General features: G+C 39.4%; 4 protein-coding genes across 18 annotated transcripts in view; all 4 read left to right on the top strand.

Moving 5' to 3' along the window:
- LOC129360291 (transmembrane anterior posterior transformation protein 1 homolog) overlaps positions 1-9,714 on the top strand; it is a 16,121-nt gene extending 6,407 nt beyond the window's left edge. For both annotated transcript variants that reach the window (XM_055030405.1, XM_055030404.1), the window contains 11 exons: positions 665-827; positions 1,674-1,809; positions 2,162-2,259; positions 2,463-2,532; positions 2,895-2,975; positions 3,508-3,617; positions 3,704-3,763; positions 3,890-3,958; positions 4,097-4,173; positions 5,676-5,845; positions 7,389-9,714. In XM_055030405.1, the coding sequence (XP_054886380.1) occupies positions 665-827; positions 1,674-1,809; positions 2,162-2,259; positions 2,463-2,532; positions 2,895-2,975; positions 3,508-3,617; positions 3,704-3,763; positions 3,890-3,958; positions 4,097-4,173; positions 5,676-5,845; positions 7,389-7,693 (1,339 nt within the window). In that variant the 3' untranslated portion in view covers positions 7,694-9,714. The remainder of the gene's footprint in view (positions 1-664; positions 828-1,673; positions 1,810-2,161; positions 2,260-2,462; positions 2,533-2,894; positions 2,976-3,507; positions 3,618-3,703; positions 3,764-3,889; positions 3,959-4,096; positions 4,174-5,675; positions 5,846-7,388) is intronic.
- A 2,597-nt stretch (positions 9,715-12,311) lies between these two features.
- LOC129360290 (prominin-1-A-like) lies at positions 12,312-75,335 on the top strand. 13 transcript variants are annotated; one of them, XM_055030400.1, is made up of 29 exons: positions 12,312-12,842; positions 33,664-33,722; positions 34,250-34,276; positions 37,642-37,847; positions 47,839-47,959; positions 48,570-48,633; positions 48,974-49,063; positions 49,281-49,304; positions 50,914-51,143; positions 51,553-51,627; positions 51,769-51,832; positions 52,116-52,275; positions 52,522-52,674; positions 52,919-53,042; positions 53,526-53,629; positions 54,551-54,635; positions 63,204-63,350; positions 64,264-64,335; positions 64,825-64,917; positions 65,752-65,769; positions 66,175-66,228; positions 66,293-66,373; positions 66,448-66,516; positions 66,964-67,053; positions 67,564-67,679; positions 68,340-68,363; positions 68,789-68,857; positions 71,384-71,413; positions 72,489-75,335. In XM_055030400.1, exons 1-28 carry the CDS (start codon positions 12,614-12,616, stop codon positions 71,403-71,405), a joined length of 2,670 nt encoding a protein of 889 aa, XP_054886375.1. In that variant the 5' UTR covers positions 12,312-12,613; the 3' UTR covers positions 71,406-71,413; positions 72,489-75,335. The 13 variants fall into 13 exon arrangements, 3 of the variants coding, with proteins under 3 accessions (XP_054886375.1, XP_054886376.1, XP_054886378.1); XR_008605996.1 differs by lacking the exon at positions 68,340-68,363 and having other exon boundaries at positions 70,347-71,413; XR_008606004.1 differs by lacking the exons at positions 68,340-68,363; positions 68,789-68,857 and adding an exon at positions 70,589-70,629 and having other exon boundaries at positions 12,313-12,842.
- Positions 75,336-76,780: 1,445 nt separating this feature from the next.
- LOC129360569 (fibroblast growth factor-binding protein 2-like) lies at positions 76,781-78,315 on the top strand. 2 transcript variants are annotated; one of them, XM_055030890.1, is made up of 2 exons: positions 76,781-77,532; positions 77,640-78,315. In XM_055030890.1, the coding sequence occupies exon 1, from the start codon at positions 76,853-76,855 to the stop codon at positions 77,522-77,524; it is 672 nt and encodes a 223-aa protein (XP_054886865.1). In that variant the 5' UTR covers positions 76,781-76,852; the 3' UTR covers positions 77,525-77,532; positions 77,640-78,315. The 2 variants fall into 2 exon arrangements, with proteins under 2 accessions (XP_054886865.1, XP_054886864.1); XM_055030889.1 differs by having other exon boundaries at positions 76,782-77,532; positions 77,683-78,315.
- Positions 78,316-79,526: 1,211 nt separating this feature from the next.
- Positions 79,527-80,984, top strand: LOC129360671 (fibroblast growth factor-binding protein 1-like). The gene is made up of 2 exons (XM_055031003.1): positions 79,527-79,592; positions 80,134-80,984. Exon 2 carries the CDS (start codon positions 80,153-80,155, stop codon positions 80,759-80,761), a length of 609 nt encoding a protein of 202 aa, XP_054886978.1. The 5' UTR covers positions 79,527-79,592; positions 80,134-80,152; the 3' UTR covers positions 80,762-80,984.
- Positions 80,985-119,194: the final 38,210 nt, after the last annotated feature.

Below are 119,194 nucleotides of genomic sequence, written 5' to 3'. Positions count from 1 at the left end.
TATTAATCAAGGGAGAAGCTCTGCCACTGGTCCTGTTGGTCTGTTTGGTACATAAGAACAGTCTGGATTTATTTTTTATACATGTACTTTAAACAGAAAGGCACATTTCAAAAACAACCATATTAAAAGGACAGCTGGCTTCCAAGATAAATGTTATATGAAGGAGATAATATCTTTAATATTTCAGATTGTACTTTTATTGATACCATCTGTTGTTGCTCCTGGTGTTTTATCTCATTTTGAACAGAACTGAAAATATTACTCGTGTTGTATCTCAGTATCACCTTGTGAGAATCTAATCAGAGATCATTCAGCCTGAGTAACCTGCAGTAATAGGTGAGGCAGGGAGACATCTGTAGTCTGTTCCTTTTTGTTTTGCTGTCTTAGCCTTACAGTAAAGCGTCAGAGTGGAGTAGACGAATGTGTGCATGATTCTTCAAAAGGTTGGAAATGTCTTCATGTTAATACTTAGTTCACGTGTGCGTTTGTCAGCACGCATTACGTCGCGGTGTGAACATATTTACTCATGCATGTTTGATTTTGGGAGATACAGAACAGCTTGCAGCTCAGCATGCATTAGGGCATTAAATAACACAAGTCTGTGTGTCTGTACGGGAAATAGATGCTGAGTTTTCTGATTGGGTTCCTGTGTCTGTGTGAACAGCGGGTCACGACTGCTGCAGCCAGCGCAGGTTTGTGATATGCTGAAGGGGCTGATCCTAGTGCTGTGCTTCTCCATGATGCACTACGTGGATTACTCCATGATGTATCACCTGATCAGAGGACAGTCCGTCATCAAGCTCTACATCATCTACAACATGTTGGAGGTACTTTACACTGCAAACACGAAAAACAAAATCAGAGATGCCTTAGGATACACTGTTGTTTTATTTATAACTCTTAAAGTCCATTCCATTGCATGGAATCCATAAGGAAGAAAATAAACTATTTATTTGCAGAGTCATTTTAAATAAATTTGTAGTATTTCAAAAAATTTATTTTTTTACAAGGAAAAGTGTGCTTCAAAGCTGACATATTGAACAGTTTTCCCCAATAATAAAAAGTAGTTTTCTTTCAAATAGCTTTTTACATCTAATACTTAAAGTTCTCAGCTACACTCCTTCTCCCTTAGCAGAGGCTTGATCAGTTCACTGATCAAAAGCAGATTAGATTTTGTGACTCTGGGATCGAGCTGAAAACCATTTGATTTTGATAAATAGACTCAGATTTCTGAGTACATCTAGTATTTAATTCTTGGCAAACACAATAATGTTTTTTGAGGTTCAGAGATTAAATATTAAATAATTGAGGCTTGTGATTCTTAAATTCTCTTCAGACTCGCATACCCTTTCAGTAGTACGACATCTAATAAAAGTTTACGATTCATGGGTGAATAAATTGACAAGCTATGTTTAGCAATGTGAGCAAACTCTTTGCACCCATAAAATAAACCTTTCATCCTTGTGTGGAAAGCAAGCATCACAGGCAGACTGTAGTTCTTTCATATTTGATGCTCTGAAGCACTTTATATGAAAGTTACTTGTGTCTGGATTGAGGTGGTTCTGATTTAGCAGAAAAATCTAATAGTTCACTATCTAACATCATTAAGGTTACATTTACTGTCTTTCTAAAGCTCTGATGAACTTCATTTCCAACCTTTTGTCCTTTTTAAGGTTGCAGATCGCCTCTTCTCATCTTTTGGTCAAGACATCCTGGATGCTCTATACTGGACGGCCACTGAACCCAAAGAACGCAAAAGAGACAATATTGGAGTTATCCCTCACTTTTTTATGGCTGTCTTTTATGTCTGTATCCTTCCATTTGATCTTCAACCCAAAAGCTTTTATTTATTCCTTAAAAGAACAGTGATACACATGGTCATACCCTAGGTAAATGAGTATTCTGTAACATACATATTTTTAGATATTTGAAATCTATTATCAAATATGGCATACCAAAGGCAGGTAAAATCAAAATCTTTGCACTTAAACAACATTTGTTTATGCCTATCACTTCAGCATCTGAGAAATCTCCAAATATTATTGAAATAATAGACTTTTGCAGTTTCTGGTTTAGTTTATAAGTATTATTCCTAACCAATGCCTTTATTTAACTTGATTTATTTTTAAAAAGGTGTTTTTCCTGAGTATTCCTTCCTCAGTTCTTCATTCCATCCTCATCATGGTCCAAGCCTCCACTCTGAATGTTGCCTTCAACTCGCACAACAAGTCTCTGCTTACCATCATGATGTCCAACAATGTCAGTCCACACACACATCAATGCAAACAAATACAATTCTAACACACAGTTAACTACAATATTTGTCCAAGTAGCAATGCACTAAAAGTATTTGTATGTTGATATATTCAGCTTGCAGATGTTGAAACTTGACTCTTGCAGCTACAACATTGTATTTTTATACAATATAGATTTGATTATTATGTGTCCTTTATGAATCACAGTTTGTGGAGATCAAGGGAAGTGTCTTCAAGAAATTTGAGAAGAACAATTTATTCCAAATGTCTAACAGTGGTAAGTTTTTCATCACCACACTGCACATAATTTTTCATAACAGTTATATACATTTGTTGCATTGGACAGCTCTGCTTTCAGCTATAGGTGTTTGATAGGATACCACAGACAGGTAAAGGCTTCCCAAACAAGCTTAATAAGAAAAGTGCATTTGTTAATTTTTGGCTTCATTGTCACACATGACGGCAACAAAAAAAAAACTTCTTTTTAAAATGTACTGAAACTTATTTAAATACAAGGTAGGTGTTTCTTTAAACACAAAACAAAGATAAAGACGCACCTGACTTTATGTGAACTGTTTTAATTAGCCCATTTCACATTTTTTACTATACTTAATTAGCAGTTTTTATTTTACCTTTCAGATATAAAAGAACGGTTTACCAGCTATGTTCTCCTCCTCATCGTCTGTCTCAGGAATATGGAGCAGTTTTCATGGAACCCAGGTAATTAATTGTTTTCCTTATAAACTAAGTTTTTATTCACATTTAAAATGCAATAAACACAAAACTGCATCATTTCACTTTTGCCATAAATATAACATATTGACAGTATTTCTGTGCCAGCACTGATGTTGCTGCTTGCCTTGAACAAAGATTTGACAGTTATGCTGAGCAGTTGCTTTCTATCTCTTTCCACTGACCAACTGTAGTACTTTGGGGAGTTTTTTCCCAGAATCTTCAGTCAACAAGGCAGTAAAGTCAGAGATAAGAGCCGGGCGTTGATGTTTGACAGCTTTCTGACACTCATCTCCTCCTGCCTGTCTCAAACACAAACTCCCTGCCAGTGAGACGTTGACTGTCAACTGAAATGTTAACACCTTAAAGCAGCACACTTCTCATTTTTCATTCATACTTTTAGTGCATTGCTACTTGGACAAATATTTTAGGAAACTGTGCATTAGAATTATTTTTGTTTGCATTGATGGATGAACACAGAATGATGGATTTGCTCAGACATGATTTTTTTTTTCCTCAGACCACCTGTGGATGTTGTTCCCTGATGTCTTTATGGTCGTCATGTCTGAAGTTGCTGTTGACATCATTAAACATGCATTCATCACAAAGTTCAACGACATCACAGCAGATGTAAGAAACAAGCCAGCGGCAAAATAACGGATTTACGCATCACTTATTGAACAAAGTTTCTAACCGGTCACATGCATGTCCTCCAGGTGTACAGTGAATACAGAGCCAGTCTGGCCTTCGATCTTGTTAGCAGTCGACAAAAGAACGTATGATTTTTAATTTTTTTGCTTGTTTGTTTTTATTTCATTGCAATTATTTTGTTACATCATGAAGCCTATGCAGCTAACAGATTCTCATGTCAAGAGATGTAACCTTTGTTTGTCACTGTGCAGGCCTACACTGACTATAGTGACTCAGTGGCCCGGAGGATGGGCTTCATCCCTCTGCCGCTGGCTGTTCTGGTGAGTGACAACAGTCTGCTACCCTAAACCGACTCAAATCTTGCATTACGCATTTAAAGTAACAGTCCAAATACTAGGTTTTAGATTTTTGGGGTTTTTGGATGAAACTGATTTTGGAATGTTTTGCTGTTTTTTCAGCTAATCCGAGTGGTGATGAGTTCTGTGAAGGTACAGGGAGCTCTGTCATACACATGTGTGTTCCTCTTTTATCTCGGGTAAGCCTTTAGTTTTGCTCTGCTTGTTTTCTTCTGCTTTTATATGGCAAATTATATTCCTATTGCCAAAATGAGAGCTACTAACCACAATATTATGATGAAAGTTTTGACAAATTTAACAAATGCTTCAGAAACTAAAGAAATAAATTTTTTATGCAATTAGACTCTTGATTTGCTCTCTGCGCTTGATGAGGTCACACTGACACATCTGTGGTTACATAAGCATGAACACTGTAACTGATTTCCCACTGGGCTCTTCCCATTGAAGAATTCACTTCAGGGAGAAGAACACATTGTTGTCATTTCTGGTCTTCCCTTTCCTCTGGTTTAAAAATAGCCCTTGTTTGAGCAGATCGCTGTGCCTTGGCAAAGATTTAGCTGACACAATCTCAGTTCCAAATGGCCTGTCACAGCAAGTGTTGCTCCACAGACCCAAATGTGTCCGTCTTCCACTCATCAGTGTCAAAATCAAAGCTCTGCAAAGAAAAGCATTCTGCACATCAGCATGCGAGTGTGAAAGATGAGGCTTGAATGGTGGTGATTGTTTACAATTGTTAGGCTCAATTTTAAGAAAGCACTATTACCAATGCATCTCAACAAATTATGATTTGTGTAAAAAAAAAAAAGAATATTTAAATTATTAAATAAATTAACTAGCATTATGTAGACTTACATTCTGCTTATTTTTGATTAAATTTGGTTACAGCTGATGAAAATCCAAAAAGTTGTTTCTCAGACAATAGAAATATCACATAATACCATTTTATTTATTTATTCTATTTTTTTTAAAGAATATTTGAAGCAGGCGACTCTTTAAGCACTGACCTGAACCGAAGTCCACATTTTGACTCTCTATTAAGCTTCTCAATGGTCGTTGACTCACAATCCTCTGAATTAGGGGTTTCAACCTTGAGCACTGAAACCTTTTGTTTGGTTCCTGGTCCAACACCCACATCAAAGGGGTCAGTTTTCTCTTCAGCAAGCAACCAAATTATACAAACTTCTGCTAATGACCTAATTAACAGAATAAGGTGTTTTTAAGCAGAGGTACCTTTAAAGCTGCAGAATGTTAAGTAATATTCCAAATAATTAACTTCTAAAATTTTAAAAAGTTCATATTTTAAACTTAATTACTGACACAAACATTTTGATCTGATTTTAATGTGTTAAGATGCTTCTGTAACTTTTAGTGCATTCGAGTTTTGCTGGATTTAGTCAGAAAACTCTGTTTCTAATTAAAATAAATTAATAACTGCGGTGTTCTGGTCTCCTCACTCTGTGAAAGAGTTCTACAAGTTTAGTAAATGTCACCATTTATGGAAAAAAAATTTTTTAAATCTAAATTCCAAAACCTGCTTTAGTTCAACTTCAAGGAAACTCAAAATTAGCCCCTAGTTATTGCTTATTTTATCCTTTATTACATTTTTAACAATTTATTTCTTCATGCCAATAAAGTGTTAAATATTCTAATATTGTTTCCTTTGTTGCTGCTCTACTTGTAGGATGGTTTCTCTGAAAGTTTTGAACAGTATCGTGCTACTGGGGAAGTCTTGTGTTTATGTCAAGCGAGCCAACATGGAGGACAAACTGTTTGAGAGGCCACCGACCGCTCCGTCCTTCTCTGCTAAGAGTCCCAGCAAATCTGACCCACGTAGATGCACTAAAACGTCAGGTAAACAAAGCTGATCACATCAAGTCTTAATAAACTACAGCTAAAAGCTACACTTTAAAAAAAAGTTTTTATTTTTATTAAAGTGCACATCTTTAGAGAAGATAATGGGATCGCTCAAAAAAGTTATTGAAGTCTTAAGTTGTAAATATGGACAAAAACACATCATGAGGTTTATCTTGTGCAGTGGATTTTACTTGTTACTAAAAAAAGTATTGCCTCAATTTTGTAAAAATGTCCAATTATTTTTTTAATTGAAAAGTCTGATCACTTTTTTCTGTCCTTTGACATAAAATTCAAACGATTTAAGTTCATTAGAACTGTGACACTAATAACTGAATGTTTATTAAAAACTTTGAGTCAACTTTTGTGTAAAAGAGAAAAAGATTGGCATGTATTATTTATTTTGTAAGTTTTAACTGTTGGGAAAAATGTTTGTTATAGCTGATGGACCAGCAAAGGTATTTATAAAAACAGCTGGTATTTATATGCAGACTAAACATCTTATTTTTGTTTTTAAAACAATGCAAATACTTTTCTCTGACAAACAAAATCATTTGGTTAGTGGATTGCAGTTCTATTTATCAAAATAGTTATTTATATGTGCTGCTGGCAACAGAGACATCCTGAAGTGAAGCAGTTGTCTCTCCTGCCAACCCTCTTAATTACGAGTTTTGTACAATTCTTTCAAATATGACTTATTCTGTTTATTCTCAGAATAATTTTTTCTCATGATACTACTCCTTGTACTCTCAGACTGAAATAGTTCACACTGTTTCCTTTCAACAAAACATAATATTTCATAATGAGATCTGTGCTGTCCTTTAATTTATTCTTTTCTGGATAAACTAGAATCATTTTAATCAGCCATCTTGGTGGAGGTCGGCCAAGTTGTGGCAATAACTGCTTTTTATTTTCTAAGCCGGTTTCTTATTGATCTTTTCTCACTTTCACAGAGGAGGAGGGATAGAAATATTAATATATATATATAAAAAATCACCTTACCGTGGTTCCCCAAAAAGAAAGGAAGCAAACATATAAAGATAAAATAGATTTTGTATTTGTTTGCAAGTGAAACCACTCAATCTCTCTTAGCTTTTAGCTGTAGTTTGCATCTTCAGGAAGAGATGCCAGGTTTTATAGCTGAATGTTTGGTCATTATTAGTCAGTCAGCTGCAGCATGCAGGGTTTATTAATATATCAACTTCTTTGTGTAATCAGTAGACAAAGATGCCAAAAATGGCAATAATTTGCCTTTTTGCAAACAACTTGACAGATTGCATTGACTTGCTGTAGTCTGCCATGGTTGCCTGGCAACAAGAACCCTGCACAAAGTTGTCAGATGAACTATGTCCACTGCCTTTTTGTTTTTACTCTGAGCAAAGCTGATTTAGCTTGACAAGCATAACAGCATTTTAAGTTATAATATAAGTAATAATAAATTATTATTGGAATATTTAAGTCTTTCTAGACAACTGTCCAGAAAATAGTTACAAATACATTTTCAGAGAAAAAGAGTTTTTACTCTTCATCCTTTGTCGTTAAGGTGAATCCAGCATGGATCAGATTCCTGTCACACCTTGCAGCTCTCCAATCTCCTCTTCATCCTCTGTGACCACCCAGCCGGCTCCCCGGCCTGACTTGTTTCTCCCTCCACCCATTGACGCCTCATCTGCAACAGCAGAGAGCTGTCCTTCGATCTCAGAACCCCAATCTGACTCTGAACCACCAACAGCCTCACCTTTACAGAAAGAGGAGGCAGACGAAGCCTCGGATATGAACCACAGAGCTCCCAATAAAGACCTGCTGGAGATCGACCGCTTCACAATCTGTGGCAACCGAATCGACTGACCAGCAGCAGCTGCCGATGTAGCAAGTAACCCACTCAGGTATAGCGGAGAACGCAGGCTCTCAGCCAGATCCTCCAAGCTGAAAGCAGATTATTTATGGGCAATATTGGTAAGTTATTGTTACCAGGGACACAGCGTCAGGCGGTTCTGCTGTGATCGCCGCCTCAGGTCGAGAAGTTTGACGAAGAACACTTCGGGTGTCTGATAAACAGCAGGAGACAGAAAGTGTGAGTGTGGAAGCCGCGTCATTGGGACAATCTGCCAATTGATGTGTGGGTGTGGGTGTGGGTGTGGGTGTGTGTGTGTGTGTGTGTGTGTGTGTGTGTGTGTGTGTGTGTGTGTGTGTGTGTGTGTGTGTGTGTGTGTGTGTGCGCGTGCTTGTGTGAAAGAAAGCAACAATGCGTGAGTGTGACAGCACACAAGCACTTCCTGATTGAGCAGCTGTGGGATCAGAAGGAGAGAAATGTCGCTCCGCAGACAGAAAACAAACTAAAACCACAGATTTTTAAAGCAAGTGTCAGAAGATTAATTTTGTATGAGAACATGCTGAAGTATCAACATATTGGCTTTCAAGACTAAGTGATTATTTTAGGCATTTATGTTGAGATGGTGTTGCAAACAGAAAAGCAGGAAATATATTTTTGAACATATAAATCACTTTATTTGGTTTATTGAGGATAATAAAATGTGGATTACAGAGAACTACATGAAATTTATAAATCAAAGCATAAGAATCAGCAAACATGAAATCCAAAGTAAAGTAAAAAAAAAAACCTCCAAAACATTATTTTAAACTGTTGGCTTTAAAAGGGTGTTTTGTTTACATCATCATTGTATCATTAACACCTTCACCAAATTACTGATGATGTTCACCATCCTGCTGATGTTAACTAAGCAGCTTCTGCTGGTCCCTGACTCGGCATGTGGAAAGCAGAGGTGGAGGTTGCAGCGGGTCAGTTCCATCAATAATGTCACCTTTTTATGAACAAAGTGATAAATCGTTCAATATTATCATCTTCAAAGTCTTGATATCCATTAAGACGGCATCAGTGTGGCGTCTCCTCTGGAATGCACCAAGTTAGTTTTTAATTCTTTTGGTCTCAAATGTTTGCACTGATGGACCATTAAGTTACATCGAGTCATGTTTCACATGAACTCAGCTGACGTTTCCATAGGAAAATCTTAGAAAGATAGAAGCAATATTTCCACGACAGAATGCCTTTTTTTGCATGTGTGCTTTAAAACCTGTAATTCGACTGACTTTAAGAAGTTATTGTAAACTGTTTTTTTTATTGTGATTAAAAGAGATGACAAACATATGGAGTATATAAAAAACTGTTTATAATTAAATGTTAGGACCATATAAAAATCCCAAACTTGATTACCGGTATATTTATGATAGAAAGTCAAGCAAAGTCCTTCAGTTTTATCAGAAATATGTCAGTTTCAAACATAATGCAAATATAGTTGGATTTGCTTTCTGGTTTCATCCATTATTTCACAGTTAATGTGTATAAAATCTTTTCACCAAAACACAATTTAAAAAGAACTGTTGACTTGTAAAACTGAATCAGATTTTTAGAAATTAATTGTCTTTGTCATTCAGTCTTGGAAACCAAAATGTACTTGGAACAAGGACGTACAGACAAATTTCAAAGATTGTTTAAGCCAAAAAAAAGTTGCCATTAATGTTAAAGGGCAAAGTGTTGCTTCTCATTGTCCATCATAATAAGTAATATGGTCCTACTTGGGGAACTGTAAATTCCATGTGAAATGTGATTCCTCAAACCATCGTGTGGTTCTCTCAGACCCGACCAGAGTCGTCCAAACTCTGTTTGTTTACAGTGAAGGGCAGCCGAACTGCAGGCGGCCAATGCTGAGGTCAACAGAACTGATGAAGTGGAGTGTTTTTATGTCCAGTACACTGCCTGCTCTTTTTTATTAGTTTAGATTTATATTTAATTCATATCTTGATAATGAATGAAATTGCCTTTTTGAAATAATAAAATGTTTTTTTTTTTTTTTGTTTGTTTTGTTTTTTTTAAATGGTGATCGCAAATGTTTTCTTTAATCCCATTAAGGAAAGGAGTAACTGTGAGCAGCAGCTTTTTTTGTAGCTGTAGCTCTGAATCTAATTCGGTAATCATTGGAGAATTACATCAATCAATAATCAGCCAGATTAGAAAACTGATATGGAAAAAAAAAGTCCACTGGTGTATGTCTCCAAAGGCTTAAAGGGAGCCTTTGGAATGGCCTACTTAAATATGATTGCAGTATTGCAGCATGAAAAAACACTTATTTTTGCAACATACATGTAATACAGAATTGTCTTTTTCCTCTGGTGAGATTGCATACATACAACAGAAGCCTTCTGTGATGTGGTGTTGAAACAGCTTTAATAATCATGAGAAACACCTGATTGCACATGAACTATAATGGGTATAGCACATTTCACTCAGTGACCAGGATCATGCAGTTTTTACTCTGTCTAGTAAGTAAACATTGCCAACTTAAGTAGGGGATTATCAGAATAAAATCTGACTAAAAAGCATGGTACTTTTGTAAAGGACAAACAGGTATAAAAGATGACTTGATGAATGCATATTTGGAGTGCAAACTATGGCTTTAGCTAAAGGAAACAAGAACTGGGTTGGGGGGAAGGAAGATATGTCAAAAGTTCAATGAAACACTTTAAAAACACAAACATACATTGAGAAATAGTAGGGGAGGGGAAAGCATAGTCAAGGTGTTTCAGCAATACAGCTGCATATCAAATCACTCTAAAAGCTAAATGATAGTTTAAAATCTGACTCTGATTCTTATACTTCTGGAGATGTTGACAGAATCATCGTTTGGAAAACCAGATTTAAAAAACAAAAGGACTGAGGCTCACAAAGTTGGAACATTGGTTTATATTTTTGACTTCCCATTAGGATGATGACCTCATCTTTACCCGCATACTGTCTGTTGGGAAGCGGAGGTCAGGCAGAGTAAATCTGCACCAGACATTCTTAGATGGTTAAGCTCCTTACACTGCCGAGAGCTGAGGCAAGCTGCAGCCCTGTTACAGCTTCCTGTAGGGCGGCAGGTGTAGTTGTAGGTTATTTAGATACATTCCAGTGCAGCAGCAGTGGTCTTAATGGGTGGAAAAAGAACTTTAAAACGGAAGTCGGAAGAAAATAATCAGGAAAGATGTTAAAATATTGTTCATTCAAGGCATTTTTAGTCAAACCAGACAGAAACACTAACTTGAATCCAAAAGTCATCTGTTCCAACCCAGGGTCTAAAACATCATTTACCAGTACAGTGAAACCATTCTGCAGGTTTAATGACCTTTTATCTGTAAAGAAATATGATCGCAGTCGACTATGAAACTTTTCTAAGCCAGGGTTGAGGCTTGATTTTCTCCACAGTCAGAACAAAGATCTTATTGTACTGAAAAATGTTCACCTAAACATAGCATCAGCAATCATACCAGTAAGCCAGGTATCACCATGGCGACAGTAGCATCTGTTAGATGGATGGAAAAGAAAAATTGAGGACCTGGTATAAATGACATGTGAACACAATGCATTCCAGATGAATGAAGTCAAAACCCAGTATTAGGAAATAAAAATGTCAATCTGGAAGTGTCCATAACACATAAACATCATAAGAGGAAATGTATTAAACTGTAATCGAATAATAATAATGTTAATATTAAAGATTATTCTAATAAAATAGTGCACATGTTCCTCTTCAATGATTGGTAATTTGTAATTGACTGGTACAATTACGTTGAGTATTCTGTCTTAAAAAATTTGAGCGACTGAAAATCATTTTGATCATAAATGATTATACAATGTAACTCATTTTTTAAGATCCTGCTGTCGTCTCTGTTTCCCTCATAATCCACAAATGGCCAAAACCTGCAAATACTCAAGACCCAATTTAAAAACACTTATAACTTCTTGTTTGTATGAAATTTACAGTGGAAACCATCTTAGCACTACCTGAGAATAAATGAGGTAGTGCTACTTACCATTTACCTCAGAAGCTTAAATCTACAGCCTTGCTTCTTCTTTAGCCAATCAACACAATGCTGCTTTACAAACACCAGCCAATAGCTTAGCATTGTGCCTAAATATTACAACTTTCTAAAATAGATTTTCTTTTGAATATTTTAAAAATACTCTATTGAAAAATAGCTATGAAAAAACAGATTTACCACAAAAATTTGGAGTTATGTTTTATAGAAAAATCCATGAATAGGTGAGTCACTGAATTCTGAACCGCGGAAAGGCGGGACATTATGATCAACACTGAGATTCAATACAGTGCTAATGTCAACCATAGTGCTGTCTGAGGCCCCCTGTCGTAGGTGGGCTCAGGCAGTTTCTCAGTTTGCTTATCCCTGGGGCCGGCTCTGACCGTAATCCATAGTTCTAAGCTTTGGGAAATAAATTTGATGGAAAGTGACTTAAAGGTAGATTTAATTACATCTCGTTGGTACTAGCACTCCCTTCTTCCAGCCTCCTTTTCCCGACAGGAGGAGCGCTTCTCTCTGGATTATCCTCTGCACTGTCTGGATGGCTGCGCACGACCCCGCCCGTTCCCGTGACGCAGAGCTTCTCTTTTACGCGCAGATGCTGAAGTCGAAGCGACAGGCGCGCACATCTCTTAGGGGCTGAGCGCATCCACTACCGGACACGGTAGAGGAAAGATCAGCCGGTGTGCATCCGACAGGGATCCCCGCACAGCGGGGTAGGATGCTCAGAACGAGTCGCTCCGTGGGCAGCAGTACTTGAAGAGCTGCAGTCCATCCACTGGAGCGCTTTAAGATTGATCTCGAATCAATTCCTCTGGCTTTTTAAGAAACGCCACCGTCCAGTTTAGTATCTTGAACCAGTTTGAGGAAAGATCGGGGTTTGGCTTGGACACGATGTGGAAGTCTGGGACACTACTGCTGCTGTCGGTGCTGTGGGCGTCCGGTGAACTCCAGCAGGAGACAGAGCCGCGGAGACTACCACCTCCGGGAAAGTTGGATTTTGGTTATGTGCCTGCGGGAGTTTACGAGACATTGGCTCATTACGAACCCGGACCCATAGGGATCCTCTTCCACTTGGTGCACGCTTTCCTGCATGCGGTGCAACCCAACGCTTTCCCCCACGGTAAGCCACCGTCGTCCGGTCTCAGTGAGCATTTTAACCCCGTGGGCTGCCGGAAAATCAGCTTCAACTGGCAGAACTTTAACATTTAAAGTAACCTAAAGCGCTATGTGAACTTGCGGTTACTTCTTTTATTGAGATAGTTGATTTAACGACAGAACATGGGAGATAATCGAGCCCCTTACATTTCTGGAAAGCTCAACGATTTGCGTCATTTTCCAGCGCCAAATCCCCAAATGTTTAATAAAACGGGTTTTTATCCTCAGTGCTGTTTTTATTACTGATCTGCGTGAACATAAGTGCACTTTCTGATCTGCAGCTGGTGTGTGCGCGCGTGGCGTCCATCTAGGCGGCGCGCGTCTCGTTCTGTGCGCACAGCAGCGCACTTTGGAGGTGGTGTTTATGCCTGCGGCGCACTTTGTGTCAAGATGATTACAATTAGTGCACCTACATGTTGTCAGAATCTGATGCTCTGCGGTCGGTCTGCTTGGCATTTTTACGAGTGTAAAGAGCTGTACCCAGAAAGCCTCACTGCGCCAACCTCTGCATTTCAGAAAGGACGACTTAAAGGAGGTTTGTGTTTAATTGGGTATGGGATCCTCAAAAAAGGCAGCTCCCCTGCGCCCCACACAGACTCCATACTCCTTTAGAACATGTTGAAGATTAGTAGCTCTCCAAGTCACCTTGTTAAATGAGTAATCCTATAAGCCTGTGCGCCATATGTTGTTGGCCCCTTAGTTTCCAGTTTGCCACCAGCTTTCAGGGTGCAGCTGGCCAAATCCGCAGCAGGAGCCAGATCTGTGATCATTGAAGTTTTAGTCATTCATGGTTCTACCTTTGTAATTCACAAAATGTTCTCATGGTGAACTTAATTAAATTAAACATCAACGGTTAGCATATGAATGTCAAAAAAGAAGGAGGAAAAAACACCTCATCTGAGAAATCTCCATCATTCTGATGTTTTGATTATTTTTAATGACAACATTCAGCTGCATTAATCAACATTGAACTTTTACATCTATTTTATGTTCTAACCACAATCCAGTGTGTAATTTATTGTGATTTTATGAAACAGACCAGCACAAAGTCAATTTTATTTGCATAGAATGTTTCAGAAAGAAGACAGATCAAAGCATTTTACGTCATAAAAGCATCATACAGTCATCAGTTATGAAACAAGCACTAAACATCACATTTTGTCAAATCCAATTATGTTGTTCAATGTTCAGTTTATTATGATTCAACAGAAACTCTTAACAGGTGGGTTGCAGTTTTCTGGAAGTTTGTTTTGGTTTTGAGGAATATATAATCTGAATGTTGCTTCTCCATGTTTGGTTCTGGTTCTGAGGATGCAGAGCAGATTAGAGCAAGAAAACCTGACTGGTCTGGAAAGTTAATACAACAACAGCAGGTCAAAGTTTGATGTCAACAAAAATGTTTTACATGCAGGCCAAGACGATTTATTTAGGTCTCTTCCTCCTCTTTTCTGTCTCCCTAACTTGATTTGTGAAATGAAGTCAAACAAAACCCCATCTGCAGTTATGAAAATGGATTTTCTTGTGACTTCTTGAAGCAATCTTTAAAAAATGTTCTTTAACAATTTAAACTGGAGATGCAGTGGTTCTGACGTTTTGGTCAATTTCTGAGAATCGGTTTTTGCACAACCCTGACCGGTTCATACCAACTGAAGCTCCAGTTTCTCCTTTAAAATAAGAATACATAAAATCAGTCTTCCATACATTTTCTCCAGACTTCTGCCACAATCATTCACTTTAGCAGCTTCAGCAACACTACAGTGTATGTGTTAGAGAACATCCCCAAAAAAACAATTCTGAAATTATATTTTAAACCAAAATTATAAGTCACTAATTTCTAACTCTTTAGCATCTTTGCAATTATTATAGTTCAGCTGTCTGGATGTAGTTATAGATGAAGTAGACTCAGATTGTTAAACACCTGCCATGATTTCCAAAACTAGCACAGTGCATAACACTGTATGAAAACAGATAAATCTAAGCAGCTTTTCTCTGTTCATCCCTCATGACATCAGTGGAGAATCTGACACCAGAAAAGATCTGCAGACATTTCTCACTATACTATTCATAGAAATTACAGCTTTCATTTTAACAACTTCTTTAACTGCTGTCTCTGATTTCACTTTTACATCACTGGTGAAAATTGCCACTTCATGTCACTAGATGATCAAATTCGGACAGTTCAAGTTAGCTGTTTGATTAAATTTGTACCCAGTTAAGCCAGTGGTGAGTTCTGTCATGTTTCGTTTGTCATTCTCAGTATTTGCAGCACGTATTGTTTAGTTGAGTAACTGTTTTATTAAACTGTGTGCAAACTCGTAGGAGTTAATAATACCAGAGAAGCAACAAATTCCCACCATGAACACCCACGTCACACTAAGTAACAATGCTGTGTTTTAAATTCTGTTTATTGTTTAGTGTTCCTCGAGTTTACTTGTGCACAGCAGCTGCAGATGTCGTCCATTTCCTCAAAACACAGGCTAGCGTTTGGGTTCAGACCCTTGTTTTCAGATAAAGAGTTTAACACACTTCTTGTGCAGCACAGAAAGCCAAGTCATTGTGGCAAAACTGCTTTGGTTTCAGACATCAACGAGAAACTTATTTTATGAACTGACATAAGGACAAGAGTTTCTGTAAAGAGCTGAAGCCATCTGTCATCCACCATACTTCAGCTCTGCTGAAAAGTGTTGAGATATCGAAAAGATATTTCAACAATTGCATGAGTGGCTGTGAATAAGAAGCTTTTGATAAGAAGAATATTAAGTAAGAATTTTGCCAAAAAAATGAATACAATAAATTTCCTCAAAATTATACCAGAATGGTGTGTCTGTTGGGTACCTTGAGTTCAGCTCTTTAAAAAGTAAATCCATATGTCTTTATTAGCATACTGGTCCATTCCTGGAACAAGAGGTTGCTGTTGATTTCAACAAAATTATGAATTACATTCAGGCACATAAACAGATGGACATTCCAAGTAGTAATGAGCTGCTTCAGATTGATAATAATGATAAAAAAAAAATAATGGAGATGTTTTTTTGTTTTTTTTTTTTGCTCTAGTACTTTGTGTTCTTTGAATAAAATACTGGAAGAAAATAGCTTGTAGAGACATTTTTCTACAGTGCCTGAAAACAAGAATGTTGTATCTGTCTGCAAGGCAGAACATCAGGTTCTTTAGAATAATAGGATCCTGAATCTCCTCTAATTTTGAGTTTCAGATACAAATATGGTAATAAGCTACATCGCAATTTCCTTATTATTCATGATTTTTATCCTGTTTTCCATCTGTCTTGACTCCTTACCAGTCACATTGTTTGTGTATTGTATGCATGTTGCTCAACAAATTTAAAACAGTGTGATTCTTTCTGCTGATTATTGCTGTCAAAAGCCAATTAATATGTTTTTAGTGGATTCAATTACACAATAAATGCAATATTTTAAAAGCTAAAATTTCCTGAAAATTTTGAGAAAAGCAGATAAGATCGTGTTTTTTTTTTTTCTTTCTTATTTTGGTTATTTTATTTTGGCAGGGTTCTGACCTTGAATTCAGCAGAGCCTGCCCTCTCTTAAAGGTTTATCTTCACTGGAAAAAAGCAGAATAAAAGCCTGAGCCAGAGAGTAATCTGCATGAGCCCACAGGTAGTTTGCAGCACACAGGGGTGACCAGGCCATGTCACACAGCAGCATACTGCAAAAGTGATAACAGAGAGTGTCCTCCAACTGGAAGGTTGCAGCTCGAGCCTCTGGACAGCAAACATCTGTTGGGCTGAAGTGTCCTTGAGCAAAGTAGAATACAGTGTAAGATGGCGACACAATGAAGCATCTCTGTTGGAGAGGGCGACTCTCTTAGTGCAGAAATTTAGAACTAAAGTGAGTCGTGAGACATTTTTGTAATATCTTTCTGCCTTCTGGTGAAAATGTTTCTAATTAGAGATTTCCTGAACAGCAGGAACATCTGGGGAGATTACCATCAGAGACTTTGAAGATCCCCCACAGAGGCCTAAATTTACAATTCAGATGGTGTCGATATCTCAACACCTCACATTTATATCCTGTGTGTCTAATGAAAAGATACCAATAAATCATTATGGTTGTAACGTAAGTTTGACATTTTGACAAATATGAAAATATTTCCCAAAGCCTTGAAGTTCATTAAAAAAAATTAATCATTATCGGTTGAATAAGTGATGCATTTTTAGCTGCTAAAAGACAAACCTACAAAGGCATAAATCAAGAAAATATAACTGCTTGTGTGAAGGAGATGTTATCAAGACTGTAAGCTAGTCAAACCACAAATCACAACTATTTCTGAAAATATTAAATATGTGCTTAAAGTTTTTCCACAACCAACCATGAACCACAAAACTGAACTGCCAAATTTGTAAAGAGAAGTAAAAATTCCTTGGCAGATAAAAACCTTCAGCTTCAATAAAATTCTGTGCCAATGCAAGTAGCCTTTATGTCACTGTGCATCTTGTCGCAGTTTTGGTCCTGTTTTTTTCTGGAGTCATGTGTAGCAGCGCTGCATCAACATGCTGAAATTAGAAGAGCTGGATTTATCAGATAGTCCTGTGTGTCTGAACACGACTCAGTGCTTCTGTTGGTTTGTTTGCGGCAAAATGGGAATGAATAGCCTTGGAGCTTGACTGACAAGCTCCAACGCTTAGAATATTCTTCAGTCACTTCAATTCAGTTGTTATTAAAATTGTTGCTAGGTCATCTTCTAAACCCATAATCAGTCATAAATGTATCAATTTCAAAACTGATAGATTCCAGCTGGCATTCACATTATCTGTTTACTTCTGTAAACTGCATTCTGTATGTGCAGATCACTTCTGGTTTTACAGACTGTTCATATTGGCGTCTGATGAAGTTCAAATTAAAATGACCAATAAACAACCACACAAAGAAAAAGATTATGAAAGAAGATTGTATATAAAAACTGAATTTTACATAAAAACCTGCTTGAGGTGCAAGCATAGCATAGTCTATCTATTTTAGGAAAGAACAGTCTTTTGATGAACTGACTGTACATTTGTACATTATTCTTAGTCCAGTGATACTGTAGCAGCATCTGCATGGCAGAAAGTGATGTAAATGGTTCCAGTGCTGCGGTTTCCAGCTGTCACATGGCGACATGTCGTACTGTGATCGCAGAGTGAAGCTTAAGGACACATTTTCTTACTTGCCTCCAACATAAAGCCAGAGGCAACGCGTCGCCACAGCACAGAGCTAAGAAGGCTTTGACAGGTGAATAGCTGATCTCCAACTGTCTTTGCCTCTTTCTTTATTTATACATAAAGTATAAATAAAGAAATACATAAATGCTTCTACAGGGTTTATTTTCCCTGTCTTGTAATTTTATTAAACGTCTGCTTATAAGTTGAACAATGCATTTAAAGTTTTTTCATACTTTATGTGTGTATTTTCACACTCACACACGCATGTGCTGTGCATACAAAAACTCACAGCACATCCCAAAACACTTAAGGCTCAATGATATATGGAATAAAGACACAAAAAAGCTAAACAACAGAAGCAAATGATATTCATACCAATGTTTTCTACACTCAATAAAACATACTATCAGCATATGTACATAATAACTTACACCATCAGCAATAGATAACACTTCATAATGACAAATCAGGTGCAGGTTGAACTGGTAAGCTCTGGACTTCTGTCACTTTTAATGTTTGACGTATTCTTTAAATGAGAGCCAAGTCTTTCTGAAAGTTTCATGCCAGTTGCCTCTGCTGTATCTCAATTTTTCCAACTAAAATTAAAATACACATTTTAGTTTCACTGGTTACGCTAAATTACTGTAGGTTTAAGTGTGTCTGTTTGTGGTTGTCTCTATTGTACGTCTCTGTGTTGTCTAGTGATAGTTGGATGACCTATCCCAGGTTAACCCTGCTGCTTAGGACTGTTGGAAATGAGCGCCAGCTGCATCGACAAACGTTTACTGATTAAGTGGGTAAAAACAATGGCTGAGTGGAGAGATTCACAGTGTACATTTCTCTGTGGGCCATGAGTGTCAAACCATTAATATCTATCAGAATACACAGTTGCACATATTAGCTACTGTTTTAGTTTTTTATTAATAAACATGCCATTTTATGATGTACAATGCTATGCTAAATATAGACATTTCACAATTTTCTATGCAACCAAAGAACATATTTGAACAGCATCTTTGTGTTTCCCACCTCTTCTGCTTTGTCCTTCCTTTAAAACATAGAAAGGATTGGGAAACTGTCGACCCCAATGCAAAAACATGTAGACGTAGGGCCAGGAGATGAAACAGAGGATTTCTTTTGTCTTATTTTGTGACTTTACCAGTTATCTTGCTAAACATATTGAAATCTGAAGTTTAGAATAATTGCAGTCATGTGCAAAGGCTATGCACAAAGCTGAATTTTGTGGCGATTAGGTGAAAATTAGACATCAAGAAGAGAAAAGGCATCAAGCGATCATTTAGTTTCATTCTGGCAACAGATGATGGCGGTGTCATGCACTACTTTTGGCTTTCAGAAGCTGTTCAAGCAAACTGGCAACATTATCGCATACCATCTGTGTCTCTGTCCCGATCATTTCCACGCAGGATTGAATGACTCAAAACATGGTCTGTGTGTCACATCAAAATGTCACATTCAGTAAAATTGTGCTTCATTTCGTCTGCTTTCATTGCCATGTCCATTTAGTTGTGGCATAAGTGACCTTTTCGTATTTAAATAACTAAGCAAGGAAATGTCCACATCCATTTATGACTGAAGCTGGAAGAGGAAATCAGACATTGATCACTTATCTTAATTTAATAATAGATTAATTTCTAAACTACTGTCAAAAATGTTGCAAAATAAATCATATTTGAATTTTAGTCTGAGAAAAAAAACAATCTTTTAGTCAGGAAACTACATGTATTTCCTCTATGCTCTGTTGATATAGATTGCTTAATCCTTCCCTGGACAAAAATTGATCTTTGAGTCATTTTTTCATCATAAAGTCAGAGGCATCTCATCTTGTTCGTTGAGGAAACACACTGATGTTGTCATTAGAAAGGTTTGTCTTGCATTTAAGCCACTGCTGCCGCATCAGATTTAACGATCAAGCTCCATTTTAAAACACAAAAAGACCGACAATACAGCATTTTAATTCAGTGCTTGCAGCTGTAGCTCTGTGAATACACATAACAACCCTAAAATACATGGTGGGTCCCCAGAAATGGATCCACATGTCTGGGGTCTTTCTGAAGGCTCTGAAAAAGATAACATGTGCAAATGTACAAAAAACAACAATAAAAACACTCAAAGCAAATATATACATGCCTATATCAGGAGAGCTGTTTGTTTGTTTGTTTGTTTTCTAAAGTTAAATTTACACACAGTATTCTTGAAAGAAAATACAATGGCCAAAAAAAGTCACTGTCACTTCAAAGACAGAGAAAAAGTTACTGTCACCCTGTCACTTCAGCAATAACCTTCACATGCAGACATCCTCAGGAGCAAAATGTGAATTTATTACAGACAGGGCAGCTTTATCTGTCCACTCATATTCCTTTACTGGGAGAAATGAAAAACTCAGCTTCCCATTGCAGCAGTGCACTGTTTCTTGCAGGAGTATTATGGAAGAAGTGTTAGTAGTATATACATGAGATTTTGCAAGGCAGTGAACATCATTGATGATAAAATATACTGTACAATATCAGTGTACAGTATATCTTACTATACTTAAACTGCATAGGTGTTTTGCACCTGTGCAGTCTGAGAGGTTTACTCTTCTTCCTGCTTTGAACAGAAAACATAATTAAACAAAGAGATGAAATAAAACAAGTCAAAGTTTACCTTAATTTTCAGATCTGCAGCTCTTTCAGTTCTTCTTAATTTTTGTAAACACAATATCTGAACATACTCATTACTGCATCCTCCATCACCATTGTGTGACAAATATCAGTAAAAGCTCATGTTTCAATGCCCCTGGGCTTAACCCCAAATTGCTATACAAGTTCAGTCCATTTACCATATTCAAATTCTGGCAATAGAGAAGTGGACAATTACTCAGTCCTCATAATAATCCTGTATTTGAAAACTCCAGTTGGAAATGTTTTCTGCCTTCAAAAGAGAATACATAATCAGCTGCTATCCAGGCTCCTGGACCCCCTGTTGTGACCCACATGCAGTTTTTGGTGTGTTTCTCTTGTCAGTACAGAGTTTGGAAACTTCTCAAGGGCATTCAGACTACCATCAAACTACACACTCTGTTACTTCAGGGGTCATATGTATAATTACGTAACAATAATAATTACACGTTATCAGGTTATAACACAAATAGATTTCAACATAATTTTCATTTTAAAAAGTAACAATAACTTTCATATTTGTTTTGTTAGCAGTCTTTCACATCATTTTGTAGGGATGTTGGCTCACTCTCCTTTATACAACAATGAGTCATTGCCTGCATGGCCCAGATTTGGGTCATGAAGATCTCAGATATTTCAAGGGTTTCATGGTTCAAGCTGAAGCTGCAAATAAACCCAAATCACCACCACTCCACCACCGTGCTCGACAGACAGGAGGAGTTTGAGCTCAAATGCGTGTTTGTTTTTCCCCACTTCCCTTCATTTTTGACAATATGGAATTTGTTTTTTGTTCTCTTGGGGTTTGATTTGGTGATAAAGATTGGATCAAATTAATTACACTTCAAGAAATCATAGTGGGCACAGTACTTGTACTCTGCCTCGTTATACTACAATTAAAAGTACTTCACAGGGATATTTACAGAGTTGCACACTTTTGATTTCAAGCAAGACTATTTTTGAACTGATTTGTAATTTGTTTTAAAATTATGCATATGTTTTAATCTAGTTTACTTTTGTGTAACCATGTTGTCGTGTTGCAATTTTCTGGCCAGGTCCTCTTGAAAATAGAGACCAGACGCTTTGTTCTAGATCTCAATGGGGTATTATCTGGTTGAATACAGGAAAAATAATTAAATAAAAATCAAACAAAGTCCACAATAATGTAACCTGACCTGAACTGTAAAGCCTTTAAGCTTGTAGTTCTGGGTAGAAGGCTGTCTGAGGATTTTTAGATGAAAAGGGTAACTCAATAGTGTGATCTTACAGCTTTTAGATTATGAGGAAAGAGTTATGGACCTTATTTGGAAAGGACTTTTTTTTTTCTTTTTTCCATATCAGCAGACAAAGTAAGGCCTCAGTATTAAGATAAAGTGAACACTTTAAGGAAATACAATAGTGTCACCATCAGCTTAAGCTCACTTTATCGAGAGTAGATGAGAACATTTACTGAATGAAGGCACAGAAGAAAAATCAAAGTTCATCAAAAAATAATTTCTTCAAGAATGGCTGTGTGCGTATCAGCTGAGTTTTTCTAATCTACAGAAAGGAAAAGGAATAAAAAACAGAAAAAAATCAGAGGAGTTTGCTGGAGAGAGAGCTGTCACTTTCCCGGCTGCTGCTCTGGTTCACTCGGGTACGTCATATTTGGGTCAGGCTTGGGAAGCCAAGCAGGAGAGGCGAGGGTGAGACGAAGCAAGCGGCCCAGGCCTGCTAAATAGATGTCAAGTCATGCATTCTCTCCCACTTTGTTCTGCTTCATTGGTAAGAGCAGAGGAGCCCGCTATGAATCAACTTTAGGGACATGGTGATTTTTAGCTGCAGATGTGTTTTGATAAGAGGTCAACCTGCCAACGCCAAAGACAATGACTTTACTCTGAGTCCATCTCCGTCTGCTCTTGCTGCTTCCTGTCAGACATGTCCATGAGGTCCTTGTTGCCTTCACAGAGTGTCTGGTTCGCTAAGAGGGATGTCTCACAGGAAGCTGGCAGTGTGAAAACTCATACAAGATTTTAGGAGAGTCCAGTTTATCTCAAACTGACAAGCTGCATGTCAGGAATACTCAATAGTGGGAAGCAGGATTAATCCTTAGTGGACCACTGGGCTACGAATATGCTTACATGGCTTCTGCCTCACTGTAGGAATCAGGTTATTTGACTTCATCTTGAGGGGAAAAAAGCAGAATTATTTAATCTGTGAGTATAACTGCTATGTTCTTTACTTTTATCTGTATTCACCTGCACTAAATACATTCCAGTGTTTACATTTCCCTAAAAAAAGTTATTTTGAATGAAATGCAGCCGATTAAGACATTTTTAATGTAAATATCTTCTCTACTGTGATCCACTATGCTGCAATAAGAGTTCAGCAACAACAAAATACAGCAATCTTAAGAGTTGTGCATCACAGCATGGTCAAAGATTTTGAAACTTATTTTTAAAAAAAGTAAGACATTTCTTGAAATTTTACTTGTAAGTGATTCTCACTTTTTCCAATAGGACATCATATCAGCCAATCTTTGTGTACATGTACTGTAGGCAGATCAGTTTTAAATGATTGTTTACATTAACTTTTAAGATCCTTAGATTTTGATGCTTCCCTTTTGTAATGTAAACATGTATCAAAGATGACGGTCGGAAAATATCATTGACAGACATTTGAGTTTCTTGGTGGATTTTATTCGTAGACATCTTCATTTTCTGACAATTTTCTTAATAAAGGAAATAACTGATTCTTGTCTCGCAATAATCCGTCTGACAGTTGTCATTAAAGAATGGATTAAACCAAACAATAGAAATACAACTATTAATTCAATCTACAAACTCACTTACACAACAAAATGGTTTCCGACATATACTAAACATAAAGGGAAGCTCAAATTGTTTTTTGAACAAAATAAATAATTCTTTAAACAGCATACCTTTCATTTGGTTGTTGGTTGTACTCAGTGATGTAATCAGTGACATCACAAAACAGGAAGTTCTGGTTTTACCACTCCCAAAAATCAGTCCTGAATGTAGGATCTGAACAGAGAAACAATGGTAAGTTCATAAAAAGAAACAAAAAAGAAATCATTCAACAGAAGTGTACTTTTAATGGAGTGAAAATTAAAATGTAATTTAGTATGTGATAAGTGCAATATGTGGTCCAGATTATATTCCATATCATAACTGACTATTTTTAAGTTATCTGAGCCATAGTGACCTGAGGTGGAACATTAGCTTGGCTAAATATTCTAGCAAAGCTTCAGTTTTCTTCAATGACATTAACCATTCGCTCTCAATCTTGAAGAACAAATTGGCCTGACAGAAAACTGCATTAAAGAGGCTCTACTGTTTTGTGGTTTCTCAGACAGGAACCAACACTGGGCATGTGCTGCATATTATATTCTAAGAAGCTTTTAAAATCCAGCCCACACAGATACAACACATGGTTTAAAAAGAATCTCTCTCTTTTTTGTCTTTTACCAAAATCTTTGCTGCCAGCCATTACAGGATGTTCTTTTTTTTTCATTGCAGCTTCTAGAAGTTTATAGTGATTTTGGAAAAATGTATATTTTTATGCTGAGAAGGCAGTTAAACATTTTGAAGAAATCTCCTTACTTCCTTCAAAGTTTCTCACACATTTGTCCCTGGCGCTAAAATTCACCATAAACATATTAGAATTCATAATAGGCTATTTTTAAATGATCTGTCATGTAGTGGCCTGAGGTCAAACTCATGTGTTGTTCTGATTATTTTCTAAGCAGCTCAGCTGCACTGTGAAGCAGCAGCTGCCTCCTTCAAAAGCATCTACACATAAAATAGTATTTTTTTTCTACTGCTGCTCCCATGGCACTATTATGCTATAGCTGTTGTGAATCTTAACTTCCTGCTTGTGAATCATAAAATCTGAATATACTCACACCATAATTATGTCAGTTTGTTTGGAATACTCCATATATCTGGAAATAGCATCAGCTGAAATATTATCTGTCCCTTTTTAATGCTGTTTGTCATCCTGTGGGTGTCCAGGTCGTTTCCTCTGATTGCTTACTCTTCACACTGTGCAGGTCACTAGTCTTGTCTTTCACTGTCATCTCTGTAGCAGGGCTTCAGCCTTCATTAGCTGATGATAATCTGGGGTTTTGTTTACTTGGTCTGGCAATAGAGCCAATCCGGTCACCACACACACAGACCTCTGGTTCTTTGCTGCAGCCTGAGGGGTAAAAAAGCAGCCAAACAAAATGCAAATGTGAAAATGATTTTTCAGTCCCTCTCCTCCCTTTTTTGTATTTATATATTTGTATTTAATACAGAACAGGCTCTAATCTGCTGCCTTGATATGCATGAAAAGAAGTACATTTAGACAGTAGAGCCAAACTCACTTAACAGACTAAAGCCCCAGAACACTTGATTTATGGTGCCATTTCTTAAAGTGAGCAGTCAGGATTACATGGAGCCCCTGTGCAATATAACATGCTTTATTACTGTATGTCCTGCTGCCATGCATCCCAGATTTATTTTTATCTTCCTGTGAGTGCTTGAGTGCTCTCACACACACCCTGTCAGGCATTTCTCCTCATCAGTGTGACTTCCACATGAGGGGAGGTCGTCAACTTTATTAACACGCTAATCGCACCGTATTTCTATCAGTGCATTGTGAAAACTGCAATTGAGCATCAGGACTTATTTAAGACACACGTAAATAAGCTGTTTCTTTGTTCTGTGATTTTCTTACACATGGTTTCATCTGATGGAAATGAAACTGAGATAGACTCCAGCCGCTTATCTTGCCAAGAGTCTCAGCTGTTAACATGAAAAAGCTTTCCACACTTCCAAACATACAGCACTATGTGCAGTGCCTTGTAAAACTATTTATATCCCTTCAATTAATTTATTTTATTACAAAACTAATGTAATGAAAAAATGTATGTCGTAATTATTTTATGTGAAACAAAATAGTGCAAAATTGTTTTGTTAGGAGAGAAGTAAGTCATGTTTGTGGTGGGAACGTTGTTGCTGAGTCAATAAAGCCAATGTTGGCAGCTTTAAATAAAATCTCTCAGTGTGTGCTGTAACTTTGATTGTGTGTCTTCACTCAAAAGTAAACTCACATTGTCTCTCCATAGATACAGGTTCTGTGGTAACAGTGTTTGTCCTGCGCGGAGGTGTTTTTCAGGCAGGCTCATGGGAAGTCGGCGTTGACACGAACATTCAGCTCCAGAGGCACTCTTTCTCTCTCACACACACACACACCCACACACACACACCCATACACACACACACACACACACACACACACCCACACACACACACACACACACACACACACACACACACACACACGCACGCACACACCCACACACACACACACCCACACACACACGCACACACACCCACCCACACACACACACACACACACACACACACACACACACACACACACACACACACACACACACACGCACACACACACACACACACACTATCTTTTGCTATCTTTTATCTGGAACATTAACTGTAATGGGAAAAGGAAGAAGAAACTAAACAGCAGCTGGGTTTTTTTTCCTATATTGAAATGATAACTTTCAGTCTGTTTAGACTGATGTTTTTTTTCCCAAGTCTAAAGTTGTGCCAGCAAATAAATAAGCATCACTAGTAATTATGATAAGTTTCCTCATAATTTTGCTCAAATTCACTTTCATTATCTTTACCCAAATATTGAAAGTCTAATCAAATGTTTTGGTCTGTCTTACTTTGATAAGTTGAATATTATCTGATTTAATTATGTGGGAGAATAGACAGCAGCAGAGAAAAGAAGAAAACATCACCAACACAACTTACTGTCATTCATTGGCCTTGATGCTTCATATCATTGGAACAAAAGCAGCTATCTTCTGCATCAGTTTAAACACAAAGACTGGAAGCCCAAGTCTTTGAATTAAGAAGGTTGAATCTTGATCTACCCACTGGGTTATCCAGGCCCAAGATATTTTTTTTTGTACCTTGTTTCTCTTTTTAGACCATAACATTGTTAGGAACAATGATACCTTAAGAAAAAATTAAGTTATTTAATGCCCCCCTTAAGATGTTGGCCATCTTAAGGGGAACATGCATTTCAATGCCACTTTGCGTGTTTTCTTCTTATAAACAGGGAAATTATTCTCTTTAGGTTAAGGATTTGCTCTAATCACCCAAAATGAATAAATATTAACCCCGAGCCTTAAGTAATGGATATCAGTCCTTAGGCCATGATTCTTCACTTTCTCACTGTCTCAGGACCACCTGTGTGTTGAACTTTCTGGTGAAACAGAGGAATGCTGAAGCTATTATTCAGAAGTGAACCTCTTGTTGCATAGCAACAGGTGAAAGGATGAAGACTTGCTCCTAGAATGCTTTTAGCATCTTTCTTCTATTGACACCCCAAGTAGCACTGTTAGAAATGTTTCATTTGTGATATCACAGGCATACGGTCGTTTCTATAGGAGACAGAAGATATGTCAGGGTTTCAGCCTTTCTTCATGATAAATGTAAGTAACTTAGTGAACAATGATACTAGTTGCTCTTTAGAAGGGTTTTGGATAATATATTTAATTTTTAAAAAGTTATATTTTTTAAGTACATTGTGTTCTACTGCACAGAACTACTGCTAAAATATTCAACACTGATTCAGATGTAAAATTTGTATTTAAGTCTGTAGAATTAAGATGAAATATTTGCATATTTTGATATAATCAGAATCAGAATGCTTTTATTGTTATTGTACATAGCACAACAAAATTCTGTTTTAGTACAGCCCATCCAACAGGACAGTAACGGTGAATAAATACATAACAAAAAAGAATAACATAAAAGAACAAATGTCAGATTGGCAGTACATCCCTATCATCTGACTGACATACTCGCATAGAGCCATGTCCAATAGACAAGCTACAAATAACAGATTAACAATAACGCTCAGATTTTCTTTTGAACTTTGGTCGCAAACACAGATTGTTGCAAATTTATGCCAAAATGAAATCTAGAACAACTGCTGTTCTAAATCTGTGTTCTACAAGCACAGATGTATCATAGAGAAGAATAGGCATTAATGTTGCTTTCATCTAAAGGTTGCAGTCATTTAGAAACAGATTAATATGTGCGACCTCTTTACAAATGCTCACATGTGCCCCCTTTGCTCATTTAGAAAAATTGATTGTAGCAGCCTTTGAATAAAAACTGTCATTTTCTTGACTCAAGAGTGAAACTATAAAAGGCAGAGCAAAGTCCCTTGTCTCCATTAATGTTACGACTTCTGCAGAATATAATTGTTGACATAAATCTCTTTCCTCACTGTGGCTGTGTGCATCCTCTGATTACTTTGTGAGAAAGAATCACGACAGCCTCCAGCTGGCCAGGCTCTTTGCTGCTCGCCTTACAAGCAGAGCAGAGCTGAATCAACTTCTGAAGCATAGAGTCCCCAGGCTTATTTTATAACTTTATCTCTTAATAAGCCTGTTAGTAATGCATGTTTTCACACACGGCTGCTGCAGCTTAACTTTAAAATGTTACAGCGTTGTTGATTCAGTTGGTTGCTGTTGGTGCAAGTTGATTGTGTTTTTTTTCACCCCTGCTTTTTTTGTAAAGGTTACACAGATTGTACAAACGAGTGCAACATTAAATCACTGTACTGTACTCTTCCCACAACATTAACATCTATTTTTATATTCTTTAAATCTGTCTCTTTCAGTCATCTGTCATCCTACCTTTCTCACTTTGTTCAATTGTTTCTCTTTGTCCATATTTATATAAACACATTTTGTATTTTACATGTTTTTATTTAATTGTAATTATTTTGCAGAAATCAGTTTTTAAATTTGAAATTTATAGGGTTTTTTGTGAAAAAGCTACATTTTGTTGATTATAATTGTCTTGTAAAAGCAATAACGGTAAAACATCAAAGGAGTTTAGTACTTTTTACAGGCAGTGTGATTCACCATGAAAGGCTTATATTGTTATGTGTGAAATATGTGATCACACATGTCTGAAGAATAAAAAAATCTATTTTATTGCAATTATCAGTTTAACATGGAAAGTGGTTAAGTGACTGCCTTCTCGTAGTTTAACACGGTGGATGAAACGGTGAAGATGAAGAGTTCATTTCAAATTGTCCAACTTAATTAAACCAAACTAATAGCTTAAACATGAACAGAATTGCACGTTCCATAAAAAATGATTCCAAATGCACCTCTGACTGTGGAATGCGCAGCATTGACCTCCTCCTTTTAAAACTAATGTGAACTATGCTTAAAAGCAGGTCTGTGCTGGGAAATCAAACATTTTGAATTAATTCTGAAAGTAGAGAGCTCAGATATTCAGCCTGAAATGTGCCAGGATTAAAATCACATTTTAGTGGGGAACTTTTGGATGCCAGTAGCATTTGATACTGACTCTCTTTGCGCTTTTTTTTATTCAGTTGATCAGAGTTTACATATCTTGTTTAATTTGTATGATGTCCATTGATATTATATTTCATCGTCAACCATGACTCGCTTTCTGTATCTTTTTTAAGCAAATAAAAACCTGTTGTTTGTCAAAGCCATGAACTTCACAATGTCTGTGTTCTATGAAATTTCTGAAAAGCTAATTGTGCCTAAACCACAGCAGTTACAAAGCCCAGTCTTATCATGCTTCCAGTAAGTGTTCTGTAGTTCATACTCCCATTTTATACAGTCATGTTGCCATTTCATACAAACTGACTATTTTTATTTTTGATTGTGGTTATAATTCTAAATCAGGTTAGTCATTTCCTGTAAAATAAGATAGCTAATGTTTCCAGGCCCAACATGTGCAACCTTGTAAAGATGGATACTTCTTAGTTGTCAAAAGAACATTTGCTGATGGCAGACTATTAGCATGTTATAGAGAAATACTATAAATCGCTGACTATAATGGCGGTTATTCCCATGTCCAAAGCCTTTTTTTAACCATAAAGTTACAGTCTTAAACACTTCTGGCAGATGATTTCATCCATGACACTAATCGCCTTTTTATCCTCAGACAGCCAGTCAGGTTCCCGACCGGATTAACCAACATTCAGTCATTCGGTTTAACCTACAGTAGCATAACTGTAATACCTGAGCCAACCGTCAGAAACATTTTGATTGCACCAAAATAAGAAGAAAATCTTCTTAAATAACAAAGCAGGTCAGAAAAGTTTACTAAAAATAATTAATCACTGCAACCATCAATGCCATCTTTACTGGGGATTAAATTGTAAGATTCTGATAGAAAAAAAAAACTTAATTGGCGGTAAAATGCAGGTGAAAACTGATCATTTTTATTCACCTTTTTTAGGTTTTTTGGTTTGGGAAGATTTTGCATCTTATTTTGGCTCTACTTTCCACAAACCTGCTCAATAAACAACTAACTTCATCTTGAATTTAAAAGTACCTGGATCAGAATTCAGACTGATTTAAAAGTTATTCTGCAAATCAAAATGCCATCTTGCAGCTGCAAGATTAAACAGCCCAGCCTGCTGAGATTAAAGTGTTGGTCTAAGACTGAGTTCAGTATCTTCAGCATTCCTACTGTTGTTGGCTGTCCAATTTTTTTCCTCTGCTGTTTCCAACTGAGTAGCAGATAGATGAGGAGCTGCTGCATTCCTCTGGGTGGGTGACTCCCTTCTAGTGAAAACTGAAGAAAAATTCATCTTGCCAGGTTCTGCTTTATCTTGAGCTGCCTGCAAAGCTTCAGTAAATCTGCTGGGATTGCTGTGCCATGAGTTCATTTGAAGCTCATACTCCTGAAAGTAGATACAACGGTTAATTTACCGCCTGGTACATTTCAGTTTGATGTTTGCATTTTTTCAAAGGGAAAGTATACAGTTCATAGACAGGCAGGGCTGGCTGCTGAAGCCTGTATACATCTTTCGTGTGACAAGTTTGTTTTTGAAGCTTTTTAAGGCCAGTTCATCCTGACAAATACATTAATGTGGTTTTTAAAGGACAGGCACTGGTGTAAAGAGTGAAGAGAGGAGTAATGTGGGAGGAAAAACTGAGTTTTTTGTTCATAAAGGAGGATTAGACACATCTTAAGAAGCAGAGACTGGATTCACTTTCACTCTTTTCCTCAGATGTTGTTCTTAACATTCATTAACTCCCTCATTTTTTTAACATTTCTTTCCTTCCTGCTTTTTTGTTTTTTTTATCTTGTTGCAACACTGTTTTCATTCTGATAACTTATGTCAGATATGCTGTCTTAACTTCTGTTATTTGATACAAATAACAGTTGCTGCAACTTTTATTGGAAAAACCTCAATAAGTGATGACTGACCAGCATCGTACTGCCCACTGTTCAAAAAAATAAATACAAGATATGCTTTATTTTGCTGTGGTGCCTGGATATTTGTTGCACCATTTATGAAAACTAGTTATTGTGTATTATCTGCATAACAACAGGCAACATTACTGATCCTCTCCTTCTAGTTTTGATCTGAAATGTCATTTGATCTCATCTTTTCATTAACAGAGTTACAGAAACTGATGCCCTAATTTTTCCTGTTATGAGATTTTTTCCAGCTTTCAGCCATTCAAGCTTTTGTTTGCTATAATAAAAGCTTACAGTTACAGTCTGTGTACTCCCCATGATGAATGGACTAAAAACACACCCTAAGCCCAAGGTCTGGTTGGAAACACATTGTACCTAATGTCCTCAGAAAAGCTGGATCATGTGACACTTCGCCCAGAAACGTACAATAGGGATTGCTGGCAGCCATTTTGGGGCGGAGGAACCGACCCAGAACACACGAACAAACTGACCTCGAAAGTGGGGTTGTGTTTCTCATCTTGGTGGGAAAATTTAATCAAGAATAAACATCACATAGCTCAGATGTTGGATTACAGTAAGAACACAGGAAAACTGCTGTTCAGTGAGGGACATCCAGTTAAACCGAACAGACCTGTAAACGCATCAAGTACAGGAAGGACTGAGTCAAATAATTCTGCCTTATAGATGTTTGAAAAAAGGCAATTAGATACTGTACTGTAAAAAAGGTTTGTCTTATGCATCCATAACAATTGGGTGAATGAATAACCTGTTTATATTAAAATGTCTTTCTTTAATCATATGTACAGTTCAGAAATGTGTTATTGTTATATCGAAGTCGCTCTGTAACAGCTTGTTCTGTATCTTATCTTTCGGAAAAACAAATAGTACTCTGCAGATAAAGGAAAACTTTTATGTCGCTTGCATCTTTTTTGAAAGTCTTGCTTTTTCTATCATCGTGTGATGAGTCACAGTCAGCGCTGACTGTGAACAAATGAAAGATAACAGAATCAGAGGAGATGCATTGTTTCTTGTTGCTTTGACTGTAACTTCCCGACAGTCACTTTGCTGTGTAGGCCAGGCGTCTCCAACCTGACGCTCTGTGAACCTTTCAGTGGCTCTTAACTTAATTATTGTTGCTGGACACCTGTATGAGGATAAGCTCACAACTGCATTTGGATGCTAAAATTTCAAGTAAAAAAATAAAACCGTATTTGACTTTAGAAGCTTGTGAGTTGATTTGCATATGCTGGTTTTAGGGCGTGCTGAAAAACAACTTCTTAAAGTTGTTTTTTTATGAAACAAACTGCATCATGTCATTTTTCCCACCAGTAAAAATAAAAGAGGACATCGTCTCCCATCTCTCTGTGCTTTGTGTATTAATCCTACCAACAGGTGGGGTTGAATTCCTCTTTTGGTTGTTGCTCAGTGTTTCTCTGCAGCATTTGCTCCCCCTCTTGGTTTTCTCTGCACCTTCTCAGATGGTTCTGATTCAATGTCTTCTTTTTTTTTCTTGTTTGTCTCATCAATTCTTAATTCCACACCTAAGAGCAAGGCACTGTCTTGAGCTACAAAATACCTGTTGCACATTTTATAAATCAAAAATGGATATTTATTTATTGGTTATAGGGGTCATTCTTAAATGTCAACTTTGTCAAAACGTAGTTTTTGTTGTTTATTTTTGTCTTTTTAATGTAATGATTGACTTACAACTATAAAACAAACCTTTGTCTTACTTGTGCTGTTTTTTTGAACTGCTTAGGGATTATTTATATTCTGCAGTGACACTGGGTATACACTTTTATGGACATTGTTGTACTTATTTATTAGATGCATTTGATCTATTTCCTGCTCACAACATACATAGGAAGATGGTCAGTCATCAATATTTTCTTCGTTAATGCACAGGGTGGGGCTCCATTTTTTTTCCACTAAAATGTTGACAATCACAACTATTTGACACAGGAGCAAATGTATTTCCCAGATGATGCTGAGTGAAAGATATAAAGTCACTCGCTTTGGGTAATAGCAGACTGCTTAAGTTGTATTTATTTTTGTGTTTTATTTAGAGTTTTAAAAAAAACTGAAAATGGTTGAAAACGTTTGAAATGAGTCAATAATTATCACAGATTATGTAAAAGTTCATATTGTTACTTTTATGCAAAATAAAGTATGCATCATAACGTCATTCCAGAGGTGTATTAAAAACTTATCTTTTTCATGATCTCCCTGCGTGTCTTATTCAACACATTATTGACATGCATCATGATGGAGACACACTTCATTTTATTTTATTTTTTTATACATAAGTCTGGGCAATAACAATTCAATCATTATATAGTTTAATGTAATATATGTAAAATATATGCAATATATATTAAATCTTGATGACTTCAGCTTTGATTCCAGACTTTAACTCCACACCAAACTGTCCTTGTGCTAATGGACTTCATGTGCAGAAAAGAGACTAAAGAATGAAAGGAACTCACAACAAATTGTAGAAAATAAGAAAACCATGGAGACATACCTGTTCAAACTGAATATACAATAGTTAGGTTATGTTTGAGTTTTTAGACAACTTGTTGGAAACACAGTGAATTGTTATTCCCGTTATTTTCTGGAAAATAAAATTGTTTTTCTTGTGCTGACAGATCTTATTGTGAAGCTGGCAAAGGACAAGTTTGGAGCCATTCAAACAGAATATCAAAAGGTGAGTGAAAGACAGAGAAATAACCATGTCTTCATCTGGATGTTGAATATCTTATGCAAACAGTAAACAAATACAAAAAAAAAAAAATCTCTGGGATACTCTCTGATCCAACATTCAGTTAAAATGTAAAAAATGCTTGTATTGCCATATTGAAGCAGGACAGATAAGGACTGCTCTCAGGGTTTAATACTGATTAATGATAGTAATACTCCAATTACAACCTTTTATTAGCCTAGGCAACACAACCTTTTTTTCTGGTAAATACCCAACATTTGGGTGCAACTTTTCTGTATATAAAATAATTTTGAGCCTGGAAAAGAATAAAATTTAAATGAACTAAAAACAGCCTTTTTCACTATCTATGTGTTTTGTTACAATATGCAACAGTGCTTTTGCATGCTTGCTTTGATTTAATTTTCTATTGCTCGTTTTCATCTCATGTTTATGTTTTGTGGCTTTGCTCTTTCTCTGATGCTGCATTGCCGTGTCTTCTGCATGTCCTCTTCATCTCGTCTGGCTTCCCCCAGCCAGAGAACATAGTGCTGACCCTGCAGGTAAAGTCCACACTCTGGACTTCCAGTCCAAGCCATATTCAGTGTGTGCTTCTGTAAGTCAACAGGGCGGCACAATTACAGCTGAGAAAGGCATCTTAACTTGTTCAGAACTTCGTTCCATCTCATCATTTGATAAGTTACAGAAGCATCAGCGATTAGTTGTGTAGCCCTTGACTTTCACGCTACCATCCCATTTTCCTTCAACCCCATCCTTCAGTTTGTCATGTTCTCTTTTAAAAGCATATTCTCAGAAGGAGAAATGCAATCACAGAAAAAAACAACAGTGCTTAATCATAACATGGTAATTCAGATTTTTTATTTGTTTTTTCTTTTTACCTGATTGTTGTTTTCAGTTTTGAACTGGTTGCATGTTGACAATTCTGAAATGAGGACCTTTTGTTCCTTTTTAGTTGCGGCATAGTTTTTGTTGTAATAAGTGTCAAGTAACATAATCCAGTATTTTAACATTAGCAGTTTGAGCACATTTACAGTACAAGCCACTCATACTGCATATCTATGTGTTTTGTTACAATATGCAATAAAAGGCCTCGTAGTAAGTTTATATATTATTGGATTTTAAAAACTAATTGAAGCATTTTCTTGAAAATAAGTCAACAAAGGCTTGTTGATTTCTGCACAGATACAAATTTGCCTGAACATGGAGTATTATTGTCCCTCAATGGTGAAATTCAGGTTTATTAGCAGCAAATTGAAAAACAAATGGAAGCAATAAAATGAAAACAAAAAATAAGAAGGTAAGGTGAAAGTGAAATAAGACGTCACATCAGCCTGCATGCATTCACTCCTATTTTTTTACCCTTAACTATTATATTGTATGGAGTTCTTTACTGAGTTCTGACTGATTTATATGCGATGTAAACTGAGATCATTCAAATCCACTCCCTTTACCTTTCATCTCCATGGAAGTTAAATTAAGGTAATAGTTTGATTAAGGTAATAATTTTACTTATAAAAGAAAAGTAAAATTTAGACTTTGAGTCACAAGAAGGGTGCAGTAAAAAAGATTTATTTGATTCCTGACCTTGGTCCATTGATCCGGTGCTTCTGCTATAACAACAAATCAAGCTGAAATAGAAAAAGAAAATGCTCAAACAAACGTTTTCCCCATTACCGGACTGGTGCATCTCAAGTTATGACTTAAAGGTATTAAATTTAGAGTCACATTAGGCAGGTTATTAGCAGGTCTAATGGTGGCTGCTGGCACTAGAGTTAATCAAATTTACATCAGTAAGACATGTTGCCACCCCATCATCCCCTTTGTTCTTATTAGAAGGGCGTCTTTTTCTTTTGGGCACTTGCCAAGACAAAACTGGAGTCCAGAAATAGTCTAAGCTGGAGGCACTCTAAGAGATTTTGTGGAAAGAAAAACATATATACATGGCTGACCTTTTTGTGTGAGGATTCACCCAATAACAAGCAGTGCCCAGAAGCACAATGACAGTGCGGACATTTAAATTTCTACAATGTCCCCAACAGCAGGTTGACGTTGGGGCTTTTAAATGACTCACGTACATTTAAACTCACTTACGCCTCCTGCCATTTTCTCCTTTGCTTCCTACCAACATTACTACTGTCCAATTTTTGTTTTGTAAGATTTGATACCGGGATCCTTCACTCTTATGACTTTAGATCAGAAAAAAAAAAATTATCAGACTTATGATACCAGTAATTGCTTTTCAATTTAAAAAGTTCTTTTGCACAAATATTTCCTGAAGAATAGAGGAATATTTCTGATCCGAAATATTCGGATCAGAATATTTCGGATCCGAATATTTAAGATTAGTGCAGATTAGAGAGGAAGACCTGTTCAGCCCTTCGGGACCACTGAGCGTCATACTCTGATCTTTTCATACAAGACAGGCAAAAACCGTGGTACTAAAGTTACATTTACTAGGAGGGATTACTAACAGCCTTTAAAGTTTTGTCAAATTTCAAATCCTGTGATGAATGCAGGTTTAATAGGGCAGACTCCTGTGGAAATTCAGATAAAACGAGGCAGAAGATATTCACAGAGCATTTCAGCAGCAGTTTAGTCAACCTGAATATTTATGGCATTCAGATGGATCCTGGGATTACTGAGGCTTTGTGTGGAGAGATATGTCTGTTTCCTAGGTGACCACATAAAGACAGGACAGAGTCCTATACATTATAATACATTATATTGTAATACTAGGAATATGCTGTTTTCTGATTTTAAAATGTAGACTACTATTAAAAAAAGTTATTTCAAAATTATTCATTTTCTGTCAAAATCATTCATTCAATTGAACCTTTCTCAGTTGAATCTCAGTGAAACTGGTGATCATCTCAGTTCTTGGTGGATTTGTCTTGTTTCAAATAAAACCTGTTTTTGTAAGTCAGGTTCAGTTAAAGAGCTCCTTCACAATGTTTTTCTGCTTCCTCTTCAGTCAGGTTTTTCATCAGAAATGAAAAACAACACTGCAGGCTAACTCAGATAGGTCAGATTCCTGCTATTGTTCTGGTCTCCATTATTTGAAATATGCACACTGCCAGAGGGTTTTCTTGTAGCGATACACTGACCACGCTTTTCAAGTTAATGCTGTTTTCCAGGTTTCTCTGATGCATGAGTTGCCAGTTCTGCTTATTTTAAGGACTATAATTCATAGAAGGACAATCGGACAAAAAAGAGGAAAACGTGTCCTTCAGATTCTTTGATCACTGTTTTGAAGATGACAGAAAATAAAGTATATTTGTACAATGCATTTAGATTATTAAACAAAAAAAAACCTTTGTACCCAATGTTGGTTGATGATGTAACTTCTTAATTCTGATGCATTTAAGGCATACAAATAAAAGTCTTATTTTCATGTACCTGTCCTGCTGACCACCAAACAGAAACAATAAAGAGGAAAATGTAATCTCTGACTGATTGATTTGGGGCTTATTGATTTTTTTTCTTCAGATTTTTCTGTTACAATTTGAATCTGTTATCAATGAGTCTGAGGTTGGTTGTCCCATTTTAGCTTGTTAGCAAGAGATAATTAAAAAATCTGAATCAAATTAACTTAGAATGTTCTTTGTTTATGTACATGTCCGTTAGACAAGAGGAGTTTTTGCAGCCCTGGGATCTTCCAGATATTTTTAGATTTGTTGCTCTCTTTATCCTTGGCCTCCTTGTGTGTCCTTCCTTCTTTCTCCTCTGTTTTACCCTCATTAATCTCTCCTTTCTTCAATTCCTGCCTTCCAAACTCTCCCAACCCAACACGTAATCTCCTTTCACGTGTGATTCCCCATCTAACTTTATTTCCATATTTATACCCCCTTCTTGTTTCTTTTATGATAATACTCATAGTTTCCTCTCATTCTTCTTCCACTGACTCCAGGCCATCTATTATGAGATAGGCTTCCTCATATGTGCAGCGGTGGGTCTGCTCTTCGCCATCCTCATGCCGGTTGTGGGACTCTTCTTCTGCATGTGCCGCTGCTGCGACAACTGTGGTGGTGAGATGCACCAAAGGCAGAGGAAGAACGCGGACTGCCGGCGCGGCCTGCTGGGAACGTTGCTCTTCTCCACCTCGCTGGTCATCACGTGAGTGTGTAATTTCTGGCAGATGCAGAAATTACAGAAATATGATCATAAAAATGCATGTTATTTTTAAAGAAATATTTGAATGCACACACTCTTGATTACATGCAACACCCTCTCCCTCTTCAGCAGCTTTGTGCTCATAATTATGTTTATGCACAGATATTACAGACACATTCCTCCTCTGGTCAAACACTCAGTCATCAGCCTTCACCATCCCCCCATGTTGTTTGCTAAATATAGTAAAGTCTTACTGTAGATTCTGCGTGGCAGCACCCTTCATCCTTGTGTTCAGTCTAAGCTTGGGTCTCATCGTCCTGCATTGGGTTCTTCCACAGAGCTCTATCATGTCAATAAATATTCATAATCATAAATAAAACCACAGGATGCCTTAAAATGTCAAATTCATTCATGTGTCTTACAATTTCATCTTTTCTTTTCTGTTGAGATTTTGCTTTATGCTTTATATCCACAGCAGATCCCTTCATCTTATGCTCTGACATTTTTAATGTTGAAAAAACTCAGTTTTGAAATTGCAGTGTTCCTATTAAATAAAAAATTAAATTAAAATCACACGTGAATAAGCTTGTTCAAAAAATAAGTTACTAAAAATCATGGCAGCCCCAGATATAAACAGCTGCATGTGATATAATTAAGAGATGGTGTTAACACTCATCATTTGTCAACCGTTAGAGGAGACATTGGCGATTTATTCAGGCGTTGGAGCAACAAGCACCTAATACTTTTAAACGTCTACCTATACAGAGTTTTGTGGGAATTGTAGTTTGTGATTTTACATCAAAGCTGTGGACTCAACACATTTGAATGACACACAACCTTTTCTTAACTTTACGATGCTGTGAGAGCTATAGTGGAGCCAGCTGCACATTGTCTGAAGACATCTGTTGGAACTTTCCACAATCAAAAGGTTTCTGAATTTTAAAGAAGTAATAAACTAATTTGTAGCACGATTAAGACAATTTTTTTAAATAGAAATGTATTTTTAAATGTCAGATGGCTTCACTACAAATGCGGATCACTTCATTAACATTCCTACTCATTATTTTTCTGCTCAAAAAAAAAGCAAACTTCATCAATGCAGAGTTAAACCTGCTTAGGAGACCCACTTTTTGAGCAGATCTGACTTGAAACACTCAAAAATCCAGGTTTGCAAACATTTATCTCATGGATCTTCTTTTCTTTTATTTTGATTTGCTTTGCAGTCTTGGTAGCAGCATGAAATCTTTAGCCTAGTGGTTTTGAGAGAGCTCTATTTGCTGCTTGTGCTCAAGTGAAAGGATCCAGGAGTGTACTTAATTTGATGTTCTTTGACTTTCTGTCTTCATGTTATAAGAAATTCCACAGCAATAACCCAGCAGCCTAGACAGAGAAGTCTGCAAGCTGCATTTCTGCTCTTATTAAATCTCCCAAGCTACAAGGTAGAGATGCAGCAGAAGCTCTAATGAAGCAATTACAAGCTGAGCGAGAGGCACAGAGCCCAGGAACTGACTGCTTTTTACTGCCACACGAAAGCTGACAGCCAGGCTCACAGGAGAGCAGTGGTGACATTTATTTCCCAAGAAGTGTTCAAACCAGATTAAGGGGAAAACAGCAGCCAGGTGAGGTTGGGAACATAAATAGGCAAAAAGTAGTTGTTGGTACAGAACAAAATTGACTTCATACTTTGTTTTGCATAGGTAAATTTGAGGCAAAAATACATGTTTTCGAAGATATATATATTTTTAAGCTCTTTCCGGAGATTCCTACTAACTGTGAAATTCAGTTTATTTAAATTAATTTATTCACTGAAAAGACAAGTTACTGAAAATTATATCCAAGATTACACTGATGTTTAACAGCCAGAAGGTTTGGGTTCCTGCATAAGACAAATCTGTTTGCTGAAGTTCTTTGTTGCTAATATTTACTAAAAAACAATTTGTTGGTGCTTGACAATCTAAAGGTCAATGGGTTTGTTTTATGGTTTTCACTTATATCTTTTTTGAGTAGTGATTCAGGTTGTAGGAATGTAATATCACTTTGTTCTGTGGGAAGGTCCATCCCAATTTACACTTCACCAGAACCATTTCACAGTTCAGTTCACAGAGATTAAAAATACATTTCTGTACATCAGTTTATTGTGGCAGTGGCGCCACAATAAACTAATTTTTCATCAGATATAGTTTCTTGCTGTCATGTGACTTTAGGCTCTTATTCTGTTTTTTTGCAGAATATTACATCTTAGAGAACAAAACCTAAAGCTCCACTTATTCATTAATTTTTAAGTTTATCTTTAAAAATATGCACTAATCTGAAACAACAGTAAATGGCCTCTTTACATTTTTGTCTGTAATGGGGATTTACTTTCAAAGCACTGAAAGACTGACTATCTGACAAATAAATAAATAAATTGTCAGTTATTTTGGCCTGCAAACAAACCTCTGACCACAGCAAAGCAATAAGGGCATGACAGCAGCAGGAACATCCTCTGCTTGTCATCATCCATCACACCAAATAACTAATTAAACTCAGATTTGGAGCAAGTTGAAGCAATTGATGTAGCAATAATGAGCATGCATCTTTAGCTCCATTAGATTCTGGCTGTTGTTGATTTAAACATATCTTCTGTCTAAACATTCATTGCTCTGGTCTTTTAATATTTTTACCTTGAATTGAAATATTTTAATTGAGAATTAATTGATTATTTTCAATGTTTTCCCTGATATTTATGTACATGGATCAACATTAGTAAACATTTTATGCAGAAAATGTGCAAATGTTCTTCACGTATCACATCTGTGCTCTCATGCATGTTCGTTATACTGATAGGACACGTTGCATTTTGTCTACCAGCTACGCTAAAGCCACACCATGCATTATTTAAAGAACAGCAGGAGCTATTTGAGTCTGTCCCAATCAGCTCTGATTCAACATGACCCATGCATGGATTTATAATAAGAAAATGAAGATCCCTCCTTTTATTAGAGCTGAGTGGAGGAGCCCTGCTCATTCTGTTACCCAGCATGCACTTCAACAACCTATTTCAGTTACTGGGTGTCCAACAGTATTAACAAAAAAGGTCAAAAAATTACAAGTCCAGTAGTTCATGCTTATTATGCTAATCAGATGGGTTCTAAATAAAGATAGTGCAGATACTTTGAACTGAGTATTGACCTAAAATCCCAGGCAGACAGTCTAGTGTGGTAAAACTTGTCCTCAGCTGGAACGGCCCATCCAGTGATCCGAAACGAGAGAACAGAAGGCTTCCACTCTGAAATATGTCCTCATATTAAAGGTTTAGCTTTTCCAACATTTCCAGGGTAAGATTATGCTGCTGCAATAAGATATAAATATAATTTAAGGCTTGCTACATCTTCATCGGGAGTTCTGATAAGTGTGAAGGACACGTTATGTGCTGTTGTACATCCTGCTGGCATAAACAAACCTCTCAAAACATACATTATCAGTTTTATGCATATAAAAATTCAGAAAACAAAAAAAAAAACAATTTTTAAAATATAGTATAGTTATGTGAAATAGTACCGTGGAGCTGTGATGTGGAGCTTAATAAGCCCCCTGCTGTAAGCACAGGCTGAACAAAACTTCACACAGTCAGTGTTTTTGACCCAGAAAGTTCTACTTTTATTATTATAACTGTATGGGAGAATATTGCTCATTTTTCTTTTAAAGATTTTTTTTGGCACCTTTGCACCCAAATTGTAATATTTTTATGTTCAAAGTCAATGCATTCAGCCAAACACCAATAAAAATAGCATAACAAATTAGTCTTTGTTATGCATTTCCACAGTTTTCTTTATTAAAGTCGTAAAATCTTTGCTTTGTTATTTTGTCAGCTTCTTGTGCCTGAAGGCCTGACTTATTTTCTTTTTGGAACAGATTTGTTATTGAGTGTGTGTTTTCATGGTCTCTGTAGTGCCTCATGACTTATTTGCTGTTCCATTAACAAACTACATGTTTTTCTCCCACTGCATCCACCTTCAACACACAATGGCAGCTCGACACAAATCATTCCTCAGCTAATTAACAAGAGAGGCCATCCTAAGAATGAATCCTCAAATGCATCTTCTTAATGCAAAACATCCCTATTAATCAATTTCTAATTTTCACAAGTCTGTTTCATCATGAAAACCACATTATCTTTGCGCAGTTTATTTTGCATATTCCACTGTGGGACTGACTGAGGTGCACAGGCATGCGTAGGCATTCTTGCAGAGTTTTACTTAAAAGTAGAGATTATATGCCACATTGTTCCTTGGGAGAGAAAAAAAATGAAAAGGAAAAGCTGCATGACTCTGGGATGTGCTTTACGTCTTAGCTGTATTTCTGCAAAGCTCGGATACTCTCCTGCCCCAGAAGTAAAATTTCTAATACAGCTTGGTCTGTTTTGGCTCTGGAATAAAATAAAGCAAACATTGTTATATATAAAAAAAAAAAACATGTTGAAAAGTTCATTTCAGGAACTCATAATCGTTGTATTTTAAGAAAACTCATGGTTTGTTAAACTCGTTGAAGGAATTGTAGTCTTCTGTAGAGAGATTTCTCTCATGCAACTCATAGATGTGAAGATGTCTAACTTCTGAAATTAAGATGTATGAATAAATGAATTAAACATTTATTTCCAACTTCAGAACTGTAAATATTAATACAAGAAAAAAGAATATTAGATCATTCATACAGAGCCACTTAAATCATAAATGTTTTAATATTTCATGAGTTTCTTTTGTCAGAAACAAACTTGTTTTGTCTTCATTCACAGCTTTACAGTTGAAGTTGACTCCAGATTAAAGAGCAATGAATAAATGTCAACGCATTAATTCAGTAGATATCAGATATGTATCCTGAAATTGGGATGTTAATTTTTTATTTAAATGGAAGCCATTGAATGTGGAAGAAGTTTTGTTTTGGATAATATTTTTGTGTCTTGCTCCAGAAAATGGTCAAATATGATCAAATCCAGTTCAGTTAGTTATGTTTACCTTTGATATACACTATATACATGCAGTTTAACTGATATAATTGCTTTAGAAGCATTTTTTGTGGTTTTCCTCCAGTTTAAAATCATCCTGATCTCCAATGATTTCTTTTAGGTTCAGACTTCAGTTATTATGTCATCTTCTCTGGACTGTTTTCAAGGAATTTATAGTTTCCAGACAAAAACGTACACAGAGCACTGAGAATGAAAAGGGCAAGAGAGCTAAACAACAGAAAAGGCATGTGAGAGCTAATTTGTTCATTGCCTGGTAATATTTTTATAAGGAAACTGTAGTTGTAACAGGATGCAGGGTGCAGACACTGACCTGATGAACTGTGAGGAGAAAAAAATACACTGTGAAAAATTATTAAACTAGCTGCATAAATTACATAACAAAAAAGAGTGAATAAAATTATCACTTATCCCTACTGCCTCAAGTTAAACATATGATCTTGATTATTAAAATGGTATTATAATTATTTACTTTTATTACATTTTATCATGAACACTCTATTTAGAACTATGAGAGGAAATGGATCATTTTCTGTTGTCCTGCTCTTAATAGAGTAAGAATAACAAGCCTATGTTTTCTGGTTAATTAGTCAGGGTATCTGCTCAGGCATCCAGAAAGTTGTGTGCTGATTAACAAGGATGCTGTTTGTCACACATATTACTTGCTGGTATTAAAGTCTTAAAAAGACTGTGATGTGCATAATTTTAGTTTTTATAGTATTTGTTAGGCACTTCTCAGCAGACAGTGGATGTGTCAGTGTACTTGGTTTGATTCCAGAATGTTTAACTCAGCACATATTTGTCCCACATTCCCTAATCTGTCTGTCTAACATTAACAACAACAAAAAAAGAAAAGAAAAGAAAAGAAACAAAGATGTGCCAAAAATAAATGAGTATCCTAATTTCAAATATTTTGGATTGTCACAGCACCATCCCAAACTTTTTCCCCTCACATGAAGGTGACAGTTACACTTTACAGTAGCTTTTCAAACTAAAGCTGATGTCTTTTTGAGAGATGGGAGGAGTGAGGTCCAGTTCCAGCAGAGTGAAACAAGGGGACGGCTGAAAGGCGACTGCCCCGGCCTTGCAGCCGCAGTCATGCTGAATGCAGCCATTGTTAGTTTGCAAAAGCTATGGAGCCACTAGACCATGTAACACACACTTCCCAGCCCCCAGTAGTGGCCTAGATTCTGCAGCACAGCACTGGACTGATGCTCTTCTTCATCTGCTGTTCTGAGGCTCCCACCCTTAGGGAAGAGTTTCATGTGTCATTTGGCTTTTTCTCAAACAAGAATTAAAGCCCTTTTCCAGAGTTGTTAGAGGTAAGTCCCGCTCTTGCTGTGTTAGAATTTTCCCCTCTGGTCAAAACGAGGCAAAAAAAAAACAACAAAAAAACACACAGACGTGCAACCATTTTCCAAAGCTAAATGTAGCGGACAAACTTAGAGCACAACATGCTAGTGGCTCATCCCAATATTCTTAAACCAAAGGAAGAACACATGAAACCAGATTAATGTAAAATGAGTTGATGTTATGAATAATAAAGCGATTTTATTACAGGAGAGTTTTTAAACATCAGAGCAACAAATATTATTGGGACCTTTATAAGATAAACTAGAGAAAAACAACACATGGTTTGCAAAAATGTGGCAAGCATTGTCTTCATACCCTATTTTCTGAATCACATAAAAACATACTTTAATAATTTAGAACTTCTAATAATTAGAAGTTAGAATCGGGACTAAAGATAGTCCAGCTGTTGGAAGTTTAATCTCAATCTTAAATATGTCTGTTATATAAAGGCCTCAGAGATTTGTTAGAAACTTTAGTGAATAAACAGCATCATGAAGGAACACAGCAGACAAGTCAGGGAGAAAATGTGGAGACGTTTAGGGCATAATTAGAATAAAAAACAACATTCCAACATCTTACAGAGGATTGTTCAATCCATCTCACAGAAATGGAAAGAGTGTAGCACAGCTGGACATGGATGCCTTATGATGAGGTAAGCAAGAGGTAACTTTGGAGGAGCAGCAGAGATACTGCTCATGTGTGTGTTTCTCCAATCTGAGCACTTTTAGAGTGATGTCACTGCATGTTTCACATGTAATTCTCATAACTACAAGTCTCTTTGATTTTCATGGAATCATTTCATAATATTTTTGTAATATATGATACAGTTAGAAAAAGCCCCCCATTATAATAGGTAACGCATCCAATACTGACGTGAAGCCTCAGGTGCTTCCTTGCAAACATCTAACAAATTTCTGTGTCTTGGTTGAAATTGAACATTTGGCCCCAATTTAATCTGTCTGTTTCTGGCAGTATTTTTTAAATGAACGAGGAACACAAATCAGCAGTAGAAAAGCTGAATTTGCGTGCTGTGAATATTAAATTGCATACCTGTTGCTTTGCTGTAGCGTTCACATCCCACTGGGTAGAAGCAGAAAATCTGAGATACATAAAGGAAAGAACGCTCTTGAATAAGAACATCCTTACTTATCTTAACCTTCACAAAACAGATTGTTCTTTTTTCTTCAAAGTTTTCAAAGAGAAACTTTTAACACTTTAGGTTAGAGAAAGTAGAACTCATCCATTTAAAGCTTTTGATGTTTTTCCTATTAGTGTAATATAAAAATAAATCACATTAAAACATACATATATATATTGTAGAGTGGCAGAAGAGACTCTCCACAGCTTCTTTCTAAGTGCTTTGCTTTTCGCTCAAAGACTCTTTGTTAAGCACCAGATTCCAGTGACCTTGCTGGACACCAGGGAGACAGAGTGAGTGAGAGACAAAGAAAAGCAGAAGGAGGTGGGCTGAAAGAGAGACAGAGGGAACCGAGTTCAGATTCTACACAAGGGAAATATGAGTTTAATATTAAGCCTGATGTTAACATGTACAGTATATTGAGTAATGTGTTCATTTAGAAAATCCCAATACATAATATGGACAAGCAAGAAAGTTTGATTTCATGAATTTAGCAAAAACTTAATTTATAAAAATTTATGAAACTGTATATTTTCAACGGGGAAAGGAAAAACTGAAGAGAGAGAAGGCTGAACAAAAGGTTTGTGGTTGAAGTTGATAGTTTTGATCTTTCTTTGGTAAATTATCATTTCTCTGTTTCACTCTACTCATCTGACTAATTCACAAGTTTTGAGTTATTCAGTAACGGACTTTGTGAAGCCCTACTTGTCAAAAATCAAGTTAATTTTAGTGGTGGGACTCAATTAAAAATGTTAGTCGAGTTAATTGGAGGGTCTTTTTTGCAATTGATTGCATTTTGATCAAAAACCATAAATCATATAATAAGCAACATTCTCAATTCAAAACCCTTTTTGTTTATAATCTGTTGAATAAATAGGCGTGAGCTCAACAACAGCAATATTTATTGTTTTTATCCTAATATCTAGGTTATTCTACCATCACATTGGTGCAAACAGTTATCAAACCTACTCAGATGTCAGGTATGTTAGAAACAGTTGGGTACATGCAGTTTGGTATATGCACTTCTTGCTCTTTGTTTGTTGCAGGTATTTTCACTAAGATCTTATTTTAGGCTAGAATAGCTTTGCTGATAAAAGCTAACTCCTTTTAGCACAACTAGTCTTTCCCAGCATCTCATCAGATTGTTTTTTGAAGCATATATTGAGTCAAGAGAAGCAACCTTGTCGTCAGCTGTTTGTCAGATTTGTGGCTATCATAGAAACAGGCAAACAAAGGTTACATTCTGAATGTTTATATGAAAAAAAACGCATTTTCTTTTAAATTTTTAATGTTTTAAAATGTATTTAATAATAGAATTTAAATTAATGTGTTAATGTCCTGGCACTACTAATTTTGTGTAAAGTTTCAATTTGAAGAGTAGAAAAATGAAATTCAATAACTTCATAGTTCTCTTGCTACTGTTCTGCAGAAAAGCACTTGTACACATGTAGGAGAGTCAGAAGAAATTGGAAATAGTATATCTCATCATGCCCTGTCTAAACAGACATTACTGCCCTTAATGTGGGAAATGTCTTCAGTTTAATGTCACATTAGATTTTATTCAGAATAAAGACTGTGACTAATGCAGCTGCTGCTCAGAACACTATAAGGATAAACTACACACACCATCTTCACTGCATCACATATGTACAAGCTGCTTTTGTACTTATGCTGAACAACAGACACACACACACACACACACACACACACACACACACACACACACACACACACACACCCACACACACACACACACACACTCACATCTCCACTGCTTTTTTATTCAATGAGTCACAACAACCCGATTCATTTCTATTGATCTAAACCATCCCAGTTGCCTCTGAGTCAGTCCCTTTGTTATTCCTCTCAGCAAGTCATCTTACATCATTCATAAAGCTGCTTATTCCACGGAGGCATTTCCATGAAAGAGGTTCTCTGTGTAGTACAATCCCACTTTATGAATTCTGACTTCTTTAGAACCATCTCTTCTTAAGTCTGATCACCCTTGGAGCCATAGCCTTCCTCACAGGAACCGCCGAACTGACTTAGTGTAGCAGGGGTACGGGTGAGGTGCTCTCAGCTAGGATGCAAATGAGTTATGATATTATGGGCTAGCTCCCTTCATGTTCCTCAAGCTAATTAAGTCTTGTGAGCTACTCAGGTTTGTTTGAAGCATACAAGAGACTTCCTTTGATGACCTGCTTCATGTATTTTTGTTTCTTCATTAAATTTAGATTTGTTTACATCCTGAGGAGCTGAGATTAAACATTTGTAAACAAACTACAATCATGATTTTTTTGTTGATATTTATATTGAATTTATATAATAATATTACCTAGTTCTACAGGTGCCTTAATGTAAAAGTAAAAGTGGGAAAGACTGACCCCTACTGCTGCTGGCATGTCATCGTCCCATTCTGCAGAACCTGCTGCTTTTAAGTTGGGAATGCCTGGATTTGAGACAGTAATATCATCATATTTGCTTCTGCCAATTGTTTACAGGATTGGAATACTTTGTGCGTATTCAGCCAACCAGAATCTGAGCTCTCAGGTGAAGAACATACGCCGTCTGGTTAACAGCAACATGAGGGACCTGCACACCTTTGCTAATGACACACCTATGGTGAGACGAAATAAAAACACAGCATCAACAGCGGCCTCTAATTCTAAGATCATTTGAAAGTTAATTAATTTTAGTGATTCAATCTGAAAACTGGGCTGCACAGTGGCACAGTTGGTAGCAAGAAGGTCCCGGGTTCGATTCCCAGCCCGGGGTCTTTCTGCACTGAGTTTGCATGTTCTCCCTGTGCGTGCGTGAATTCACAAACATGACTGTGAGGTTAATTGGTTTCTCTAAATTCTTCCTAGGTGTGAGTGTGTGCGTGCGTGGTTGTTTGCCCTGTCTGCCTCTGGGTTGCCCTGCGACAGACTGGCGACTTGTCCAGGATGATCCCACCTCTTGCCCGGAACGATAGCTGGAGATCGGGACCAGCACCTCCTGACTCCACTAGGGACAGGGGTGTTAGAAAATAAATGGATGAATCTAAAAACTGAAAGTCATTCTTTTATTTTATGGCTGTATATTTCAAGTACTCATTTTTTGTAAATGTTGCTGATGAATACACAGCTTATAGGGTCTTATAAAACTCAGCTAATTTTTTATTCAGAATCTAATGAACTAGTTTCTTTATGCTTCCATGTAAGCCTGTTTGCTTTGTGTTTCCTGTTTACAGCAAATTGATTACCTAATATCCCAATACGCCACTGTCAAGAACAAAGTCAACTATGACCTAGATAGTAAGTAGATCTTCTTCTTGCCTCTGATAGTGAATTAAGTGGGCATAAATGATTCACTCAGCTTTTCTTCTTGGTAATACATCTTGTTTACTTCTCTTTATCCACGACTTGTTTTTACAACTGATTAGCGACATATCTGGGTCTAAAAGCTCCAGCTGTGACTGTAATGAAGGCTCCTTTGAGTATTCAAGTTTTCTTCTGCAGGCAGTTCTTTCCTGATGGTTAGATATTGCAAAAAAAAAAAAAAAAGCCTTGCAGCTAGGCACAACAATGTTAAACTTGTTTTACATATAAATATAGAAAACATTTGCCTTATAGATGTCCTGCTCTTTTTTTACAGACATAGGTCCATTACTCGGAGGAAGGATACATGTACGGTTGGATAAAGAGGTCCATCCTGCTTTAAACCAAGTGCTTAATATGGCTGGAGGTACCGCAACACATTTTTTTCTTCCTTTCATTTACTAACTTTCATGTAATAGCCTGCTACTATCAGCATATTGCAAAACGTCATTGTTCTTATATGATTTAAACTTACGGAGTAGATGTTTCTTTAAGGCAAACACTTTTACTTTAGTCTTATAAGCAAGTCTTATACTTTTAATCATTATTACTTCTTTTTATTGTTGTTTATGTTTTTCACAAAGTGAAAATCCAGAGAGCCATCAAAGGTAACTCAGCGACTCCATGACTTACTGATGATCCAGTCGTTTTATCCCTAATGTTGTGACTTTTGATACTGTTGTTGCTCCTACTATCTGATCCTCCTGGGTTTCTTTCCTGAAAATTTAAACCTCCCACCTGGGATTTAACTAAGGATAAATTTGATTATCCTTATAAATAAAATTGATATGATTTGTTGTCATCAAGTCACATCTTCACAGAGAACAATTATGACATTAAAATTGCACTATGCAACATCTGACAACAAATGTCTTTAAAAAATAAAAATAAAAAATGGAAACCGGAAGAACATTATAATGAGAAATATTTTGAATTTGCTTTTTCCTATTTGGTGCTGTTTCTCACTTTTTACAAGAAAGTGAGAATGGAAGTAAACATTCTCACTTAAAGTGAGAATTAACTTTTTGTTTCATTTATGTGACTGACAATGTTGATGAGTGCAGTTTTAAGTCAATGGATCTCACTGAAAGTCCAAACCAACATCAACCTGCATCTGAATATCTCAAATGTGTTCCCTCATGGTGACATGTTTGTTTGAGCCAGTCATAATTTTATTTTAACTAACCTGCAACAACAAAAAGAATATGACTAGTCACCTAAAATAGGCTGTGCTTTTTAAAAGTATTCAAATCCTTTAAACTTTTCCACATTTAGTCATGTCAGAATCCCAACTTCACTTTATGAATCCATGAATTATTTTCCTTTTCTTCTCCATTTTGTACTGCTTTGCATTGGCCTGTCACATAAATTCCCAATAAAATGCATTCACTTTTGTGGTTGTGAGATGATGTCATGTAAAAAAAAATGTGAATACTTTTCAAGGCACATCTGAAGAAGACCAAAAAGCAGTCTGAGTTCCTGCATAATTATAATTAACCAGCCCTCTTTTTACAAAGTATTTATGTTTTTGTGTCAGTGTTGCCATTTCTCCTATTGCATTTTTCATCACTGTTCCAGCATTTGCCAGTGTCTTCTTATTTCTTATCCTGTTTAATGTTGAATGTTTGCTGCAGGATATTATGAGACTTTTAGCAAATAATGACTCTCAAAACTCTCAATTACAGAACTACGAGCTCCTCATTAACTACATCATCAATAATAAAAAAACTATTATTTAGATTATTGCTGTTCCAGGAAAAACAAAAACGAGTTTTCAGTTTTGTGAGAAGTGTTGTAATGAAGTCAGGCCTGGTGATTTAGTCTGAATGTGAAACAGAAGCACATATTATAGATTCAGTTTTTTTTATGTATGTATGCTGGTGTTAAAACTAAAGTGTCATTCATACAACTGAAAGTGCTGCTAATGATTTCAGTGTGTTTTTGCATACAATCCTGCATTTTACCAGGACAGAATTATAAGAGTTTTATAAATTATTTCTCTCTCTCTTAGTCATTTTGTGGTAAGCCTTTGAAAATCTTAATAAAATTTAAAACTTGATTTCATCCACAAACTATTATATTAAAGGGCTGTAAAGAACACTTCTATAATTATGTTTCAAAGGGACATAATAAACATTTTAGCTTTCATGCCTGGTTTTTCCATCACAACAACCAAATCCTCTTCTTCAACTCATTTTTTGTTCTCGTTCCTTTCAGCCATGAGGGAAACCAAGGAGGCCCTGGAGAACGTCAGTGTGTCTCTGGTGGTCTTACAGGAAGGAGCTGGAAAACTTCATTTCAACCTGAGCCAAGTCCGCGACAGCATCAACCGCACCCTCGATGACCCTGGGTGTCATGACGAGGAATCGGACGCCACCACGGCCCAGCTTTGCCGCAGCATCCGCCAGTCCCTGTCCCAGCTACAAATCAGTGCGAATTTCACCCGGGTACGAAACTACTACACAATCTGAGAATATAATATGATGTGAACAGTAATCTCAATGGCTTCGCTTTACTGTCAAATATAGTACTATAGAGACACTTTGCAAATGAACTTAACACAAACAAGCTTTCATAATGTCTGACATTTCAAATATTGTTTCAAAGTCTAATGACTGTGGCTGCAGTCTAATAAAAGTTACTAAAGTCTCTTTCACATTGGCCTTAGATTGTCAGATGAATTACAAATTTAGTTGGAGAGGAAGCAACATTTTCTTCAAATTTTATCATTAGTCAACTCATCAATTTCAGCTCTGCAGGAAATTGAAAGAGAAATCGAGGAGAAAAAGGGAACAGTGTAATCTTCATTTCACATCAGTGTTCATGTTTATTGATATTTTTTTCACTGATTTCTAGCTTCCTAATGTGAGCCCTCAGCTGGAAAAGATGAAAAATGTAGTGAAAACAGATCTCAGCTCTGTCGTCCACAGGGTGAGTGTGAATAAATTAAAAGATTTTCCTCCACATGTTTTTAAATTGATTTTAACCAGTATCACTAACATGTCTTTTTAAAAAACTTAGTTTTTATGCCATTATGAATTTTAAAAGCCTGATGTCTTCTCTTTTTCTCAGGGGTTTTCCTCTTTGAATGACACTCCGCACATTGTGATTGAACAGACAAGAAGCGTTGTCAATAGTATGTGTAAAAGCACAAACAACTTCTGCTGTGCACATTATGTTCTAATTGTGTAAATTAATGTAATAGTTTTGGATTTTTATTTGTTTTGTAAGTGTGCATAATGAGACAGATGCAAAAAGTGAACATATGACAATCATATCTTTACAGCCATGCCTGCTGTTTCATTTAATCTTCATCTAAAGATCAGATCAGTTATGACACACATGATTAATTCAGAATTAGTCAGTTCTTTTGTTGCTTTAGTAATAGCATTCTTTCTAATGACTGGTCTTTGATTTAGGTGTCCAGAATTTACTGGACAGTATTGGCAACAACATCAGCAGCTTCTCCAAAGCTTTCCCTGTGCAGACCTGTTTGTCTAACTTCACCATCTTCATCAGCCACGCACACGCCAAAATCGAAGACTACTATCCTGAAATTGATAAACTGGACTTCTACAGGTAAAATGATATCCGGACAAGTGAACGATTTTCTTTGCATAAAGAACAGAAAAATGTTTTGCAGTGCAAGAAAGGTTATGTCCTATTTCATGTTAGAAATGTATCATTATTTTGTACAAATAAAATATAATTATTATGTTTCTGCACCTACGAGCCACTAGCAGAGGGAAACTCAAATGTATTCAAGATATATAGAATACATATGTTGGCTCTACATGTTGTTTAGTTTCTGATTGATGTTCGCAGATGGATCGGCTGCATCGCTCTGTGCTGCATGGTGGTTCTGGTTTTGGCCTTTAACTATCTGGGCCTTCTGTGCGGCACCCTGGGATACGACAAGCATGCCTCTCCCACGACACGAGGATGTATCTCCAATACGGGAGGAACACTGCTGATGGCGTAAGTCTAACATGTCCTACTGAAACTCAGGTTTTATACCTTAACCAGTCTCGTCTTTTAGTTCCAAGCAGCTATTTTTTTCTCAAGATTTTCAATTAATTTGATCTTCGTTCAAATTAAGTAGGAGAGAAAACATTGGAGATTCTCGATAACAATTATAAAATAGAAATATTCACAGTTAACATTATGAACATGAAGTAAATCAAAAATTCCCACCTGAGAGTGAATTTGCTTTTGTCCACAGTGGTGTTGGATTTAGCTTCATTTTCTCCTGGATGCTTATGGGAGTGCTGACCACCATCTTTCTGGTTGGAGGAAACATGGAGAAACTTCTTTGTGAGCCATTTCACACCAAAGAACTCTTGAAGGCAAGTGTAGAAAGCAGACAACAATTATTCCTTAACACTTGACTTTAACCTCTCTTTGGATTAGAAGGAATGTTTTGGAACATTCTTTTTCCAATTTATGGGTTTTCATTAACTAGAAAATGTAACGTTTTATAAATGTGTAAGAGAATGTACTTTCACCATAGATTGTATAGAGATCTGGGGTGAAATGCTTCAAATTTGTTGTCCTCCTCAAACAATTCCTTGAGTTTGTTGTTTTTTGCTGCTTTCACCAATGACAAGTTATCATTAGATGGTAATCACTTTATTTTACTTTAGTACTCACTGGTCATAATGTTAGGCCTGAATGGGGTTGTAATGATGAGATGCGATAGTCCAGTCCATGTTAGCTACAATTCCACCAACTATACATCTACAGAGTTCTTATCGCTTGAATGTAAAGAACACATATTAAGATAAATGTATGAGAGACCTTTGACATTTCTTCTGACTTTTTTTCACCAGGTCGTTGACACCCCATACTTGATCAAGCCAGAGTGGAAGAATTTCATTCCAGGCTACATGTACAATGACTCTGAATTGGAGCTGACATCGGAAAGCTTGTACAGGCAAGGAAAACTCAGATATATTATATTATATATTAACAATTTGCAAAGTTCTGTTGTGATCCCAAATTTATTTAAAATTTAGTTTCAAATAAACATATTCAGGTTTTCAGCAGGTATTCAAATGTGAAATGCTTTCAGTTGAGGTAAACACATGTCTTTTATACAGACAATTAGAAAACCTTTTTAAGCAATACATAAACAACATTGCATTAAACACACCTGAAGAGTGGAACAAGGTTTTGAAATTATAAAGAAATGCAGGGTAATTCTAACCATAGCAATGCATTCAGTGTCCTTTGTATCTATCTTTTTATATTTAAAATCTTAGAAAGCATTGATGAGTGCAGTTTAAACTTTTAAAAACAGTTTCTGTTGGATGTTGAGTTATCAACTAATGAGGTTACTCATATTTTGCGAAAACTTTCTGCTGTGGCACATTCATTGCTTGTGGCATCGAGTCTCCAGTTGAATATTTCATCCACATGGAAGGGGGGATGCAAATGAAAGGAGCTGCAGTTAACTTGCCGTAGCTAATTAGTGTCATTTTTTTATACTTTAGTACTGCTTTTCTGCAGCTTACTTCTGTATGATTACATAAGCTTTCATCATCCTCCTGCTTGATGGGGATTCATAAGTATGCTGCGATGGCAGACCCAAAGTCATTACATTTACAAACAGACATGGATTTAACTTTAATAAGAAAACTCCTCTGACCGAGTCTAGTTGGTTGCTTAAATGTTAGAATTTATAAGACTTTAGCGTTTTGAGTAAATGATCCTGCTTCCAATTTTGAAACACACCAGCTCTGTAATTCCAATCAATTACACATGGTGGCAGCAAACATTTTTTCTCAGACTGGTATAAAAGTGATTTTTCTCTCTCTCCCCTTTGTTTTATTGCCCATATGTTTGACATTTGCAGTACATGCAAACAGAACAAAGGCATCTACTCTGCCCTGCGTCTGGATAAAGTCTTCAACATCTCATCGTTCCTGAACACCTCAGTGGTTAGTAATCTGCACGGGCATAACATAGACTCTATAGTACATGTTGGTGGAAGTCATGTACAGAAAGTAAATAAATCCGATAAACGCAGTTACAGAACTTATAAAACTTTTATTGAACTGGGGAAGAGCTTCAAACGTGTTATAAACATGATAACATAGTTTCATGAATGAGCTTCTTTCAGCTGTCATACTGATGATCCCTTTAGTCAATTTGATTGCAAAAAATATTTTAAGAATACAAAACTGCTGCAAATTGCTAAATATTAACATAGAAGTATTAACATTTGTCCATCTAATAATATTAATCTAATCTAATAATTTGTCCATCTAATAATATTAATCAATAGCAATTCCAAGTGTATATAACATTGCTTCCCATATATATATATATATATATATATATATATATATATATATATATATATATATATATATATATATATATATATATATATATATATATATATATATATATATATAGCTGACTGGATAGCTCATAGCTGACTGGATAGCTCAATACATAAGGCATCAGTATATCACCCGAGAGGGCAGGGTTCGAATCCAGTCTGGGTCCTTAGGCAAGACCCTTCAAGCTACTGCCTACCTCATACCATGAGAGATACTAAGTTGCATAACATGCCGGCTCAGACGTCGCCCGGCCAAACAAGGTCTGCGTCAGGTGTTGGGGAACCAGAGCACCTTGATGACAAATGGGCTACTGGAACAAGACGGAAATGGGCGAGAGATGAAAATGTGGATCTGTTGGAATGCTACTACTCAAGTAACCCTAGTGAGAGAGGTTACATGCAAAGACTGGGGAAGGAATGGTTACTTCGACATCCCCAGTCAACACTAAGCGCTAAACAACTAGTAGCTCAGTGTTCCAACATCCGCAAACGGCAACTGCTATCACAACTTGAGATTGACGAGATACAACACAAATGCTACGGCAAAAGGGAGGAACCCGGATGTCAGGACTGTGGGGACTTAACTACAAGTCCCCACCCAGTGAGGGGATACACGGCCCCAATGAGCGAAACAGAGCTGAACGAGACAGCTGCTGACCTGAGAGAGAGAATCATGACCCGAATGACAACCAGGCCTCCCCGGCACCAATTACAACGGCTGAGTGAAGTACCATCAGAAAGTCTCATTGAGAATGTGAATGCAGCATTGAGAACGATCCCTACCAACACCATAACAGAAACCAATGAGCTGATCTACAACTCAGCATCAGTGATCCTTGAGATACTTGGCTATAAGAGCAACCATGAGACCCAATACCCACCATGGAAAAGACGGTTAGAGGCTAAAATCAAGGTAACAAGGAGGGAAGTGAGCCAACTGTCAGAGCTCCACAAGGGTACAATGAAAAGATCAGTACCCAGAAAGTACAGGCAGATGCCCATACCTGAAGCACTCGAGACTGCCAAACAGAGGCTCCAAGCCTTGTCCAGCCGCCTAAAGAGATACACAAGGGAGAATGAATCCAGAAGGATTAACCGGCTCTTCTCCACTCAACCAGCTAAGGTGTACTCTCAATGGCAGGGTAACAATAACAACAGAGCAGACCCACCAAGGCTGGAGACGGAACAATACTGGAAAGGCATATGGGAAAGGGAGGCGTCCCACAACAGCAATGCACAGTGGCTGATCTCTCTACGAGAGGACCACAGCAACCTCCCTGAGCAAGCCCCGGTAACCATCACTGTGACAGATGTTCAAGAAAGAGTCTCAGGTATGAAAAACTGGACAGCACCAGGGCCTGACATGATCCATGCCTACTGGCTAAAGAAACTCACTGCTCTCCATGAGCGAATGGCAGCCCAAATGAACCAGCTGCTACAAAGTGGGACTCACCCTGAATGGTTAACTGAAGGGCGGACAATCCTAATCCAGAAGGATCCATCAAAAGGTCCAGTCCCACCCAACTACCGACCAATAACCTGCCTCTCCACAACCTGGAAGCTCATGTCAGGCATCATAGCGGCCAAGATAAGCAAACACATGGATAAACACATGAGCACGGACAGAAGGGTAATCGCAAGGAGCCAAACACCACTCCTCGTAGACCGCACAGTTGCCGGACTGCAAACCCGACCACACCAACCTGTGCATGGCTTGGATTGATTACAAGAAAGCCTATGACTCAATGCCGCATACTTGGATCATTGAATGCTTAGAGATGTATAACATCAACAGGACTCTGAGAGCCTTCATTGCAACTCAATGAAGCTGTGGAAAACCACCCTTGAAGCCAACTGCAAACCACTTGCACAAGTGTCCATCAAATGTGGCATATACCAAGGAGATGCTCTGTCCCCGCTACTGTTCTGCATAGGCCTGAACCCCCTCAGCCAAATTATCAACAAGACTGGCTACGGATACAGACTCAAAAATGGGGCCAATATCAGTCACCTACTCTACATGGATGACATCAAGCTGTACGCCAAGTGTGAGCGAGACATCGACTCACTGATCCACACCACCAGGATCTACAGCACTGACATTGGGATGTCATTCGGACTAGAGAAATGTGGTCGGCTGGTCACAAAGAGGGGGAAGGTCATCCACACAGAAGGGGTCTCACTCCCAGAAGGAACAATAGCAGACATAGAGGACAGTTACTACCTAGGTATACCACAAGCAAATGGCAACCTCGATGAGGTCACAAGGAAAGGAGCCACAGCTAAATACCTCCAACGAATAAGGCAAGTCCTGAGAAGCCAGCTCAATGGCAAGAACAAAATCCGTGCGATAAACAGCTATGCCTTGCCAGTAATCAGATACCCTGCTGGAATAATTAGCTGGCCAAAGGAGGAGATAAAGCCACAGATATTAAGACCAGAAAGCTACTAACAATGCATGGAGGGTTCCATCCCAAATCCAGCACCCTGAGACTGTACACGAGCCGCAAGGAAGGAGGAGCAGAGGACTAGTGAGTGTGAGAACCACTGTCCAGGACGAAACAACTAAGATCCATAAATACATCAGGGACAAAGCCTCAACAGACAATGTGCTCAGTGAATGTCTCAGACAACAGGGAACGGAGGTTGAGGTGCCAGAGATACCATCATGGGAGGACAAGCCCTACATGGGATGTACCACCAGCAAATAACCCAAGTGGCTGATATCAGTAAATCCTACCAATGGCTGGAAAAAGCTGGACTCAAGGACAGCACAGAGGCCCTCATCTGGCCGCCCGGAACAGGCCCTAAACACCAGAGCAATAGAGGCCCAGATCTACCACACCAGACAAGACCCAAGGTGTAGGTTGTGCAAGGAGGCCCCTGAGACAATCCAGCACATCACAGCAGGGTGCAAGATACTGGCAGGGAAAGCGTACATGGAGCGACATAACCAAGTGGCAGGCATAGTGTACAGAAACATCTGTGCAGAATATGGACTGGAAACCCCAAGATCAAAGTGGGAAACACCCCCAAGGTGGTGGAGAACGCCAGAGCTAAGATCCTGTGGGACTTCCAGATCCAGACAGACAAAATGGTAATGGCGAACCAACCAGACATTGTCGTAGTGGATAAACATCAGAGGAAAGCCGTTGTGGTTGATGTAGCAATACCAAGTGATTGCAACATCAGGAAAAAGGAGCACGAGAAACTGGAGAAATACCAGGGCCTCAGGGAAGAACTGGAGAGGGCCTGGAAGGTGAAGACCACAGTGGTGCCTGTGGTCATCGGGGCCCTCGGGGCAGTAACCCCCAAACTGGAGCAGTGGCTACAACAGATCCCAGGAACAACATCAGACATCTCAGTCCAGAAATGTGCAGTCCTTGGCACAGCCAAGATACTGCGCAGAACCCTCAAGCTCCCAGGCCTCTGGTAGAGGACCCGAGCTCAGAGGATAAGAACCACCCGCGGTGGGTGAGAAGGGAATTTTTTATATATATATATATAAGACTTTATATATATATATATATATATATATATATATATATATATATATATATATATGACTGGATAGCTCAATACATAAGGCATCAGTATATCACCCGAGAGGGCAGGGTTCGAATCCAGTCTGGGTCCTTAGGCAAGACCCTTCAAGCTACTGCCTACCTCATACCATGAGAGATACTAAGTTGCATAACATGCCGGCTCAGACGTCGCCCGGCCAAACAAGGTCTGCGTCAGGTGTTGGGGAACCAGAGCACCTTGATGACAAATGGGCTACTGGAACAAGACGGAAATGGGCGAGAGATGAAAATGTGGATCTGTTGGAATGCTACTACTCAAGTAACCCTAGTCAGAGGGGTTACATGCAAAGACTGGGGAAGGAATGGTTACTTCGACATCCCCAGTCAACACTAAGCGCTAAACAACTAGTAGCTCAGTGTTCCAACATCCGCAAACGGCAACTGCTATCACAACTTGAGATTGACGAGATACAACACAAATGCTACGGCAAAAGGGAGGAACCCGGATGTCAGGACTGTGGGGACTTAACTACAAGTCCCCACCCAGTGAGGGATACACGGCCCCAATGAGCGAAACAGAGCTGAACGAGACAGCTGCTGACCTGAGAGAGAGAATCATGACCCGAATGACAACCAGGCCTCCCCGGCGCCAATTACAACGGCTGAGTGAAGTACCATCTGAAAGTCTCATTGAGAATGTGAATGCAGCATTGAGACGATCCCTACCAACACCATAACAGAAACCAATGAGCTGATCTACACTCAGCATCAGTGATCCTTGAGATACTTGGCTATAAGAGCAACCATGAGACCCAATACCCACCATGGAAAAGACGGTTAGAGGCTAAAATCAAGGTAACAAGGGAAGTGAGCCAACTGTCAGAGCTCCACAAGGTGCAATGAAAAGACCAGTACCCAGAAAGTACAGGCAGATGCCCATACCTGAAGCACTCGAGACTGCCAAACAGAGGCTCCAAGCCTTGTCCAGCCGCCTAAAGAGATACACAAGGGAGAATGAATCCAGAAGGATTAACCGGCTCTTCTCCACTCAACCAGCTAAGGTGTACTCTCAATGGCAGGGTAACAATAACAACAGAGCAGACCCACCAAGGCTGGAGACGGAACAATACTGGAAAGGCATATGGGAAAGGGAGGCGTCCCACAACAGCAATGCACAGTGGCTGATCTCTCTACGAGAGGACCACAGCAACCTCCCTGAGCAAGCCCCGGTAACCATCACTGTGACAGATGTCCAAGAAAGAGTCTCAGGTATGAAAAACTGGACAGCACCAGGGCCTGACATGATCCATGCCTACTGGCTAAAGAAACTCACTGCTCTCCATGAGCGAATGGCAGCCCAAATGAACCAGCTGCTACAAAGTGGGACTCACCCTGAATGGTTAACTGAAGGGCGGACAATCCTAATCCAGAAGGATCCATCAAAGGGTCCAGTCCCACCCAACTACCGACCAATAACCTGCCTCTCCACAACCTGGAAGCTCATGTCAGGCATCATAGCGGCCAAGATAAGCAAACACATGGATAAACACAGCACGGCACAGAAGGGTATCAGTGTAATAGCAGAGGAGCCAAACACCAACTCCTCGTAGACCGCACAGTTGCCCGAGACTGCAAAACCCGACACACGAACCTGTGCATGGCTTGGATTGATTACAAGAAAGCCTATGACTCAATGCCGCATACTTGGATCATTGAATGCTTAGAGATGTATAACATCAACAGGACTCTGAGAGCCTTCATTGCAAACTCGATGAGGCTGTGGAAAACCACCCTTGAAGCCAACTGCAAACCACTTGCACAAGTGTCCATCAAATGTGGCATATACCAAGGAGATGCTCTGTCCCCGCTACTGTTCTGCATAGGCCTGAACCCCCTCAGCCAAGTTATCAACAAGACTGGCTACGGATACAGACTCAAAAATGGGGCCAATATCAGTCACCTACTCTACATGGATGACATCAAGCTGTACGCCAAGTGTGAGCGAGACATCGACTCACTGATCCACACCACCAGGATCTACAGCACTGACTTGGGATGTCATTCGGACTAGAGAAATGTGGTCGGCTGGTCACAAAGAGGGGGAAGGTCATCCACACAGAAGGGGTCTCACTCCCAGAAGGAACAATAGCAGACATAGAGGACAGTTACAAGTACCTAGGTATACCACAAGCAAATGGCAACCTCGATGAGGTCACAAGGAAAGGAGCCACAGCTAATACCTCCAACGAATAAGGCAAGTCCTGAGAAGCCAGCTCAATGGCAAGAACAAAATCCGTGCGATAAACAGCTATGCCTTGCCAGTAATCAGATACCCTGCTGGAATAATTAGCTGGCCAAAGGAGGAGATAAAAGCCACAGATATTAAGACCAGAAAGCTACTAACAATGCATGGAGGGTTCCATCCCAAATCCAGCACCCTGAGACTGTACACGAGCCGCAAGGAAGGAGGCAGAGGACTAGTGAGTGTGAGAACCACTGTCCAGGACGAAACAACTAAGATCCATAAATACATCAGGGACAAAGCCTCAACAGACAATGTGCTCAGTGAATGTCTCAGACAACAGGGAACGGAGGTTGAGGTGCCAGAGATACCATCATGGGAGGACAAACCCCTACATGGGATGTACCACCAGCAAATAACCCAAGTGGCTGATATAAGTAAATCCTACCAATGGCTGGAAAAAGCTGGACTCAAGGACAGCACAGAGGCCCTCATCCTGGCCGCCCAGGAACAGGCCCTAAACACCAGAGCAATAGAGGCCCAGATCTACCACACCAGACAAGACCCAAGGTGTAGGTTGTGCAAGGAGGCCCCTGAGACAGTCCAGCACATCACAGCAGGGTGCAAGATACTGGCAGGGAAAGCGTACATGGAGCGACATAACCAAGTGGCAGGCATTGTGTACAGAACATCTGTGCAGAATATGGACTGGAAACCCCGAGATCAAAGTGGGAAACACCCCCAAAGGTGGTGGAGAACACCAGAGCTAAGATCCTGTGGGACTTCCAGATCCAGACAGACAAAATGGTAATGGCGAACCAACCAGACATTGTCGTAGTGGATAAACATCAGAGGAAAGCCGTTGTGGTAGATGTAGCAATACCAAGTGATTGCAACATCAGGAAAAAGGAGCACGAGAAACTAGAGAAATACCAGGGCCTCAGGGAAGAACTGGAGAGGGCCTGGAAGGTGAAGACCACAGTGGTGCCTGTGGTCATCGGGGCCCTCGGGGCAGTAACCCCCAAACTGGAGCAGTGGCTACAACAGATCCCAGGAACAACATCAGACATCTCAGTCCAGAAATGTGCAGTCCTTGGCACAGCCAAGATACTGCGCAGGACCCTCAAGCTCCCAGGCCTCTGGTAGAGGACCCGAGCTCAGAGGATAAGAACCACCCGCGGTGGGTGAGAAGGGAATTTTTTTATATATATATATATATATATATATATATATATATATATATATATATATATATATATATATATATATATATATATATATATATATATGGCTATTTGGGAAAACCAGTGTCGTTATTACCCAATCAGACTTTTTGTCCACATTATCAAATCAAATCATGAACATTGACATTTCTATGGATATCAATAATATAGTCATATTTGATTAATAAAATGCAATAGTCTTATATGAAACAATTTAAACTTCTCATCATTTTATGTTGTCTATCATAAACGGTGTTTTTGATGTGGAGAGTAACGCCTTAATAAAAAGTTAAGATAATACCATCATCTTCCTTCTTTCTAAACTTGAATATAGTGTTGCTATTTGGTGAATAGTCTCTTCATTTTTGATTGAACTCTAAAACAACATTCATGTTAGCCCACTGAAGAAAACAAACACCCAGTAAAAACATATGGCTAACATTTTTACTTTTCTGGAAAATCCAAAACTTTTGACGTGCCCATACAGTTATCCTAGAAACTGGTTTACTGTCCCAATGTGTTTTTTTGTTCTCTTTATAGTTGCGCAAAAAACATCTTTCTTGGCTGGCAAAGCAGGCATTTTTTGGTCAAGGCATTCTTTTTCAAATTTTTTCCTACAAAGACATGTCTGAGAATGATGACTGTGGTTTACAGAAGACCTCAAAATAAAAGAAGACCTAATAAAGTCTTTTGTAGTTTCTCCTATAATCCACTTAGTCTTGGTGCAAACAGGGACAGATTCTTTTTTATAGCACAAATGGAAAGCAAGAGATTCTCAAGTAAATACCAAAGTATATATATTTGGTGTGGACTTTCACTAGGCCACTCTACAACATTCACCTGGTTGTCTTTGAACCATTTCTGTGTAGCTTTAGCTTAGTGCTTCAGGTCGTTGTGTTGCTGGAAAATAAATGTTCTCTAAAGTCATAGTTCTCTGGTAGATGGAAACTAATTGTCCTGTAGGCTTTCCTAATATTTTGCTGTAATCATTTTACCACTTCAACCCTTCCTGGGCCTGTCACTGGCTCTGGAAGGCTTGTAGACAGCATGTAGCATAGCATGCTGCCACATTGTTACAGACATCTGCCCTGTTTAGAAAGAAGATTTTGACCTGTAAATGTGAAAGTTGAGTTGTTCAGGGTTTATATTCTCATCCAAACTTCTGTTTACAGTTCACTAAGGATGTGGTGCGTCAGCTGGAGAACTTTCAGATTGATCTGAGAGCGATAATCCTTTTAGAAGCAGAGGGGAAGCAGAACCTCCTAGATTTCTCTGAAGCTGGCCTATCAGAGATCAACTATGCTGACTACCTTGACGAGGTGACATATGCTGTGATTGTAGAAACACATGAACAGGAGAAAAGCATGTTTTCAGTGGATGGTTTTGAATAGTTTTTATTTTTGCGTTTTGATGTATAAATTGTTGCAATTGTGAAATCATGTCTGTGAAAAAATAGATTTAAATTATTTAATAATTGACTTATTAGGTTTATCAACACCTAAATCAGTTAACAAGCTTCAGGCAGAGTTCTGCAAAGGACTGCTAAAGCTAAGTTATCCAATAAGGGTCCAATCCAGGCCAAAGGTGTGAAGGTGTGGGCTAGAACTTGACATTTGCTCTTTTCATCAATCAATCAGCTTCACTTTAAAGACCTGAGACTGAGAGCAAAAACGTAATTATCCTTCAGACTGAATCTACAAGCAGATGTGTGAAATCTTTAGTTTAACTTTCATTCTCTCAGTCAGAAGCCTCCGATTTCTGAGTTTGTACAAGGAAACGAGAGATTTGGTCTTATTCAGTTTGGGTTAAGGTGAGCTAAAAGCCTTAGCTGAAGAAAAACACAATAAATTACAATCCCATGTTTTTTCTGTACATAGATTTGAAGAATAACTGCAATTATTTCAAAATTTGTGAGCAATTTAAGTTGAATGTTTTGTAAAGCTTTGACCTGCATGTTGGTGGCAAATTAGGAACAACTATGTCTGAACGTATTAAATGCAGGATTCAAGAATTTACTTTAAGAGTTTCTGCTCATAGCAGTCATTAATTATGTAAGGGACAGGGGGAAATTGTTCTAATCAAATATGCCTGAAGAAAATCACTGTATAAACTATAAATCCTTCCCTGCATTATCAATACTTACATGTGTAAGAGATTACTTTCTATTTAATAAATGTGTGTGCATCCATCCAAGCTCAGTGTTTGTGTTACTGACTTCTTTGTCTGCTTAAGGTGAATAAAGGAGTCACTGTGGTGGATGTTCTGTCATTCGCCAAAGAGCTGGAGTCCCAGACAGACCTGATGGTGAGGAAGCTGATCTGCCTTCATTAGCTGTTGCACCAACATTCACATTGTGGAGTTTCTTATTATTTCATCTCTGCACAAGAGATTATTTTAATGCATCTGTTTTCTCAAATTGTGATGGAGAATGATTTTTTTAAATAATTTTTTTTTTAACTGATGCTGCTACACAGACACTGGTGTTATTTCATGCAGAATGATTGTGTTGGCAAAAACAAAATCTTTGTGCACTTTCAAATGCAAAAACAAAATGTAATTATTTAAAAGTTGGCAGTTTGATAAACTGGAAAAAATGTGTTTTTAAGAAAAAGATTACATTTATAAACCATTTGATTCTTTCCTGATGTATGATGAGCTAAAACATGCTTTGTTTTCTGTTACGTGACCCAAAGTTTAAGAAATGTCTGGGCAGCAGGAATCTCACAAATGCAGTCTTTTGTTTCTTCCTCTTCTTTTGGAATAAAACTCGACTTGTTTTGTCTCCTTCTCCAGCCCAGGGGACCTCTGCAGACAGCTCTGAAGGGCCATGTGGCCACTCTGCAGCGGGTCCACAGACAACAGATCGCTCCAATGGAGCAGGCCATGGTAATCCCCACTGCGTGTCCCATATACTTTTGGCAAAACTTGGTTTCAACCGGATCTGCAGTTATCCACCCTAAACACATAAAAACAAAACAAAAATGATGACATACACTTTCAATATGTAATGGAATAAATTTATGACAAATACAGTTAATATTAGAAGAAAACAAGTAATTCTCTCACTTGCACCAAACAATGAAGACCTAAATACCGTAGACTCATGTAGATGTTGTATTGGAACTGGACATAAACAATTAAATTGTTTTAGATTGATTTAATAATATATTTATTTTTATGAATTGCTTTGTATCTTGTAAATAACCTTGAGATGATATTTGCATTTAATTGGTGCTGCAGAAATTAGTAAAACTGACCTTTGCACTTTGGCATTTTATGTTTGTTGCCTTAGTTTGTAATGGTCATTTCACTTTTTCACCATTTTGTATTTTTCCCATTGCTGTCGTTTCATAGCAGCTTTCTTGCCTGAGAAAGAAATTCCCACTTTACATTTTGTGCTGATTTTACATCCATCTGCTTTAGAAACTCATTGTTTCTGCTTTTATAACCAATAATTTTAAGTAATTATTCAATGATAAAAGTCTACAGTATAGAGGTTTGATTATAAAAAAATGTTGCTTTGTCTGCTGTTCTGTAAAATAAAATAGCACTTGTTGCCCTCGGGCTTGTGTCAGAACACATTAAATATGAAATATTCAGCTTTATATTATTTTCACTCTGTCAGATATCATCTAGGACAAACAGATGCAACCATTGTTGGCTCTCAACACAACATTTATTTATGTTTTGTTGTTTTGTTTTTCTCTGTTCACCATCAAGAAATATGTTAGAGCAAGGGTAAGCACAAGTCTATGATATGATATGCATTAACTGTGTTATTACCTGGAGCTTAAAACAAACAACCCATCTATGAGATGTTCTTTTGTTGCAGAGACACTTTTTATTGTTGTTTTCACAAACTTGTAGTTTATATCAAAAGTATTTGTGCCAAAATAGTGCAAAATATCCACATGAAGAGAATAAATGTTTGGGTTTTTTTGGACAAAATAAAGGGACAGTCCTTATTTGTTTTATGTTGTGTATGTGATTATGTCTTTGCATTGTGGATATTTGATTTTGGAACAAAATCCTCCAGCATGCCAAAAATTTAATTAATGACACTCATTGTATTTGTGTTGCTCTCAGTTTTCTGTTGGTCTTTAACTTCTGAAAATAATATATTATTTTTTGTTTTTTTCTCAGAGTGCATTGAACCAGAGTATGAGATTCCTGGAGAGGACAGCTTCTGACCTCCCGGTAAAAACCGCTACCAAAAATCAAATTTACGGTCACATTGGTACTGACAAGTTTGTCTTTACAGAACAAAGTCACAGATGTTCTTGAGACCATTGAAGCTGCTCAGCACCTCATCTCCCAGAATGCAACACTTTTAATCAATCAGGTAAATGTATCTGTTTGCTTAATCTCAGTTTTGTGATTGTGTTAAACTAACAGCTGTTCTCTAATTTCCTACAGGAAACAAGAAAATACTCAGCAACCATTATTGGCTATTTCAATCAGTACATAGAATGGGTCAAAACATCAGTAAGTGTTTATGTACCATTTTCATATTATGTAAATGTAATGTTTTATGCATTATTTTGTTCATGGTTAGTTAAAGGATTTTCTGCAGCCTGAGTTATGAAAAAAGCTCAATATTATACAGTGGAAAACAAAAAACTTGCATAACAGTTTTTGGGGTAAATATAGAGAGGACAAATATAAAAGCTACAGCTCCTTTAAATCTGAGGAATTTACTTTGAGGCATGATGGTTTCTGCTGCAGTGAAGCCAAAGGAATTCAAACCAAAGTGAAAAATAAGATATTTTAGCTCTGATTCTCATATATGTCAATAAAACTTTTTTTTGTTTCAGTCTCAATGTTGTTGTTCAGGAACAGTCAGAGCTGGATGTGTTGTGCCACAGTTAAGAAACTTTGTGTTTACTGGAAGTACCGCGGTGTGATAACATTTCCTGTTTATATCCTTTGTAGTTGGCTTTGGAGGTTGCACCATGCAAGCCCTTCAGCAACATCTTGGACACGGCGCAGATCATGACCTGCAGTTTCCTGGTGGATTCTATGGTAACAATGGCAATAATGAAAATAGATTCCACCTAATCAAACTTTATGCAGATCTCTGTGTTTCAGTGCAGAAGTTTAGGTTTAATGCTTTAACCCCCCCAAGGGCCAAGTGAAACAAATCTAGTTGTGCAGCAGTGTTATCACTCGCCCAAAGGGAATGAGGTCAATATCGAAATTCTATGTCTGTAAGTCAAAGCCAAATTAAAAGCAGCAGTTCTGATGCATTTCAAAAGTAGCCACACCCCTTTAACTTTTCCACATTACAACTATAAACTTCAGTGCATTTTAATGTGATTTTAAGTGATTACTACAACGAGGTGCACAATTTTGAAGTGGAAGGAAAATGATTCATGGTTTATAAAATGTTTTATTGTCTTTACAAATAAACATGAAAAGCTTAGGAGGTATAAATACTTTACAAGGCAATAATAACTTTATATAACTTTATAACTTTAATAACTTTATATAAATTTATGAGAAATATAATTCTTTAAATTATCTTTTCAACAGAACACTTTCTGGATGGGTTTGGGCTGCAGCACACTGTTCTTGCTCCCAAGCGTAATACTAGCTGTGAAACTAGCCAAGTACTACCGCAGGATGGACACAGAGGATGTTTATGATGAGTGAGTTATTGCATTTATTTTTCTTCTCTCATGTTTTTATTGTATCTATTATTACTATAAAGCTGCAATTTTAGTTCTGTTATGGCTCTATTAGATCTAAATTAGTGCACATATATTTTAAATATTTGATGGTTGCAGGACATCCTTCTATCTTTTAGGCTTTTCTTTTGTGTGTCTGAATTTAATTGGTTATTTTTCTGGTTTGCCTTAAAATGGGTTCTTAAACAGTTCTAAAACTGTTCTGTACTACTGAACTTTCCTATTTCAATTTATTTTCTGCTCCCTTTTCTCTTCCCTTAAGCTCCTCTGTTTCTGGGACCTGGCATTTTACCTTGTGATAACCATTCCTACTATTTCCATCTTCCATATTTTTTATTTTATTTCTTCATTCTTCTTTGTCAAGCACTTGGCACTTTACAAAGAAAAGACACTGATAAATTAGTTAATTCTTATTTCTTCTTCATGGGCCTTTTTTCATGTTCAGACTCTGTGAACTCATTGCTTTATCTACAGTAGTAGTAATTGTAATATCTCAGCTGATCAACTGCATCTCCCTCTGTGCAGTCAGTGCTGGATTGCACAGAAGGACTTTTGATGCATTTCTTTTACTGAAAATCTCAATAACATTTTTATGTTCCTGTTTTCTGTGTATCTCCATAGCGTTGAGACAATTCCCATGAAAAAGTAAGATGTTCTTCCCCAACATCCTTTTCATTTTAACTTCTCTCACTCTGTGCTTTTTTTTCTAAGTAATGTATATAGAAAGCTGTTTACTAAATTCTTGGTGCTCGTTTGCATTTTTGCTCATGTGGGTGGGCGATGTGGCTTTTTGTCATGTGCTATGTTTAAGAAGTGCCCCTTACAGTACCTTTCATGAAGGGCTCTTGCAATCATTAAAGTGTTTTTTGTAAAAAAAAAATATATATATATATATATATATATATATATTGTGTAAATAAAACACTAAGGTTTATACTCAGAACATATTCATCTCCTGATATTGTTTAAAGATTCATCCACATATAAAGGAAAACAAAGAAAACATTTTATTCAGCATGTCGCATTTCTCATTTTTCATTCCATTTTTCTTCACAATGTTTTATTTTCAGTATGGAAATTGGTAATAATGGTTATCATAGTGAGAGTTCACAAGGTATTCCTAATCCTATGATGACAAGGTAAATTTTCCATTTATCCTGCTGACTGCATGTCATGGTGGAGGTGGATGCATGCCTGGGAAGTTGGTTTTATATATAATATGGCTGAACACAGTGCATGCTTTCAGAGGGAGTCATTTCAAGATGCACACATGCATAAGTAGGTGTGATATTATAGCAGACCTTTAAACTGGCAAGTTGTGGTAGCTTTTATTAGAAACAATCCAGAATCAGTTTTTTGATCTATGATAAAAAGTGCTTTAAAATGAATTTCAGCAGTGGTTTAACATTTGGGGTGAAATGTGGGATTTGCTGATGAACATCAGATCATAGCCCTGCTGTTTTCTTTGGGGATGAAATATGGAGCAGAATAAAGAACAATTTGTGTTAGTCAACTTGAAGACTGGGGATTATTGGAAAACAAATACTAATAAAGGTTTGTCTTAGAGAGTATCTAAAGCTAGTACACATAAATCTTTTAAAAGTGCCATTTGCACAATCAATATTTTAAATATCACAACTTAAAGAAATGTAACTGCAATTTATATTTAGTCAAAATATTTGCTTAACACAGTAAGCAAAGGTAAACTACAGGTGAGTATTAGAAAATAAGAGCTGAAACATCTTAATAGAGAAAAAGAAGGAGCTCATTTTGTTACTATATATCAAAAATTACAGTCTTTACTCTGAGGAAAGCTGTACCCTTATTTAAACTCATCAAAGAGAAATGAGGGTGTCAGTTTCCAATAATCATTCTGACTCTTCCACCTCCCAACATTGATGTTGGAAGGCTGATGAATCTGTCTGCTACCACTACTTCACTGTCATGTTGTAAATGTTCTGCTTGGTGGTTTTGGGGGAATCTATCGTATTACTAACCAACTGCTTTCTTTCTGATGCTGGGAAATTCCTGTGGAATGAAATGAAACCTTCTCCTGTTTCCTCTCGTTTAGTGTCGGCCAAAATCCGATGAATGTACACCTGATCATTTTGTTCAGAGAGAGGCAAGCATGTTAAGCTTTCGTGTGTCCCTGGATATGATGCTACTTTTGATTTTCTTTTCTGACTCTAACCAGATGTCTTTTTAAGTTGCATTTGGATGCAGATGAGTTGGCACAATCCAACAAGATAAACACAGAGAGTAAAACATCTCAATGAGGGGTTGCTCTGACTTGTTGCAGTTTGAAAAAATATGAGTTTCATTTCCAGTTTGAACTTGCAAGATTAATGCAACTTTTTGTTAAACCTTATCTTTCTATTTGAGTTGCATTAAGCTTTTGGAATGAAACTCGTGCATCAATAGGAGTATTACATAAGTTAATTCGCATAGTTTAGTTGATCAACAATAAATGACTCTGTTTGCACAGTAAGCTACTCAGAGACTGTTTTGCTCTCTGTTGTATGAAGTGCTCACCCTTCTCCTCTTGCCATCAAAAGGAAGTGAATGTGAAATGTTGAGTCTGTCTGGTAACGTTTTTCCATGTGTGCGTGTTTGTTCCTGTGATGGTAGCGTCCCAACATATGACACAATGAACAGGTTTCCCCGGGCCTCGGCTCCTCCGAGGCACATCGACTGGTGAGAGTCAGCTCTCGCTTGGCTCCAGAAAGGTACTGGTAACACAAAACGACGACTCTGTCTCTCTAACACCGATTTCCTCACACCTCTCCTCACAGCCGTCCTGCTGAGTCAGCGATCATCTGTTTTAAATCTTATATTGCTAATGTGGTAACACTCTTAACACCTGTTCACAGCTTGTTTTAGTGCTTTTTCTGCTTGCTGAAATGCCATCATGGTGAGAATGACTAAATTTACTGTAGATGCTCATGACTCTCAGTGTTTTAGAGAGAAGAAACCTTCAATTTTATGTTGATTTATATTTAGGATAATATCCTGCAGTTTAGAAAACATTCTCTGATGTGTCTACTAGCCTCTTGTGAGTGGTTGTGTTCAGTTAGTGCATGAGCGATGTGAAACCCTTTTATATGTAGTTATCTCCACCTAACAGCACCTTCCACCTTGAATGAAATCACTTTGTGTAACGCCTTAAAAATATTTTCAGTCTAATATGTCTTACAGCAGCATCATCTCACAATAACAATAATAAAAAATTTTAAAAATCCGACCTTTAGTCCTCTCAGGCTCAAATTACTTGCAAAGACTAGCTAAGTAGCATTTAGCTGTTGCAAATCTGCAACATCTGCCTGGAGAGGGTTAATTTGAGTACATTTGAGAAATGCTACAGCATTGTTGTTTTCTTTTAGATTATTGCAACTACCTTTATAGACCTTTTACATGTTTTCAGAAGAGCCACCAATCGATTAGCTTTGATGGGATTATTTGGTGAAATGCAGATTCGACCAACTCTGGATTTTGTGAAGATCTCTGCAGTCTCAGAGTCACAGAGCCTGCACTACATTACAAATATTTATTAAGAATCTAAGGAACTGCAATAAAATCTTAACTTATTTTAGGGATATTTCTGTTTTGAAATATTTTTCTTGCGTCGTGATATCTAAAGTATCTTTCTCTGTTTTTTGTCCTTGCAGTGCCCTTGACAACTGGAACTAAACATCATGGTAATGTTTTATTGTGTTTTTCATGTTTCAGGTTGCAGGTATTTGATTAAATGTGCAGCTCTAATAATTGAATGAGTTTCATCTGACATATCAATACACAGGATTACACAGAGCCACTGTCATTAAATCTAATTTAGTCTTAGATTTTGCAGCATTACATTTGGAAAGTAGCTTTTTGTCTTGATGATAACATCTGACTGAGGTCATTTCTATTGATTACAAGTAAGATAATTCCCTCTCTTTGAAACTTCGTTCTGATGTATTAAGGTGAAAGTGAATTGATTGGGCTTTGTGTTCCCAGGCTTTGTGTTAACACACTAGTTTAAAAAATGGACAATTTGGAGATCCACTTCTCTAGCAACACGCTAGCATCTCCAACTGTAATGAGTTGTTTTTCATTTCTCAGACATCATGTGGAAAGACACATCCCGTTTGTTTAAGAAAGGTCAAATTATTGGCAGTAAGCAGAGAATAAAACTGATGAAATTACAGAATTAGGTTAAATGTCGAATGAATATTTATAAACCTGAAGAACAGTAAGGAACCATCGTTTTCAGGAAGAAATGTGGTCTGTTAAGAATCCTGAATGATTATGATTAGGGATCTGATTAGGAATTTAAACATAGGAGTTAAATATTTGTTAACATTAAACAGAAGAAAAACAACAGAATAACTTAAGTGTAAGTAAAAGTAAGAGCATTTCTACACACAGTGTGAAGGGGACTCGCACTGTGGCTTTGGGCCTGAACAGCTGTGCAGAAGTTAGAAAACCTCTAATCAGTGAGGCCGACTAGAGAAAAAGCTTCAGTTTGCCAGGGAGCATAATGTTTGAGTTCTGGAGCAATACAATAAGATCAAGTTATATTATTAGTTGGCAGCACTCCTCCATCATCAAACCAAGATCAGGGTTAAAAATGTATGTAATTCTGGTTATGAATAAATCTTGTGGCATTGCAAAAGCTTATTGTGACCTTTTTTTATTTGGTTACCAACTTGTTTTTGGCCAGGCAGTATATTTACAAAAACGTATTCACAATTTATCAGTTAACAAAATGTTCTTTTCTATTTATTGTAGCTCACTTGATGAACTTCAACATATTGCTGGTTTCTTCACTTCAAAAGAAGAACAAGGAAGGTGCTTGTTCAATGATGCAGATCAAATTCTCCAGTTTGGTTTCTGCCGGCAGGACGCTAACCTTATCAGCCCTCAGCATCAATCTGAGCCGGGTTTCATCTACATTTTCCAGGACTGCTGTGTCTGTGTTTACATTTGTTTGGACACAAAACCAAGTTGAAAAAGCCCTTGAGAGGACATAACATTGACTGTTGTGTTTGCTCATTTTTATGAACTTTGTGCTCAAGAAAAGAGAAGCTGGAGAAAGTTATATTTTCTTCAGTTAAAAAGGGTGTTGCACTTTCAAAGTGAGTGTCAAAAGGCAGGTTTCATAAAGATCTGATTGTTTTGTTGAAAAAATGCATCCTTTTTAACTGAGACACAAGTGTGTGATATTTTACCAGTTGAGAAAAGGCTTGTGTGAACATAACAACTTGTGGAGAGAATTTGTAAGAAAACGAAGCATGACTATTTTTTTTTCTTAAGTTGTTTACAATATTTCCAGACATGTTGGTTTTGTTGATTTTAGGTGGCTATGGGTCAATTTTCCTCTTTGACAATTCAAAACCTCATTCAAATGTAGGCATTTTGTCCCCAAATTCTTCCATTTCTTACCTGTAAAACACACAACTTGTATCTTCTTGATCAAATCTCAGGAATAGTTTAATAAATAAAATACAATTTTATTTCTTAAAAAAATTATATTGCACCTTTTTTTATTGGTTTTGACTCATATCTGCTTGGACCGGTCTCATTGCAGTCCCATGACAAAAAAGATGTTTTTACAGTAGAAGCAAAACACCAAAAATAACATCAAGTCAATGGTCAAATTGGGTACAAAATGTCCCCTGACTGAATTTTGGTATGCAACATCCAGTGACAAATGTTATATAATAACAACAGATGTTGCTATTGTTGGTATGCAACAACTATTCAGTGAAAATGGCAAAACTGGAAAAGTATGAAATGGCAAAAGCGCAACATGACCCATCTGTATGCAAGAAACACTGAAGAGGACTCTTCCTTTGAGATGTTTTACCATGACGTTGCAGTTAAAAAAGCCCATATCACTTTGTTAAATTTAAAAAATTTAGGAAATGCCCTTTCTGTACCATTTAAACTTGTGTCAGGTGTTAACATTTGCCATTTATTTGTAAGTCAGAGTGGTAAATTGTTCTAAAGTGATTCTTCTACTTGGAGTTTTAAACACCAAATTTCAGAATTATTTTGAATAGTGGGTTTAGAAAAAAACACAAATTCTTGAAGCCAGGGACACATGACCAGTCATTTTCCTTTGTTATGGTAAAAAAAAAAAAAAAAATCCCCATCACAACCACACTGTAACACCAAATGACAAATTTGTACCAAATGCATAACCGATGTGTTTTGGTTGAACTATCCATTTAAATAATACAGTACAGTTGGAGAATAATAGTAAAAATAACATCAACTTCTATTTCCTCTACGTACCACATGTGTTCATTTTCAGGTCTTTCCTGCTTTATGGTACTCATAATTTTAAAGTGGAATGTTAACTCTCAAGCCAAATCCCATATTTTTAAATTGTCTTTCTCTTGCACGCTTTTTGCCCTTTGCCTGCTTTTTTGTTAAACAATATTTCTGAATACATAGAACTTTTGAATGTGTTCATTCAATAATCATTGCTTTATGTAGAGGCTGAGTGGGAAATATGCTGATATTGTTACATCAGGGAGGCCAATCAACATATCCTATATGTCATATTTCTATACAGATGCTTTCTCCAGTGAGAGCTTAGACAATCCATTTATGGGACGAATGAGCACCATCAATCAGATTGTTGAAAAGAAGGATTTTTCATGGTTTACACAGATCTGGTTTATGTGGACTGTGAAAAAAGCAATACCTGCCTTAGCAACCAAAATCTGGATTTTTTTCATCACTGTAAATGCACAATAACTATAAACATTTACCAGGTAGTAGATTATGCAATATCCATATATAAAGGTTAACAAAAGTCAGTTTTTATGTGAATCAAAAAAAAAAAAATTTTAACTGTAATAGGAAAAGGTGGTCTAAATTTAATACTTTATCCATAATTGTTATATTACATTTGTTTTATACTCCAACAAATCCATTTTAGATCCAAGTTTGCAATTGTTTTTAAAAGACAAAGTCCATGGGCTTGAATAAAAAAATAAACAATGTGTCAGTTAAGACGTCGCTAAAGAGAATACTAACATTTAACAACTTTTAATTAGATTACCATGACAAGGATTAAAAATTAACCCACTTTTGTAGATTTTTGTGCACATCTGACTTCTATAAAGCTAATAACTGTAATTTGCAGTCAAAGTACTGAAAATATTTACCAACAGTTTACAAGTTTTGCTGTGCTACAATGACTTTACACACTATTTTTATTAATTTTATTTCTCCAAAGGAAATACTGTTTACCATATTAAAATGTCCCAGCTGTGCTTTTCCATAATGTGAACTCTGTTTCCTCCCAGTGCTCTCTTTTTTTGCTTGCTTCATTTACAAACATAGTTTTCCTCAAGGTGGACATTTTTAGATGATCGCTGTGCTCATGTTGACTATCACAGTTTTACTCCTTGCTGGAGTATGGTAATGCATTTATGGGGACAAATTCACAACTTAAGTGCTTAAATTAGGTATATATGATAGCTTTGTGTTGATCAGATGAATGGGTGGCTGGTTTGAAATGTGATGCTGAGCAGTTGGATGATGGATCCAGGAAGATGCTTGTTTTTTATGTGGATATGACAAAAGTGTATAAATTGTGAATAAACTCTCCATTTCAAGTTATTTTCACTTCTAATCTTTCTTTACCCTTTTTCAGCATGTTCTGTATTTTGGGGTAACAATATTTTTGACATTTTATGGAAAAGAAAGTAATTTGTCAGTTTTTCTATTTTACTGTGAGGCAAAACATGGAATGTATAATTCTGAGGGCCAAAAAAAAGAAAATATGTTGAAATTAATATAAATTTGATGCTAACTGGGAACTGTATGTAACATTGGAGCAGATGGTTTTGCACCCCTTAGACTATGCACATTCCAACTTGTACTGCCAAGCCAGAACCCTGTGGGTAGCATTACCGGTCAGCTATTTCAATAAGACATTATTATCCTCTTCCATAAGCTTGGCTTCAAAGTTTTCTCAGGCACCAAGCAGGATGCAAATAAACACTCCAAGAAAAACCACACACAGACTTTTTTCTGTCTGAAAACCAGTCAAAAACAGAGGCCGACTTTGAGAAAACTGACTTTATTCATGGTATTTACTGAAACACTGAACATTGTGTGGGTGTTTCAGTTAATTTAAAAGTTTTATCTAATTTCTCAAAATGTTGCAACTTTCTGGATTTATATGTAATTATGATTTACAGTTAAATGTTCTGTATCACATGAGTCAGAATCACATCGTACTTGGTAATTACAGTTAAAGTAGGTTGTAAACTTTGCCCTTTTGGGATGTTATTAGTTCAAACACTGGGTTCCTTCACTTTGTTCTAAAACAACTTAATTTAACTTTGAAGATGATGAACACAAATCATTGCATTTCTGATCCAGTTAAAATACATTACATCAAATTTAGCTCTCTGTTTTGTTTAATTCTTGCAAAAAATTACAATTGTTTTGGTCAAAACATTAATCTCATATTAGACCCTGTGTGCCATGACCGTGTACTTCATCCTTCCCTCCTATTTTGTACATTTCCTTGTGCTTTCTTAATTGGCATGGCCATTACTGCCTCCTTTTTCAGTCTTATCCCTGCAATTGTGTACTCATGTTTCTCTGTGGCACTGTCCTGGGTTTATGTTTAGAGGGAAATGATAGGTTACCCTGCACAGTTATGAGCCTTAACTGCCACTTAAAGTAAACAAGAGAGGTTCAGCTTTCTTGTTTCTATCAGATTTCACATTTCTACTTAAAATCTATCAAATTGGAAACTGTGACAATATGTGGTTATGAGTGCATTAGGGCGCATTAATCCAGTGTGAAACTGACCTATAAAGTTTTAAAGTCAGTAAATGTTGGAAAAAAAAAAAAAAAAGATTTCTTCATCTCGGTCAGTTGTTTCTTTTATGTGAAACAATCAAACATGAGAATCCATGTTGCTTCTTAGTGGGCTTTACATATATTTCAGCAGGAACTAACGTGGCTTTCCCCTCCTCCACCCATATAACCACTTTTTCTTAGTCTGACTCATTTTTTGTTCCCTAAACTTACTGTGTGTCTGCTTGGCCAATAAATACCCAGAGGAAGCCTCAGCTCAGGCAGTTCCACTCTCATCCTGCTCTCGGCAGCTATCTGGCACCATGTGGACCCAAGCCACTGCTCTGCTGCTGGCCTGCTGCCTTTGGCCAGCTGAGGCACAGGACGAAAGGAGACAAAGCATCTGGGACGATCCCATCAAGTTCCAAACCAAGGCTAAGGACAAGTGCACCATGATCCTTACAGGCCAAGGAGAAAACATAAAGCTGAGGCTGTCATGCCAGGGCAACAGACGTGCCTACTGGTGTGAGTATGTGGGGAAACCTTACACCTGCAGTGCTTTCAACAAAAACCCCAGGCACTACTTCGTCCAGATGATGTGGGTCCTCAGGAAGCAAGCACACGCCTGTCAGGGTCCAAGGGAGATCAAACCTCACATGTGCAGGAAGGCGACTGATGAATCTCAGATGATCTTCTCGGCCGGTCCTTTCCTAAGGTCTCGGCCAGCAGCGCAGCCATCAAAGCAGCCATCAAAGCAGCCATCAAAGCAGCCTGGAAAACCCCAAAGTTCATCTGCACATGGAAGACCTAATTTGACAATGAAGACACCTTTTAAAACAGCTCGGGCTTCAGGGATAGTTAAAACCACACAGAGAGCCAAATCACAGCCGACGGCAGCTCCGACAGAGAACGCCCGGAGGACAATGGCTCGGCAGTACTGCTGGAGGTCCCTGCAGGGCGTCTGTTCCTTTGTAATTGGTTGGTTTCGGAATTAACAAAAAAGGTGAGCAGCAGAAATTCAGGATTTATATCTTTTTAAGCTATAAACCTTTATTACACAAGTATAATCCTGTGTAATCTTGTTTGCTTAAATGTTTTTTCTTTCAACAGTGATTCATACTGATCAGGATTGTATATCTTCCTCTGCATACAGATTGTGCTGAATTGGTGACTGAAACCACCAGATGAGGAAAAATCCAGGCCAGCTATTTGTTTTGAAACATCTTTAGCGCCCTCTTACGGAATTATCTTGGTACTACAGTGGCTGTTACATTTTTATTTCTCTAATTTTAGATGCTACATTTTTTTTGGAAACCTTGAGCAGCTTCTTTTATGTTTTGCATGAAGTAGACCTGTATGAATTAGAACTGCTTTAACCTGTGAAAAGATAGGATAGATGTTTGTGTTTTTTTGTGATATTTACTATAATTAGCTTGAATATTGTTTTGCAGCGATCAGAATTTATGTTTGAAAAAAAACTCTCTCTCTACTGGTATTTTTTGAAAAATATATATGGACTGTGAATATGCTTTTAAATGTCAAATAAACACCATAAGTTAAACAATTCTTGTCCATCTGCTTTATTTTCAGTGGTACCATGTGAAATTTTGAACTGGAAAAAAAATTGTAAATATAATAGGACAGGTTGTGAAGGGAGGGGAAATTTTTTTATACAACAAGTATATGATGCATCATGAAGCTTACAGATATCTCAGTGTTTTTTTTTTCTTACTTAATAAGCAGGACACTGTTTCTTTCACACCTATGAACATTTTTATTGACAAGAGTGAGCATTCATTTCTGAAATAAATGTCTCAAAGACTAAAGAAAGCCTCCATTGTCCTTGTTTTTGTACTTCGATACCTCGGTACTGTAATTGTTAGCCATTTTATCTTTGATGCAGATGCAGCTTGGGCTAAATCATTTAAATGACAACGGTATATGTATTTTTATTGGAAATGCAGAACTTTAACATTCACTGTTGCTCAACGTAAAAGATAAGGCTAGACTAAATGGATTCATTGTGATGAAATCTTAATTCATAGGAATAAAAAGAATAAAATCAAGGTCATCCTATAAATTATGTCTACATATTGGTGGCTTCTGATCACATACACATGGTATTCAATGGCAAGATAAAAAGCTACAAATATTAATCTCTTTTTTTTGTGTCATATTAACAACTTGACCTGATTTTCTGATTTTTATTAGTAAAAACAAATTAAAACTTTGCATTTCTCTTCTTCTACTTTGCAGTTACCTACCTTATGTTTATCTGTTGCATAAAATCCCATTAATATGCACTGAACTTTGTGGTTGCAATGTGACAAAATATGAAAAGGTTTTAATGACATTAATCCTCCTGCTTCATGATTCGTGAGTCAAACTATTGAAGTAAACTAAGAAAGAACAACCGTCATGATGTAAATGAATTAAACCTCACTTGTTAAATTTTTTTCTCATGTTGGGTCACCTTACACATTTTAAAATCATTTGAACTTCACCGAATCTCACAGAAGATCAAGTGAAGGACTCAAATGTCCCAGATGTCATCTTTTCTAAAAATTGCAGAATTTCTTGCTGTGTAGTTTAGATTTCTTGAAGCAGGAATCTCATTCTGAAACTGGAAAATTCTCTTAAATGTGATTCCTCGGCATAGGTAAAGTCAAATTTTTAACACATCCACATTATATATATACATTTACTCCCTTTCAGTCAGAGAGTGAGGCACAATGTATTACAATTCAGCTGACTTCTCTTTGTGTATGGGTCATAGTTTCTGATTTTAATACAAGTAAAGTTAATTTGTTTTATTTTGGGGCCAAAGTTAAGCTTCATTTATTTCTAAACACTTTTGAATTCAGTAAGTATATTCGCTTGGACGTTGTATTGAGTATATGCATATATGTCTGTGCATGTGCCTGTATTTGATACATCGTGTGTGTGTGTGGCTCTGGGTTTGAAGGGGAGGGCTGACTTTGCAGCAGCATTTGCAACCTGCAAGAAAAGACGAGAGCTCAAATGTGTCAGGACAGCAAACTGAACTTTCTCTGAAAACGCCAAGTAAGTTTGACCAATTTTTTCAGTAAGCCTGCTCTGTAGAGCCTTTAGTTGTGTTTTAACTACAATATGTTTAATTCATTTGATACATTAGCATAACACTTTGTATCAATTTTAAATGAATAACATTATGTTATTACAGACATGACTACATTTAAGAGTTTTAAAAATTAGCATCTTCATTTCTAACACTGATATTGCATTGTAAAGTTAGAATACCATTTTTGAGGAATAGTTATTTATAATTTTATATGTATTTAAATAAGTGGAAAAAGCTTCTTATTTTGCAAAATTGTTATGTATAGCTTAATGTAAACTGAACTCAAATTAAAGAAGTTCTGTTTTATGAACCTACAATATTTGTGTATATCTAATTTTGAAATCAGTTTCTCAAACTCAAATAGGAGTGAAATGCTATTTTCAAAAGTTTGATTATCCTCTCAATTCTTCCAGAATGTTAATCTAGTAGTGGCTTAAAACAGTTCTCATTGAAAAGTGCATTGTGAGTGGTATTGGGTCATATCTCTAATGGATTCTTTTGCAGGTGGTGTTCTGTGGATTTCATGGCTCTCCTCACCAACATAGCCATCCTGATGGTGCTCGCTTGTATTTCCCATCAGATGATGTTGGGCAGCTGTCAGAGGAGCCAAGGACGTAGAGGACGGGGGGACAGAGGACATCGCAAGGAAAGATCAGGACTGAGTCGGGTGAAACCTGTTGGAGACAAACTGGTCACAAAAGATGGTTCACATTGCACCTGGTCTGCAACAGAAAATGATCCATTGTTCCTCTTCGTCACTTGCAAAACAGGGGAAACCAGCTTCATCTGTAGATATACGGGCAGACCAGCTCTTTGTCCCCAATATACATCCAACACTTTACTCTACTGGAAGCAGATTACCAGGGCTCTGAAGAAGCAAAACAGCCTGTGTCATAATGAAAAGTTATTGGTGAGGGCAGGCGTGTGCAGACAAGCCCCCAGAGAGGCTCACTTCAGACTCGTAGTTGTGCAGAAGACGGTGACTGCCTCGCCTCACATTCCAGCAGCTCCAGACACAAACGCCAAATCCTGCCTGTCTAAGAACAAGAAACTGGCCAAAGAGTTCTGCAGTGATTCCTGGTCTAGTGTTTGCACATTTTTTTCCACCATGGTGAACAATTATGATTGCTGAGAGAGAAACAAGCTTGGCTTGTGTGATCACTTCAAAACATACTGTATTTAAGTGTATACTTCATGTAGCTAGTGGTCTTGTAAAGCGATTATAAGAGACTCAACTTGTAAAGTGATAGTCACTGCATACTGGAAATAAAATCACACTCTTTATTCTACTTGCATAAAAATATGTATTTATATGGTAGAAACTAAAATGTTATGTGAACATTAAAGTATTTCCAATTGAGATGATGAACAATTAAATCCATCCAAAATAAATCATAGCCATCCACACAAGCTAAGTTTCAACTTCATTATTTAATGGGGACTCTTAATGAAGCAGTTTTACTGGATATTAAAAGGCAATTCATATACTAAATAACAATAAATAATGGGTAATGAGAAATATGGGTCTTTGAGCAGTTTAAATCTTTCTTTGTAGCCTGTGAGCAGTTGTGGAAAATTATTGTTTTGAAAAATTATTGTAAGCATTCCCCAAGGATCAGTTCTTGGTGAAACGTTTTTTCAGGTTATGTATGAATTATTTGCCATTTACATATCCAATTAAACTGTGCCAGAGTTCACTTTTAGTGAACCAATACGTACTGTAGGTTTGTAGGCGGACCAGAGTTTGTGCATTAAACCTCCCCAAACAAACCTGACACTCTAGGCAAACAAACTAGAGTTTGGTGAAAGCATCCTAAATATCAGGGCAGTTATCAGATTAGCTTTTCCAACTGATCATCTTTTAGCTATTAATCTTTTTTTAAATGTTTGTTTCCGTTGGTTACATTAATTCAAATGTATTTAGGTGTGAAGCAGCCATGCCAGGTAATGTTATCTTATTTCATGCCAGGAATTGTAATATCAAGTTCAGTCAGAGGGCTTCAGGTTAATTTCTAGAGAGAAATTAAAATCTACATTAGAAAATAAACATCAGCTTTTATGAACTATTTTATTTTCAGGCTGCATATTTTTAGATTTGTCTTCTTTTGATTTAATGTTCCTACTAGTAATAATCTGCTCATACTTAAATCGTCAGCAGCATGCAGAGTGTGAATATCAGCATTCAGCAGTCAGACAGAGGTCATTAAAAAGAAGACTTTCAGAAACCATCGTGGCTTGAGGCCAGACTGGGCTTTTAGGAAGGAAATAATTTTATACTTTTCTCTTGATTTAGTCCTGAACTCCTGCTGAAACATAATGCAATCCCTGCAGCTGATATCCATTGAGTTCAGAATCTCAGCAGGCTCCTTTCTGCTCTTTGTTGTAGAAAAAAAAAAAAAAAAACATTTAGGCAATGTGGTCAAAGACAAAAGAAAATTAAAGCTGCAAGCAGCCTCGAACGGCCCTCGCAGCCAAGCGCCGCTCCGGCCTATTGCCACCGCGGGGTACGAGCAACCGCCGCCTCACGCCAGCCACCACAGAAGCTCTCACGCAGTTTTCAGCTCCTCCGCCCGCACCGCGGAAGCTGTTGCTCAGATTCCATCAACGCTGGCCACGTGCTAACACAGAAGTTGTTGTGCAGTTTCCGTGCCCGTCCACCAGGCGGTACGCACTGATGCGTTCGGAGGCGCTCCTTGACGATGCAAAAAATGTGGTGCAGATTCATTGGTTTAGCGAGGAAATATAGCTGGCGGATTAATGTAGGACGCGCAGTGGAGTCAAAATATATTTCAATGCTGTTGTTCTCTTTAGAGGTCAACAAAGGTCATACGTATCCAATTTGGCGTCAGTCGAATGATCCACATGTCATATACAGCCGATCATATGCACATGGCGAAGTACTACAGTTCGTCATTTTTCATCATTTTCAGCTGTGTTTCTAAAGCACTCTATTTCATTGTTGGAGTAATACTTACTCAGAGTGTCGAATTACTGAAATGGTTTGTAAGAAGTAAGAAAACGCTACATTTACTGCATGATTTAATTCAACAAAAATTATCTGAGACATTTATATCCTTTTAGAAATCTCACGGCAACGCTCTCACAAAGTTTTCACGCTCATCCGCCCGTGGATTGGTGGAGGAACACTGACACCTACTGGCGAAATATTGATATTGTTCTTCATCCTGTTTATCTGCTGTTTCATTTGTGGAGCAATACTGACCCCAAGTGGCGAATTACTGAAATGATTTATAAACGCCAAAAATGGGGTCAAAATCTGAACTTCAATCTAAAATGGCCGACTTCCTGTGGGGTTTAGACCATGGCTCCAAGAGACTTTTTTGTAAGTCCTGACATGGTACACATGTGTACAAAGTTTTGTAATTGTAGGTTAAAGCATGGCTTGGGGCTGATCATTTAAAAGTTTCTAGGGGGCGCTATAGAGAAATTATGCCACGCCCACCAAATATTCTGATGGATTCCTGTCAGGGAGTGGATGAGGATCCATCCTTGTGAGTGTGGAGCAGCTGGGCCTAAAAATGTGGAATTGAGAGCCAAATGTATGGCGATGGCGTTACAGGTCACTTCTCCACGCCGCCACGCCCACCTGCTCCATCGTAGCTGGTAGGGATTAGAATCCTCAATACACCAACATGTCTTCTGTGTCTGGGCACAGTTTCATGTTGATGAGGTCAAAGGGGTGAGATAGCGACCGTTAACAGTAAAACATTACACTTCCTGTTCTCAGGGGGCGTGGCTTAAGTGATGTCATCATTCGACCATAGGGTATTGTAGGACACCCGATGATGATCAATCACAGTAACTTTGGTGCCTCTGTGAGTTTCTGTGTAGGAATTATAGCAGTTTATGTTTTTATGGCGTGTAGGTGAACTTTGACCCCTGCTAACCCCCCTTCAGCATTCTCAAAAACTCACCGTTTTGATAACTTTAGATGGGACATGCCTTATGAACAGACTGACCGAGTTTGAAGCCGATCAATGGAAATCCCTAGGAGGAGTTCGATCAAATACGGAGGCTGTAAACGGCAAAAATGGGGTCAAAATCTGAACTTCAATCTAAAATGGCCGACTTCCTGTGGGGTTTAGACCATGGCTCCAAGAGACTTTTTTATAAGTCCTGACAAGGTACACATGTGTACAACGTTTCGTAATTGTAGGTTAAAGCATGGCTTGGGGCTGATCATTTAAAATTTTCTAGGGGGCGCTATAGAGAAATTAGGCCACGCCCACCAAATATTGTGATGGATTCCTGTCGGGGAGTGGATGAAGATCCATCCTTGTGAGTTTGGAGCAGCTGGGACCGAAACTGTGGAATTGAGAGCAAAACGTATGGCGATGGCGTTACAGGTCACTTCGCCACGCTGCCACGCCCACCTGCTCCATCTAAGCTGGTCGGGGTTGGAATCCTCAATACACCAACATGTCTTCTGTGTCTGGGCACAGTTTCATGTTGATGAGGTCAAAGGGGTCAGATAGCGACAGTTCACAGTAAAACATTACACTTCCTGTTCTCAGGGGGCGTGGCCAAAGTGATGTCATCATTCGACCATAGGGTATTGTAGGACACCCGATGATGATCAATCACAGTAACTTTGGTGCCTCTGTGAGTTTCTGTGTAGGAGATATAGCAGTTTATTTTTTTACGGCGAGTAGGTGAACTTTGACCCCTGCTAACCCCCCTTCAGCATACTCAAAAACTCACCGTTTTGATAACTTTAGATGGGACATGCCTTATGAACAGACTGACCGAGTTTGAAGCCGATCAATCGAAATCCCTAGGAGGAGTTCGATCAAATACGGAGGCTGTAAACGGCAAAAATGGCCTCAAAATTGGACCTTCAATCCAAAATGGCTGACTTCCTGTGATACTTGCACTATGACATTAATTGTAAATTTTGAGCGTCCTGGGGAGCTCTACAAGTGTACCAAATTTCATGTCTCTAGGATAAAGTAAGTGAATAGCAATGGGTCCTTTGAAAATTTCTAGGTGGCGCTATTGAGCCATTTCTTGTGGGATTTTTGTGATGACCTTAAAAATCAAAATTTTTAAACAGGCTTAAGGCCTCCGCCAAGTTTGGTGAGTTTTCCAATATGATAAGGCCCCCAAAAAGCCCCCCAAAGAGGTGGGAAGAAAAATAATAATAATATTAAAGCTGCAAGCAGCCTCGAACGGCCCTCGCAGCCAAGCGCCGCTCCGGCCTATTGTCCACCGCAGGGTACGAGCAACCGCCGCCTCACGCCAGCCACCACAGAAGCTCTCACGCAGTTTTCAGCTCCTCCGCCCGCACCGCAGAAGCTGTTGCTCAGTTTCCATCAACGCTGGCCACGTGCTAAGACAGAAGTTTTTGCGCAGTTTCCGCGCCCGTCCACCAGGCGGTACGCACTGATGCGTTCGGAGTCGCTCCTTGACGATGCAAAAAATGTGGTGCAGATTCATTGGTTTAGCGAGGAAATATAGCTGGCGGATTAATGTAGGACGCGCAGTGGAGTCAAAATATATTTCAATGCTGTTGTTCTTTTTAGAGGTCAACAAAGGTCATACGTATCCAATTTGGCGTCAGTCGGATGATCCACGTGTCATTTACAGCCGATCGTATGCACATGGCGAAGTACTACAGTTCGTCATTTTTCATCATTTTCAGCTGTGTTTCTAAAGCACTCTATTTCATTGTTGGAGTAATACTTACTCAAAGTGGCGAATTACTGAAATGGTTTGGAAGAAGTAAGAAAACGCTACATTTACTGCATGATTTAATTCAACAAAAATTATCTGAGACATTTCTATCCTTTTAGAAATTTCATGGCAACGCTCTCACAAAGTTTTCGCGCCGATCCGCCCATGGATCTGTTTATCATCGGTGGAGGAACACTGACACCTACTGGCAAAATACTGATATTGTTCTTCATCCTGTTTATCTGCTGTTTCATTTGTGGAGCAATACTGACCCCAAGTGGCGAATTACTGAAATGGTTTATAAACACCAAAAATAGGATCAAAATCTGAACTTCAATCTAAAATGGCCGACTTCCTCTGGGGTTTAGACCATGGCTCCAAGAGACTTTTTTGTAAGTCCTGACATGGTACACACGTGTACAAAGTTTCGTAATTGTAGGCTAAAGCATGGCTTGGGGCTGATCATTTAAAATTTTCTAGGGGGCGCTATAGAGAAATTAGGCCACACCCTACAAATATTGTGATGGATTCCTGTCGGGGAGTGGATGAAGATCCATCCTTGTGAGTTTGGAGCAGCTGCGCCCAAAAATGTGGAATTGAGAGCCAAACGTATGGCGATGGCATTACAGGTCACTTCGCCACGCCGCCACGCCCAGCTGCTCCATCGAAGCTGGTCGGGGTTGGAATCCTCAACACACCAACATGTCTTCTGTGTCTGGGCACAGTTTCATGTTGATGAGGTCAAAGGGGTCAGATAGCGACAGTTCACAGTAAAACATGACACTTCCTTTTCTCAGGGGGCGTGGCCTAAGTGATGTCATCATTCGACCATAGGGTATTGTAGGACACCCGATGATGATCAATCACAGTAACTTTGGTGCCTCTGTGAGTTTCTGTGTAGGAAATATAGCAGTTTATGTTTTTATGGCGTGTAGGTGAACTTTGACCCCTGCTAACCCCCTTTCAGCATTCTCAAAAACTCACCGTTTTGATAACTTCAGATGGGACATGCCTTATTAACGGACTGACCGAGTTTGAAGACGATCAATCAAAATCCCTAGGAGGAGTTCGATCAAATACGGAGGCTGTAAACGGCAAAAATGGGGTCAAAATCTGAACTTCAATCTAAAATGGCCGACTTCCTGTGGGGTTTAGACCATGGCTCCAAGAGACTTTTTTGTAAGTCCTGACAAGGTACACATGTGTACAACGTTTCGTAATTGTAGGTTAAAGCATGGCTTGGGGCTGATCATTTAAAATTTTCTAGGGGGCGCTATAGAGAAATTAGGCCACGCCCACCAAATATTGTGATGGATTCCTGTCGGGGAGTTTATGGCGATCCATCCTTGTGAGTTTGGAGCAGTTGGGCCCGAAAATGTGGAATTGAGAGCCAAACGTATGGCGATGGCGTTAGAGGTCACTTCGCCACGCCGCCACGCCCACCTACTCCATCGTAGCTGGTCGGGATTAGAATCCTCAATACACCAACATGTCTTCTGTGTCTGGGCACAGTTTCATGTTGATGAGGTCAAAGGGGTCAGATAGCGACCATCCACAGTAAAACATTACACTTCCTGTTCTCATGGGGCGTGGCCTAAGTGATGTCATCATTCGACCATAGGGTATTGTAGAACACCCGATGATGATCAATCACAGAAACTTTGGTGCCTCTGTGAGTTTCTGTGTAGGAGATATAGCAGTTTATTTTTTTATGGCGAGTAGGTGATCTTTGACCCCTGCCAACCCCCCTTCAGCATACTCAAAAACTCACAGTTTTGATAACTTTAGATGGGACATGCCTTATGAACAGACTGACCGAGTTTGAAGCCGATCAATCGAAATCCCTAGGAGGAGTTCGATCAAATACGAAGGCTGTAAACGGCAAAAATGGGGTCAAAATTGGACCTTCAATCCAAAATGGCTGACTTCCTGTGATACTTGCACTATGACATTAATTGTAAATTTTGAGCATCTTGGGGAGCTCTACAAGTGTACCAAATTTCATGTCTCTAGGATAAAGTAAGTGAATAGCAAAGGGTCCTTTGAAAATTTCTAGGTGGCGCTATTTAGCCATTTCTTATGGGATTTTTGCAATGACCTTAAAATACAAAATTTTGAAACTCCCTTTACGCGTCCGCCAAGTTTGGTGAGTTTTTGAAAATGATAAAGCCCCCAAAAAGGCCCCTCTTTAGGGGGGCAGAATAATAATAAGAAACAGTAGGAAAACAATAGGCCTTCGCAGCGCTTAGCTGCTCGGGCCTAATTAAAGCTGCAAGCAGCCTCGAACGGCCCTCGCAGCCAAGCGCCGCTCCGGCCTATTGTCCACCGCGGGGTACGAGCAACCGCCGCCTCACGCCAGCCACCACAGAAGCTCTCACGCAGTTTTCAGCTCCTCCGCCCGCACCGCGGAAGCTGTTGCTCAGTTTTCATCAAAGCTGCGCACGTGCTAAGACAGAAGTTGTTGCGCAGTTTCCGCGCCCGTCCACCAGGCGGTACGCATCTATGCGTTCGGCGGCTATCCTTGACGATGCAAAAAAATGTGGTATAGATTCATTGCTTTAGCGAGGAAATATAGCTGGCGGATTAATGTAGGACGCGCAGTGGAGTCAAAATATATTTCAATGCTGTTGTTCTCTTTAGAGGTCAACAAAGGTCATACGTATCCAATTTGGCGTCAGTCGGATGATCCACGTGTCATTTACAGCCAATCATATGCACATAGCGAAGTACTACAGTTCGTCATTTTTCATCATTTTCAGCTGTGTTTCTAAACCACTCTATTTCATTGTTGGAGTAATACTTACTCAGAGTGGCGAATTACTGAAATGGTTTGTAAGAAGTAAGAAAACGCTACATTTACTGCATGATTTAATTCAACAAAATTATCTGAGACATTTCTATCCTTTTAGAAATGTCATGGCAACACACTCACAAAGTTTTCACGCCCATCCGCCCGTGGATCTGTTTATCATCGGTGGAGGAACACTGACACCTACTGGCGAAATACTGATATTGTTCTTCATCCTGATTATCTGCTGTTTCATTTGTGGAGCAATACTGACCCCAAGTGGCGAATTACTGAAATGGTTTATAAACGGCAAAAATGGGATCAAAATCTGAACTTCAATCTAAAATGGCCGACTTCCTCTGGGGTTTAGACCATGGCTCCAAGAGACTTTTTTGTAAGTCCTGACATGGTACACATGTGTACAAAGTTTCGTAATTGTAGGTTAAAGCATGGCTTGGGGCTGATCATTTTAAATTTTCTAGGGGGCGCTATAGAGAAATTGGGCCACACCCTACAAATATTGTGATGGATTCCTGTCGGGGAGTGGATGAAGATCCATCCTTGTGAGTTTGGAGCAGCTGCGCCCAAAAATGTGGAATTGAGAGCCAAACGTATGGCGATGGCGTTACAGGACACTTCGCCACGCCGCCACGCCCACCTGCTCCATCGTAGCTGGTCGGGATTAGAATCCTCAACACACCAACATGGCTTCTGTGTCTGGGCACAGTTTCATGTTGATGAGGTCAAAGGGGTCAGATAGCGACCTTTCACAGTAAAACATTACACTTCCTGTTCTCAGGGGGCGTGGCCTAAGTGATGTCATCATTCGACCATACGGTATTGTAGGACACCCGATGATGATCAATCACAGTAACTTTGGTGCCTCTGTGAGTTTCTGTGTAGGAAATATAGCAGTTTATGTTTTTATGGCGAGTAGGTGAACTTTGACCCCTGCTAACCCTCCTTCAGCATTCTCAAAAACTCACCGTTTTGATAACTTTAGATGGGACATGCCTTATGAACAGACTGACCGAGTTTGAAGCCGATCAATCGAAATCCCTAGGAGGAGTTCGATCAAATACGGAGGCTGTAAACGGCAAAAATGGGGTCAAAATCTGAACTTCAATCTAAAATGGCCGACTTCCTGTGGGGATTAGACCATGGCTCCAAGAGACTTTTTTGTAAGTCCTGACAAGGTACACATGTCTACAACGTTTCGTAATTGTAGGTTAAAGCATGGCTTGGGGCTGATCATTTAAATTTTTCTAGGGGGCGCTATAGAGAAATTAGGCCACGCCCCACAAATATTGTGATGGATTCCTGTCGGGGAGGTGATGTCGATCCATCCTTGTTAGTTTGCAGCAGCTGGGCCCGAAAATGTGGAATTGAGAGCCAAACGTATGGCGATGGCGTTAGAGGTCACTTCGCCACGCCGCCACGCCCACCTGCTCCATCGAATGTGGTCGGGGTTGGAATCCTCAATACACCAACATGTTTTCTGTGTCTGGGCACAGTTTCATGTTGATGAGGTCAAAGGGGTCAGATAGCGACCGTCCACAGTAAAACATTACACTTCCTGTTCTCAGGGGGCGTGGCCTAAGTGATGTCATCACTTGACCATAGGATATTGTAGGAGACCCGATGATGATCAATCACAGTAACTTTGGTGCCTCTGTGAGTTTCTGTGTAGGAGATATAGCAGTTTATTTTTTTATGGCGAGTAGGTGAACTTTGACCCCTGCTTACCCCCATCAGCATACTCAAAAACTCACAGTTTTGATAACTTTAGATGGGACATGCCTTATGAACAGACTGACCGAGTTTGAAGCCGATCAATGGAAATCCCTAGGAGGAGTTCGATCAAATACGAAGGCTGTAAATGGCAAAAATGGGGTGAAAATTTGACATTCAATCCAAAATGGCTGACTTCCTGTGATACTTGCACTATGACATTAATTGTAAATTTTGAGCATCTTGGGGAGCTCTACAAGTGTACCAAATTTCATGTCTCTACGATGAAGTAAGTGAATAGCAAAGGGTCCTTTGAAAATTTCAAGGTGGCGCTATTGAGCCATTTCTTTTGCAATTGTTGCGTCGACTTTAAAATACGTAAATTTGAAACAGGCTTAAGGCCTCCGCCAAGTTTGGTGAGTTTTTGAATATGATAAAGCCCCCAAAAGACCAATTCATTTGGAGGGAGAATAATAATAATAATAATTAAAGCTGCAAGCAGCCTCGATCGGCCCTCGCAGCCAAGCGCCGCTCCGGCCTATTGCCACCGCGGGGTACGAGCAACCGCCGCCTCACGCCAGCCACCACTTAAGCTCTCACGCAATTTTCAGCGCCTCCGCCCGCACCGCGGAAGCTGTTGCTCAGTTTCCATCAACGCTGCGCACGTGCTAAGACAGAAGTTGTTGCGCAGTTTCCGCGCCCGTCCACCAGGCGGTACGCATCTATGCGTTCGGCGGCTATCCTTCAAGATGCAAAAAAATGTGGTATAGATTCATTGGTTTAGCGAGGAAATACAGCTGGCGGATTAATGTAGGGGCGCAGTGGAGTCAAAATACATTTCAATGCTGTTTTGCTCTTTAGAGGTCAACAAAGGTCATACGTTTTCAATTTGGCGCCAGTCCGATGATCCACGTGTCATTTAGAGCCGATCATATGCACGTGGCGAAGTAATGCATTTCGTCATTTCTACACCCCAATGCGGTTCGGTCAGCAGCCAGCATTCATAGAGTTCATCATGTTATCGTTTTTAGTCAGTATTCACATGATGAAACCCATATAAATTATAGAATAACAGTAAAACATACAGCAGAAAAAACATGTGACTGCCTCTTAAAAGTGGGCGGGGCTACAGTGAGGTCATCAAGTGACCATGGAAATGTGTTCAGGGCTGTTCTCTAGAAAGACAGAGGAAGTGTGATGATGCAGCTGTGATCTTGCATTTGGAAGTCATTTAATGTTGACGTTTCATGGTAAATAGTGAAAGTTTTACACTAAGCCACACCCACATGCTTGATGTTAACTACAACTGAGATGTAAATGCAGTGCAACTTTAACGTTATCGTGAAATGAGTCAGGAAAATGGTGAAGGTTAAGATGTATCAGTTTAATAAACCGCACTGTTCAGTAATAAACCAAGGGCAATGCACAATAACAGAGCACAGTTAACTTTCAGCACTTTAGAACAATAGCACAGGCTCAATCCCAGCCATTAATTAGGTATTAATCACAGGAAGTGCTGCAACTAAATATTACAACCCCAATGGATCTGTAAAAAGATACTTAGCATTTTCTCAGAGCTCTTTCAAACGACATTTTAAACATCTTCTATACATAATAACAAACTCTCAATGTATGAAACTGGATGTATCAAACACACTATTCAGTTTATTGAATTAGTAAAGCGCTTCGTTAGCATTAAAAACGTTGCAGGCCTCAGGCATTGGGTTAGCATCCTCCTCAGAATAACTGTTCCAAACATGACGGCTTCCAGAACCAGCAGGAAGGAATAAATTACTCACCGCACCGCGAGTTACGACTGTTTAAACGAACAGCAATGGGCTCTTTGCACCTGCCGCGCTGACGTCACAACTGTATACCCGAATGCGGCTCTTTTTTCCACTTTCAGAAACTATTACTGCTATAAAAGACAAAGTCGTACTTAAGACACAAATAAAACAATACTATGTACTTTGTTTAAGTTTTCATGTTTTTCCAAGCCATCCTCAATTAAGACAGCTTGTAAATATTCGTTGCTACAAGTTAAAGCTACCACTTGAAGCTAACGCCGTACACACCGCTCTAAACACTGTCTTAATGAGCCATTCACAACAAGCATGCAAAAGTAATAAAACGAAATAACACAGAAATCTTAAGCAACACGGCCATATTTTTCTAAAAGTAATAACTCTGAATCTGAACAGTCAGCTGAACTAGAACTCCGATACCAGAGTAAGCTCTGTGCTCGTTTTTCTTCGTCATACTTCAAGCAAAAAGTCTGAACTGTAATCTGCCCCCCCACCCCCTCTCCAGTTAACAATAAACACACGTAATATGCTTGAAAATAAGGCACAAACAGTGTCCGTTAGAATGGCTGAGAAATCTTTAGATAATTAAATAGCAGATTTTTACTAAAAGCTAGCAGGCTTGTGCTAGCAGTTTAAAGAAAATAAAACTCACCTTCATATCTGTGAATGTATAAAGAGGCGAACATCTTAAAACCTTTCTTTGCCTTACTTGTTGGGGTTTCGGATCGATGTACATTATTAATTTACCTTGGAAAAACATTTCAGCCGTTATTCCCGAACGTGTAAGCTGAAGTGCAAAGAGCCCATTAAACTTCTCCAACTCCGGTCCAACAGAGCCTTCTTGCTCCAAAGCGTGGTTCGTATTTGCAACTCCAAAATCCAAGCAAAATGTTGAGCGTAGTCCAGTTCTGTGGCTCCAAAAAGCAAACAAAATGTTCAGGAAAACTTTGCAGCTCCAGCTGTCGCCGGCTGACTGTTATTACGTAGCGTCGATCTGTTTTCTCATTGATGGAGTACCACTGCCTCCTGCTGTCGCAATACTGGTATTGCACTAGCAGTACCAGTATTTCTCCACAAGGTGCCAGTGGTACTCCATCAACACTGACCCCAGTGTGTTCTTACTTCGCTGTGTCATAAGTTTTGCTGAATGACTTTGTTTGTATTATTTCTAGCAAAAATGAATGAATGTTTGTACTTTAACCCACAAAATAAACATATATATATATATAAAAAGTTATAATAATGTATATTTAAATAATTAATAACAACATAACCTATGGGCTGCTGTTTTCTAGGGGGCGCTATAGAGAAATTAGGCCACGCCCTACAAATATTGTGATGGATTCCAGTCGGGGAGTGGATAAATATTCATCCTTGTGAGTTTGCAGCAGCTGAGCCCGAAAATGTGGTATTGAGAGCCAAACGTATTGCGATGGCGTTACAGGTAACTTCGCCACGCCGCCATGCCCACCTGCTCCATCGTAGCTGGTCGGGGTTGGAATCCTCAATACACCAACATGTCTTCGGTGTCTGGGCACAGTTTCATGTTGATGAGGTCAAAGGGGTCGGATAGCGAACGTTCACAGTAAAACATTACACTTCCTGTTCTCAGGGGGCGTGGCCTAAGTGATGTCATCATTCGACCATAGGGTAATGTAGGAGACCCGATGATGATCAATCACAGAAACTTTGGTGCCTCTGTGAGTTTCTGTGTAGGAGATATAGCAGTTTATGTTTTTATGGCGAGTAGGTGAACTTTGACCCCTGCTAACCCCCCTTCAGCATACTCAAAAACTCACCGTTTAGATAACTTTAGATGAGACATGCCTTATGAACAGACTGACCGAGTTTGAAGCCGATCAATCGAAATCCCTAGGAGGAGATAGATCAAATATGAAGGCTGTAAACTGCAAAAATGGGGTCAAAAACCGAACTTGAATCCAAAATGGCTGACTTCCTGTGGGGTTTAGACCATGGCTCCAAGAGACTTTTTTGTACGTCCTGACAAGGTACACATGTGTACAAAGTTTCGTATTTGTAGGTTAAAGCATGGCTTGGGGCTGATCATTTAAAGTTTTCTAGGGGCGCTATAGAGAAATTAGGCTACGCCCACCAAATATTGTGATGGATTCCTGTTGGGGAGTGGATGAGGGTCCATCCTTATGAGTTTGCAGCAGCTGGGCCCGAAAATGTGGAATTGAGAGCCAAACGTATGGCGATGGCGTTACAGGTGACTTCGCCACGCCACCACGCCCACCTGCTCCATCGAAGCTGGTCGGGGTTAGAATCCTCAATACACCAACATGTTCTCTGTGTCTGGGCACAGTTTCATGTTGATGAGGTCAAAGGGGTCAGATAGCGACAGTTCACAGTAAAACATTACACTTCCTGTTCTCAGGGGGCGTGGCCTAAGTGATGTCATCATTCGACCCTAGGGTATTGTAGAAGACCCGATGATGATCAATCACAGAAACTTTGATGCTTCTGTGAGTTTCAGTGTAAGAGATATAGCAGTTTATTTTTTATGGCGAGTAGTGAACTTTGACCCCTGCTACCCCCCTTCAGCATACTCAAAAACTCACCGTTTAGATAACTTTAGATGGGACATGCCTTATGAACAGACTGACCGAGTTTGAAGTCGATCAATCAAAATCCCTAGGAGGAGATAGATCAAATACAAAGGCTGTAAACGGCAAAAATCGCAAAAATGGGGTCAAAATGGGAACTTCAATCAAAAATGGCTGACTTCCTGTGATACTTGCACTATGACATTAATTGTAAATTTTGAGCGTCTTGGGGAGTTCTACAAGTGTACCAAATTTCATGTGTCTACGATAAAGTAAGTGAATAGCAGAGGGTAAAAAAGGGTGTTTTTCCAATTTCTAGGTGGCGCCGTAGAGACATTTCTGTTGCAATTTTTGCTACGACTTTAAAATACGTAAATTTTAAACAGGCTTAAGGCCTCCGCCAAGTTTGGTGAGTTTTTGAATATGATAAAGCCCCCAAAAAGCCAATTCATTTGGGTGGAAGAAAATAATAATAATAATAAACAATAGGAAAACAATAGGCCTTCGCAGCGCTTAGCTGCTCGGGCCTAATAATTAAAGCTGCAAGCAGCCTCGAACGGCCCTCGCAGCCAAGCGCCGCTCCGGCCTATTGTCCACCGCGGGGTACGAGCAACCGCCGCCTCACGCCAGCCACCACAGAAGCTCTCACGCAGTTTTCAGCTCCTCCACCCGCACCGCAGAAGCTGTTGCTCAGTTTCCATCAACGCTGGCCACGTGCTAAGACAGAAGTTGTTGCGCAGTTTCCGCGCCCGTCCACCAGGCGGTACGCACTGATGCGTTCGGAGTCGCTCCTTGACGATGCAAAAAATGTGGTGCAGATTCATTGGTTTAGCGAGGAAATATAGCTGGCGGATTAATGTAGGACGCGCAGTGGAGTCAAAATATATTTCAATGCTGTTGTTCTTTTTAGAGGTCAACAAAGGTCATACGTATCCAATTTGGCGTCAGTCGGATGATCCACGTGTCATTTACAGCCGATCGTATGCACATGGCGAAGTACTACAGTTCGTCATTTTTCATCATTTTCAGCTGTGTTTCTAAAGCACTCTGTTTCATTGTTGGAGTAATACTTACTCAGTGGCAAATTACTGAAATGGTTTGGAAGAAGTAAGAAAACGCTACATTTACTGCATGATTTAATTCCACAAAAATTATCTGAGACATTTCTATCCTTTTAGAAATTTCATGGCAACGCTCTCACAAAGTTTTCGCGCCCATCCGCCCGTGGATCTGTTTGTCATTGGTGGAGGAACACTGACACCTACTGGCGAAATACTGATATTGTTCTTCATCCTGTTTTATCTGCTCTTTCATTTGTGGAGCAATACTGACCCCAAGTGGCAAATTACTGAAATGGTTTATAAACGCCAAAAATGGGATCAAAATCTGAACTTCAATCTAAAATGGCCGACTTCCTCTGGGGTTTAGACCATGGCTCCAAGAGACTTTTTTGTAAGTCCTGACATGGTACACATGTGTACAAAGTTTCGTAATTGTAGGTTAAAGCATGGCTTGGGGCTGATCATTTAAAATTTTCTAGGGGGCGCTATAGAGAAATTAGGCCACACCCTACAAATATTGTGATGGATTCCTGTCAGGGAGTGGATGAAGATCCATCCTTGTGAGTTTGGAGAAGCTGCGCCCAAAAATGTGGAATTGAGAGCCAAACGTATGGCGATGGCGTTACAGGTCACTTCGCCACGCCGCCACGCCCAGCTGCTCCATCGAAGCTGGTCGGGTTGGAATCCTCAACACACCAACATGTCTTCTGTGTCTGGGCACAGTTTCATGTTGATGAGGTCAAAGGTGTCAGATAGCGACCATTCAAAGTAAAACATGACACTTCCTTTTCTCAGGGGGCGTGGCCTAAGTGATGTCATCATTCGACCATAGGGTATTGTAGGACACCCGATGATGATCAATCACAGAAACTTTGGTGCCTCTGTGAGTTTCTGTGTAGGAGATATAGCAGTTTATTTTTTTACGGCGAGTAGGTGAACTTTGACCCCTGCTAACCCCCCTTCAGCATTCTCAAAAACTCACCGTTTTGATAACTTTAGATGGGACATGCCTTATGAGCAGACTGACCGAGTTTGAAGCCGATCAATCGAAATCCCCTAGGGGAGTTCGATCAAATACAGAGGCTTTAAACGGCAAAAATGGGGTCAAAATCTGAACTTCAATCTAAAATGGCCGACTTCCTGTGGGGTTTAGACCATGGCTCCAAGAGACTTTTTTGTAAGTCCTGACATGATACACATGTGTACAAAGTTTTGTATTTGTAGGTTAAAGCATGGCTTGGGGCTGATCATTTAAAGTTTTCTAGGGGGCGCTATAGAGAAATTAGGCCACGCCCACCAAATATTGTGATGGATTCCTGTCGAGGAGTGGATGAGGGTCCATCCTTGTGAGTTTGGAGCAGCTGGGCCCGAAAATGTGGAATTGAGAGCCAAACGTATGGCGATGGCGTTACAGGTCACTTCGCCACGCCGCCACGCCCACCTGCTCCATCAAAGCTGATCGGGGTTGGAATCCACAATACACCAACATGTCTTCTGTGTCTGGGCACAGTTTCATGTTGATGAGGTGAAAGGGGTGAGATAGCGACCATTAACAGTAAAACATGACACTTCCTGTTCTCAGGGGCCGTGGCCAAAGTGATGTCATCATTCGACCATAGGGTATTGTAGGACACCCGATGATGATCAATCACAGTAACTTTGGTCCCTCTGTGAGATTCTGTGTAGGAAATATAGCAGTTTATGTTTTTATGGCGTGTAGGTGAACTTTGACCCCTGCTAACCCCCCTTCAGCATACTCAAAAACTCACCGTTTTGATAACTTTAGATGGGACATGCCTTATGAACAGACTGACCGAGTTTGAAGCCGGTCAATGGAAATCCCTAGGAGGAGTTCGATCAAATATGAAGGCTGTAAACTGCAAAAATGGGCTCAAAATTGGACATTCAATCCAAAATGGCCGACTTCCTGTGATACTTGCACTATGACATTAATTGTAAATTTTGAGCATCTTGGGGAGCTCTACAAGTGTACCAAATTTCATGTCTCTACGATGAAGTAAGTGACTAGCAAAGGGTCCTTTGAAAATTTCAAGGTGGCGCTATTGAGCCATTTCTTTTGCAATTGTTGCGTCGACTTTAAAATACGTAAATTTGAAACAGGCTTAAGGCCTCCGCCAAGTTTGGTGAGTTTTTGAATATGATAAAGCCCCCAAAAAGCCAATTCATTTGGAGGGAGAATAATAATTAAAGCTGCAAGCAGCCTCGAACGGCCCTCGCAGCCAAGCGCCGCTCCGGCCTATTGCCACCGCGGGGTACGAGCAACCGCCGCCTCACGCCAGCCACCACAGAAGCTCTCACGCAGTTTTCAGCGCCTCCGCCCGCACCGCGGAAGCAGTTGCTCAGTTTCCATCAACGCTGCGCACGTGCTAAGACAGAAGTTGTTGCGCAGTTTCCGCGCCCGTCCACCAGGCGGTACGCATCTATGCGTTCGGCGGCTATCCTTCAAGATGCAAAAAAATGTGGTATAGATTCATTGGTTTAGCGAGGAAATACAGCTGGCGGATCAATGTAGGGGCGCAGTGGAGTCAAAATACATTTCAATGCTGTTTTGTTCTTTAGAGGTCAACAAAGGTCATACGTTTTCAATTTGGCGCCAGTCCGATGATCCACGTGTCATTTAGAGCTGATCATATGCACGTGGCGAAGTAATGCATTTCGTCATTTCTACACCCCAATGCGGTTCGGTCAGCAGCCAGCATTCATAGAGTTCATCATGTTATCATTTTTAGTCAGTATTCACATGATGAAACCCATATAAATTATAGAATAACAGTAAAACATACAGCAGAAAAAACATGTGACTGCCTCTTAAAAGTGGGCGGGGCTACAGTGAGGTCATCAAGTGACCATGGAAATGTGTTCAGGGCTGTTCTCTCTAGAAAGACAGAGGAAGTGTGATGATGCAGCTGTGATCTTGCATTTGGAAGTCATTTAATGTTGATGTTTCATGGTAAATAGTGAAAGTTTTACACTAAGCCACACCCACATGCTTGATGTTAACTACAACTGAGATCTAAATGCACTGCAACTTTAACGTTATCGTGAAATGAGTCAGGAAAATGGTGAAGGTTAAGATGTATCAGTTTAATAAACCGCACTGTTCAGTAATAATCCAAGGGCAATGCACAATAACAGAGCACAGTTAACTTTCAGCACTTTAGAACAATAGCACAGACTGAATCCCATCCATTAATTAGGTATTAATCACAGGAAGTGCTGCAAGTAAATATTACAACCCCAATGGATCGGTAAAAAGATACTTAGCATTTTCTCAGAGCTCTTTCAAACGACATTTTAAACATCTTCTATACATAATAACAAACAACTCTCAATGTATGAAACTGGATGTATCACACACACTATTCAGTTTATTGAATTAGTAAAGCGCTTCGTTAGCATTAAAAACGTTGCAGGCCTCAGGCATTGGGTTAGCATCCTCCTCAGAATAACTGTTCCAAACATGACGGCTTCCAGAACCAGCAGGAAGGAATAAATTACTCACCGCACCGCGATTTACGACTGTTTAAACGAACAGCAATGGGCTCTTTGCACCTGCCGCGCTGACGTCACAACTGTATACCCGAATGCGGCTCTTTTTTCCACTTTCAGAAACTATGACTGCTATAAAAGACAAAGTCGTACTTAAGACACAAATAAAACAATACTATGTACTTTGTTTAAGTTTTCATGGATTTCCAAGCCATCCTCAATTAAGACAGCTTGTAAATATTCGTTGCTACAAGTTAAAGCTACCACTTGAAGCTAACGCCGTACACACCGCTCTAAACACCGTCTTAATGAGCCCTTCACAACAAGCATGCAAAAGTAATAAAATGAAATAACACAGAAATCTTAAGCAACACGGCCATATTTTTCTAAAAGTAATAACTCTCAATCTGAACAGTCAGCTGAACTAGAACTCCGATACCAGAGTAAGCTCTGTGCTCGTTTTTGTTCTTCATACTTCAAGCAAAAACTCTGAACTGTAATCTGCCCCCCCCCTCCCCGCTGCTTTATTGTCGTTAACAATAAACACACGTAATATGCTTGAAAATAAGGCACAAACAGTGTCCGTTAGAATGGCTGAGAAATCTTTAGATAATTAAATAGCAGATTTTTACTAGAAAGCTAGCAGGCTTGTGCTAGCAGTTTAAAGAAAATAAAACTCACCTTCATATCTGTGAATGTATAACGAGGCGAACATCTTAAAACCTTTCTTTGCCTTACTTGTTGGGGTTTCGGATCGATGTACATTATTAATTGTTACCTTGGAAAAACATTTCAGCCGTTTTTTCCGAACGTGTAAGCTGAGGTGCAAAGAGCCCATTAAACTTCTCCAACTCCGGTCCAACAGAGCCTTCTTGCTCCAAAGCGTGGTTCGGATTTGCAACTCCAAAATCCAAGCAAAATGTTGAGCGTAGTCCAGTTCTGTGGCTCCAAAAAGCAAGCAAAATGTTCAGGAAAACTTTGCAGCTCCAGCTGTCGCCAGCTGACTGTTATTACGTAGCGTCGATCTGTTTTCTCATTGATGGAGTACCACTGCCTCCTGCTGTCGCAATACTGGTATTGCACTAGCAGTACCAGTATTTCTCCACAAGGTGCCAGTAGTACTCCATCAACACTGACCACTGGTAGTGTGTTCTTACTTCGCTGTGTCATAAGTTTTGCTGAATGACTTTGTTTGTATTATTTCTAGCAAAAATGAATGAATGTTTGTACTTTAACCCACAAAATAAACTTATATATATAAAAAGTTATAATAATGTATATTTAAATAATTAATAACAACATAACCTATGGGCTGCTGTTTTCTAGGGGGCGCTATAGAGAAATTAGGCCACGCCCTACAAATATTGTGATGGATTCCAGTCGGGGAGTGGATAAATATTCATCCTTGTGAGTTTGCAGCAGCTGAGCCCGAAAATGTGGTATTGAGAGCCAAACGTATGGCGATGGCGTTACAGGTAACTTCGCCATGCCGCCATGCCCACCTGCTCTATCGTAGCTGGTCGGGGTTGGAATCCTCAATACACCAACATGTGTTCTGTGTCTTGGCACAGTTTCATGTTGATGAGGTCAAAGGGGTCGGATAGCGAACGTTCACAGTAAAACATTACACTTCCTGTTCTCAGGGGGCGTGGCCTAAGTGATGTCATCATTCGACCATAGGGTAATGTAGGAGACCCGATGATGATCAATCACAGAAACTTTGGTGCCTCTGTGAGTTTCTGTGTAGGAGATATAGCAGTTTATGTTTTTATGGCGAGTAGGTGAACTTTGACCCCTGCTAACCCCCTTCAGCATACTCAAAAACTCACCGTTTAGATAACTTTAGATGAGACATGCCTTATGAACAGACTGACCGAGTTTGAAGTCGATCAATCGAAATCCCTAGGAGGAGATAGATCAAATACGAAGGCTGTAAACGGCAAAAATGGGGTCAAAAACCGAACTTGAATCCAAAATGGCTGACTTCCTGTGGGGTTTAGACCATGGCTCCAAGAGACTTTTTTGTACGTCCTGACAAGGTACACATGTGTACAAAGTTTCGTATTTGTAGGTTAAAGCATGGCTTGGGGCTGATCATTTAAAGTTTTCTAGGGGGCGCTATAGAGAAATTAGGCTACGCCCACCAAATATTGTGATGGATTCCTGTTGGGAGTGGATGAGGGTCCATCCTTATAAGTTTGCAGCAGCTGGGCCCGAAAATGTGGAATTGAGAGCCAAACGTATGGCGATGGCGTTACAGGTGACTTCGCCACGCCACCACGCCCACCTGCTCCATCGAAGCTGGTCGGGGTTAGAATCCTCAATACACCAACATGTTCTCTGTGTCTGGGCACAGTTTCATGTTGATGAGGTCAAAGGGATCAGATAGCGACAGTTCACAGTAAAACATTACACTTCCTGTTCTCAGGGGCGTGGCCTAAGTGATGTCATCATTCGACCATGGTATTGTAAGAAGACCCGATGATGATCAATCACAGAAACTTTGATGCTTCTGTGAGTTTCTGTGTAAGAGATATAGCAGTTTATTTTTTTATGGCGAGTAGGTGAACTTTGACCCCTGCTAACCCCCCTTCAGCATACTCAAAAACTCACCGTTTAGATAACTTTAGATGGGACATGCCTTATGAACAGACTGACCGAGTTTGAAGTCGATCAATCAAAATCCCTAGGAGGAGATAGATCAAAGGCTGTAAACTGCAAAAATCAGCAAAAATGGGGTCAAAATGGGAACTTCAATCAAAAATGGCTGACTTCCTGTGATACTTGCACTATGACATTAATTGTAAATTTTGAGCGTCTTGGGGAGTTCTACAAGTGTACCAAATTTCATGTGTCTACGATAAAGTAAGTGAATAGCAGAGGGTAAAAAGGGTGTTTTTCCAATTTCTAGGGCGCCGTAGAGACATTTCTGTTGCAAGTTTTGCTATGACTTTAAAATACGTAAATTTTAAACAGGCTTAAGGCCTCCGCCAAGTTTGGTGAGTTTTTGAATATGATAAAGCCCCCAAAAAGCCAATTCATTTGGGTGGAAGAATAATAATAATTAAAGCTGCAAGTAGCCTCGAACGGCCCTCGCAGCCAAGCGCCGCTCCGGCCTATTGTCCACCGCGGGGTACGAGCAACCGCCGCCTCACGCCAGCCACCACAGAAGCTCTCACGCAGTTTTCAGCACCTCCGGCCGCATTGCAGAAGCTGTTGCTGAGTTTCCATCAACGCTTCCCACGTTCCAACACAGAAGTTGTTCCGCAGTTTCCACCCCGTCCACCAGGCGGTACGCATCGATGCGTTCGGCGGCGCTCCTTGACGATGCAAAAAAATGTGGTGCAGATTCATTGGTTTAGTGAAGAAATATAGCTGGCGGATTAATGTAGGTCGCGCAGTGGAGTCAAAATATATTTCAATGCTGTTTTTCTCTTTCGAGGTCAACAAAGGTCATACGTATCCAATTTGGCGTCAGTCGGAAGATCCACGTGTCATTTACAGTCGAACATATGCACAGGCGAAGTACTGCAGATCGTCATTTTTCATCATTTTCAGCTGTGTTTCTAAAGCACTCTATTTCATTGTTGGAGTAATACTTACTCAGAGTGGCGAATTACTGAAATGGTTTGGAAGAAGTAAGAAAACGCTACATTTACTGCATGATTTAATTCAACAAAAATTATCTGAGACATTTCTATCCTTTTAGAAATTTCATGGCAACGCTCTCACAAAGTTTTCACGCCCATCCGCCCGTGGATCTGTCATTGGTGGAGGAACACTGACACCTACTGGCGAAAAACTGATATTGTTCTTCATCCTGTTTATCTGCTGTTTCATTTGTGGAGCAATACTGACCCCAAGTGGCGAATTACTGAAATGGTTTATAAACGCCAAAAATGGGATCAAAATCTGAACTTCAATCTAAAATGGCCGACTTCCTCTGGGGTTTAGACCGTGGCTCCAAGAGACTTTTTTGTAAGTCCTGACATGGTACACATGTGTACAAAGTTTCGTAATTGTAGGTTAAAGCATGGCTTGGGGCTGATCATTTAAAATTTTCTAGGGGGCGCTATAGAGAAATTAGGCCACGCCCACCAAATATTGTGATGGATTCCTGTCGGGGAGTGGATGAAGATCCATCCTTGTGAGTTTGGAGCAGCTGCGCCCAAAAATGTGGAATTGAGAGCCAAACGTATGGCTATGGCGTTACGGGTCACTTCGCCACGCCGCCACGCCCAGCTGCTCCATCGAAGCTGGTCGGGGTTGGAATCCTCAATACACCAACATGTCTTCTGTGTCTGGGCACAGTTTCATGTTGATGAGGTCAAAGGGGTGAGATAGCGACCGTTCAGAGTAAAACATGACACTTCCTTTTCTCAGGGGGCGTGGCCTAAGTGATGTCATCATTCGACCATAGGGTATTGTAGGACACCCGATGATGATGAATCACAGAAACTCTGGTGCCTCTGTGAGTTTCTGTGTAGGAGATAGAGCAGTTTATTTTTTTATGGCGAGTAGGTGAACTTTGACCCCTGCTAACCCCCCTTCAGCATTCTCAAAAACTCACCGTTTAGATAACTTTAGATGGGACATGCCTTATGAGCAGACTGACCGAGTTTGAAGCCGATCAATCGAAATCCCTAGGAGGAGTTGGATCAAATAGGAAGGCTGTAAACGGCAAAAATGGGGTCAAAATCTGAACTTCAATCCAAAATGGCCGACTTCCTGTGGGGTTTAGACCATGGCTCCAAGAGACTTTCTTTTAAGTCCTGACATGATACAAATATGTACAAAGTTTCGTAATTGTAGGTTAAAGCATGGCTTGGGGCTGATCATTTAAAATTTTCTAGGGGGCGCTATAAAGAAATTAGGCCACGCCCACCAAATATTGTGATGGATTCCTGTCGGGGAGTGGATGAAGATCCATCCTTGTGAGTTTGGAGCAGCTGGGCCTGAAAATGTGGAATTGAGAGCCAAACGTATGGCGATGGCGTTACAGGTCACTTCGCCACGCCGCCACGCCCACCTGCTCCATCAAAGCTGGTCGGGTTGGAATCCTCAATACACCAACATGTCTTCTGTGTCTTGGCACAGTTTCATGTTGATGAGGTCAAAGGGGTCAGATAGCGACAGTTCACAGTAAAACATTACACTTCCTGTTCTCAGGGGGCGTGGCCTAAGTGATGTCATCATTCGACCATTAGGTATTGTAGGACACCCGATGATGATAAATCACAGAAACTTTGGTGCCTCTGTGAATTTCTGTGTAGGAGATATAGCAGTTTATGTTTTTATGGCGAGTAGGTGAACTTTGACCCCTGCTAACCCCCCTTCAGCATACTCAAAAACTCACCGTTTTGATAACTTTAGATGGGACATGCCTTCTGAACAGACTGACCGAGTTTGAAGCCGATCAATTGAAATCCCTAGGAGGAGTTCGAACAAATACGAAGGCTGTAAACGGCAAAAATGGCCTCAAAATTGGACCTTCAATCCAAAATGGCCGACTACCTGTGATACTTGCACTATGACATTAATTGTAAATTTTGAGCATCTTGGGGAGCTCTACAAGTGTACCAAATTTCATGTCTCTAGGATAAAGTAAGTGAATAGCAAAGGGTCCTTTGAAAATTTGTAGGTGGCGCTATTGAGCCATTTCTTATGGGATTTTTGCGATGACCTTAAAATACAAAATTTTGAAACTCCCTTTACGCGTCCGCCAAGTTTGGTGAGTTTTTGAATATGATAAAGCCCCCAAAAAGGCCCCTCTTTAGGGGGGCAGAATAATAATAAGAAACAGTAGGAAACAATAGGCCTTCGCAGCGCTTAGCTGCTCGGGCCTAATAATAATAATAATAATTAAAGCTGCAAGCAGCCTCGAACGGCCCTCGCAGCCAAGCGCCGCTCCGGCCTATTGCCACCCGCGGGGTACGAGCAACCGCCGCCTCACGCCAGCCACCACAGAAGCTCTCACGCAGTTTTCAGCGCCTCCGCCCGCACCGCGGAAGCTGATGCTCAGTTTAAACTTCTCCAACTCCGGTCCAACAGAGCCTTCTTGCTCAAAAGCGTGGTTCGGATTTGCAACTCCAAAATCCAAGCAAAATGTTGAGCGTAGTCCAGTTCTGTGGCTCCAAAAAGCAGGCAAAATGTTCAGGAAAACTTTGCAGCTCCAGCTGTCGCCGGCTGACTGTTATTACGTAGCGTCGATCTGTTTTCTCATTGATGGAGTACCACTGCCTCCTGCTGGGGCAATACTGGTATTGCACTAGCAGTACCAGTATATCGCCACAAGGTGCCAGTGGTACTCCATCAACACTGACCCCAATGTGTTCTTACTTCGCTGTGTCATAAGTTTTGCTGAATGACTTTGTTTGTATTATTTCTAGCAAAAATGAATGAATGTTTGTACTTTAACCCACAAAAAAACTTATATATATATAAAAAGTTATAATAATGTATATTTAAATAATTAATAACAACATAACCTATGGGCTGCTGTTTTCTAGGGGGTGCTATAGAGAAATTAGGCCACGCCCACCAAATATTGTGATGGATTCCTGTCGGGGAGTTGATGGGAATCCATCCTTGTGTTTTGGAGCAGCTGGGCCCAAAAATGTGGAATTGAGAGCCAAACGTATGGCGATGGCGTTACAGGTCACTTCGCCACGCCGCCACGCCCAGCTGCTCCATCGAAGCTGGTCGGGGTTGGAATCCTCAACACACCAACATGTCTTCTGTGTCTGGGCACAGTTTCATGTTGATGAGGTCAAAGGGGTCAGATAGCGACCTTTCAGAGTAAAACATGACACTTCCTTTTCGCAGGGGGCGTGGCCTAAGTGATGTCATCATTCGACCATAGGGTATTGTAGGACACACGATGATGATCAATCACAGTAACTTTGGTGCCTCTGTGAGTTTCTGTGTAGGAAATATAGCAGTTTATGTTTTTATGGCGTGTAGGTGAACTTTGACCCCTGCTAACCCCCTTTCAGCATTCTCAAAAACTCACCGTGTTGATAACTTCAGATGGGACATGCCTTATTAACGAACTGACCGAGTTTGAAGACGATCAATCAAAATCCCTAGGAGGAGTTCGATCAAATACGGAGGCTGTAAACGGCAAAAATGGGGTCAAAATCTGAACTTCAATCTAAAATGGCCGACTTCCTGTGGGGTTTAGACCATGGCTCCAAGAGACTTTTTTGTAAGTCCTGACAAGGTACACATGTGTACAACGTTTCGTAATTGTAGGTTAAAGCATGGCTTGGGGCTGATCATTTAAAAATTTCTAGGGGGCGCTATAGAGAAATTAGGCCACGCCCCACAAATATTGTGATGGATTCCTGTCGGGGAGTTGATGGCGATCCATCCTTGTGAGTTCGGAGCAGCTGGGCCCGAAAATGTGGAATTGAGAGCCAAACGTATGGCGATGGCGTTAGAGGTCACTTCGCCACGCCGCCACGCCCAGCTGCTCCATCGAAGCTGGTCGGGGTTGGAATCCTCAACACACCAACATGTGTTCTGTGTCTGGGCACAGTTTCATGTTGATGAGGTCAAAGGGGTCAGATAGCGACCGTCCACAGTAAAACATGACACTTCCTGTTCTCATGGGGCGTGGCCTAAGTGATGTCATCATTCGACCATAGGGTATTGTAGGAGACCCGATAATGATCAATCACAGAAACTTTGGTGCCTCTGTGAGTTTCTGTGTAGGAGATATAGCAGTTTATTTTTTTATGGCGAGTAGGTGAACTTTGACCCCTGCTAACCTCCCTTCAGCATTCTCAAAAACTCACCGTTTTGATAACTTTAGATGGGACATGCCTTATGAACAGACTGACCGAGTTTGAAGCCGATCAATCGAAATCCCTAGGAGGAGTTCGATCAAATACGAAGGCTGTAAACGGCAAAAATGGCCCCAAAATTGGACCTTCAATTCAAATGGCTGACTTCCTGTGATACTTGCACTATGACATTAATTGTAAATTTTGAGCATCTTGGGGAGCTCTACAAGTGTACCAAATTTCATGTCTCTAGGATAAAGTAAGTGAATAGCAAAGGGTCCTTTGAAAATTTGTAGGTGGCGCTATTGAGCCATTTTTTATAGGATTTTTGCAATGACCTTAAAATACAAAATTTTGAAACTCCCTTTACGCGTCCGCCAAGTTTGGTGAGTTTTGAAAATGATAAAGCCCCCAAAAAGGCCCCTCTTTAGGGGGGCAGAATAATAATTAAAGCTGCAAGCAGCCTCGAACGGCCCTCGCAGCCAAGCGCCGCTCCGGCCTATTGCCACCGCGGGGTACGAGCAACCGCCGCCTCACGCCAGCCACCACAGAAGCTCTCACGCAGTTTTCAGCGCCTCCGCCCGCACCGCGGAAGCAGTTGCTCAGTTTTTCCATCAACGCTGCGCACGTGCTAAGACAGAAGTTGTTGCGCAGTTTCCGCGCCCGTCCTCCAGGCGGTACGCATCTATGCGTTCGGCGGCTATCCTTCAAGATGCAAAAAAATGTGGTATAGATTCATTGGTTTAGCGAGGAAATACAGCTGGCGGATTAATGTAGGGGAGCAGTGGAGTCAAAATACATTTCAATGCTGTTTTGCTCTTTAGAGGTCAACAAAGGTCATACGTTTTCAATTTGGCGCCAGTCCGATGATCCACGTGTCATTTAGAGCCGATCATATGCACGTGGCGAAGTAATGCATTTCGTCATTTCTACACCCCAATGCGGTTCGGTCAGCAGCCAGCATTCATAGAGTTCATCATGTTATCGTTTTTAGTCAGTATTCACATGATGAAACCCATATAAATTATAGAATAACAGTAAAACATACAGCAGAAAAACATGTGACTGCCTCTTAAAAGTGGACGGGGCTACAGTGAGGTCATCAAGTGACCATGGAAATGTGTTCAGGGCTGTTCTCTAGAAAGACAGAGGAAGTGTGATGATGCAGCTGTGATCTTGCATTTGGAAGTCATTTAATGTTTGATGTTTTATGGTAAATAGTGAAAGTTTTACACTAAGCCACACCCACATGCTTGATGTTAACTACAACTGAGATGTAAATGCAGTGCAACTTTGACGTTATTGTGAAATGAGTCAGGAAAATGGTGAAGGTTAAGATGTATCAGTTTAATAAACCGCACTGTTCAGTAATAAACCAAGGGCAATGCACAATAAGAGAGCACAGTTAACTTTCAGCACATTAGAACAATAGCACAGGCTGAATCCCATCCATTAATTAGGTATTAATCACAGGAAGTGCTGCAACTAAATATTACAACCCCAATGGATCGGTAAAAAGATACTTAGCATTTTCTCAGAGCTCTTTCAAACGACATTTTAAACATCTTCTATACATAATAACAAACAACTCTGAATTTATGAAACTGGATGTATCACACACTATTCAGTTTATTGAATTAGTCAAGCGCTTCGTTAGCATTAAAAACGTTGCAGGCCTCAGGCATTGGGTTAGCATCCTCCTCAGAATAACTGTTCCAAACATGACGGCTTCCAGAACCAGCAGGAAGGAATAAATTACTCACCGCACCGCGAGTTATGACTGTTTAAACGAACAGCAATGGGCTCTTTGCGCCTGCTGCGCTGACGTCACAACTGTATACCAGAATGCGGCTCTTTTTTCCACTTTCAGAAACTATGACTGCTATAAAAGACAAAGTCGTACTTAAGACACAAATAAAACAATACTATGTACTTTGTTTAAGTTTTCATGGATTTCCAAGCCATCCTCAATTAAGACAGCTTGTACATATTCGTTGCTACAAGTTAAAGCTACCACTTGAAGCTAACGCCGTACACACCGCTCTAAACACTGTCTTAATGAGCCATTCACAACAAGCATGCAAAAGTAATAAAACGAAATAACACAGAAATCTGAAGCAACACGGCCGTATTTTTCTAAAAGTAATAATTCTGAATCTGAACAGTCAGCTGAACTAGAACTCCGATACCAGAGTAAGCTCTGTGCTCGTTTTTCTTTCTCATACTTCAAGCAAAAAGTCTGAACTGTAATCTGCCCCCCACCCTCCCCGCTGCTTTATTGTCGTTAACAATAAACACACGTAATATGCTTGAAAATAAGGCACAAACAGTGTCCGTTAGAATGGCTGAGAAATCTTTAGATAATTAAATAGCAGATTTTTACTAGAAAGCTAGCAGGCTTGTGCTAGCAGTTTAAAGAAAATAAAACTCACCTTCATATCTGTGAATGTATAAAGAGGCGAACATCTTAAAACCTTTCTTTGCCTTACTTGTTGGGGTTTCGGATCGATGTACATTATTAATTGTTACCTTGGAAAAACATTTCAGCCGTGTTTCCCTAACGTGTAAGCTGAGGTGCAAAGAGCCCATTAAACTGCTCCAACTCCGGTCCAACAGAGCCTTCTTGCTCCAAAGCGTGGTTCGTATTTGCAACTCCAAAATCCAAGCAAAATGTTGAGCGTAGTCCTTCTGTGGCTCCAAAAAGCAGGCAAAATGTTCAGGAAAACTTTGCAGCTCCAGCTGTCGCCGGCTGACTGTTATTACGTAGCGTTGATCTGTTTTCTCATTGATGGAGTACCACTGCCTCCTGCTGGGGCAATACTGGTATTGCACTAGCAGTACCAGTATTTCTCCACAAGGTGCCAGTGGTACTCCATCAACACTGACCCCAGTGTGTTCTTACTTCGCTGTGTCATAGGTTTTGCTGAATGACTTTGTTTGTATTATTTCTAGCAAAAATGAATGAATGTTTGTACTTTAACCCACAAAATAAACTTATATATATATATAAAAAGTTATAATAATGTATATTTAAATAATTAATAACAACATAACCTATGGGCTGCTGTTTTCTAGGGGGCGCTATAGAGAAATTAGGCCACGCCCACCAAATATTGTGATGGATTCCAGTCGGGGAGTGGATTAATATTCATCCTTGTGAGTTTGCAGCAGCTGAGCCCGAAAATGTGGTATTGAGAGCCAAACGTATGGCGATGGCGTTACAGGTAACTTCGCCACGCCGCCATGCCCACCTGCTCTATCGTAGCTGGTTGGGTTGGAATCCTCAATACACCAACATGTCTTCGGTGTCTGGGCACAGTTTCATGTTGATGAGGTCAAAGGGGTCGGATAGCGAACTTTCACAGTAAAACATTACACTTCCTGTTCTCAGGGGGCGTGGCCTAAGTGATGTCATCATTCGACCATAGGGTATTGTAGGAGACCCGATGATGATCAATCACAGAAACTTTGGTGCCTCTGTGAGTTTCTGTGTAGGAGATATAGCAGTTTATGTTTTTATGGCGAGTAGGTGAACTTTGACCCCTGCTAACCCCCCTTCAGCATACTCAAAAACTCACCGTTTAGATAACTTTAGATGAGACATGCCTTATGAACAGACTGACCGAGTTTGAAGCCGATCAATCGAAATCCCTAGGAGGAGATAGATCAAATATGAAGGCTGTAAACGGCAAAAATGGGGTCAAAAACCGAACTTGAATCCAAAATGGCTGACTTCCTGTGGGGTTTAGACCATGGCTCCAAGAGACTTTTTTGTACGTCCTGACAAGGTACACATGTGTACAAAGTTTCGTATTTGTAGGTTAAAGCATGGCTTGGGGCTGATCATTTAAAGTTTTCTAGGGGGCGCTATAGAGAAATTAGGCTACGCCCACCAAATATTGTGATGGATTCCTGTTGGGGAGTGGATGAGGGTCCATCCTTATGAGTTTGCAGCAGCTGGGCCTGAAAATGTGGAATTGAGAGCCAAACGTATGGCGATGGCGTTACAGGTGACTTCGCCACGCCACCACGCCCACCTGCTCCATCGAAGCTGGTTGGGGTTAGAATCCTCAATACACCAACATGTTCTCTGTGTCTGGGCACAGTTTCATGTTGATGAGGTCAAAGGGGTCAGATAGCGAACGTTCACAGTAAAACATTACACTTCCTGTTCTCAGGGGGCGTGGCCTAAGTGATGTCATCATTCGACCATAGGGTATTGTAGAAGACCCGATGATGATCAATCACAGAAACTTTGATGCTTCTGTGAGTTTCTGTGTAAGAGATATAGCAGTTTATTTTTTTATGGCGAGTAGGTGAACTTTGACCCCTGCTAACCCCCCTTCAGCATACTGAAAAACTCACCATTTAGATAACTTTAGATGGGACATGCCTTATGAACAGACTGACCGAGTTTGAAGTCGATCAATCAAAATCCGTAGGAGGAGATAGATCAAATACAAAGGCTGTAAAAGGCAAAAATCGGCAAAAATGGGGTCAAAATGGGAACTTCAATCAAAAATGGCTGACTTCCTGTGATACTTGCACTATGACATTAATTGTAAATTTTGAGCGTCTTGGGGAGTTCTACAAGTGTACCAAATTTCATGTGTCTATGATAAAGTAAGTGAATAGCAGAGGGTAAAAAAGGGTGTTTTTCCAATTTCTAGGTGGCGCCGTAGAGACATTTCTGTTGCAATTTTTGCTACGACTTTAAAATACGTAAATTTTAAACAGGCTTAAGGCCTCCGCCAAGTTTGGTGAGTTTTTGAATATGATAAAGCCCCCAAAAAGCCAATTCATTTGGGTGGAAGAATAATAATAATAATAATAATAAACAATAGGAAAACAATAGGCCTTCGCAGCGCTTAGCTGCTCGGGCCTAATAAGAAACAGTAGGAAAACAATAGGCCTTCGCAGCGCTTAGCTGCTCGGGCCTAATAAGAAACAATAGGAAAACAATAGGCCTTCGCAGCGCTTAGCTGCTCGGGCCTAATAATTAAAGCTGCAAGCAGCCTCGTACGGCCCTCGCAGCCAAGCGCCGCTCCGGCCTATTGCCACCGCTGGGTACTAGCAACCGTCGCCTCACGCCAGCCACCACAGAAGCTCTCACGCAGTTTTCAGCTCCTCCGCCCGCACCGCGGAAGCTGTTGCTCAGTTTCTATCAACGCTGGCCACGTGCTAACACAGAAGTTGTTGCGCAGTTTCCGCGCCCGTCCACCAGGCGGTACGCACTGATGCGTTCGGAGGCGCTCCTGGACGATGCAAAAAATGTGGTGCAGATTCATTGGTTTAGCGAGGAAATATAGCTGGCGGATTAATGTAGGATGCGCAGTGGAGTCAAAATATATTTCAATGCTGTTGTTCTTTTTAGAGGTCAACAAAGGTCATACGTATCCAATTTGGCGTCAGTCGGATGATCCACGTGTCATTTACAGCCGATCATATACACATGGCGAAGTACTACAGTTCGTCATTTTTCATCATTTTCAGCTGTGTTTCTAAAGCACTCTATTTCATTGTTGGAGTAATACTTACTCAGAGTGGCGAATTACTGAAATGGTTTGTAAGAAGTAAGAAAATGCTACATTTACTGCATGATTTAATTCAACAAAAATTATCTGAGACATTTCTATCCTTTTAGAAATTTCATGGCAACGGTCTCACAAAGTTTTCGCGCCCATCCGCCCGTGGATCTGTCATTGGTGAGGAACACTGACACCTACTGGCGAAATACTGATATTGTTCTTCATCCTGTTTATCTGCTGTTTCATTTGTGGAGCAATACTGACCCCAAGTGGCAAATTACTGAAATGGTTTATAAACGCCAAAAATGGGATCAAAATCTGAACTTCAATCTAAAATGGCCGACTTCCTCTGGGGTTTAGACCATGGCTCCAAGAGACTTTTTTGTAAGTCCTGACATGGTACACATGTGTACAAAGTTTCGTAATTGTAGGTTAAAGCATGGCTTGGGGCTGATCATTTAAAATTTTCTAGGGGGCGCTATAGATAACTTAGGCAAAACCCTACAAATATTGTGATGGATTCCTGTCGGGGAGTGGATGAAGATCCATCCTTGTGAGTTTGGAGCAGCTGTGCCCAAAAATGTGGAATTGAGAGCCAAACGTATGGCGATGGCGTTACAGGTCACTTCGCCACGCCGCCACGCCCAGCTGCTCCATCGAAGCTGGTCGAGGTTGGAATCCTCAACACACCAACATGTCTTCTGTGTCTGTGCACAGTTTCATGTTGATGAGGTCAAAGGGGTCAGATAGCGACCGTTCAGAGTAAAACATTACACTTCCTTTTCTCAGGGGGCGTGGCCTAAGTGATGTCATCATTCCACCATAGGGTATTGTAGGACACCCGATGATGATCAATCCCAGAAACTTTGGTGCCTCTGTGAGTTTCTGTGTAGGAGATATAGCAGTTTATTTTTTACGGCGAGTAGGTGAACTTTGACCCCTGCTAACCCCCCTTCAGCATTCTCAAAAACTCACCGTTTTGATAACTTTAGATGGGACATGCCTTATGAGCAGACTGACCGATTTGAAGCCGATCAATCGAAATCTCTAGGAGGAGTTCGATCAAATAGGAAGGCTGTAAACGGCAAAAATGGGGTCAAAATCTGAACTTCAATCCAAAATGGCCGACTTCCTGTGGGGTTTAGACCATGGCTCCAAGAGACTTTCTTTTAAGTCCTGACATGATACAAATGTGTACAAAGTTTCGTAATTGTAGGTCAAAGCATGGCTTGGGGCTGATCATTTAAAATTTTCTAGGGGGCGCTATAGAGAAATTAGGCCACGCCCTACAAATATTGTGATGGATTCCTGTAAGGGAGTGTATTAGGATCCATCCTTGTGAGTTTGGAGCAGCTGGGTCCGAAAATGTGGAATTGAGAGTCAAACGTATGGCGATGGCGTTACAGGTGACTTTGCCACGCCGCCACGCCCACCTGCTCCATCGTAGCTGGTCGGGGTTAGAATCCTCAATACACCAACATGTCTTCTGTGTCTGGGCACAGTTTCATGTTGATGAGGTCAAAGGGGTCAGATAGCGACCATTGACAGTAAAACATTAAACTTCCTGTTCTCAGGGGGCGTGGTCTAAGTGATGTCATCATTCGACCATAGGGTATTGTCGGGCAGCCAATGATGATCAATCACAGTAACTTTGGTGCCTCTGTGAGTTTCTGTGTAGGAGATATAGCAGGTTATGTTTTTTATGGCGTGTAGGTGAACTTTGACCCCTGCTAACCCCCCTTCAGCATTCTCAAAAACTCACCGTTTTGATAACTTTAGATGGGACATGCCTTATGAACAGACTGACCGAGTTTCAAGCCGATCAATCAAAATCCCTAGGAGGAGTTCGATCAAATACCAAGGCTGTAAATGGCAAAAATGGGGTCAAAATTTGAAATTCAATCTAAAATGGCCGACTTCCTGTGGGGTTTAGACCATGGCTCCAAGAGACTTTTTTGTAAGTCCTGACATGGTACACATGTGTACAAAGTTTCGTAATTGTAGGTTAAAGCATGGCTTGGGCTGATCATTTAAAATTTTCTAGGGGGCGCTATAGATAACTTAGGCAAAACCCTACAAATATTGTGATGGATTCCTGTCGGGGAGTGGATGAAGATCCATCCTTGTGAGTTTGGAGCAGCTGTGCCCAAAAATGTGGAATTGAGAGCCAAACGTATGGCGATGGCGTTACAGGTCACTTCGCCACGCCGCCACGCCCAGCTGCTCCATCGAAGCTGGTCGAGGTTGGAATCCTCAACACACCAACATGTCTTCTGTGTCTGTGCACAGTTTCATGTTGATGAGGTCAAAGGGGTCAGATAGCGACCGTTCAGAGTAAAACATTACACTTCCTGTTCTCATGGGGCGTGGCCTAAGTGATGTCATCATTCCACCATAGGGTATTGTAGGACACCCGATGATGATCAATCACAGTAACTTTGGTGCCTCTGTGAGTTTCTGTGTAGGAGATATAGCAGGTTATGTTTTTATGGCGAGTAGGTGAACTTTGACCCCTGCTAACCCCCCTTCAGCATACTCAAAAACTCACCGTTTTGATAACTTTAGATGGGACATGCCTTATGAACAGACTGACCGAGTTTGAAGCCGATCAATCGAAATCCCTAGGAGGAGTTCGATCAAATACGGAGGCTGTAAACGGCAAAAATGGCCTCAAAATTGGACCTTCAATCCAAAATGGCCGACTTCCTGTGATACTTGCACTATGACATTAATTGTAAATTTTGAGCATCTTGGGGAGCTCTACAAGTGTACCAAATTTCATGTCTCTAGGATAAAGTAAGTGAATAGCAAAGGGTCCTTTGAAAATTTCTAGGTGGCGCTATTGAGCCATTTTTTATGGGATTTTTGCAATGACCTTAAAATACAAAATTTTGAAACTCCCTTTACGCGTCTGCCAAGTTTGGTGAGTTTTTGAAAATGATAAAGCCCCCAAAAAGGCCCCTCTTTAGGGGGGCAGAATAATAATTAAAGCTGCAAGCAGCCTCGAACGGCCCTCGCAGCCAAGCGCCGCTCCGGCCTATTGCCACCGCGGGGTACGAGCAACCGCCGCCTCACGCCAGCCACCACAGAAGCTCTCACGCAGTTTTCAGCTCCTCCGCCCGCACCGCGGAAGCTGTTGCTCAGATTCCATCAACGCTGTCCACGTGCTAACACAGAAGTTGTTGTGCAGTTTCCGTGCCCGTCCACCAGGCGGTACGCACTGATGCGTTCGGAGGCGCTCCTTGACGATGCAAAAAATGTGGTGCAGATTCATTGGTTTAGCGAGGAAATATAGCTGGCGGATTAATGTAGGACGTGCAGTGGAGTCAAAATATATTTCAATGCTGTTGTTCTCTTTAGAGGTCAACAAAGGTCATACGTATCCAATTTGGCGTCAGTCGGATGATCCACGTGTCATTTACAGCCGATCATATGCACATGGCGAAGTACTACAGTTCGTCATTTTTCATCATCTTCAGCTGTGTTTCTAAAGCACTCTATTTCATTGTTGGAGTAATACTTACTCAGAGTGTCGAATTACTGAAATGGTTTGTAAGAAGTAAGAAAACGCTACATTTACTGCATGATTTAATTCAACAAAAATTATCTGAGACATTTATATCCTTTTAGAAATCTCACGGCAACGCTCTCACAAAGTTTTCACGCTCATCCGCCCGTGGATTGGTGGAGGAACACTGACACCTACTGGCGAAATATTGATATTGTTCTTCATCCTGTTTATCTGCTGTTTCATTTGTGGAGCAATACTGACCCCAAGTGGCGAATTACTGAAATGATTTATAAACGCCAAAAATGGGGTCAAAATCTGAACTTCAATCTAAAATGGCCGACTTCCTGTGGGGTTTAGACCATGGCTCCAAGAGACTTTTTTGTAAGTCCTGACATGGTACACATGTGTACAAAGTTTTGTAATTGTAGGTTAAAGCATGGCTTGGGGCTGATCATTTAAAAGTTTCTAGGGGGCGCTATAGAGAAATTAGGCCACGCCCACCAAATATTCTGATGGATTCCTGTCAGGGAGTGGATGAGGATCCATCCTTGTGAGTGTGGAGCAGCTGGGCCTAAAAATGTGGAATTGAGAGCCAAATGTATGGCGATGGCGTTACAGGTCACTTCGCCACGCCGCCACGCCCACCTGCTCCATCGTAGCTGGTAGGGATTAGAATCCTCAATACACCAACATGTCTTCTGTGTCTGGGCACAGTTTCATGTTGATGAGGTCAAAGGGGTGAGATAGCGACCGTTAACAGTAAAACATTACACTTCCTGTTCTCAGGGGGCGTGGCTTAAGTGATGTCATCATTCGACCATAGGGTATTGTAGGACACCCGATGATGATCAATCACAGTAACTTTGGTGCCTCTGTGAGTTTCTGTGTAGGAAATATAGCAGTTTATGTTTTTATGGCGTGTAGGTGAACTTTGACCCCTGCTAACCCCCCTTCAGCATTCTCAAAAACTCACCGTTTTGATAACTTTAGATGGGACATGCCTTATGAACAGACTGACCGAGTTTGAAGCCGATCAATGGAAATCCCTAGGAGGAGTTCGATCAAATACGGAGGCTGTAAACGGCAAAAATGGGGTCAAATCTGAACTTCAATCTAAAATGGCCGACTTCCTGTGGGGTTTAGACCATGGCTCCAAGAGACTTTTTTGTAAGTCCTGACAAGGTACACATGTGTACAACGTTTCGTAATTGTAGGTTAAAGCATGGCTTGGGGCTGATCATTTAAAATTTTCTAGGGGGCGCTATAGAGAAATTAGGCCACGCCCACCAAATATTGTGATGGATTCCTGTCGGGGAGTGGATGAAGATCCATCCTTGTGAGTTTGGAGCAGCTGGGACCGAAACTGTGGAATTGAGAGCAAAACGTATGGCGATGGCGTTACAGGTCACTTCGCCACGCCGCCACGCCCACCTGCTCCATCGAAGCTGGTCGGGGTTGGAATCCTCAATACACCAACATGTCTTCTGTGTCTGGGCACAGTTTCATGTTGATGAGGTCAAAGGGGTCAGATAGTGAAAGTTCACAGTAAAACATTACACTTCCTGTTCTCAGGGGGCGTGGCCAAAGTGATGTCATCATTTGACCATAGGGTATTGTAGGACACCCGATGATGATCAATCACAGAAACTTTGGTGCCTCTGTGAGTTTCTGTGTAGGAGATATAGCAGTTTATTTTTTTACGGCGAGTAGGTGAACTTTGACCCCTGCTAACCCCCTTCAGCATACTCAAAAACTCACCGTTTTGATAACTTTAGATGGGACATGCCTTATGAACAGACTGACCAAGTTTGAAGCCGATCAATGGAAATCCCTAGGAGGAGTTCGATCAAATACGGAGGCTGTAAACGGCAAAAATGGCCTCAAAATTGGACCTTCAATCCAAAATGGCTGACTTCCTGTGATACTTGCACTATGACATTAATTGTAAATTTTGAGCGTCCTGGGGAGCTCTACAAGTGTACCAAATTTCATGTCTCTAGGATAAAGTAAGTGAATAGCAAAGGGTCCTTTGAAAATTTCTAGGTGGCGCTATTGAGCCATTTCTTGTGGGATTTTTGCGACGACTTTAAAATACGTAAATTTGAAACTGGCTTAAGCCCTCCGCCAAGTTTGGTGAGTTTTTGAATATGATAAAGCCCCCAAAAAGCCAAATCATTTGGAGGGAGAATAATAATAATAATAATAAGAAACAATAGGAAAACAATAGGCCTTCGCAGCGCTTAGCTGCTCGGGCCTAATAAGAAACAGTAGGAAAACAATAGGCCTTCGCAGCGCTTAGCTGCTCGGGCCTAATAAGAAACAGTAGGAAAACAATAGGCCTTCGCAGCGCTTAGCTGCTCGGGCCTAATTAGAGGGCAGCCACAAAGTCAGGAGGAGGGAAGTCCAAAAGTGTACTTAGTGAGGAATTTTACTTCAGGCAATGCAATAAAACCCCACCTGCTCAAAGCAGAACACCACTGCTGCTGGGAAGGTTGGTTAGAATAGAATAGAATAAATTTGTGAAAAGAAGCAGCCAGAAACAAGAAACTAGAAAATCTCTTTATAGCCTTTGAACCTTACATGTATCTGCTTTTTGGGATTTAACTCTAATTTAAAAATAAATACCTTAAAAAAAAAAAAAAAAAAAAAAAAAAAAAAACGTTTTTTTCAGGTTAAAACAGTGATCTAAAAGGTAAACAAATAGAAAAGTATTAAATAATCTTACCTGGAAAGTCCAGTGTTGGGCTCTCTGCTCACCCTTGACCTTGAGCCAACCTCTTGACAAGTTAAAAAAAACCTCACAAATCAACACACTCAAAACTGATATTTCTAACAATTAAACAGCTGACTCAATGTGTTTAATGAAACCAGTATTAGATATTTCAAAGAAATACAGAGTATAGGCCCACAAAATTACTTCTTTTGTGCTTGATACTCCACATTTCTATATTTTTTATTTTTATGGCGAGTTGACGTTACAGGTTTCATCTTCAGTAATCTCTGATTAGGGCTCTGACTGGGCAGAAAACCAGGGAACAGCTGTGTTTGTTAAAGGGTAGTAAGACCATTTTAAGTAAATTTATTGTTTTTAATATAACATGGTTGTAAATTAGAGGATGGGTATTTTGCAGTTGATACTCAGTGTGTTAAAAACCTAATTAATTCTTGCTCTGTAAGCGTTAAAATCTTGAATTGATGCTTGAAATGTGGCTTAAACTTGAGAAAAATGTACTCTTTGCATTTGTGCAACTTATAGCTTCCTTGCAACTCCTGGTCTGATCACTTAAGAAGTTTAATGAAAAAATAATCTCAGTTCCTTCTGTACACCACAAATTCTTCAAAGTTTATTCTGAAACATTAGAAACAAGGCTAGAGTTACTGTGTGGACCCAGCAAAGCGTGGAGTTGCAGGTGGTGTGACTGCCTGCAGCTCCTGATTGGCTGGCAAATATCAGTCGGTCAAACTGAAAATAAATGAGAACACACTCAGCTTTTTAATACAAAGTAGATTAGGGACTGTGTGTGTATGGCCTAAATGTTCATATTAATGCCTTTGTATGAGTACAAATGAGGTTTGAACAGAG

The sequence above is a fragment of the Poeciliopsis prolifica genome, unplaced genomic scaffold (assembly GCF_027474105.1).
Source record: "Poeciliopsis prolifica strain line A6 unplaced genomic scaffold, Auburn_PproV2 SCAFFOLD006, whole genome shotgun sequence".
In the NCBI taxonomy this organism is placed as follows: domain Eukaryota; kingdom Metazoa; phylum Chordata; class Actinopteri; order Cyprinodontiformes; family Poeciliidae; genus Poeciliopsis; species Poeciliopsis prolifica.
The sequence above is the reverse complement of the archived record's forward strand: the minus strand, read 5'-3'. Positions and strand labels throughout refer to the sequence as shown.

Excerpts from the sequence above, each read along its gene's own strand:
- LOC129360671 (XM_055031003.1), top strand. The coding sequence starts at position 80,153 with ATGGCTCTCCTCACCAACATAGCCATCCTGATGGTGCTCGCTTGTATT.
- LOC129360569 (XM_055030890.1), top strand. The coding sequence starts at position 76,853 with ATGTGGACCCAAGCCACTGCTCTGCTGCTGGCCTGCTGCCTTTGGCCA.
- LOC129360290 (XM_055030400.1), top strand. The coding sequence starts at position 12,614 with ATGTGGAAGTCTGGGACACTACTGCTGCTGTCGGTGCTGTGGGCGTCC. Across the intron at positions 33,723-34,249 it reads TTCAAACAGAATATCAAAAG|CCAGAGAACATAGTGCTGAC; the intron begins GTGAGTGAAAGA and ends GGCTTCCCCCAG. Across the intron at positions 67,054-67,563 it reads GTTTCCTGGTGGATTCTATG|AACACTTTCTGGATGGGTTT; the intron begins GTAACAATGGCA and ends TCTTTTCAACAG.